Genomic DNA, 138,637 nt, shown 5'->3' on the forward strand with positions numbered 1-138,637 from the left:
CGTGATGCTGGCGGGCAGCCGGACCTCTGACCTCAGTCTCCCCGTCCGCAGAGTGGGCCGGGGACGTGAGACCACAGCTGCCAAGGGACTGAGCTCGTGCAGCCCGCTCCGGACCGCGGACCGCAGAGCTCGGACAGCGAGGAGGTGGCCCCGCAAGCCCCGCCCCCGCCCGCAGGCACCGCCCCCGCCCGCAGGCACCGCCCCGCCCGCAGGCCCCGCCCCCGCCCGCTGGCACCGCCCCCGCAGGCCCCGCCCCCCGCACGGGCCCCCGTCAGTCCCGCCCCGACGCCGCTCAGGCCCCGCCCCACCCCACCCAGACCCCGCCCCGCGCGCTGTGACGCTCAAGGTCTGCGCCGCACTCCGACCGGCCTCCGTCATCAAGCGCCGCCCGCGTGGCCGCCATGGCCGCTGTGGCTGTCGCGGCCGCCAGTCCCCCGGAGGTGGTTCGCGCGGCGCAGAAGGACGACTACTACCGCGGCGGGCTGCGGAGCGCGGCGGGCGGCGCCCTGCACAGCCTTGCGGGTGAGGGCGGGCGGGCCGGTGGACGGGGCGGGGGTGGGCCCGAGCGGGCGCCGCAGCTCCCCGCGGCTGAGCAGCCAAGTCCGCCAGCGTCCGAGAGCGCTGCGGGCCCTGAGTGACCGCGCGGCGCGGAGGGTGTCGCCCGTGGCCCTGCACCCCGCGAGGTGGGGGGACGAGACCGCAGCCCCCGGGGCGGGCTCAGCCGAAGGGAGAAGCCGCTGGGTCGGGGTGGGGTGAGGCCCAGGTGTTGGAGGAGGCGCTCACAACAGATGGTTTATGAACGTATACAGACACTGTCAATTACTCTGCCGCGCACCGTTCTCCGTGATTTACAAACAGTAACCCACTTAATCCTGAAAACGTTCCTAGGAGGTAGGACCTGTTGTTACTCCCCTTCTTACAGATGGAAGATTGGGATTCCAGACAGGTCAGGTGACTCGCCTGAGGTCACAGCCGGCAAAGTGGGGAGCTGGAGTTTGACGCTGGACGGTGGTGTCAACTGTGCTCTTAGTCACTTTACTACACCGTCTGTCCTTGGGGCCCTTTCGGGTCCTGGACGCGGAGGTGGCTCTCAGGAGACTCTCAGTGGCCCCGGCGGGGCAAGTGCAGATGGAACAGCGTGGGAAGCACTGGAGGCCAGGGGAGAGAGGAGAGTCTAGCTCAGAACAGTCTCAGCCTCGGGGAGGCTGGGCGGGGCCTTAGCGGAAAGAAGAGGGGAGGATTCTTCCTAATCCTTGCCACCCCCACCCCCACCCCCACGGTAATAGCGCTGTTTTTCCTTTCAGGTGCGAAGAAGTGGCTGGAGTGGAGGAAAGAGATTGAGTTGCTGTCGGATGTAGCCTACTTTGGCCTCACCACGCTTGCAGGTAGCACCCCCAGCAGGACCTTGGGACTGAGGGGCCCCCAACACAGCCAAGCCCAGAGGACAGGAGGGGGGCTGCCAGCAGTGTGAGAAGCTCCTGGTGGTGCTCCCCAGTGTCCCTGGAGCTGGCCCAGATGCAGCCTTAGGGAAGGAGGAGCCCCCAAGACCCTCCCCTAGAGGGGAAGCCAAGCCCTGAGCCCCAGCCCCGGCCTCTGGAAGCTCTGAAGTTCACCAGTCATGTCTGCGTTCTCCTCTCACTGTTTTTGTCCCTGGTGCTCTTTGTCCTGGACTTTGCCCACAGTGCCACTGGGACTGTCTTTCCATAACTGAACCCCATGACCCCCAGAGGGGCCCCGGCACTGACCCCTGTCACGGGACATGGGCAGCAACGCCCTGGTGGAGAGTTGTCCTTTAGAGGAAAGGCCGGGACTCAGTAGAGAGCAAGACGCAGTAAGGAGAGAAGGAATTGCTGGCAGGTCTGCCTCAGTCTCTTACATGCCCACCACCCCCCATCCCCGCTCCCTCGTCCCAGGCTACCAGACCCTCGGGGAGGAGTACGTCAGCATCATCCAGGTGGACCCATCCCAGAGCCGTGTGCCCTCAAGGCTGCGCCGCACTGTGCTGGTCGCACTGCACACCGTCCTGCCCTACCTGCTGGACAAGGCGCTCCTCCACCTGGAGCATGAGCTGCAGGCCGACAGCGATGGCACCTGGTCCTCCCAGGGCAGCCTGGCACCTGGTGTGCGCCACCGGTCAGGGGCAAGGCGCTGGGTGCACCGGCACGTGGCCACCCTGACAGAGCAGCAGAAGAAGGCACTCCTGCGCGCCACCTTGGTGCTCAGGCAGGGCCTCAGCTGCCTCCAGCGGCTCCACGTCGCCTGGTTCTATATCCACGGCGCCTTCTACCACCTGGCCAAGAGGCTCACCAGAGTCACCTATGTAAGTAGCAGGTGCCAACCACACTTGCTTAATCTTGGTTCTTCTGTGTGTAGTTGGCTCTTCCAGCCTCTATGGACTGTCACAGTCACAAGACTGGAGCCCAAATCCTTAAACTAAAAGACGTGGGTTTTGTTGGGTCACATTTTGCTAAAAGAACCAAGAAAGTCTAGTTTCTGCAAACCTTGAGGGTAGAGTGAGTCTGTCTGCCTCCAGGCAGCACATGTGGGCTGCCTCACTGTCAGGCCCGGTGCTCTGCTCCTTATGCTGAGCATGGGCCTGTGACCCTGGGCTCCTGGGCCCCACACCTGCACCTTCCAGGCTGCCCTGACGGAGGGTCAGGTTTAGGGACGTCTTGCTGATGGTGACCCCACAGTGACCACGTGGGCCCTGTTGCTGCCAGCATCCCTGCCTGCCCCACTAGACAACCATTCACGCCTTCTCCCATCCTGGTTCTTAGCTGATGCTCTGGCTTCCAGATTTGCTCAGAAAGCCTCCCCTCAGGCCGCCTGCCCACCAGAGGGTCTCCAGGCTCTTTCCTGGGTCACTCTCAGCATCCCACCCACTTCCTCCACCCTCCTGGGCAGTGCTGTTCTGGGCACCTGTACCACCACCTCCTCTCAGGTCCGTCTGTTCTTAACACGCTCAAGGGAGCTGACAGCTCATCACCACTAAGTATGGTAGGTGTCTGCTGAGCTGCTGTAACAAGGGGCTGGACCCACACAGGGTCGACCCAGACAGAGGGCTTTTCTCTTTGGCACCTGGGCCTCTGGCCAATCTGCTCTGGCTGGTCTGGCTGACCTGGCTGTCTCCATTCCCTGCCGAGGGAAGGGAGACAGGAAGTGGATGGCAACTGACTTTGTCTTCAAGGATGTGGCCAGAAGTTGCAGCCATCAGCAGCTTCAGAGCTGGAACACGGTGTCACCAGGTGACGTAGTGTCGCCAGGTGGTCAGGTGCCTTGCTAAGAGTAGGGAGCTCGTGTTCCCATGACAGAGAAGCTGTTTGCAGCCTCTGCAGGCCAGGGTTCTCCTGCCATCACTGGGTCCTCCTCCCCTGCTTCTTTGCCAGTTCCTTTTTTCTCAGAGATGTGGGTCCCTGGATGTCCCCACCCCACCCCCAAATCCTTACCTGCAGCCACAATGACCGGCAGGCTTGGAACTCCGAGGCCATCTTCCTGGCTCAGCACTTGACTCCTGTTAGGAGTGAGGCCTTGGGCTGTCCAGCAGCGTCCCCTGACTGCCTGCTCAGTGCTCAGATGCTGCAAGGTTCTCCTGCCCCCCTCATCCAGCCAAGAGGCCTTTGGTCACTCTCTGTCTCCACCTTGTGCCAAGAAGGCAGGGTTTGGCCTCATTTGATGGGCCCCCCAGTGCCAGGGGAGGCCTCGTCCCCAAGCTGGCCAGTGTTTTATGCCAGCTGATCGCATAACCGTCCCATTGGGATTGTTGACAGCTCCACGTCCGCCGCCCGCTTGCAGAGGACCTGAGGGCTCGCACAAGCTACAGGCTGCTGGGGCTCGTCTCCCTTCTGCACCTGGCGTTGTCCACAGTCCTGCAGCTGTATGGCTTCCGGCAGAGGCAGCGTGCCCGGAGGGAGTGGAAGCTGCACCGCAGCCTGTCGTACCGCAGGTACGTGGTGGGCCAAGGGTGCAGGGGGCACAGGCATGTGTGGGTTGTAGGGGGCTCTCAGCTCAGGTGTGCCCCCGCCTGTGGGGGCTGGGGGCCAAGGACCCTGCGCTTAGCATTGCTGCTGGGGCTCAGGCAGGCGTCACAAAGACTTTGAGGCTCGGTTCTGTCTGCCCCCTGACCCAGGAGCCACGTGGAAGAGAGGGCAGTTTCCAGAAACTCCCTGTGTACCCTGTGCCTGGAAGAACGCAGACATTCGACAGCCACGCCCTGTGGCCACCTGTTCTGCTGGGAGTGCATCACCCAGTGGTGCGACACCAAGGTGGGCACCGCCGGGACCAGCAGCTACGGGTCTAGGGGTGTGCAGGGTCCCCAAGCAGGGGTGCAGCCCCAGTGGCAGCAGCAGAACCGAGGAGCCTGCCTCTCAAACCTCCTCTTGTTTGGGGGTGGAGGGGTGGGCATCTTTTTAAAAGCTCCCAGCTAAGCCAGATATGGGGCCACATTTGGAATCAAGGTGGCTGATTATGCATGTCGACGCTTTGCTGGAAGCAAGCTGGAGCAGCAGCCGGCGCCCATGAGGTTTCATTCCCAAAAGGCTGTGGTGGGCGAGTCTGCCCCCAGCACCTTGGAAGCCCTAGCCTGCCCGCACACATCGGGCCCCAGTCCTCCAGGCCAGGCCAGACCCTCCTCTCCAATTGGGCAGGCACCTGCCATGACTGCCCACTCAGGGGTCCCAGGACGCACAACCACCAGCCCCAGGTTTTTGAGACCTCAGGGTGTTGGGATCTACCACGCCAGGTGACCAGAGCAAGGGACGCCAGGCCACCTCTTGCCTCTGCGCTGACTCCAGGGAGGGGGCCACTTCCTGGGCACCTACACGCCTCTGCAGTGAGCTCAGCCCCAGTCCAGCTTCTCCGGGATGGGGGGTGGGGCATGCAGGTGAGGCAGGTAAGGAGGGATGTGATGCTCATCTTGTTTCCTCACAGCGTTTCAAATGCTCTGGCCTGTTTCTTACCTCAGGACGTCCACCTCTGTGTGTTGGCCATGAGTCTTTGCTCAGGGCCCGTGTATGGGGCACACGGTGGCTGCAGCCTCCGAGCCCAGCTGGAGCTGATTTAGAACCAGCGCCTGTGAAATGCCCCCACTGCGAGGGTCTGTCACTATGGGTCAGTGCAGCCTCCTCTTTTGGTTCCCCGGTCCCCGTTTTGTGGGATTCCCCCAGGAGCACCGGCGCTGCCTGCCCTAAGTGGCTGGCCCAGGTGGGGATGCCTGGCAGGTGAGCGCCGACCTTCCCTTGGGCCAGAGGGAACCTGACTGGTTTCAGCCCAACCGGTCCTTAGGGATGGGGCTGCCGGGCCTGATGCAACGGACAGAGGACACAAGCATTTGCTCCCAGAAACTCGCAGGATGCTCGGGGTAGCCAGTCGTTCAGTGGCTCTCTGTTGAGAACCCCCAAAGGGAGTCTGTGGAGCCCACGCACTCCTCTCAACACAGCTGTCAGTAGCGGCTGAGAGCCCTCATGGCCCTGAGTCACCGTAGGGACAGCCTGGCCGTCTCCTCAGTTCACTGTTCCCTGCTTCGCTCCATGACCCAGGGTTAAGGCCTTCCCTGCAGGTTTGCAACTTCTGAACAGTAAGGCTGACTCTGTCTTACGTTGAACCAGACGGATGTCCATCCTGAGATACCAGAGGTGCCAGTTGGGAGGGGGCCCGAGATGGCCTTACAGGAGACCCCAAGGGCTGTGGCAGGGGCTGTGCTGGTTGTGGCCTGTGTGACCTTGCTCTCCCCCCCACAAGGCGGAGTGTCCCCTCTGCAGGGAGAAGTTCCCTCCCCAGAAGCTCGTCTACCTGCGGCACTATCGCTGACCTGACAGAGCGGCCCGACGTCCTGATCGTCAGGAGGAAGACTTATTCTCAAGACTACCTTTACTTGTACAGAAACCACAGAATTCTCTAATTTATATTTCTTGTCATGAAGATACCATGCCAGTGGCTCAGGAGGACAGAGGCTAGGCCTGGCTGCAAAACGGCAGGCCCAGGGCCTTCAGGCGGGGTTGGCGGGGCTCCACCCAGCTCAGTGACCCCCGAGCCTGGGGACGCTGATGGCGAGACCCAGTTGGGGCAGAGGCTCAGCTGAGAGCCCCACACCCCGCTGTGGCACAACTTAGTCACTTCTCCAGGACTTCACTCTCTGCACATGGTTTTATGTTCCCTCCATTTCCCAAACCACACAGGTGAGACCAACCTTTATTCAGGACAAACTTTATTCACTTCCATGATGACAAACGATTCCACGTCAGGCGTACGGTAAGGGTGTGGCCTGAACAGGCGTGCTTAGAGCAGAGCACGGAGCAGTTTGCTTTTGATGGTGTGGTCAGTCCGCCAGCCCCAGTGACCCCGCAAACCTTGCCCTTGTCACCAGAGCCAGGCTGAGTGGCACAGGCACATCCACTCAGGAATAGAAAGAAACCAAGGACCCGTATCTCCACCTGAAATGTTTGGCACGCACCTTTTAACACATGTCAAGTTTGCTTCCCATTTTAGAAAAACGGAGTCTGCATCTTGGCCTTGCACAAAGGCGGAAGGGCCTCCAGCTCAGAGCTCCTGGTGGGGCAGAGCCAGCTTGAGTGACACGTGCTGCTAACACCTAAGCCACAAACACCACCCCTCAGGCTCCGCAGTCTCCCAGAGGCAGGGACACGGCTGCTTACCCCAGGTCACTGCTATGTCCAGCCTACTTCCTGCCACCTTTTTGTTATTTTGAGGTTTTTAAAACTGTACTTAATTTGTGCCAGAGACAGGACTTTGCCATAGGCATCCTTAAGAAACGAATTGCACGGAAGCATTAATACATTAAGAAGACCTTCAGGGGCCGCCCCGTGGCATGGGGGTGAAGTTCAGCGTGCCCTGCTTTGGCAGCCCAGGTTCACGGGTTTGGCTCCCAGGCATGGCACAGACCTACACTACTCGTCAGCCATGCTGTGGTGCGACCAGCATATAAAGTGGAGGAAGACTGGCACAGATGTTGGTTCAGGGCTAATCTTCCTCAAGCAAAAAAAAAATAAAAGAATGCCTTCAGGGTGAACTGAAAATCAGATTTCCTAAGGGTGGTATAAAAATACCCTTGCCAGGCCCTCTGGTTGGGGTGTCACGTTCCCCTGCTGCAAGTGTCATAGCACAGGCTGCTGGCAAAGGCCTACGCAGGCCACTTCTCAGAGTTTGACTTAGTGGACACAGCTGTTCAGGAATAGGGATGGCTCTGTACTCCTCAGTTAATAAAGGTCAGCTGCCAGAGACAGGCCGCTGTGACCACGGGCCAGATTGAGAGCAGACCTGACAGGGAGGGGCCCCAAGAGAGGGCCTCGGTTCCTAAAATACTTTCCTTACACTCTGACCAAGCACACGCTATTTCCCAGCACATCTCAGGCCTGAGCATTTACTATGAAAACAGTATGAAAAATTTTTTAAATGTCTATAGAGTTTGAACACCTCAAATGCTGCCACATGGTCTGAAAGTACAGATTTGGGTCATCTAAATAAGAAGTTGAAGACACAGGGTCAGGTATACAAAAGGAATGGCCTCTCAAAAACAAGAGGAGCTCAATTTCCAATATGCAGAAATCGGCAAGAGAAAAGCCAGACAGTAAGCCTGTTCAATTCTAAAACCTTAAGACGAAGGAAAACTGCTCAGAGTGACGAGTCTGAACTGCCTGAAGACCTGGGAGGAAATACACTGGTTCGTACTTCAGCATCTGTGCCCCAGTGACAACCATGGTCATGTTTGATGTCTGTTCTCTTGCCGTTGGTAAAAACGGCTCACCACCAGAGAGCCAGCACGTCTCGGGCTGGGCTTGCCTTTGTGCAGCGAGCTGAGTGCTTTAGATAAAGACTACACGAGAAAGGGGACACTGTCTTTAATAAAGTTGGAATTAAAAAGTCACTTAGTAAAATGTTTACGAGTATTTCTTTTTATCACATCAAAAAAGTTGACATGCAGGTCAGAGTTGTGTTTCTCCGTAGAAAGTGAAAAACCGCGTGTTAAAACCCACAGAACTGGTCTGCTCTTACCAGTGTCTCTGTAAATGGGCAGCTGCATGGGAACAAATGTCAATTAATCAAAACAGAACCCTACGTATCAAAGAAATGTGTCAAAATAATCTCAAACAATCAAAATATAATATATATTTATAATTCCAGGCCCTCAAAAGCAATCACGGTAGTTAAGAACAGAGTTTTGAGTTATTATGATAGAGGCCAACTTTAAACATCTCTAGTGAGATGAAATGGGGAAACTGGCATTCGAACCCAGAGTCACTAGGAGTCACCCTCAGGTGCTGAGCTCCTCCACGCACGCAGCAGCAGGTGAGCGTCATCCTCCAGGCGGGCAGGGAGACCAGGAGCGTCCTTGGGGAGGCGGTGGCTGGGGTGCAACCCCGTTGCGGGCTCGCTCCGTGGTCACACAACGCTGTGCCCACCCGCCCTCCCAGAGCCCCTGCCCGCCCATCTGCCCGGCCTGCAGTTTACTAGCATTCCATCCATTTCAACACTTCAACGTCACTGAAAAATAAATCAATGCAATTTGGTTTAAATGCCGGTTTCTTCAAAAACCTGATATTTCCGTTACAAATAATTGAAGCTCCTTTTTAAAAAGAAAATTCGACTCCCTTGTAACCAACTACTTTATGTGAAGAAGGCATTGTTACAATGGCTCAAAACCGTCCTTGGACTCTGCATGGCGGGTCCAGCCCAGCATCTAACTCGAGAAGGTCTTGCCCACGTCCTCCTTCCCCTTGTACGTCCTCTTGCCGTGCGTGAACGGGATGTAGCGGTACTTGATCATGTGCTGGGGACAAAGAGACTCGAGTTATTGCAGAACAGCCTTCCGAGGAGCCACCTTTTCTCCAAATCGGAATCCCCATCTTCTACGCATCAGGCAATGAAACTAGGACTCCAACAACAAGCTTCTAGTCCTTCATAGACACAGCAAGCCCCCTCAGCCCAGCTGAGCCAGCAGATCTCCACTGAATTCCGTAACCCCTCACGTGCAGGAAGGGCTACAGCTCCTGGGCTGGGGACCCAGGACGGGAGGCACACGGCCCCTGCTGATGACATACCCTGGGGAGGGAGGGGTGAAGCTGCACTATCATGTCTGCCCAGACCTGTGTGAGGGCAACATCGGCATAACACCGTCGTTGTCTGGCACATCCTTGGCTCTGACTCAGGACAACGTGCCAGTGAAGACAGGACTGCAGACCTGAGGGCACAACCGGGGGCCTTTCCCTCCCTGCACCCAGAGAGCTGCCTGCCAAGGGCCTGCTCACTCGACAGCTGGACTGCGGGACAGATTTGTGCTGGGGGACCTTGGCGGGCAGCAGGGCACCGTATCCCCGTCAGACTGCACGGAGCTTCATGAGGCTCCATGTGCACCCAGAGCAGACTGTGCACTGCCCTCCCACGTCAGACCTGAGCGTGGCTCTCCTCTCAGCGCCACAGTAAGAGGGCAGCTCAGGGCAGCACGTCTCAGTGCTTACCTTTATTTGCCTCTTCATTGTGATACAGAAAAGCATGATGAAGTACATCACCAGGATGGGCCAGAACACTGGGACGTTGAAAGCCTCAAAGAAGGTGCAGACCATGGCCACAAGGATGCCCTTGGTCGCTGCGTGCCTTGGAGAAGGAGAGAAGGTCAGCCAGCACCGGGCCCCTGGCACTTGGGCCCACGAGGAGAGTGCACATCTCTACTGGGGGGCTGTGGTGGCACTGCGTGTTTTATGTATGACGGCTACGTGTCACCACAAGTACAGCACTCTTTGTCCCTTAAAAGCTCAAAGCTTTCTTCTAAAATTACACAAGTATAAAGTGCCAGTGAAGAGGTGCTGATGCCACTCAGGCCACTGGCTCGGGGACGACTCAGATACACAGTACGTCTCAAGGCTCATGTATGCTGCCTAGGCCGCTGGCTGCAATAAACCCCAGTCCCTGAGCCTCACGCTGGAGTCCCACGCACCCAGCAGGCAGTCCCCATCGTGGCTGTGCAGCGTTCTGAGGAGAACCAGGCGGCACCCAGGCAGTCTGGCCTCAGGGCCAGCTATCAGGCTCCTGGCCCTCCTTAGAATCCTCCTGGGCTCTCCCTTTCCTAGAGAACAAAGGCCAACCTCCTTGGAGGGCTGGCAGGGCCCCTCCTCACCTGCTTTCTGCTCCCCCTCCCCAGCACTTCCCACCCGCTCCACAGGTTGGCTGAGCACCTGCCACATCCCACACAGCGCCAGGGATGCCAAGTAAAGGTGTGGCAGCTTGCTCCCTTCAGGATTTTGATCCAAGAAATGCAGGACAGATGGGGTCACAGAGCCGGTTTCTCCGACAGTGTGGCGTCACTTGTCCACCTGTCACACTCATCCTCGGTGCAACGTCACCACCTCTACGAGTGCTGGGGGATAAGCCAGCCCCCGTCCCAGCGTGCGGCACTTCCAATGACAGCAGATGTGCTGAAGGCTGCGCCTGCCCTGGAGGAGACCTAGCCCCGCGTGCATGCAGACTCCTGCCTCTGCTCAGGTCTCCCTCAAGAACTGAGCGGGGGGAAGCTGGTCCACCTCTGCCAGAGACCAGAAGGGGCCCTGAGAGCAGAGCCGCACGGAGACCAGCTAGTCTACGGAGGGAGGCAGACCCTGGCGGTGCAGCCTGCCCTCCTGAGGCCCAAGTCTGTGACATACCCAGGATCCTCTGTCCTGGAAGCAGCCCCTTTTTTTGCTAGCTTCAGAGCGCGCTGGTGTTAACCTGCAGCCAAGAGAAGCCACCGGGCGGTGGGCTCTCCTACAGAGGGCCCGTGACCCAGCTCCATGCCCGGCGAGCACAGCACTCGTGTTTTGGGTGAATGAATGTTAAAAACAAAGACCACAAAACTCTCATTTCTTTAAGTATCTAAGCTACTAGCTAACTAGAACAAAGGTCGTCTGTTCTCAGTCCTGTTAACCACACCTGAGGACAAGCAGCTTTCTCAACTACCTTTAGGAATTAACTCACCAAAATTTAAACTCTGGGAGCCTGCGAATGAAGGGCCGGAACTCCTCGTTCTGTTTGGTTGGTAACGAGGGGCCGTCATCTGAAAGGCAGAGCAGTGATCTGAGACAAAGCACGGGACTCACCTTTTTATTTCCATCACATTTGTTAAGTTTTTCCCTAAAGCTTTTGAACTAGCATGCCTATGATATGAAATACAGATTTATATCATTTAACCAAAAATAAAATGGGGATCTCTGGCCGATTTAGAAATCAATTCATCACTTTAGAAGATTCATATTAGAATTTCTTTTTAAAAAGAAGTTCTATATATTTTGAATGATTGCATAAAAACTGAACTACACGCCAATTTATAGGAACATGTCAACTTGCCAACATAAAGGCACATAAAGAAAAGGAGGAGGAATGTTTACAAAACGGGATGTGTGCAGGACTGTAGGTGCTCTTGAGAGACTGGACTTGTGGGAACAGACGCTCCCCTCCCTCCGCTCCCCTCCCTCCGCTCCCCCACAGGCAGGTTCCCGCCCCAGGCATGGACGGAGGAACGAGTCCCACAGAAAGGGTCTCAGTTATTTTCTAATCCCCCCAAATGGCAACATTAAATGAAAGGGTTGTGTCTCCTTTAATATTTTTATTAAATATTCTATACAGAAAAATCATAGGCTTCTGGTCACAATTTGAAAACAGTCTTGAGAAAGCGTCCAGCACTCAGAAAGTGTGTCCCTCCCCTGGCAGGGAGCCACATCGGGTTTTCCAACAGTGTGACAGATGTGCTGGAACAGTGACTTACCGCTGTGCCCTGGCCCCCTATCCCAGTTGGCCAGTAAACATGGCCTCCCCACCTGGCCCAGTATGGCCAGGAGCAGCGAGGGCCAAGAACATTTCAAACCGTCATCCTGGGAAACAGAGAGTGCACCCTCAGCGGCCCGGCTGGGTGTCAGGGTCAGCCAAGCCAGCTTCCCATGAGAAGGGACCTAACCAGTGCGTTCAGAGATGACCAAAGACAGGCTGCTTAGGAAGGAGCGACTCTGAGGGCAGAGTCAGTCAGTCCAAGTGCACATCCCTGCTCCTAGACACCCTGCCGTGTGACCCTGGGCAGGTTACAGAACCCTGTGTGCCTCAGTTTCCTTATCTGCAGAATGGGGCAACAGAAGGACTGCTGACCTCCCATGCTTGTTTAGAGGATTTAATGAGTCATTCTACAAACAGATTTATCCTCATCACCAAAGCTCTAAGTGCATTTTAAACCCCAAGAGAAGAATCTCAGAAGTTTGGATTTCAAATGTTTCTAGAGAAAATGGAGCAATCCTGTGAAGTATACAAAATAACAATTCTCCCCAAACAGAGTACAGTGGACAATCTCTACTCTACCTGAATCTTCCATCAAGGAAGGATCCACTTTCGGAGAAAGGAAAGCTATGAAAAGGTTTAGGTGGTAGATCCCCAAGGCGTAGGTCACGATGTACCAGCCCTGGAAGAGGAGGAGACACAGGGTCAGTGGCGCGCTGCAGCCCTCTGCCACTCAAGCCAATTCCTACTTTGAAATGAACTGAAAATCGCACACAATTGGGGCCGCCCATGGCTGAGCGGTTAAGTTTGCACCCTCTGCTGCGGCGGCCCAGGGTTTCACTGGTTCAGATCCTGGGCGCGGACATGGCACTGCTCGTCAAGCCACACTGAGGCAGCATCCCACATGCTACAACTGGAAAGACCCACAACTAAAAATACACAACTATGTACCAGGGGGCTTTGGGAGAAAAAGGAAAAACAAAATCTTTAAAAAAAAAATCACACAATTTACTTACAGTATGAAAGTTATAACAAGTGACAGAGGACAGTGATGTGCATGACACAGTTTATCTCAAATTACTTTGTGGGTCCTGATAGTGAACAAGCCAGGGCCCAAACAGCAAACTTCACCAAGGGTCCAGTTAGATGCACAAAATACCTGAGGCCACCAGCTCCCCACCAGGAATGCAACAGAAAAGAAGGGTTTTCTCAAAGCCACAGACCCATGCTGCACCACGAGGCTCCTTACACACCGAGTGGGTGTGGCCCAGGCACTGAGGGATGCTGGTGTGCACACCTGATCCAGAAGCCCTGCCTTAAGCCAACAGCCACCTGACCCGGAATACAGGATCTGAACCATCGCTTGAGACGTGCTGGCGGTAATCCCTCTAGTGGGCAACTCCCATCACCACACACTTTGTCAGGAGGGTCAACGATCAATGCCCAGGAGAGATCCAGAGCCAGAAAACGAGGCAATCAAGAAGAAGGTTAAAAACACGTTTGGAGCCAGACCTTCCTCAGGAGATGCAAAGAAGCGGGAATACCCACAGCTTGTAGAACACACTTGTTGAAAGTGCAACACACTTTCTTACAACTAAATTCACTTAAAAGCAGCAAGTTTATCCAATTAGAACCAGACTGCAGGGGCCAGCACCGTGGCCGAGTGGTTAAGTTCGCGTGCTCCACTTCGGCAGCCCAGGGTTTCACTGGTTCAGATACTGGGAGCAGACATGGCACCGCTCATCAGGCCATGCTGAGGCGGCGTCCCACCTGACACAACTAGAAGGACCCACAACTAAAAATATACAACTATGTACCAGGGGGCTTTGGGGAGAAAAAGGAAAAAATTTTTTTAAATCTTAAAAGATAAAAAAAACCAGACTGCATTGTGTTCTCAATTTTAAAAGCCTAAAATTTTCATACGAACAAGATGAAATCTTTCTGCCTTAAAAATTTTCAAGTCAGACAACTCAAAACTAGATATGACACGTTAAATAGTTTAATGTTTACACAGCTTCCTGTCACAGGGCCAAGCCGAAGAGATGCCAAATTAGGTATAAATTTGGTTTAGAACACAGTAAACTAACTGGTGCAAAATGCACCCCCACCCCTCCCTAAAGTCCCTGAATCAAGGTTTCTAGGTCATTCTTTCCATTAGAGAATGGACCATGTCCAATTAGAAAAACGAATTGCAGTAAATTCCACATTAACTGCAAGCGTCCTGCACAGATCAACTGGCTACAACAGACAGAGTGACCCGCTGCCGTCACACTGAACCCACGTTAGGGTCATCTGCAGGGACTCGGCATAAAAAATAACATCCAGGAACACGTGTGTACATTTAGTTTAAGTGAGAACTTCTCACAGCACAGGACACATCACAGTGTCCAGTAAATAAACGTGTCCATCTATGGACCCATGTCCTACTTAGTCTGGGGAACTATCTGGAAGGAAGGCGCCTGCCTTAGATGAGGAAACCTCTCTCCTGACTCCGAAGAAACCACACTGGGCAAGCCCTCTACCTTACCTTCCTCTAAACATAAGGAAAGATTAAATGACCTCCTCCCAAGTCTACAGAGAATTCGCATTTAGGAGCCAGGTGGTCACTAAAGAATAAACAACATCAAAGGTTAAGCCTGAGAGGACGTCACCTGACCTTGAGAAAAGCCCTTCAAAACCACCTCCGGTCCCTAGGTCTCGCACTCAACTCAACCACCTGCTGCCCCCTCAGGACGCCAACATCACTCCTGGCACCCAGGGAACGAGGTGGCTGGTCCAGAGGTAATTTTGGGGAGTCCTGAGGCAGGGTTGGGGTGCCAGAGGGTCCACTGCTGACTTCACCAGACACGGGCTGACATCAAGACTGTCCTGGGAACTCTAGCTAGAGAATTTGATGGACTTCGGATGAACTGTAAACAATCTCATTTTAAAAGACAGTCTTTGAAATTTTTCTTACATTTGGTGCTTAACTGAAAAGCAATCATTAGAGAGCATTTCTTTCTCCATGAACGCTCCTAATCCAGAGATAGGAAAAAAACCAGCATCCCAAGTAACAGCACGCCTCGCCTCTGGCCAGCACCCACCTGCAGCAGGTAGACTCGGACCATGTAGACGAAGCTCAGGCCCAGCGTCGCCGCCCAGCGCACAGCCGTGTAAGGCGTAGACCTGTCGAGCCAGGACTGATAGATCTGCAAGACAGAGTGCACACGCGTCACGCAGACCCTGCCACTCCAGCGCACAGGACACTTACTGTGACCACCTGCTTCGGATCCTAAGTTGCTGGCCCAAAGCAGTGACTGCAATTAACCCAAGAGTGATGTGCAGTAATTCCGGAGGCAGGCCCATCCGTTAAGCAAACCATCGCAGAACACTCTCATGGCACAGGGCCCTGCAGCACCAGCCCAAGGGGGTCACTGCTGGGAGACCTGACTTCAACCCAAGAGCGACTAGACTGAGAAGGAGGACTGTGCACACCTTAGAGTCACCGTCCTACACATGGGACTCAGCCCACAAGTCCCATCCCAAAGCCCTCCCCAGTGGAGCAGGTCCCAGCCCTGCCCAGCAGCCCCTCGCCGGCCCCCAGCTCTGCCCTCAGGCCGGCCGGCCACAGCCTGACCTCCAGCAGCGTGGAGGTTTCGCGTGGTGGGCACCAAGGCAGCTGCGGAGTGTGCTGTAGGAGTCCTCAGTTTTACACGTATGCGTGTGTGTGTGTGTGTGTGTAATCATGTACACATACATGCTGTCTAATTTTAATTTTGAAATTGTTTTAGTTTTTAAATTTTAATCATGAAAAATTCACCCATTCATCAAATATGGAGCCCACACATACCGAATACCCAGCTTTAAGAATTATCAAGTTTTCCAAATGCTATTTTTTAATTTTAAAAATTGATACATTCTTGATTGTGAGCCAAAATATCAGTATATACAACTTTTCACTGAATTGGACTTCTTCCTCTAAGACTGAAATTCAGACACACACCGTGTGAATATTGTCTCAAGCACAGTGGCCACTGCAGGCCTCCTCAGAGCCCACAGATACGGTCCATCGATGGTGTGCAGATCTGGGCAAAGGGGGATGTACAGGCCTGCCAGGCCGAGTGGATGTGGACGTGGACGTGGACGTGGGCAGCCGGGAGAGGGAAGGGCAAGAGCAGCACAGGGGCTGGCGCCATATCTGTACTGCCCAGGAACTAAGAATGGTTCTCACATTTTTAAAGGTGGTTGGGAAAAAAAACAGAAAACAAACATCTGGCAGAGACCAGATCCAGCCCCCAAGGCCTAAACCACTCACTATCTGGTCCTTTACAGAAGGGTCTCCGAGGGTGGAAATGTGAGGCTGGGGCAAGGTGTCATCCACTCCCTATCGGGAACACGGCACACCTACAGCCCACAGGAAAATGGCCGGCTCAACAGTTTCTTGTTCAAATATTTACACAGTTCATCTATAAAAAACCAACCTGTCCAAGTCTTGTGAAAAATCTGTACACCACAGAAGGTTTCCCATGGACGGAATCTCCAATACTGTCCCCTTCAGACATTCTGTAACTGAGAAACACACAAAATACTTTTAAATTAAATAAAAAGCATTCAAGGATTTGATCATTTTGCTCTATTTCTGCCAATGCTATCAAGCAGGTTTTTTCAGTATTCACTGTTTCATCCACACCATTTCTTTCTCCTGTGCGTCTTTACCATGTTGTCCAAGAAAAACAAACTAGTAACACGCTTTAGTGGAGAGCAGATGGCATGTGACATGCAAAGCAGCACTGGGTGGGCTTTCACTTCTGCTAATGTCACCTGGACCACACTCCCCTCACTGGTCTCCAGGAGCCGCCTGTGCTGACCATTGAGTCCTGTGGACATGGTTTCACATCCACCTCCCAGGGCTGGTCCACAGCATGGGCCGCTGCACCCACGCCTCCCCAGTGCCCCAGACTCGCCTCTCTCCAGCACCTCCTCCTGGCCATTCCTCAGGCTCCCCTCAGCACCCCCTCGTCTCCAGGCCCTGCCCTGGTCTCTGTCCAGGCTGCTCTCCACAGTGCCAGCGGCCAGCTGTGCACCTCCTGGCCCTCTCAGGCACAGGTCTTCCACTCCACAAACAAGAAAACGTCACCTACGATCCTCAGCTGGCCCACTGGGTGTCCCAGTTCCTTATCTGTAAGTGGGTAATCCTATCTGCTCCTGACTGTTTCAACATGTGCTGGGATCCCGTGAGGAATCAGCCTGTGAGAACCAGATAACCAAGTGAAGCAGCAGCATCCCCTCACTTTACAAAAGAGGATCGAGTCTCAAGGAGTTTAAGCCGCTTGCCCACGGTCAGGAGCAGCTGTGCTCCTGAGCAGCCGGAGCCCAGCCTGACCTCAGCTCCTCCAACAGCGCACGCTGCCACCCGAACCTCAGGACAAGAAGGATCCGGAGTACTGAGGCGTTTGCTGTCCCTCAGCTGGAGAAGATGCCAGGGGTAGAGCTGACTGCTGCCCCCGAACCTGTGGACAGCACTTCCCCATCCAGTACCACAGCAGGGCTGTGGAACAGAAGCGGACTCCGGCTCCGAGTCTGTGTCCAAGGCCCCTGAGCTGCTTGGCCACGCAGCCTCAGTTTCCTCATCTGGAAAACAGCCCTTCCCAGTCAGACAGAAAAGCGAGGCTCACGACAGCTCAAGCTGCCCGGGCATCCGTCTGTTCACGGTGGGGCTACAACCTGGACCCATACCTGCCGGGGCGCACCCCTCACCCACGCCCTCACTAGAGCACCCAGAACACCCTCTCTTTAAAGCGGAGTCATCAGGCTCAGGCCCTGATCTGAATCTCAAGTGAAAAACTTTCCAGTTACAACTTAGATATGAAAATAACCCCGAGCAGTCGCGCTATGCCACATCAAGTTTGCGTAAAAAGTGTAACAGTGACTCCGTGACAGCACTTCCTGGAGCTGTCGCGTGGACGGGGCAGAGCCCAGGAAGCGTGGAGGAGGGACCCAGAACTGCCCTTTGCTCTCATGGGAGACGCGTAAACGAGACACCAGCTAAACTGAACACAGGGATCACGGCCCCGCACCCTCCCTGTCTTCTCAGGACACGCATGCTTACACTCACCAGGGAGAATTCCACGTTTCCAAGGGGCTGAATTAGAACTCATTACCTGGGATGGCCGGCCACCCTATTTAGGCCACAGCCGGACCAGCAGAAAGCTACATCAGTCACATTCCTTATCCTACGGTTCCTTACAAATTTTCCCTTGCTTTATTTTTATGACCTGTTTACCATTAAAACGCTTCTACTTGAACTGAGACGATAAGAGTCACATTAAGGAGAAAATACCTGGCTATCCCTTCCAAGGATGTGCTGTAAGAAAAAGACTGCTTACAACTGCTCATTCTCTCCCCTGAACATGTGGAAAATCTTCCAAAAACACACTGTCGAATATCCGACAAACAGCCCGTGTATTAAAACACGGCTTGACGTCTTTATTAAACGCACCGTCCATAATAACGTTAAGAACGTGAACTTTGGAGTCAGAGCTTGCTTTCAGAGTCCAGTTGTCACTTTCTAGTGGTATGACCTGGGCAACCATCCCAGCACACCTCAGCTCAAGGTGTGAAAGGTGGGCAACAGCACCTGAGTGCCCCCGAATGGCCTCCCGCCTGGCATTAACAGCCAGCCACGCCAGCACACAGCACCCAGCACCCAGCCTGGCCCTCAAAGCCGCCCTCAAACATGTCAGACCTGTTCTTAGATTAGGGCGGCCCTCACACCAGCTGCTCTGTCTGCAGTCCTCTCTCTGCTCAGCGTAAGACCACCTCTTCAGAGAGGCCCTGCATGACTGTCAAACTGACCACTCAGTCTCTCGGTCGCGTCACCTTGTTTATTTTGTGTAACATTCATTTTCTGATTTCTTTCTGGTTTACTTCTCTATTTCCTCCTACTAGAATGCAAGCTCCTTCAAGAGGTAAACTTTCTGGTCTCCTGCCGGGCCCTACCGCCTAACGGGCCTGTTAGGTAGCAGGCCGGAGTAAATGAGCTGTTGGACTTAAGTGCTTTATGCTCAGTCACAAAGAAAACAAAGGAAAGGAAGAAAAAAACATTCCAAGCAGAGCCCGTGAGTATCATGCCTGAAACCGCAGCAAGACTCCCCACGTGCCTAGTTCTGAGCCGTTCCTCGCACCCGTTGCTGGAGGTGGCCACCACTCCCCAAATAGTAAGAGGCTTCCGTCCTTCTGCTCCCGCGGCTCATCGACGCCTGGTCCCACGGCCTTCCGTTCAGCGCCCCTGCCCTCATCCCGCGGGGTCCCCGCAGGGCACGTCCACACGCTTCCAGCCCCCGGTGCTGTCCCCTGGCCGACGCGCCTCCAGACCTCATCCACTCCCCGGGAGGCCGCATCCCGGCCGGGCCCCTCCCTCCTCCGGCCGGGCCGTCTCAGATGTCCCCACCTGGCTGGGCACACTGCCCCGACCGCGGTCACCTCTGCACTCAGGGGGCCTGGGGACCCCTTATTCACGGGGGGCCTACCAAGGGAAAGACCAAGCCAGCCGAGGACAACGCGCCTCGGGGAAACTTGGGGGCTACCCGGCCACAGCTGCCCGGAGCCCAGAGCAGGTGCAGGGAGGGCGGCTCGGGCGGCCGAACCGGCGTGGCCCGCGGTCGCGGCCCGGGGACTCGCGCGGTCCCACCTCGGTCCGCACCATTACCGAGCAGCTCGACCCCTCAGCACGGCGCTCCCACGCGACCCGGCGGACCGCCCCGCCACGGGCGGGGACACAGCACCGGGGCGGGCACCGAGCCCCCAGGACAGGCGGGCGGGCGGGGCAGGCCGGTCAACGCCGCGACCCCGGGGACCCGCCCGGCCCCGCCTATCCCAGTGCGCCGCCCGCCCGCCGCCCCGGCCGCACCCCCGCCCGCCGCACCTCGCGGCTCCGCTGCGGCCGAGCGCGGGCTCCCGAAGGCCGCGGGAAGGAGGACGCGGGCAGGCGGCCGCGCCGGCGCTTTTCTTGGTCCGGGAACGGGCAGCGAGCACTTCCGCTCCGTCTTGCGCGGCACCGCCTCCGGGGCCTCCAAGATGGCCGCCGGGGCGGGGCCGAGAGCCTCCAACCATTTCCGCTTCCGGCGCGGGCGCCCAGCTGTTGGCGGGGCTGTCCTCTCGTCGGAAGGGACGTAAGCGGCGGAAATACGCCATGCCGCGCAGGCGCAGGCGCGTCCTCTGGCTCCGGGCCCGGATAGTTCCGCTCCAGAGATTGTCATCGCCCAGGGCCTGGGCCCGCGGCCACGCCCCCTCGCTACCAATGGAGCCAATGGAGGAGGACTTTGCTGGTTGCCAAGAGAAACCTCTAGCGGCAAGATGGCAGCCGCCAGCGAGAGGAGCCCGAGCTCCCGCCAGCCGCGCCGGGTACCCCCGGGCCGGCCGCCGCGGGACGGTAACGGCTGCAGCCCCGGGCCGGGCCACGGGCAGGCCTCCGTCGGGGTGGGAGGGAGGCATGCAGGGTTTTGGCGATAGCTGCGCGCCCTCGGCCCCGCATCTTCACGTTAGGAATTCCAATTCCCGGAGCCGGGGCCAGAACCCGCACCCCTGATCCCAGCGGGGCTCCCACGCGCGCCTCCCCGAGCCCCAGGCGGCACCCCTGGAGCCCTCGTCGCCCCCGATCCTGGGAGGGGCGTGCCTCTGTGTGTCCTGGTGCCCTGCGAGGTGGGCAGGGGTCCTGGGCCCAAACTAGAAGAACCAGCCCGGCCTGGAGACACAGCCAGTTATATAAGACCCGATCCCGGCCGTAGGTATCAGGGCGGGCGCAGGACCACGCCTCCCGACGTCCTGGGCGCGTGGTTCGGAAGGAGGTTTGATAGGAGCTGTTCATAGAATCAAAGAAATAGAACCGCGGGGAACTCAGTCCACGCGGTATCTGCAGGTAGAACCTAACCCTGATTTATGGCAGATACAGGGGTCTGTCTGGTAACCCCCACACTTCCCTAGAACCGCTCCTCTCAAGTTGTGCCTTGAAAACAGCGGGGCTGGTGAGGGAGGAGACCCTGCCCATTCCAAGAACTGCTGGAATCGGGAGCGGGGGATGATGCGCCTAGCAGCTGAGGGGCAGGAGATGAAGCTGGGCAGGCTCTCCTTGAATGCAAGTGTAGATTTTTGTCGTGAAGGGACAGGAGGCCGCTGGAGGGTCCCTGCAGAGAAATGGCAGGGCCGGCTTCCCCACCCCCACCGTGGCTAATTTGGCTCACTGCAAATGTCCCCTCTGCAGGAAGGCTGCTGACCCTCCCACCTCCCCTCCTACCCTGCCACCTCCCAAGGACCCTGCATTCACTCTTCCTAGCCCACCTCCCACAGGGCCTGCCTCTCTGCACTGAATCAGTGCTCATGGTGTTTGTTGCATAAACAAATGAACAAGCAGATTGATGGACAGTAAAGAGGAAAAGTCGTGACCCCCAGACTGAACCTTTGGGCAGCAGTGTTGGGGAGTTCACTGGACATGAGGCACCCAGACACCATGAGAGGCCCTGGGAGCTGCCTGCTCTCCCTCAGTGCCCCTCCTGAGTGCTTGGTGCTTGTCAGCCAGGTCTCCTGTGTGACACGCTCACCTGTGCATCTTCTTTTTAATACTCAGGTTACGGTGTCTACATCTACCCAAACTCTTTCTTTCGATATGAAGGAGAGTGGAAAGGAGGGAAGAAACATGGTAAGAGACGTCTGTGGCCTCCTCCCGCAGCCGCTGCCTCGTGGCTGACAGCCCATCTCCTCAGGGAGCTCGGGCAGGCTGGTGGCCCTGGTGCTAGTGGCACTGGGCCCTCATGCTATTCGTGCCAATGAAAAGCCACTTCCTGCATCACTGGAGCTCTCTGGACAAGCTACCCTGGTGTCCTGGAGGGCCCTCGGCTTGCTGCCTTCTCACCGGCCTTGGGGCACTGTGGGCAGGGAAGCTGCAACTTGGCATCCTCCCTGGGGTTTTAGTTCCTCTTTGCCAAAGTGGAAACTGCCTCAGTGGTTTATTTCTGATGATAAAGAGACTCCCTACTTTTGTAGAAAACCTAAGCAGCAGAGGAGAGACCTATCAAGTGCTTGTCGCCCAGGGTCCCCAGGGGCAGGTCCAAACTTTCCAAAGTTCATGCTCACATGGTTTTACCTCTGCCTGCTCATATCCTCATTTCTGCTGGAGGATTGGCCTTTGGGTATTTTCTCATATGAGCTCTTTTTGTATCTGTTGGCTGCCATTATTTTGTATATTTTTAACCTTTTGACTGACAGTGTTTTTGCCACACAAATCTTTCTCAGTTTTATGCTGAGATCTCTGATTCTGCGCCTCCAGCCCAAGTATGAAGGCTGTTTTCTGAGACTTTTGTCAGAGCCTGGCCTGGACAGAGTGGCTCCTCCTTTGTGAAATGTATTCTTCAGTGTCATCCTGTGTCCACAGACTCTCTCCATCTGCCCCTGTGCTGAGGGAGGTGAGGTGACCGTAGTGTCCCTCTGAGCAGGTTGGGGAGATGGGGTCTTCTCTGCACTTTTGATAGTTCTGCAGTTCCTCTGGCTGAGACAGCAGGGCGCTCAGTCATGTTTCAAGAACGTTTTTATTGATAAGTGTGCTCACGGGTGAGTTTGCGGAGAGCACGTTGGACGAGAGATGGAGCCAAACACAAAGACCTGAGAGCCTTGAAGCCCAGCTATTCTCTCTGAGAAATGAGCCCAGCCACATGCAGGCGTTGGTGATCACTCCCGACCAGGATCTGACTCCACGTCATGATTTCCTTTACCAGGTCATGGGAAGCTGGTGTTTAAAGATGGAAGTTATTACGAAGGCCAGTTTGTGGACGGGGAGATCATGGGAGAAGGCTGCCGGCACTGGGCCTCGTCAGGTTAGCTCTGGAGACGGATGACAGGTGTACTTTCTTTCCCGTAAACTGTCCCTGGTGTAAGCTGGTCCCTCCTTCTGGATGCAAAAGGCGCTTCTATCTGTAAACTGGGGACCCCCGGTTTCCCTGAGGTATCTGGTAACCGCAGCATGCTAGCCAGGGCAGGGGGACTGTGGTGCTGCCCACAGGTCAGCCAGGGGCTGTCTCCAGAACCCCAGACGCTCATGGGCAAGCGTGGTCGTTGGTTCTCAGTAGAGAGAAGGCTCACCCCAGACTCTGACCCAGAGGGGCCTTTGCCCTCAGGCACATCGATGCCCACAGAGGCGGCTGCTGTCGGCTGGAGGCTGCACCACACGGCTGTGCGGGAGGGACTTGCACACCCCTGGAGTCTGCAGGAGGCCAGGCCCAGAGCCACCTAGGCGTGTTTTCCCATTAACCAAAGTAACAATAAGAGAGAGGGACACCCTCATCTGAAAAGGCACCAGCTGCCACCACCGGTCAGGGGATGGGCAGGGACTAACTGTGATCCCGCAGGGGTTCGGGAAACGGCTCTAACCCTGAATGCCGTTTCTCCGCCCCCCCCGCATGTGCACCAGGGAACACCTATTCTGGCCAGTTTGTCTTGGGAGAGCCTCAAGGACGCGGCATCATGACATACAAGGCCGGCGGGCGTTACGAAGGGGAGCTCTCCCATGGCATGAGAGAAGGTGTGGTTTCCACAAGAAGTCGCTGAGTGTGGGCTGCATGCGGGGCGCTGCATGGGGAACCTGGAGACTAGCACCCCTCCCCGAGGCTCCGATTCAGGGAGTCTGGATGGGCTCAGGGATCTGCACTTGACCAGGGAGCCTGATGCCCACTCAGGTCCGGGAACCACTGCCCCAGCCCATCTGACTCTGGAGGGGGGAAAGGAGGGGAGAATCTGGTGCAGTTCACTGCATGCGGGGCTGGGCCTGTGACATGGGTCGTGCATCAGTGAGCCACTGCTGCATAACAAGCCCCCCGAAACCTAGCGGCTCCAAACAACCGCCATTTTGTAATTTGCTCATGATCCTGGGGGTCAGCAGCCTGGCCTGGGCTTGGCTGGGCTGGTCTTCTGGCCTCTCATAGGGTCACCAATATGGTTGCCATCATGGCGCCTCAACCAGGGCTGGCGGTCCCCAGGGTGCTCACCCTCGGCCTGGGGGCTTCCGGGGGGCGAGAAGCTATAGGTCCTCTTGAGGCCTCTGCTTGGTCACTTCTTCCACATTCTGCTGGACAAAGCGAGTCAGGAGGCCACATTCCTGGGGGGAAGTGTGGGGTGGGCCGGGGGGGAGGAGCAGGCGAGCCGTCACCTTGGCCCGGAGACCTGATGCTCACTGCTCCTGGGAGACCAGCCACTGCCAGGAAGCGAGCAGACCAGTCACCACACATCCGATGGCGGACGCATCTTTCCTTTGTGCTTCTGGGGTCTGCTCACACAGGAAGCAGAAATACACTCACTCTTCCGAATTGTCCAAAACCTGAAAATACCGCAGAGTTTAATGAAGCCTCAGCCTCATGAGTGTGTCCTCTGGCCCTTTGGGTAGATCATTCGAGGCCCAGCACGGCCGTTCTCGCTGTGAACTCATGCACCTGCAAACAGTTTGACTGCACAGCATCGCTGTCCCGGCTGCACAGACTCGAATGTTAGGGTCTAAGGGGCCCCTTAAATGGCCCCCTCCCACCATCACTCAGGACCTTTGACAGCTGAACCCTGGAGCCACTTCCACTGGTGTGCTGGCAGCTGGCACTGTCCCAAATCAAATTTGTCATTCCTATTCTGGGCAGCGCTGGACGGTGCCGAGGGACCCCCTGGAGCCAGCCTTGAAGGGCCGCTTGTCTCCTGCGGGGCACCGACCCCAGCCTTCTCCCAAAGTCACCACCCTCCTCCTCCTGGGAGGGCCCGCAAACCCCTTCACGGGAGGAGGGTCTGTGCAATGGGGACACGAGGTGACACTCGGCTCTCGCTCCTTCCCTAGGACATGGGTGCCTGGTGGACCAGGATGGACACGTGTACCGTGGGGCCTTCCACAGCAACAAGCGGCATGGCCGGGGGCAGATGGTCTTTCTGTGAGTGTCAGTGAGTGTGCCTCCCTCGCCCGCCCCACACCAGCCCCACGGCTGCACCATGTCTGCTCCTCACCTGCCCACACCCGCCTCTCATCCTCCGATGCCTGGTCGGCACAGTAGGGTGTGTTTTGGGTGTGATTCTGTACTTTCTGGCTTAGTTGCTGAAGTTGGTTATTTGTGTGCTTGGTGGAAAAGACGTCGGTCCCCCTAGTGAATACCTCGGGCAGGTGGCGCTGGCGGGCTTGTCGGCGCACAAAGGCCTTCTCCCTGGGCGTGCTGCTGAGCACCCAAGCCTGTCTTGGCCCCTGGGGCCGTTTCTCTGCCAAATCCTGCCGTTCAAATTTGCAGGCCCGCTTCCCCTTTTTCTCTGTTGTCAAATCCTGCACCCCTGGGGGCCTGGCGAGCGGGGCCTGGCGGCTGTCGGCGTCAGGACCGGGCTCCTGTCATCGCCCCCTGCCAAGCGCCAAGCCCTCCTGCCTCTCCACGGCCATCTGCTCAGGGCCTATTTTTGCCTCGGCCCCGGTGGCGCGTGCTGAGCCCCAGTCGGAGGAGCCGGCCTGAGTCAGCGCCGCCACCTGGTCTCCCCCGGCCTGAGAGCAGCCTCTGTGTTTGTCCCTCAGGAACGGTGACAAGTATGACGGTGACTGGGTCCGGGACCAGCGTCAGGGGCACGGGGTGCTCTGCCAGGCCGACGGCTCCACCTACGAGGTACCAGGGACCTGCGGGACCCAGACTCGCGGGGCCTCTGGGGCGCTTGCTCTGCCCCGGGTGATCTCAGGGGGCAGCTCAGGGGCTGCTCTTCATGACCTGTGAGGTTGGGATGGCGACTGCTCGCATTTCACTGATGAGAAAACTGAAGCGTGAAGAGGTCAAGGGCCCTGGCCAGTACCACTTCATGCTGTCTGGTCCCTGCAAGGTCCTCAGGACCCTCATGCCACCGCAGGAACGAGGCGATGCCTCCCGCTCCTCGGGGGATGCCACACCGACCGGTGGAGCATTTTTGATGAGAAACGCCCTTGCGCCCAGGTGCCCCCGGGAGCCCCTCCTCTCCACACGAGCCAGGCTCCGTGCCCGTCCCCGAGTCGTCATGGCAGGTGTTACATGTCGGGGGCTTGATGGTGGGCCTTCAGGTGCTACACGGCGGGTGGGAGAGATCCAGGCAGACGGGGAGACCTTTTCAGGCTCCCAGAATCCATCATTCCTTTTTTTACTGGACGCTGGCCTGTATGCCCAGCCGGGGAACTTCCCACTGGCTGGAGCAGGGTATGGAGGGGAAGGCGGGGCCCCATTCCAGGCCCTGGAGCCACGGCCGGCGGGTCAGAGCCTCACTCTAAGCTCTCGGAAGCGCTGGCAGGAACGGTGGTCCGATCTCTGTGTTTGAACGGTCCCCAGGCCCATGTTGGGAGGGTCTGCAGTCGTCAGCAGAGGTGATGGCAGCCCGCACGGGGTGCAGAGGGCAAATTCAGGGTGGTTTGGAGGTAAAGATGCCGGACTTCCAGACTTGTTAACAGATTGGATGTCGTCAAGGTGAAGGCAGGAGGCGACGATGACTCCTGGGTTTTGGCACGAGCGTCAGATGGATGGATGGTGGTGCCTGTACCAGCATCCAGTCAGGAGACAGGAGCAACCCTAATGACTAATGTGAAGATTGTTAACTAGTGAAGGGTGGTGAACACTACAAAGTGTAAAAGCAGAATCATGAAAAGAGCAAATACAGAAGTGGCCCAGGAGACTCCCCCACTGATGGCACTCGGGGATGGGCTTGGTGTGTCCCTGGGCCTGGCTGGGGGCTGAGCTCCTTGGAAACGTGACTCCATAATACCAGTGGCCTCCTGAGTGACAGGGCTGCCGCCGTGGTTGGTTGTGATGTGCCGACTGAGTCAAGGGCCTTGCTGCACGTGGCTGTTGGGACGGGAGTGACAACCACAGGGACAGTGGTGGGCTGGTCTCCTGAATGTCCTGGAGCACTTACGCGAGAAAACGACAAGCTCAGGTCTCTGAACTCTCTGCTCACGTCACAGCCAGAGAAGCAGAGACCCCACGGCGGCCCCCAAAGGACCCCTCATTTCTTACGTGCACAGGACTGAAGCAAGATGTAACTGTGTGGGTTGTGGAATTACGAAGTCGGTTGAATTCACATACCCACCAGGTTTCTCACATGCAAGTTAGAGCGAAGACTTGGAAAGAGTGGACCCAGGGACAGGACGAGCCCAGCCCTCCCAGTCAGACCCCGCAGAGACACAGCGTGTCGGGGCCGCGCTGGGCACAGGAGGTTCCCAGGTGCCAGCAGCCGCGGCTGGTCTGCAGGAAGCCAGCCTGGGTGCAGAGACAGCATCAGTGGGTCCTCCGCCACCTGAACCTTATGAGTTAGGAGTGGACACACCTGTCCCAGGGGAGGCCCATCCCCACAGGGCCCCACTGCGTCCTCTGCAGTGCGCCCCAGCCGCAGAGAGAAACCTCTCAGGGTGCCGCTCAGCAGCACAACCCCGGGCGGAGAAGCGTGGCTTTGGGGCTGAGAGGTGAGGAAGTGGTGACTGGCGCAGGGCCCTTGTTGACCTGGAGCGGCTCGAGGGGGTGGTGGAGCGTAGTGGGCAGGGAGTCTCGCCTGGCCTGCGAAGCCCTGACAGCTGTGCTTGGACATGGGGCCTGGGGCGCAGGAAGCCGGCACGGTCGCCTTCCCTGCTGGTGAGACCCAGCTCTTCTTGGGTGACCCCGTGGCCAGGCCCCTCCTGGGGCTACAGCCCCGGTCAAGGCTGTTGGCCACTGGCAGTGTCCTCGGTCTGCGTGCCCATTGCGCCCGCCTTGCTGAGCCCATTTGCAAATGCTGCTGTGAGCCGGCAGAAGCTGCATCTCTCCCCGAGGGCACATCACCCACCCCAGTGGGACCAGCCTCTGGGGGCAGCCACGGCACCACCGCTCATTCTCCTCAACCCTCGGGAGCATCAGGGGAGGAGAGCAAGGCTTCCTCCTCCCGCACCCACCCCGCCATGCTGGAGCAGCCCATGGTGTCCAGGACGCACTCAAGGAGGCAGCTTCTGGTCACACACGAGGACCGCTCCCTGCGGTGCTGGGCCCGAGTCCTGGGTGCCAGCACCAGCCTCAGCTCTTCACGTGTTGCCTTGCTGGGTCTCTCAAGGCTCCTGAGGGAAGTGCCCTTTGGCCATTTTATAGACGAGGAAACCGAGGCACTGGGGAGGCCTCCCAACCCAGGAGCAGCCAAGCAGCCTGAACCCGGTTCTGACCTTGGGCCCATGGGATTCTCGGTCAGCGTGGGAGTGCCGGTGGGCAGGGCTGGCGGAGGGAGCTTCACGTTCTTCCAGAGAACGGGACAGGCTCTGCCCCCGCACGGCCCCCCCCAGAGGCTGTCCTGTCCCTCGGCCCCCTGGCCGCCTCCAGGGCCTCGTGGCGGGGCCGTGGCTGCCCAGTGACTGGGTCAGTGCCCATCGGTGGCCTGGGCACTGCTGGGCCCCACTCGGGCCTCCCCTGCAAATTGTGGCTCAGCCCAGAAGGGACGGGACTGGGGACGGCACTCCACGCGCCAGGCCGACTCAGGCCCGCCGCCCACCCGCCGCACTCCACCAGGGGGCAGCCCGGCCCACACAGAGCCACCTGCCGGCCGCACGGGGGCTTCTGCTGCTCAGGAGCTGGGATGCTGCGCTCGGAGTCACTGATTGGCAGCTGGAGAAACGCCCCAGGCTGCAGTTCCTGCAGCCAGCCTGCCTCCTCCGAAAGCCTGGCCAATCGCCCCCTCGGGGCCACAGCCACGCTGGCCCAACCTACAGACGCTGGGAACCCCACGGCCCGCGAGGGAGGCAGTGGTTTCGTCCACCCCAGGTGCCTCAGATGGGCAGGTGTCCCTCCTGTTGCGGAGGCCTGGTCTCCCAATCACGCCTCCCCAGGGTTCAAACACCATCCACCTTCAGCCCGTGTCGCTCGGCGATGCCCCAACCTCTCGAGCCTCTTGTGCTCCGAGGACTTCGGACCACCTCAACTGGTCTCCTTCCGGGCTGTGGACCCCCAGGGGCCCTGAACGCTGCCTGCACACACTGCCCCTCCGTTGTGTTGATGGCCCAGCTGGAACACTGCCCGTGGAGTGTCCTGTGTGGGCAGCCCCAGGCCCCTGTCGCGGGCACTCGGGCCTGGTCAGCAAGCGACGGCTGGACTGGAGCAGCCGCTCTCACCTGCTCGCAGACGGTGACCAGAAGACCCAAGCTTGGCGCACAGGTCTGGGAGGGAGGGTCGGCGCCGGGTCAATTACTGAATTCCTCGGTCCCTCCAGCCGCCTTTCACAAACGACTTCTAGGCGGGTGTGGACACGGTGACAGAGAGAGCTGCGCCCAGGGGAGCGGTGGTGAGGCTGTTCCAGGCTGTGTGGCCAGCTGGCCCGGCATGCGGAGGGAGCAGCCTTGGGGTTGGAGGGTCGTCTTGGGGTCAGGACTGTGCCCACGGGACGACCTCAGACAGCGCACGCTCGCTGCTGCAGACCCCACGCTTCACAGCAGCTGGAGACGCTCACACAGCCGTTTACGCAAGAAAAACGATTCGCAGCCTGTCGCCCGGCCTGGCCAACAGCAGGCGGAGGGGCTCCCCAGGCTCGGTGTGGACGCAGGGTGAGTACCGCCTTCTGCTGCTGCCACTCAGCACCGGCCTCTCCGCGTGTGGGGACACCTCCTCCACCCAACCCCTGGTGAGAAGGATCACCTGGGAAACAGGAGCCCCCAGGAGGAGTGGGGCGCCACACCCAAGGCCCGGCCCCTGGGAGGTGCCCTTCCCTGTGCTTTCAGGAAGCGAATATTTAGCCCTCTTATAAAAACAAAGTTATTGTAAAATAAACATAACCTAAAATTTACCGTTTTGATCATTAAGTGTACGGTTCAGTGGCATTGAGCACATTCCCGTTGTTGGGCAACCTTCACCACCGTCCACATCCAGAACTCTCTCATCTTCCCCGACTGAAACTCTGTCCCCATCGAACACTCGCTCCCCACCCCACCCCCCCAGCCCCTGGCCCCCTCCGTCCTCCTTTCTGTCTCTGTGGATTTGACTCCTCCAGGGGCCTCCTGTGAGTAGAACCACAAGTGTTTGTCCTTGTGTCACTGGCTTATTTCGCTCAGTGCAGTGTCCTCAAGGTCCGTCCACGTTGCAGCAGGCGTCAGAATTCCCTTCCTGTTGAGCACTGAGCAGCAGTGCCTCGTGTGGACGGGCCACATTTCACTTGTCCATTTGTCCTGCTATGGACTTGTGTCGCTTCCACGTCTTAGCTGCTGTGAACGATGCTGCTGTGAACGTGGGTGCACATGTCTCTTCGAGACCCTGCTTTAATTCTCGATCTGTACCCAGAAGTGGAATTGCTGGGTCACATGGTAATTCTATTCTTAATTTTTGAGGAACCGCCACACTGTGTTCCACAGCGGCTGCCCCGTTTACATTCCCACCAGAGCACACCAGGGTCCTGATTTCCATCTCCTCGCCAGCACTTGTTATTTTGTTTGTTTGTTTGGTGAGGAAGATTGGCCGTGTGTTAACATCTCTGCCAGTATTCCTCTATTTTGTGTGTGGGACGCCACCACAGCATGGCTTGATGAGCTACCATACGTAGGCCTGCGCCCAGGATCTGAACCAGCGAACCCCGGGCCACCAAAGCAGAGTGCACAAACTTAACCACTATGCCACCAGGCCGGCCGCTATTTTCTGTTTGTTTTGAAAAAAGAGCCGTCCTAATGGGTGTTAGCCTCATAACAATAAAAATAGTTAAGCGGCAAGCCTCATCCCCCACCAGCCACACAGGCAGCGCAGAGAGAGCGGCCTGGGCTCCGCTCCTGTGCCGGACCGCTGCTGCGGGGGCTCCTCGTGCTCCCTTCTGTTCGGCATTTCCCTGGTGGGGCTGCCAGCACTGACAGCCACTCCCTTTCTTCTGTGACAGCATGGTGTCATGGCCAGGACCTGTGAAACGTCCTGGTGCAGGTAGGTTTGGCGCGATTCCTCTTCCTGTGATCTCCTCCCCCCGAGGCCAGGCCACGGCGCGTCCTCAGATCCCCACCCTCTTCGCCCCGTCGCCTCCAGAAGGCGGCCCTGGGCACCCCATCACCGCAGACCTGCCAGCCATCTGCTTTTTATTTATTTTTGAGGTAATTTTATTTTTTCTGGAAAGACTAGAAAACAGTCTCTGAGGGTGTTCTCACGTCAGAGGGCCCCCAGCCGCCCCTCACATCAGCCCAGCCCCGCTCCCACAAGACTGTGCCGACCGGGAGGAGAAGCTCCAGGAGAGTTGGCAGTTACGAGGCTCGGGGCCTCCAGAGGATCCCCTCCGTGTCCGGTGTCCGGTCAGCGGTGGATTCTCCCCCAGCAGCAGGTGCACCTTTTGCAAACCGTCTCTGCCCCCTTGTCCCCCGTGTTCCTTGACGCAGAGCTTTATTCTGAACCTTTAAAGAATTGGTCCTAGAAAAAATTTATTCCTGGAAATAAGTATGTGGTAGCATCTTCCGTCAGACAATAAAAACAACATATCCCGAAGCCAAAAGAGTTTCCCCTTCTCTAGTGATGGAAACTGCACAGCCAGGCTTGGTGGCCAGTGGTCGTGACCGGTTCCTCTCAGGGCCCAAGAGCGTCTCCCGCCTCTGCTGCCCTCCTGTGTCCGTGGGAATCGCTCCCCATGTTCCTGGCTTGAGTTCTGCTGGACTCAGTGCCAGCGAGCTCACCGGCTTCTCCCGAGGACGTGGCCACAGCTCAGTGACACCCCCCCCCAGAGAGTAGCATCATTCAGGGAGTCCTCGATGGAGCCTGGGAACCACGTGTGCTGTGGAAGTGAGCAGCACACCTGGTGGAAGGGAAGCCGGCCCGAGCCATTAGGGAGCCACAGCGTGTGTTTGCACATCAGAGCATTCCCTCCCTGTGTGGCTGCGGTGTGGTCCCACCAGCAGCTGCCAGTTTCCGGGCCGTCCCTGGGTGCTGCTCCGTGTGCCTTGGCTGCGTTTCTCTTGTTGGCTTTCCCAGAGGGAGGCCTGCTGGTTGGCACACCTGCTTGCTGCACAAAGCAGGTGGCTGGCCTTATGCACGTCTTCACCTGCCGGCAGCTCCCAGCACCCCCCCTCACCTGTGTGTCGGCGGGAGTGCCAGCAACCTTCTGTCCCTGTGCCACCATCCTCAGGCCAGAAGGTCACAGTCCAGGAATGTGGGCAGTGACTCCAGCCTGCAGTGAACACAGAAAGACCATGAGAGGCATCTGAGCTGGTTCGAGCATACATGGGAGGAGGCGTCTGGGCTGCCGCAGCCCCATGTTCCCTGTGAGGTTTGGGTGTTAGAACCGGACGCATGAGGGCAGTGTGTATTTGCATCCGCAAAACTCATCACAGTTCACACTGTGAAATCCAAGGAGTGTATGGCCTGGGTCAAAGAGGTCAAACGACACGCCGTGGACACTGCTGTTAACTCGGAAGCGAGGGAACTTACATATGAAAAGACTGATGGGTACAGCGCCCCACCGACGCCACCAGCACACTGGCACGGGTGGCCACGGCTGCCCCGGCAGGCTCCCTTGCAAGCTGGAGACCTCGGCCCCCTGGACAGTCTCAGGGCCCAGGCAGGTGACCCTGGACCATGTCCTCACCTGTGACCTGACCCCAGACCCCCCCACCTGGTCTTGGAGCCCATGACCTCAGAGGAAGTCCTCACCACCTTCAGGTCTGAGGTTTGGCAATGGCGGGGAGCGCTACCTCCTCCAGACTGTGGATACTGTCCGGGCAGACGCTGGGCGAGCCGGGCCCAGGGGAGAGGGGTTCTGGCCGGGGTGGAGGTTCCATGTGTGCCTGGGAGCCCCCGAGAACGCGAGCAGGGCACCACAGCTGCAGAAACAATTCCAATGAAGGAAAAATAGTGTCAATTAACTGGAAAGTGCTTCCTGAAGTGAGAGGAGAGTCAAGTGCTTAATTCTCACAATTTATTCAAACTTGTTTGTCGTGCGGAAACCACTGAAGGAGCCCGGTGCCCTTGTCCTGCCACCTGGCGCCTGCGCCCAGGGAACCGAAGTGTCGTCGAAGAAGCCATGAGTGCATGGGTCCCAATCTGGGAGCTGCGTGTGCTCGGCCACGTCCCTGAGCCCGGCCGGGATGGAGAGGCCGGGCTGTGCTGCCCGCCCACAGCCCTCCCCTCAGGGTCCTGGGGTTGCTCCAGCAACCGCAGGGTGACAAGGTGTGCCTGACTGTCGTTCTGCAGGACCACATCCTGAGGCTGGACCCCCCCCCCCCCGTTCCCCTTAGTCTTGCTGTATTTGTGGCGTGACCCTTCCCGCGCTGGCCCCGTCTTCATCGCCTCCTTCCCGAGTCGTGCCTGCCAAGCACAGGTCCTCACCTGGCAGGGAGGAGGAGGGAGAGCGGTGGAAGGCACCGACAGCAGGTGTATGTGCCCGGGGGTTGGTGTCAGCTGTGTCCTCGGTCTCTGTGGTGAGGAGCCCCCTGACCCCCCCGGGTGCCAGCACATTAATATATGTTTGTTCACACTTTGGGTGCGTGTCAGCTACCTGCAAAAGGGTGGCATGTCCAGATGTGTGATTCAGAGCATTAACTGGGAAGGATTCTACACTGTCGGGTTAGTTGCATTGCTCACTGGAACGTGTTCGTCCTGGTTAAGTTCTGCACTAAAGCGGCGAACATCCGGCTCGCCTGGAGCTGTGGTGTGGACTCAGATTCCGGGAGCGCGATTTTCGGGGGCCCGTCGTCACCAACCGAGCTGAATGCTGGGGGCTGTGGGCTCTGGACAGCGGCTGCGCAAGCCACAGATGGTGTTCACACTGGGAGCTATGTCACAGGCATGTTTACAGCCAGTGTGCACACTCGCTGACTGCGCAGCTTCTCCTCGGCTGGCACGGAAGCCTGTGCCCGCAGGCTGTGCCCCCGAGGCTCGGGTGCTCCGCCGCCCGCCTGGTCTTCTTCCCGGGCCCACCCCACAGCCCGGCCCTCTTTCTGGAAGCCCCCGCTGGTGCTTTATAGAGGACCGAGAGGACGGGGAGGGTGAACAGAAAGGAGAAACGGCCATTACTGCGTGTGACCCCACCTGGCCGACGGGCCTGGTGGCCACTGTGTTGTGTGCAGTCTCTCAGCCTGAGGTACCCGAGCCCCCACCTTGTTCTGATGGAGCCAGAGTTTATCACGAGCCCGTCCGCCCCTGTGGACATGTGGCTCCTGCCCCCGCCACATCCCTGCCACGAGATCTGACGTGGACGTGACCACAACCAGGAAGGGAAGGGAAAGGCCGGGAGTGCTGATCTGGTGCCTCAGGACTTTGCATGTGGCGGGAGCATTTGCAGTCACGAGGTGGAGAGCCGCCACAGGGAGGCTGAGACGGTCCCGAGTGCTGGTGCACAACAGGGTGCGGCCCCCGCGGCTGCTGGCGGGCGGTGCAGACTGAGCTCCGGAGCCGATTTCCAGCATCTTGAATCGCATCTCGCACCTGCCCCTGAGCGGCCTCGGCACGTGGCCCGGCCCGGGGCCTCGAGTCCACCCCAGGATGGGGCAACCCCCGCACACCTGCACAGGGGCAGGAACCAGGACTGCAGCTGCGAGGGCAGGTGGCACGCTTGCCCAGGGCACAGCGAGGGGCAACCCCTGCTGGGGGGGTGGGCACAGGGAAGGGGCCAGAGCAGCGCAGCCCCACATGTCGGTGTTTGCTCCCAGAGGTGGCCGCCCTTCCCTGCGGTCACAACTCTCTGCCCAGCTTTCTTTGGGGCCTGAGCATGTCCTGTTAGACCATCTGTAGATGCCCGGGCCCAGGGACTGAGCCACGCTCACTCTGCGCCCCCAGCTGCCGGCACGTAGCCTGAAGCCTTGGAGAAGGGTGTGCATTCTAGGCTAACGGGGGAGGTGGGTTGGGGTGATGGATTCAGTTCGGCTCTTGTGTGCTTTGCATTTGATGGACCGTGAGCCCCGTTTCCTGAGTTGAAACTGGTCTAGGATGGCATCGTGGGGGGAATGGTCTTCCCAGTAAGGGGAGCATTCCAGCGACTTCCTCACTGATGAGCGTCACCACCGGCTCCCAGCAAACAGAGGAACTGGGGCTCAAGCTGGGCAAAGCTCTGGTGCCCATGTTAGCGTGCCCCACACGCCTCCCGGCTGTCGCTGCCCCAACTCAGGGACAGCAGCCCAGCTCAGCTCAGGACTCCCCTGCTCTGCTACCCACCCCTCCAGGTCACCATGCCTATTGTGGCCAGTGAGCCCTGCTGCCCCCACCATGCACATGTCCCCACACACTCTCGCACACACATGCACACAGAGGCGTGCACACGTGCAGACACACACACACCCATGACACACGTGCGTGCACAGTAACCCCTTTCTGGTGGCAGGCCCTAAGCACCCAGATGTTGCTCAGAGGCCTGTGCTGGCACCAGGGATGGTCAGCTGGTGACTCTGGGGCAGTACCCCTCCCCACCCCTCAGCCTAGGACGGCAGCACAGGGCCCACTGGATTGGCTGTGGGTCCTCTCATCTGCTGTGACATCTTGGAGCCGTGCCTTCACTTTGGTCTGGTTTGTCACCTGCAGATATGAGCCACATCTTAGGGGACGTCAAGACACTCTCCATGGTGTCGGCCGTGCTAAACACTGAGCATCGGGGACGCAGGAGGCGCGCGGCCTCAGGAGGCACGAGCTGGTCGTCAGACTGACTCAGTCTCTGGGTCTTGGGACTGGAGGGACGAGGCTGCCCTGAGGCTCCAGGACAGCCAGGGCCCCGTTGGGGCAGCTATTCCTCTGGCCACCTGGCACCCCTGCTGGCAGCCCAGCCCCCCCTGAAGCCAAGAGCTGTTGTTTACCGCTGTTGCCAGGCGCCCCTGAGGGCTGTCTGTTGTCTGTGCCCCTGGACTGGAGGGTGAGCTGTGGTCAGGCAGCAGCTGACCCGGCCTGGGCGACAGCGGTGCTGTCATCTCTTATTGTGACCTGGCTCCCCAGCCCATAGTGCACAGGGCCCATGTGTTCTAAACAGCCTGTGGAAAGCTCTTTTTCCCCAGATTTTGGTGTGTCTGAGCTCTTTGGGGCTGCAGCCTTCAGGGGCCATTCCCACGTCTGCCATATAGCCCCAAGTGGCCTCTCCCAAGGGCCTGTGAGAGCCCCTGGTGGCCCCATCACCGGGAGCCCAGACCCGAGCATGTGGGGCTCACTTGTTCTGCGGCTTATCGGGCTCTGGCCTCAGCTGCTTGTCCCTTAGTGTCCTGCATTTCTTCCCCAAGTCTGCGGTGTGAGTCCCAGGGCCCGGGGTCCCCTGCGGGCAGCGCCCTCCACAGGGAAGAGGCCCGGGCCACCTGACCTCAGCCCAACCCCAGCTGCCCCGTGGCCTGGGCCCACTCACCGGGCAGGGGAGCCAGAGCCCAGCGAGCGCCTGCAGCAGAGTGAGCGGAACCAGAGGCGCCTTTGGCTGATCCTTCTTCCAAGAGGAGTAATTCATAGTCAAATAAGACAGGATCTTGAAATTTTCCAGGAAAGTGCATTTCCTGCCATTTCACATTATTCTCCCGCCGGGTCGTGTGCACGCTTTGGAGACGAGGCTTGTTCTGGGGCGGCAGAGCCAGCTGTGCAGCGAGCGGGTGTCCCCGGGTGCGCTGTGCGGGCTCACACTGTGTTCTTAATCGGCCTTTTCGTTATCGGGCTGTGTTCGGAACACTCGCGTCCCTCAGCCCACACCGCAGCGCAGAAGTGGGCCTCTTTTGTGATGTTCTCTGCACAAGTGCAATGTCTTTTGTATTAAAAGGACTTTTGTGCTGAAAAGTGTGCCCTTTTGAGCCCCTGTTTTGTTTGCATTTTGCATAAGTGCCATAGTTCCCAAACTTCCTGGTTTCTAAAAACTCAAAGGGGAGTGTGTTTTGCGAAGCAAATTGGGTTGCTTTCGAATAAAGCGTAATTTGTCACCCTCAGGACAGCATGGTTTTCCAGCAGCCTTGGTCCCAGGGTCCCGTGGAGCCTGGGGGCCGCTGTGCTGTGCGGGACAGAAGTGCCCCCGGCGTCGCGCGTCCCCCACAGTGGCCGAGCCCATCTGAGCCCACACGGTTCTCTCTGCAGGGACAGTGGCACAGCGACGTCTTCAGTGGACTGGGCAGCATGGCTCACTGCTCGGGGGTCGTCTACCGCGGAATGTGGATCAATGGCCACCCGGCAGGTAGGTGTCCCCCGGCCTTCCCGTTGGCCATGTGAGGTCCTCTGGTAGGGACACGTCTGGGTCTGGCCGTGTTCTCTCCCAGGTGACCTTGGGAGGTGTTGGACCAAGAGGTTTTGGGGGGCTAGGATGAAGTGGAAGCTAAGATCCCACCCCCTTTTAGGAAAAACATGGTCTGACGTGGTTTCAAAGGGCTCATGATGTGCAGACGCCCCAGTCAGACCTTGGACCCAAGTGGTCCTGCTTCCAAGGAGGCTTCCCAGCCTTGGGGGCCTCCCACCCACGGGGTCTCCCAGCACAGGGTCCTGGGCGTCTGGGGCCCCCACGAGGTCTCCATCTGACCCCCACCCTGAGCTCTTTGCACTGTGACATGACCACAGGTGGCCTGTGGCCTGCATGGGCCTCCGCTGGGGGGCTGCCTCCCCTCCCTGTATTGCCCCCTGGGCGTTGGGGAGGCCTCCCATTAGGTTCCAGGATGAAGGTGCCACTCCAGGGGTCAGTCTGGCCAGGGACATGGGTCACTGGTAAGAACCTTGGTGCCAGGTCTGTGGGTGCAGCTGCTGACAGGCCGTGCACCTGAGAGGCTTGGTCCAGGCAGCTGCCATGTACCTTGGGTGGGTCCCCAGGACCCCTGGGTGGGGAGAGGCCACAGGGCGCTAATAACAACCCTCAGCATCTGTGGCACCTGCTGGGCCAAGTGGGGCTCCTCCTGCGGGCGCAGGTCCTGGGAAGGGAGGAGGCTGGGGGCACTCGGGGACAGGGTCTTGGTACTCACAGTGCACAACACATTCCCCGGGGTGCCATGGCCACCCGCAGCCTGGGTCAGGCGAGGCCTGCTTGAGAGGCTTCTGGGTCCTTCCCAGCCCCCTGGCATTAGGCCAGGCCCTTGGTCCACCGGGGGCGTCTTAGTAACTTCACCTTGGGAAGGAATTCAGATCCCATCCCAGCCAAGTGAGGGGGCCGCTCGGAAGCCCTGGGTGTGGAAGACTCCGGTGCAAGGCGTGAGATGTGGCCTCGCTTCCCCGCAACGGGCTCAGGCCACGCCCCCGACTCCCTGAGCCGTGGTGGCCTCTGGCTTTACCCTGCTGAGTGCCGGGCGGCCCCCCCGGAGCAGAGCAGGGCTGTGCCCGTGTGAGCTGGTGCCCTCCAGCCCCATAGTCATCAGAAGTCCCACCAGCACCTGTGGCCCTGGACACGCTGCCATGGGTGCTTCCTCCTGGCTGGCGTGTCATGGGTAGAGCTCCAGGTGGCCTGACCTCCTGAGCTTTTCCCAGCATTTGCTTAAAACCCTAAGTTGTGCTGTGCCAAGGTCATCACTTCTGGGGAGTCAGGGACTCGGGGGAAGCCCGTACTGTTCGATAATGCCGTGTCCAGCTGCTCAGACCCTAGAGGACACCCCCGCAGGTCCTAGTGGAGGAGGGGCAGCCCTGACCGCCAGGAGGTGCTGGCCAGCCAGCCTGCAGGGAGACCCACCCTGGCCAGGCCAGCTCCCTGGCAGGCAGCCTCAGCGCCTCGTCCAGCACACACCAAGCCCCTGACTCAGACGCAGGGAATGCAGGACCTGGGTCCTGACCAGCAGGAGGACGTGCTGGAACATTCCGCTGTGTGCAGACCTGAGTACTGCTGAGTACCACTTCCGCCTCTGCAGCATTTGGTGGACGTCTGCAGTCTATTTGGTGTAATCAAGGCAGTTCTGAAGTGGATTCCTTTAAGTAGTCATAGCTGACCCTCAGAGCAAGCCACGTCTTCGGTTTCATGACTGCCTGGGTCACTTGTTGGCGAGGCGGCTCCTGCAGGGATTTGCCAGCCTTTGCAGCTGCGTACACGTTCATCACCGTGAAAGGGCCTGTGGGGGTGTGGGGTCCACGCCCGTGGCTCTCACGTAGGGTGCAAGTGGCCGGTCGGCCCAGCCACCCGCTGACGCCGTGCTCTGCTCTCTCCCAGCGCAAGCCACAAGGATCGTGATTTTGGGTCCAGAGGTGATGGATGTGGCCCAGGGATCTTCCTTCTCTGTGAAGGTTCAGCTGCAGCAGGATGATGGGGAAGTTGCCAAGAGTAAGTGACTCCAAGATGACGACTGGACTTTTCAGAATGATAAACAGGTGTCAGGTTCCGAAGTCAGGAGAGCATAGACAAGATGCCACATGTGGCTCTGGCATCCCGGACGCCCCGTGGTAACTTTGTTTAGAAGTTCTTGGTGCCAGAGCCTTGGCAGAAGGGACAACAGGCGTGTGAGCCCTCCAGCTGGAGGGAAGCAGCATCCATGTGCATGCATTCATGTGTGCAAGCACGCCTGCATGTGTGTGAACACGTGTGCAAGCACATGTGCTCTTTGTGTGCATGCGTGTGTCTGTGGTTGTCACGCAGCTGACAGAATGCAGAACACGGGCACCTGTCTGCAGCGCTGCCCCGTCAGCGTGGGGCCAGTCACGGCCTGGCGAGGGGAGAGTTTCTCGTTGTCCTCCGCAGGCAGTGGAGCGAGGACAGAGTCCCACCCGTCTGGGCTGCTTGTTAGGTCTCTAATCAGCCCTGCTGCGATGCAGAGGGGTGGACAGCTGACTTCCCAAAGCCCTTCCTGCCCTGTGAGCGGAGGTTGTGGTGCAGAGAGGGACGTTCTGGCCAAGGCAGCAGGGCAGAAGGTCCGTGGCGTGCAGCGGCCCTCACACTGTCACCTGTGCCGTCTCCGGGAGCAGGACTGCCCATTAGTAAATGCATGCCCAAGATTCTTAATGTGCATGAACTCACCTTAGTTCAACAAGCATTTATTAGGAAGCCTCGGTTTGCAGCACATGTCAAACACATTTAGTCACAACTGGTTTATTTTTTTGCAGTGCTATTTACATACCATAAAATTCACCCGTATTAAGTGATTCAATGATTTTTAGCAAATTTACAGAGTCGGGCAGCCATCACCACATCACACCTCTGGCTTCTGAGCCAGGTAATGTATAGGTAATGTCCCTGTAAACATTTTCTTCACCCCAGAAGGATCCCCGGTTCCCAGCGGGCTCCCACCCCCGCCCCAGGCAACCACGCATCCGCTTTCTTTCTCTGCATCTGCCTTTTCTGGACGTTTCCCGCCACAGGTGGCCTTTTGCTCGGCTTCTCTCAGCTGCAGTGTGTTTGAGGTTTGCCATGTTGCGGTGTGTCAGTCCATCTTTCCTTTTTATTGACCAATAGCAGTCAGCACACCCAGACATGGCATTCTGTGGACCCCTTTGTCCGCAGTGGACAGCTGAGTTGTCTGCACATTTTGGCTACTGTGAACAGCGCTGCTTTGAACGTTTTTGTGTAAATACATGTGTTCACTTCTCTCAGGTCCCTACCTCTAAGTGGAATTGCTGGGTCGTATGGTAGATTTATGTTGAAACCCTCAAAGAAACTGCCAAACTGTTTGCCAGCGTGGCTGCCCCATTTTACGGTCCCATGAGCATGTCCCAGGGTTCTGATTTCTGCACGTCCTCGCCAACACTTGGTGCTCCCCGGAGCAACCATCCGAGGGTGTCAAGTGGCATCTCCTTGTGGCTCTGATTTGCATTTCTCTAATGACTATTGATGATGAGCGGCTTTTTGAGTGCTTATTGGCCATGTGTATATCTTCTCTAGAGAAATATTTATTCAAAGATTTTACCCATTTTTTTAAATTGGGTTGTTTGTCTTCTTAGAGCTATACGAGCTTTTTATGTGTTCTGGATACAAGTCCTTTATCAGATACATCTTTGCAAATATTTTCTTTCAGTCTGTGGCTTATCTTTTCTTTCTTTCTTTCTTTCTTTCTTTTTTTTTTTTTTGGCTGAGGAAGATTTGCCCTGAGCTAACATCTGTTGCCAATCTTCCTCTCTTTGTTTTTTCCTCACCAAGTCCCCAGTGCATGGTTGTATATTCTAGTTGTAAGTCTTTCTAGTTCTTCTGTGTGAGCTGCTGCCACAGCACGGCTACTGGTAGATGAGCGGTGTGGCTCAGTGCCTGGGAACAGAACACAGGCCGCCGAAGCAGAGTGCACTGAACTTTGACCACTAGGTCGTCAGGGCTAGTTCAATGTTTTCACTTTCTTGATGCTGTGTTTTGAAATGCAAAGGTTTTTAATTTTGGTGAAGTCTAATCTGTTAATTTTTTCTTTTATGGATCATAGTTTTGGTAATATATGTAAGAATTCTTAGCCTAACCCAAGTTCACAAAGATTTTCTCTAATTTCCTTCCAGAAATTTTGCTTGTACATTGAGGTCTGTGATCCATTTTGAGTCAATTTTTGTGGATAAGATAAAGACCTAAATTCATCTTTTTGTGTGTGGGTGTCCAATTGTCCCAGCACATGTGTTGAAAAGACTGTCCTTTCCCCACTGAAATGCCTGGCACTTTGGATAGAAATCTCCTGACAGTGGGGTCAGGGTTTATGTCTGGACTCTCAGTTCTGCTCTGTTGCTCTCAGTGTCTGTCCTTGCACCACCACCACAGCGTCTCGATCATTGTAGCCTCAAAGTAAGTTCTGAAGTTGGAGATTCCTCCAATTTTGTTCTTTTTGAAAATTGTTTTGGCTACTCTGAGACCTTTGTATTTCCATACAGTATAAATTTTTTAGGATCAGCTTGACAATTGCTGCAAAAAAGAAAACCCTGCTGGGGTTTTGTTAGGAACTCCATTGACCCTGGCTGGAGAACTGCTTCAGCCGGACTGCGTTCCAGTTCATGAGTGTGAAACGGCTCCCTGTTTACTGACACCCCCACTTTCTCTCGGCAGGGTTTGTGATCTGCAGACTGCACACCTCCCACTTCTGTTGTTAAATTTATTAATAGATGATTAATAATTTATTATTAGTTATTTAATTACAATGTGTTCATTAATACATTTGTTTTTTTGATTTGTTCTTTTTTGTGCTATTATGAATAGAATTGTTCCCCTTTCTTCATTTCAGACATTGCTAGGCTGCAATTGATTTTTATGCGTTGATCTTATGTCCTTTGACCTTGCTGAACTAACTTGTTAGTTCTACTAGTTTTTCTGAGGATTTCTTAGGATTTTCTGTATATGATCATCTACGCGTCATCTACAAATAAATGCAATTTTCCTTCTTCTTTTTCAGTCTGGATGTTTTCTTTCTATTGGTTGCACCATTTTCCATTCCCTGAGGTTCTAATTGCTCCCCATCCTTGCCAGCACTTGTCATTGTCTGTCTTTGGGATAAAGTCTGCCTGGAGAGTGTGAAATGGAATCTCCTCATGGCTCTGATTTGCGTTTCCCTAGTGACTAGTGTGTGGAGCATCTGTTCATGTACTTGTTGGCCATTTGTGCATCTTCTTTGGTGAAATGTCTGTTTAAAGCCTTTGCCCACTTGTCTTTTTATTGTGAGTTATTGAGTTCTTTATATATTCTGGATACAAATCCCTTATCAGATATCAGATTTGCAAATATTTTTTCCCATTTTGTGAGTTATCTTACCGTTTCTTTTTTTTTTTTTAAGATTTTATTTTTTGCTTTTTCTCCCCAAAGCCCCTCAGTACATAGTTGTATATTCTTAGTTGTGGGTCATTCTAGTTGTGGCATGTGGGACGCCACCTCAGCGTGGTTTGATGAGCAGTGCCATGTCCACGCCCAGGATTCAAACCGACGAAACACTGGGCCGCCTGCAGCGGAGCGCGCGAACTTAACCACTCGGCCACGGGGCCAGCCCCTATCTTGCCGTTTCTTGATGGTGTCCTTTGAACACAAAAGTTTTAAATTTTGATGAAGTCCAATTGATCTCTTTTTTCTTTCATTGCTTGTGCTTTTGGTGTCATATCTAAGAAGACTGCCTAGCCCAGACTCATGAAGATACACTCCTATGTCTTCTGCTAAGAATCTTATACTTTTAGCTCTTATATTTAGGATTGTGATCCACTTGGAGTTAATCTTGGTGTGTGGTGTGAGGCAGGGGTCCAGCTACGTTCTTTTATGTGTGGATACCTGATCGTCGCAGTGTTATCTGTTGAAAAACTATTCTTTCCCCATTGAATTATCTGGGCATCTGTGTGCTAAAATTTTGTTTAGAGTTTTTGCATCTCTGTTCATGAAGGATATTGGTCTTGAATTTTTTTTTCCTCATAATGTCTTTGTCTGGTTTTGGTGTCAGGGTGATGCTGACCTCATAGAATGAGTTGCAGAAATTCCCTCCTTTTCAATTTTCTAGAAGAGTTTGTGTTGAATCAGTATTATTTCTTTCTTAAAAGTTTGGTAGAATTCAATACAAAACCCATCTGGGCCTGGAGTTTTTTTTGTGGGAAGATTTTTAATTACTAATTCACTTTCTTTGCTAGACATATAGGGCCATTCAGGTTTCCTGTCTCTTCTGGAGTAAGCTTGGTGTTTTGTGTCTTTCAAGGAATGTTTGTTCATTTCATCTAAGTCAACAGATTTATTGGCATAAGCTTGTTATAATATCCTCTTGTTCTCCCTTTTATGTGTTGATATCACCTCTCTTGATCCTAATGTGGATTATTGGTGTCTTCTTTCCTTTTTTCTTGACTAGTCTGGCTAGAGGTTATCAGTTTCACTAATAAACAACCAACTTTTGGCTTCGTTGACTTCTCTATTGTTGTCTGTTTTCTATACATTGATTTCTATTTTGATCTTATTATTTCCTTACTTGTTCTTACTTTGGGTTTAATTTGCTCCTATTTTTCTAGTTCTTAAGGTGAAAACTAAGGTTATTTATTTCAGACCTTTCTTTTCTAGCATAGAAGTTTGTTGCTATAAATTCCCCCCTTTGTACTGCTTTAGCTGCATGCTGCAGATTTTGATATGTTATGCTTTCATTTTCATTCAATTCAAAATTCTTTCTGATTTCTCTTTTGATTTCTTTTTGGGCCCATGAGTTATTTAGAAGTGTGTTGTTTCATTTCCAAAATTTTGGAGAGTTTCCAGAGATCGTTCTGTTATTGATTTCTAACTTAGTTCCACATGGTTAGAGTCATACTTTGTATGTCCTGAATCATTTTAAATTTATTGAGACATGTTTAATGGCCTAGAACATGGTCTATCTTCATAAATGTTTTCTGTGCGCTTGGAGAAGAGTGCGAATTATGCTTATTGGGTAGAATATTCTATAAATGTCCAGCAGGTGACTTTTGTTGATATTGTTGTTCAGGTTTGCTATATCCTTGCTGATTTTCTGTCTGCTTGTCTATCAATTATTGACAGTGGTATATTGAAATCTCTGATTATAATTGTGGATTTGTCTATTTCTGCTTTCATTTCTGACAATTTTTGCTTCATTTATTTTGAAGCTATGTTATTAGGCACATAAATATTTAGGATTTTTATGTCATTTAATTATTTGACTCCTTGTCATTGTGAAATTACTTTCCTTATTCCTGGTAATAGTCCTTGCTCTGACATCTACTCTCTGTGATATTAATATAGTCACCCCATCTTCTTTTGACAGTGTCAGCATCTTTATCCATCCTTTTACTTGTAACCTATTTGTGTCTGTATATTTAAAGTGTGTCTTTGTAGGCAGCACGAAGCTCTTGCTTTTTTATCCAATCAAACCATCTCTATTTTTTGATCAAAGTGTTTATACCATTCACATTTAATATAATTATTGATATAGCAGGTTCAATCTTACCATTTACTACTTATTTTCTGTTTGCCCCTGCTGTTTATTTTTCCCCTTTATACTCTATTCCTATCTCTTTTGGATTAATTAATTATTTTTTATGATTCCATTTTGTCTCCTCTGCTGACTTGTCAATTGTAACTCTGTTTCGTTATTTTAGGGATTACTTTAAGGTTTACAATGTACATCTTTAACTTATCACAGTCTACCTTCAAGTGATACCAAACTACTTCATGTATAAGAAGCTTACAATAGTACATACTTCTTTTTCTACAAACCCAATCTTTAGACTGTTGTTTTCAAACATTTTGCATTCGCGTATCTAATAATTTCATAATACATTATCATTTTTGTTTAAACAGTCATTTATCTTTTAAAGAGTATTTAACAAACAGAAAAAGAAATCTTGTCTATTTACCCACAGAATTACCATTCCTGGTTCTCCTCGTTCCCTTCCTGGACATCCAGATTTCCATCTGGCAGCATTTTCCTTCTGCCTGAAGGACTTAACCTTTAACATTTCTTGTCATACAGGTTTGCTGGTGATGAATTCTTTCAGCGTTCACATGTCTGGAAAGTCTCGATTTCACTTTAATTTGTGGTAGATGTTTTTCCAGGTGCAGATTCTGGTTCATCTTCCAGTTCTTCAGTGATGTTGCCCCATCATCTTCTTGTCTGCCTTGTTTCCAGCGATGAATCACTGTGATCCTTGTCTTTGTGTCTCTGCACAGACGTGTCCTTTTTCTCTGGCTGCTTTTAAGATTTTCTCTCTATCACTGATTTGAGCAGTTCGATTTTGATGTGACGTGGCCTAATTTTCTTCCTGTGTTTTGTGCTTGGAGTCCATGGAGCTTCGTGGATCTGTGGGTTTATAGTTTTCATCAAATCTGAGAATTTTTCAGCCATTATTTCTTCAAATGGTTTTTCTGTCACAGCCTCTCCCTCCCTCTTTTAGAGACCCCAATTACCCACATGTTAGGCTGCTTGAAGTTGCCTCACTCTTCATGGGCTCTCTCTCCCTCCCTCCTTCCCCTCCTCCCTTCCTTCTTTCCCCTTTTCTTCTTCTTCTCTCGCCATTTCATTTTGGATAGTTTCTATAGCTATGTTTTCATGTTCATGAATATTTTTTTTCTTCATTGCCTCATCTGTCATGGCCGCCATCCAGAGAACACGTGGAATATAGCTATAATGGTAACCTTCTGAAATTTCCTTATCTGCTAATTCTAACTGCTGTGTCAGTTCTGGGTCACTTTCAGTTGATGGGGCTCCTCCTCGTCATGAGCCGTACTCTCCTGCGTTCCTTGTGTGCCTGCTAAGCTTTGATTGGATGCCAGACGTTACGAGTTTTACCTTGTTGGGGGCTGGATGTTTCTGATCTTTCTGTGTTGCTGTAAATGTTCTGAGCTTTGTTCTGGGCACAGTGAAGTTACTTGAAGACAGGTTATCCTTTTGGGTCTTGCTTGATGATTGGTTAGGTCTGGAGGAGAACTCAGTCTGAGACAAATTATTCCCCGTTACTGAAGCAAGACCATTCTGAGAGCTCTGCCAGTGTGCCCCCAGCCCTGTCCCCTCTCACTCTCTCAGGCGCTCTTCCTCTGGCCTCGCTTGTGCACTGATCTGTGCTCTGCTGTCCACCCAGGGGACCCACAAACCCTGCAGACCACTGGGTCCTCTCTCCTCTCTGCTCCTCGTCCTTGGGACCCGAGGACTCCTACTGTGTGCCTGCTCTCCCGGACTCGCAGCCGTGCTTCCTCACCGAGGGAGAGAGTTTTCTAGGTTCTGCTCAGGCCCCTCTCTGTGCCCCATCCCGCACACTCACTCAAGGCAGCGACCTGCAACCATAAAGTCTATGTCTTTCAGGGACCACTGGCCTTGCCTGAGGTCCAGGATCTTGAAAATCATTGTCTCATTATATTTTGTCTGCTTCTTTGGTTGCTCCAAGTAGGAGGGTAAATTGGTTCCAGTTTCTCCACCTTTACCGGAAATGGAAGCTGACAAACCATGGTTGGTTTTTGTGCTGCACTTGGCACCTTCTCTGTCCATGGCAAAGTTCTTCCAGCATTTGCCCTCCGTGTCTCCCTTTCCAGATCTTAGCAGCGCAAGAGCCTGGATGACAGGCCTTTAGTGACACTGGTTGTTGTTGACTCCCCTTCTCCACTGGACCCTGAACCCCCGAGTCCATATGACCAGGCCCTGTGTCGGGTGCCTCAGGGGTGTAGACAAGTGGGATGGGTAACAAGTGGCACTGTCCCCCTGGGTCACCAGGACCGTGATGGAAGCAAGCCATCCCCCACGCCCCTGACTGGGCCAAGGCTGGGATGTGCAGCTGTTGAACCCGAGGCTGGTGGGCCAGGAGAGGCCCCCCCACAGGTGTAGGGACAGGCAGAGGCGTGGGGGCGCCCTGAGGCCTGGGGCTGGAGTCTTGGGTTGGGACTCCCAGTGGGGGATGGAGATGCTGGGGAGGTGTGAACGGTTCAGCTGAGGGCCAGGAGGGGCCAAGCCTGGGAAGGCAAGCACGCTCTCCTCACCCTGCCCCTCACAACCGCCCTCCGTCCTTAGCCCTGCCTGGGGCAAGACTGGGGAGGAAGGGAGACCCAGGTGCTGGCTGCCAGGCTGTTCCTTGGCACAGTCTGCTTCTCTCCCCCCGGAAGGTGAGGATGGCCGGGTTTTGAAGATCTCAGCGGGCGTCAGGTACGTGCAGCTCCCGGCCTACTCAGAGGTCAGCTTCTTCAAAGTGGACGAGGACGACCGGGAGATGCCCATCCAGACCCCGTTGTGAGTAAGGGGGACCCTGGTTGATGCCCATGCCAGGCAGGGGGAAGGGGTCCTTCCTGGACTTTGAGGAGGAGTGGCCCAGAGCTGCTGCACCAAGAGCCACTCCCCACAGCACTCCCACACCCGCCAGGACTCTGGGCGCTGGGGACACAGTGGTGACCTCCAGACATGGTGTGCTCCGTCTAGTGGGGGAGAAATGAAGGCACCTTCAGACAGTGGGGGCCAGGCAGGAAGGGCAGCCGGGCACAGTGACCGGGAGGGACTGGGGCTGGGGCCACAGCATGGTTTCAGGTGGTCCCTCCTCCCTCCCTCCCCCCTTTCTCGTCTCTCTTCACCGCCCCACTTCCTTCGCACCACCTTAGTCTCAGAGTGGCCAACTCGGCCCTGTCTCCCCCGGGAGTAGCCCCTGGGCCACGAGTGCCCCTGTGACCAGGTATGCCCCCAGCCTGGTGTGAGCAGAGCCCACCCCACCGTCCCCTTCGCAGCGGATTTGACTGCATCACCTATCCCTTGTCGAGCCCCAAGTCTGGGGGCCTGGAGCCCAGAGCTGCCTTGGAAAGTTCCAGAGCCAACTCGCCACTCCACGAGGGAGACCTGGAGCTGGCGCTGGCATCAGATGCTTTGTGTGGCCAGGAGGACCCCCCCGGCGGCCTGCCTGGTGAGTGGAGTTAGCCAGCTGGTCGGCGGTGGGCAGCCCAAGAGCTCAGGGGTGCGTAGGGGGACAGCTAGGGTCCCAGAACCTGGCAGAAGGAAAATGAAGCTGACCCCTGAGAAGCTGGGCACAGTGACCTTGGAGAGACAGGACGTCCCCAGAAGACAGTGCCCGGCCTAAGCAGGCCTTGGCAGAGAGCAAGCAGGGCCTCCTGTGGGTTAAAAGGCAGGCTGCGGGCTGCCCTTCCTGGGTGTCCAGGCCTCTCAGGTGCAGGTCCTCACTGTGCCAGCCCAGAGCCCACGTCGGGGGACCAGCAGTCCCAGGGGCCGGCTGCATTGGCCGTCCTGTGCTCTCCACGTGCAGATCTGTTTGTTGCCATAAATGCAAAGGGAGGTTGTTCTGCTTGTCCACTGAGGGCCCGGCAGCGGGATGCAGCCCCTGGGCCGAAGGGCTCAGAGTTGTCTCTGGGCCCTTCAGGCTGAGCACCGGGCCTGGAGGGTAGCAAACCCCCAAGGCCACCGCCTGTGACCAGCCTGGACAGGATACCCATGGCTCGTGCCGAGTGGGAGCCATCCCGTGGCCCCAGCCCCAGGGACCCCCAGCTCTGTGGGCAGCCTGCGGCCCTGACCATTCACGTGTTTCCCTGGTTTTCTGTCTGATTCCGCTTCTGCCCGGCCGGCATCTCCACGTGCACATGGTCCCCAATTCTTCACGGAGATGCAGCTCCTGGTGCCGGGCAGAGCCCCCCACCCCCGTAGGCCAGGCAGGCGAGAACCTGCTTCCGTAGAATGCATGGCCTGGCTTCGCCATGGATTGTTCTGGAATGATTCCCAGAGCTGGTGCTGGAGCTCAGGGGTTGAGTCAGAGTTGAGTCACCAGTTGGTTGTGCTTGGGGACATTGAATCCTCCTGTACAGCTTCTGTGGCTGACGTGCAGCTGGCATCCTAACGGGGGAGCGTTTGAGTTAACGTCCTCGCTGAGCGTCGGCCGTGGGGGTCCCCTGGCCCCCCGTGCCATCCCCTCAGGACACACAGCTGCACCCCAATCCTTCGAGACCATGACAAGAGGAGTGGGGCGGCTCAGTAAACGGGGTCGGGGGTCCCCACCCGGTAATCCACATGCACTCTAGCTTGGGGGCCTCCACGCTCTCCTCAGCCCTGTGGAGAGGCCCCATCCCCTGTTAGGACTCCAGCGCCAGACGCTGCCAGCGAGGGGCACAGGCTCGCAGTTTCCCGGTCACAGAGCAAAAGGGAGCAGATGTGAAGTGCTGTCACAACGCAGAGTCCAGAGCGAGGCTGGACCGGTGGCAGGGAGCAGAGGCCAGGTCCTTTCCTCATGGGGCTGCAGGCTCAAGGAGGTGGTGGGCCCGACACTGGGCCAAGTGAAGCCCAGCCGGTCCGCCGGCGGGTGCAAGGGAGCCTGGGGCCTGGCCCATGACCTCTCGTCTGCATACACCTCGGTTCATGGAAGCAATTTTACGCTGCGTCGGCAGAACAGCTCTCATGTTTCTGCATAAAAACACTCCCTGGGCGCCACGCCTTCCACTTGGAGGCATTTCAGAGCCAGTAACGAGGTCTCGGTCTCGATGGAAACCAGGCCCCGGAATGCGAGGCCCCGCGCCTGCTCCTTGATGTGTGATGCCAGCGGCTCGCGCCTGCCAAGGTCACCAGCCCCGCGGGCCGCCCGCCGTGCAGGTTGGGGGGCTGCTGCTCGAGCAGGGGCCTCATGGCAGCTCGGGGCAGTGCGTCCTGAGAGGCCTCCAGCTCTGCTGGGATCTAGGCAGTCACCTGTGGGAGACCAGGGAACACATCTTTGGTTTTGTAAGACCCCCGCGGGTTTGAGCCCTTGACCTCTCAGGTTTGGCACCCAGCCCTGCAGGCATCTCAGCTCCTGTTGAAAGCTCTGAATCGGGGATCCTGGGTCCCCCGCCAGGTGCATCTGGGGATCAACCTTGAGAGGCGGGCTGCTGCTTCTCCACCATTTTCTAGCTGAACCTCCCTGTGCCTCAGTTTCCTCTTCTGTAAAATGAGCCTATAACAGCATCTGCCTCCAGGACTGCTGACCAAGCTCCTCACTGCACCCCCCAACCTCCTGTCCCCACCCAGGAGTCTGACCCCAGAAGTGCACACTAAGAGGGGAGGAGGCCCCCCCGGGGTCAGGGAGGTGGGCTCCACTCTGCTTTCACTTCTCTTAAAACTGGTTTCCCTCATGGCCGGTTCACCACTGAAGGCTCTGCGGGAAGGTCTGCCCCCGCCCGCAGCCTGCAGACATGTGGTGGCGGGGGCCCAGTCTGCCTGGATCAGAACACACTGGCCGTCTGTCTTTCCGTTCTGCAAAGACTAAATGAAGTCATCGCAGATTTCAGTCCTGCCGCAGGCAGGCTGGCCGTTGCCGTAAGTAAGAAAAAACCCTGAAGTAATGACAGCTTAAACAAGGAGCCTGCTCTCTGGTGTCCAAGCGGCCCAGGGCGTCCGCCTCACTGACCCAGCGGGTGTCACCCTCCCTCGGTCAGCAGGAAGGAGGGCATGGCCCCACAGCTCCTCTGACTGCAGGGTGCTGCAGAACGAAACCCCAGAAACGGCCAGAGGGGGACACGAGAGCCGCAGGAGTGGGAAGTGGGCAAGGCCTTTTTTCTTTTTAAATGAAATGGCTTATTCTATGACTATGTGGAGATAAGTAGTTTTAACTTATAAGTCTTCTTTATCCATTATCCTGAGAGAAAGCTTAAAGCGCAGCATCCTGAGGCCGCCCGCGCAGGGATGTCAGCCAGGGGTCCTTTCCGCACAAGGGCAGCGTTTGTATGCTCAGGACCAGAAACATCAGCCGTCCTCTCACGCTTCTTCCCAGCACGGCCGCCCGCTCCCGGCTCCCGCTCCCTGCTCCAGCATCTCTTCCTTCCCCAGACCTTCGCCGAGGACCCTCAAGCCCTTTTTCAAGCCTGTGGTGAGTCCAGGGGTCATGGTGCCTATGCTGGTTCCAGCAAAGAGTTACTGCCTCTGTGCCTACCTGGACAAGAGCCACATGCGCAGGACACAGGACCGGACAGCAGCACCTGCTGAGAGCCCCGAGGGGACCTGTGCGTGCATTTGGAAGTCTCAGGAAGGGCCAGACCCAGTGGCCTACTGTTAAGTTCAACACACTCTGCTTCAGCGGCCCAGGTTCAGTTCCCGGGCTCAGACCTACACTGCTCGTCTGTCAGTGGCCATGCTGTGGTGGTGACCCACATACAAAAAGAGGAAAATTGACAACAGATGTTAGCTCAGGGCGAATCTTCCTCAGCAAAAAAAGGGAAAGAAAAAGAAAGTCTCCAGGAATGTCCACAGGTGGCGCCTGGCCAGCAGCCAGGATTTCCTGCACAGACAGCTCTCTGAAGTACAAGGCAGAGACTGCAGCCAGAGGGTGTCAGGTGGAAAGCTAATTCATACAAGGCCTGGAATAAATTCAGGCCAGAAAATCTCCAAGGTCTGTCCCTATTGACGCCACTTATGACAACCCCAAGCTGGGAAATCCAGAGAATTGTGCTTCCCAGGCAGGAGCCCCAGGTCCGGGTTTCGCTCTCAGCCCAGAGTCCCAGGTGCTATTGAACGCCCACCGTGACCGGACACCTGCAGCACAACCAGACACAAGGGCAGCTCTCGAGAGGCCTGGTCCCACGGACACCCTCGCAGGTACCAGGCACAGCCCCACTCTGCTTACTCGTCCCTCTCCCGCTGACTCAGATGTGGTCCTGAGCTCACATTAGTGCCTGCTGAGTTTGACTCCGTCCTGGGCGGGCTCTGTGCTCAGGATGAGGTTTGGCTGCTCCCAACAACACAATAGTGTCTTCACCTCCATCTGTGTTTACTCCTCACACACAAGTTCAGAGGCAGGGCTGACGGGGGCAAGAGTCCCCCCGATCACCAGGGACCCCACTTCCTGTTTCCTGTTCTGTTACTCTGTCATCTTTCTTGTGGTCCCTTAAGGCTGCACAAGCACCAGCCATCATGCCCCTATTCCAGCTAGTAGGAATGAAGCATAAGGAGCAAGGGGCCCTTTCCTTCTAAGAAGCTTCCTGCCACTGACACTTCCTTGGCCAGAACTCAGTTACTCGACCATACCAGGAAATAAGGAGACAAGAAAAGCAATTTGCCAGCTAACACCAGGGTCTGTTCCCAGAGAAGAGGAAAGAATGGATATTTCACGTCAACCAGCGTCTTTCCAAATGGTCCAGACGCCCACATGAGAAATCTCACTGTCACCCTGCACACCCGGGCCCTGCTGGGTGCACAGCCCAACGGGAGACCCAGTGGGCAGGTGTCTGGGCCTCCTGCCGCCTCCACGGGATGAACCAAGGAAGCCAGAGGCTGGCGCGCTCCCTGTGCATCTCCCATTGTGAGCACCTACCTAAGGAAGCATGCCCTTGTGGGACCCCATTGCGGCCTGCCTGCCGTCTCACGCTCCAGCCCCACGGCAGGGCCTATGGCATGATTGATGGGTTTGGTGAAACCGGAGCTGGTGGTGAAGATCTGATTCTGTTGGAGCAGCAGTCAGCCGACGGTCTTGTAGCATCAGGAGCTAATGAGGACCCCCAGGAGCGCACAGCCCACCAGACAGGGCGGGCTGGCTGGTGCTGAGTGTCTCAGGGTGAGGAGCCGACGCCCTGACCTGCCCTCCTTCTCTGTCATGTGTTCACTTGCGGACAAGAAACAGTGCCCCGGGGTGGCCACGCAGGTCGTGGATGGGTGACCCCCTCGTGGTCTCACACTTAGGGTCCTGAGCAGCAGCCCCACTGGGCGGAGGCAGAGCCCGGAGGCCTGCCTGTGGCGTCAGCTCCCTGGCAGCTCTGGCGCGGCACCCCCGCCGGGTTCCAGCATCACAGGGCACCTGGCAGGTCTCAGCTGCAGCCCGTGCTCCTGGAGGTAGTGCTGAGTGCGGGCCGGGCGGCAGCTCGGGGGCGCCTGACTGTGAGATGCGCCTGCTGGCCGCCTCCCTGCCTGCCCCCGCGACCACAGGCTGGAAGTGACACCAACAGAATGTTCTCGCCAAGCTCCGGATTCCAACCTTTGAGCAGTAAGGGGTCTCCCCAGAGTTTGAGCAGCCCTGGGGAGAGGCGGGAGGGGAGGAGGCTCCATGCCTGCCCCAGAGTGGGGCGTCGCGGTGTGAGGCGGCCTAAATTCAAGCAGAGCGGCGGCGGCTTGTATTTTAAAGCAACTATCTGTGTTTCACGTGTTCTTGAGGCTCATGTGCCGACGGCAGGGTACACGGAGCACAGTCCAGCAGGGAGCAGCTTCAGGCGCTCAGTGCCCCTCCCCCGGCACCCCCAGAGTGCTCTGGACAGAAGGACATGTGCCCAGATTCCTTTGCCTGGCCCTCGAGTCCTCGTGTCAGAACCTCGGGTGCGTGGAACCACACGCTGCCGTGCATGAGGGAGAGCGGCCCTGGAAGGCACCCCACCCCCTGGGTCAAGGCCACTGAGGTCTCTGCCCTTCCGACAGCCACCGCCATCCCCACCTGACAGGGGCAGGCCCTCCGGGGCTCACCCAGCACCGCGGCTGCCAGTGGGGGAGCTGCTCCAGGAGCCCGCCCAGCACCCGCCCTGGGAGCTCAGGGCTCGCCCCACGCGGGACTGGGACCAGGTTCTCTGCTCAAAGACAGCAGATCAGCTCTCCTCCCCCATCTGACGGGCAATTTGGAAAATAAACCCTCTAAAAACTTGGTTTCCGATTACACAAATAAGTAAAATGAGGAGAGAAGATCCTTTCTCTTTCCAGAGGCCTAATGTCAGTGACATGTAATTGCAAAACTCAGTATTTTATTATTTTGTTGATAGGAAATATTTCAGTTGTTTAATTGTTTCTAACTTTTGAATAGACGATTTGCTTTCCGCTGAGAAGAAAAGACGACTTCATAGACGTGGGCAGTGCCAGATATTCTAAACCTTATTTTGGTTAAATTACAGCACCCAGATTTTAGTCACAAAGCACATTGATTTTATATTCAAAAAGATTTTTATATTTAGTCTCTTAACCTTTTGTAATCCCACCCACAGCTTTATTCGGCAGAACCCTTTATGTTAATTGTTGCCAGTGGGGTGTCTGCCTCGCCCCCGGTAATTTGGGCCCATTGAATCCTAATGCAGGTGCTGATAATTGCTGGAGGGACTTTGGCGGGCTGGCTGAGCCCAGTGGTTCCAACAATCCCGTCAATTGGATTTGGGAACCTAAAGAAGCCAGAGCAGTGAGAGACCACCTCAGATGGCTTTTTTTTTTTTTAATGCACAAAACTCTCCTAGGAAATATTTCCAATTGATCCGAGTGGTTTCTCTTTTTCATGCGTTGAACAAATGGTTTTGAGTATTCATCAGATGGGATCCACGAAGAATCATCTGTAATTTTAAGATGATTCTAAAACCAAGGTGCCCTTTGCCGCTAATCCAGTCTCGCCAATAAAACCCAGGGAATGCAGAGCTGAGAACTTCTGGAAATTTCATTGCCTCTTGGGGTGATAACACGTTTTCATATTAATTGTCTATGGTTAATATGGCAGAGTAGCATGAAAGATCCGTATTTTTAAAGGAAAATTTGTTCTATAAATTTCTTGTCTGGGAACCATACCGTATAGAAGGAATGTCCCAGAAAAGCAGAAAAAGTATCACGTTGTTTCCAGTGCCGACCGGTGTTAACAATGGAAATGAACTCAAATGTTTGGGGGCGCGTCCGCCTCCAGCCATCAGTGGAGGAGTGGGGGCAGCAGGAGCCCCGCCCCCCCGCCGCCCAGGCCACAGCACCTGGATGGGCCCCTTCCACCCCTCTCGGAGCCACCACTCTCCTGGTCACCGGGCTCTCTGTTCCTGCAGCTGCCCTGTGGTCTGGGAGCTCCAGGAGGAGCAGCCACCAGCAGGATGTTGGGGACCCAGCTCCTTGGGGTCTGATGGGAGCTCCCCGGTCATCCCCTTCTTCCTGCAGTTCCTTGCCTGGTCGGGGGCCAGGAGAGAGCTGGGGAGCACTGGCCTCTCTGTGTCCTGTGGCCACATGGTGCACCCGGAGGGCAGGAGCCTGCGGAGCACCCGCAGGACGAAGGGGCTCCCTCGGACACCCCACGCCCGTCAGCCCCTAACAGGAGTTCTTGGCCGGCTGTTTAGCAGAAACCACTGAGAAGCTTTAGGTGAGAAGTTTTAGGATCCTGGAGAGAAAGAAGGGAGGCAGGCGGCACCCGGGGTCCGTCTGGGTTTGCTGGATGGAGGTCTTCAGTGGAGCCGAGGTCTCGCATGACAGCAAATCTGCACCCACGTGGAAGTGCCTCTCGTAGGGCCGCTGCGCAGGCACGGGGCGGGCGCGGCTGTCAGACTGACAGGCGGTGACCCACATGTGCCTGCCACGGCACAGCGCCCACTTGGTTTTCTCCTCTCACCCCTGGGTCTGGCCTCGGAGGCTGGTCCCCGGGGGGACATGGGGCGGCGGGGCGGACCGGGGGAAGCTCCCTGAAGCAGCTGAGAGGCTGGAGGGCAGTCTGCAGACGGGTTCTCTCACGCCCTCACCAGTGGGGAGGACACCCTGCTCAGGGTGCGGCCGGGGTGGCTTCGATTCTCTCCCCCGTGACCCCACGACTATCTGCTGGACAGGCCCCAGGTCACTCAGAACCAACAGACCAGCCAGGGACGCCGACTTCATTTGCGCCCCAGTCTCTCTCAAGTTTAGATTCTGATGGCGGGGCTGAGAAGTGAGCTGGGCCTGTGGCTGCGGGCAGCTTCCCGCATCAGACGCAGCGGCTCCTGCCCGGCCAGCTGCCCCCCACGGCCCTGTGCCCGCGGCCCCGTGTCAGCCCTTCTGCCACCGACCTGGAGTCTGCCGGGCCGGCTCCCTGGTCTTCTGTGGTCAGAGCCTCAACCCAGGGGCCCCTCTGGGCACAGTCTGCTCCCTGTGTCACCCCCATGTCCCAGAGCCTGTGGCCTTCCTCTGCCAGCCGCAATGCTGCCCGCAGGTCTCTGTCCCCTGAGGGGGGACTCAGTGCTCAGGATAGGCCCTCCACCCGCTGACGTGCTGGTTGGCACATCCGCGGCCCTGCTGGCAGGGGCACGGGGTCTCGTGGCACACACATGGCCCCTGTGATTCTGGAACTGCTCTGAGCAGGGTGGCTGTTGAAGAGGGCACAAGGCAAGGCAAGTGCCCTGCGCCCTGACCTGGCCAGCATCCCTTGGCAAGGGGCCGGGCCTGGGTCACATCAGGAAGCAGGTGGCCACATCTGCCGGGGCCTAATCAGAAGGTGCTGGCTAGGGGTCCGCCTGTGGGCCACTGCTGTCCTGGTAGCAGGGGTGCAGCCCTGGCCTGGGCCTCGGGGGCAAGGGCAGAGTCCGGACAGGGCCAGGCTGGCAGGGCACCTCACGGCACAGGGCGCCATGATGAGGAGATGCCCAGGCCAGCTGGACGCTCAGGTCTGGGCTCAGCTGAGGGGTCACCCCAAACAAGGGGCTGCGCCTGCACAACAGGGAATGTGGATGTGCATGCTTGTGTGGGACTGTTTATGCATGTGTGAATGTACATGCCAGGTGAACGAGTCTGCGTGCACAGGTGAGTGCACACGCGTGTATGCTGGCGCGTATAAAGGTGCAGGTGACCTGTATGCGTGTGCATGTGTTTATGTGTGTGTGCACCAGAGTGGGGGTGGGTGCACCCATGTGCATTTGTGCACAGGTGTGGTCGCGTGTGAGAAAGAATGTGTGTGAGTGGTGTGCACACTTGCCTGCAGCTGTGAAAGTGGGAGTGTCCACGTAAGTGTGTGCAAGTCGTGCGGCCTCCCCAGATCCTTGGCCAGGCTCACCAGCTCCTCAGCGCCTGTGCCCCGACGGCGACGCCCACGCCGGCAGGAAGAAGTCCAGGAGGGCCAGGGTGCGGGAGACCCCGCAAGTCCCTTCTTGAAGCCTTGGGAATCAGCTTTTATTCTTTTTAAAGGAAGTTTGCTGGCTCGGTTTTCTCCTTTCTCCCAGGCCTGCGGGGCAGCCCTGCCCTGAACTGGGGAAAGGAGGCGGGAGGCAGAGCCAGTGTGAGTGGGGAGCCAGGCCTCCCCTCAGCTGTCCCGCCACATGCCAGCCACAGGCTCCTTGCCTGATGCTCTCCACAGCAGCCAGCCTGTGCAAACCCCTCCCAGAGACAGCAGCAAACAGACCTCTTCCGTTCTTTCCCAGGAGGACAGAGGGCACTGAGTTCTCTTCTCCTAAACGAGGCACTAACCCCAGCCCGTCTGGAAGATGCTGCTCCCCCTGGAGACCCTCCTCCCAGCCGGCCGCAGTCCAGGCCTCTCCCACCTGGAGGCCCACACCGTCAGGCTGGGCGGACAGTCCCTGCAGGGGGCCCTTAGGTTTGGCAGCTGCTCCCAGCCGCCCCACTTCAGGCCCCCTCATGGCCCTGAGGCTTCTGTGCAGGGCTGTCCGAGAGCCCCGGCCGCCGTGGACAGAGCCACTAGTGCCAGTCCTCCCAGGATGGTGTAGGCGCAGTGGCACCAGGGCGGAGCTTTAGGAGCGGCAACTTCTGAGCACGCGAGAGGACACGTGGCCTGCGGGAAGCCCTCGGACGGAGCCTCCCACCCATTATCTGCACACAAGCGGAGCCCGTGGCCAGCAGTGATGTCCAGACTTCATGTCCTCTGGCCGCTCCTGGGGCCTGGCCGCCCGCTTCACTCCTGCTCTGCTCAGGACGGGGCTGCTGCCCTGTAGCTGAGGCGCCTCCACGAGACGAGAAGTGAAAATTTAGGGGCACCAGGGTCCATCTGGCTGCTGTTCAGGCTCTGGCCAAGGGCTAGGGGACAGACCAGGAATCGTGGGTTAGTGGGCACCTCAGGGAGCCCCTGTGTGGGTGGCTGGCTGCCCACCTTGCCCCTCTAGGGGTGGTGCTCCCAGCAGAGTCCCCTCCTGGCCAGCGGGACCGGCCCAGGCACAGGGTGGTGGCCCAGCCTCGCTCTGTCTAGCCATGTACAAACAGCTTGGCTGGGGAGCCTTCTGGAGGCGAGGAGTGGGCGGGGGCATCAGGAACAGGCTTGGAAAGAACGCCAAATTAGCCCCTGATCTTGGAGGTTTGCCAGCAGAAACATGCCCCCTTTCGTGTTCCATTTGTGACCTCGGCGCATCAGAGCTCCAGGAGGCAAGTCTGAAAACAGCAGCGCGCCCTCAAGGTGGTGGGCGCATCGGTGCCGCATCGCTGGAAGAGGGAGTCTCGGCCGAGCTTAGGTACAGAACGTAGGGCTCCTCTGAAAGAAAACACGTCCAGGAGCAGTGCTCACGTTCCAGGAACACACGGTGCCCCTTTCTTTTCTGAGCGCTCGGAAGGGATGTGGCCTATGGGGACAATGGCTTTGTGTCAAATCCATTTTCTATGCTTCAGAATAGGAAGGGGAGAGGCCAGCGTTGGGCTCCTCAGGAAACGGTGCAGTGGCCACGGAGGCTGGGTCTGCTGAGTGCGGCCCGAGGTGGCTGCGAGGGCCCTGGCACCGTCGGGGCACTCAGGGTCAGCGGCCACAGAACCTCGCTCTGCCTGGGGTCCCTGATCCACAACTGCCCACCACAGGGACTGGCCATTCCAAATGTCTGCCATGCTGCCTCTCTCACTCCAGGCAGGCCAGGTGTTCCCTCACTGGCCCAGTTCTCACACAGAGACACACCTTTGGAAATTCTCAAATTTGAAAATCTCTTGGAAAAAAAAATAAAGCAAGCCTCGCCTGGGGGACGGTTGGGGCAGAGGGCCTGTGGTTACAGAGATGGCGGTGTGTTTCCCCACACCGTGAATTTTGGTTTCTGGGGCTGGTTCTCAAGCCCATATCTCCACCGGGTGCAGACAGCATGCGTAAATGGGGCCGAGGTGGCAGAGGAGCGCCCTTGCTGGGCCTCCTGAGAAACACACAGGTCCAGCCCGGGGTGTCTTCAAAGACGAGACCTGGTGCATCCGCTTCCACCTCAGTGACACAGAGAAGTGTCCAGGCCAGAAACCAGGTGTCCCCATAGACAGGAGGGGTCCTGGGCACCTGCAGAGCAGCATGCACCTGACCAGGGCTGGCTGTCCTCAGTTTCCTCATCGTAAATAGGAGAGACAATAGCCCAACCTCTAGGTTCAGGTGAGATTTAAATATGTGTAAACCACATGGGGAGAACTTAGCAAAGCATCGGCCCCCTGGAGAGTGCTGAGTGACATACTGTGGAGGTGAGAACAGTCATAGTGGTGACATCGATGATGATGGTGGTGATGGTGATAATGGTGATAATGATGATGATGATGGTGGTGATGATGGTAGAGATGGCGATGATGGCGGTGATGGTGATGATGGCGATGATGGTGGTGATGATGGTAGAGATGGTGATGATGGCGGTGATGGTGATGATGGCGATGATGGTAATCATGGTGACGCTGGTGATGGTGGTGAAGGTTATGATAGTAATGATGATGATGATGAGGGTGATGATGGTAATGGTGGTGATGATGATAGTGGACTCTGGATAGAGGATGGCAGGCCCTGCCATGTGCAGTCTAGTGGGGAGGGAGCCGGGGTACAGGTGCCCCCCACATTCTCTCCTGCCTGCACCCTGCCAGCTAATGACAGACCATCCAGGCCAGCCCCAGTGCCACAGTAGCGCCAGCCGGGCAGTGAGATGCACGTGCCCACTGGACAAACAGAGGGAGGGGTGGGCACGCAGCCCAGAGGGAGCCCTCACCTGGAGGCCTGGCCAGCTCCCAAAGGAGCCCCAGGGTGCCTTCTCTCCCTCTGGTCGTGGAGACCCATGGCCCTGCGTGTCCTCCCCATGTGTCCTCCCCACGTAGACGGCTCTGCCTGGCTGACTTCTCGGGTGCTTGTGTGGCCCCGTCTCTGGCTAATGAACACACTCCTTGGTGGGTCATTTGCCCTGAAGACTAATGAGGTGTGTCTGGTCACCTCCAGATGAGACAGCTCTCATCCCTTAGGGCCAATAACATTTTGTTTTTTTCATTCACGTAAATGAAGGAAACAAATTGGCCTGTAGCAGGCTCTCTACTTGGCAGGGTCCTGGGCCCACAGCGGCCATTTGGCGGCAAAGGCCTGGCCCTTGCTAGCCTTGTTTATTCCTGGGCTTCTCCACCTCCTGCCTGGATGTCCTACACAGGTGATTAGGGAGTCTAATTGAGTCGGCTGTAAAAAGATAATTAATTGACATTTCCCTCCCGGAGAGGTCAAGCTGCCCGATCTCCCTGGCCAGCTCAGCCTCTGTTCCCAGTCACCCCTCCCTGGGGGCAGCGCAGTGACCTTTATCTTGCTGATAAAGCCGTAATTGTTGTAATTAAAATCTACAGAAAGGCTTCAGAAGTAACTCCCCAGAGCCCAGTCAGGCATCTGCTTGCAGGGGACCCTGCCTTGGGGGTCGGCCTGCTGGGGCGAGCCCCCCAGGACCCACCGGAGCAGCTCAGTGGCCCCTGGAGGCTAAGGCAGGACCCTCACCTGAGAACCACTCCCCTTGGGAGCCTGAGGGAAGGCGGGATGCTTCTTTCTCTTGGGGCCACGGAGCCCGGGCTGAGAATACCTGCTGCATTCCCAGGAGGTTTGACGCCCGTTGAAGTCGCTCGCTAGGGTGGGCTGGAAACGGCCCAGCCCACAGGTGGGAAGAGCGGGGTTTGCGGCCGTCGCCATGTGCCTGGGGGTCTCTGCAGCTCTTTTATCAAGTGGGGTCTTACTTCGTTTGGGTGGCACCTGCCAGCCTTTCCTCTTTGGACATTTGGCCTCAGGGGGCCGTGTTTGCCCACAGGGTGGATGGGGTGAGGAAGGGGCTGCAGAGGCAGAGGGCTCGGGGCTCTCGGCCACCCTGTGGCAGCAGGGACAGGGCCGCTGGGACATCGCACCCGCAGCCATGTCCCAAGGCCAGGGCCGTGAGCAGAGGCCAGAGGAGCCAAGCAACCAGAAGGCCCAGGGTGGCAGCGGTCGTGAGCAAGGAGACATGTGATTTGCGGGTGCGGCCTGTCCTGGAGGCCCTGCGCCAGGGGGCTTGACCGGTGCTCGGGGTCCAGAAAGTCAGTGGGAGTTTGGAGCAGGTGGGGACAGCCCTTGATTGTGAACCCGTGTGCTGGGGCGTCGGAGGGCGGGGACAGGAGCGTCAGAGCTGCAGCCGAGAGGTTGGGCAATGGCCTAGACCCCACGATGGCAGCCATGGAAAGACCAGGATTGGGGGACATCGACGAAGGGTGGGACAGAATCGAGGATGTCACCCACATTCCTTGCCCAGCAACCAGGTCGAGGGTGGAGCCTCTCACCAAGAGGGGGAGACTGAGCTGCAGGAGGGCGGGAGTTGGGTCTGGGGGACCCCAAGCTCCATGTCCAGGAGACAGTGCATAGAGGTGTCTGCAGGGAGCTGGAGCCAGATGTCTGGTCCGCAGAGGAGGCAGAAGTTGGGGGTCATCTGGGTAAGTGTGGTGCTCGCTTCCGTGGGGCGTGAGGGAGTGTGGACAGAGGAGAGAAGAGGCCGGCCCGCACCTGGGGCAGCCGGCAAAGCCCCGGGGAGGGAGGCCAACAGAGGCAGGAGAGAGAGGTCAGCTGAGGCCACTGACGCCGCGGAGCAGGTGGGGCCAGAGCAAGGCTGCGCTGACATCAGGGGAGGGGCCACTGGGCCGCTGTCATGGGAATCCTGGATTGTCAACAAACGGAGAAGCTTTGCACTGACCGACCTCCTGCTACGGGGCAGACGGTGCCCTGAGCAGATGCAGCTTTGAATGAGTTTAAGCTCCTAAGCAAACTAGAGAGCCCTGTGCTCTGGGGGAGAGCAGAATCCCCAGGCCTCTCCTGGACCGCCCGTGAGCTCCTCCTCTCTGGCAGGGGAAGGGCAAGCTCCCTACGAGGCTTCCGGGGCTTCTCGGCCCCCAGGGCCACCATGCTGTCTCCCCAGACTGTATCCGATCAGGCCTCAGCACCACCCACCCAACACGTGCTCTGCGCCACAGTCCGGCGCAGCCACGGCCGGCTTGGCCTGCCCTACGTCACATGTGTAGAGCAACCAGGGGCTGAGTGACTGACTGTTCAGACGGGCCAGGAAGCCACGGTCCAGCTGACACCAAGGAGCCAAAGGAGGTGGGAGGGGAGGTGTCCAAGAAGAGAGGTCAGCGTGCGTGGCTGGAACTTGGCCAGCCTGGCTTCCCATGAAGGCCACTGTTGCAGCCGCGTGGAGAACGGATCAAAGTGGGGTAGGAGGACCCAGGAGTCCTGCCAAGGGTAGTGCGGGTGTCGGGCGGGAAGTGCCAGGCCGGGCGAGGGTGGGGCGGGCGAGGGAGAGCATCAGTGCATTCAGATTCGAGTCTATTTCGAAGGCAGAACTGATGTCGCTGCTGCTGCTGCAGAAATTCTGGGGGTGACAGAAGAGAGGGGTTGACTGATGGCTGTCCCCCGGGCTTCCGGCTCGGGCACCTGGGGGTGGGGTGCCAATCACCAGGCAAGGTGGTGGGCAGATTTGGAGGTCCCATCTGAGAAGTATGTGAGACCAACAAGTGGAGATGGGAGGGTGGCGGTCAGATGTGCGAGCCCAGCGTGGTCAGTGTGCCGTCATGTTTGTGGGGAACATGCTCTCGTCAGCGATAGACACACCTCGGTTTCTTGTGTCCGGGTCATCCCCCTTCCAAAGGCTGCACCTCTTGCCCAGTCTTCCTCCCACCCCCGTCACAGCAGAACTCCCCTCTTTGTAGGGCTGTCCCATTGGGTCAGATAAGCTTCCCTACTCCCCGTCCAGGCCAGGGACATGGCATGGACTCCTGGGTTCCAATGTGCCTGAATCTAGACGGTCCCCTCCTAGGACTGCAGACATAACTGCTTTTTTGTTTTGAGCCAGTCCATATTGGGTTTCTTTCACTTGCAGCAAAAGGGTCTTAGAGCCTCCTTCCCCTTTGTCCTCGGACAATGAGCGGCGTGGAGGCAAACTTCTGCCGCCGTGCGCAGGTGATCCCAAATGTCCAATCTTGTCAGCAGAGCGATGGAGGCTTTGCCGAGCGGTCATCTGTTTCTCCGTGCTGAGTCAGCTGGTTGATTTCAGTGACGTTCGTGCTACCAGGTAGAGCATGGTAGCTGACATCGTGGCTCCCCCTTAACTCTCTGAGCCCTGGGTTCTCTTCACTCAAGTGGCAATGATGACAGAACCTCTGCTCCGAGGGGCCATGACGTTTCCCTGAGACTCTGCCTGCAAGTGCTTGGCGCCAAGTTGGTGCGTCAGCCACTGTGACTGTCGAGAGAGCAGACTCTTCAAACAGCTCAGTCGGAGCCCCCAAACCGAGGGAGGCAGCAGCCTCCAGGCTTGGTTTGGGTGGACGTTGATTTTCACACCAGATGTGTTTTCCAGCCCCTCTTCTTGCCCCCATGTCCCCCAGAAATGGCGGCTGTGGGTCCAGGTTGGACGCTGCTGCTGTTGGAGGAACCAGCAGCTCAGTGCTCGCCTTCTGGGACCCACTCACGCACGGTCACCTTGGCAGAGGGTTATTAGGATACAGAGCTGAGGTCTTTATTGTCCAGAGGTGTCGATAAAAAAGGTAGTCAAAGTTCGCTCCTCTCGAGTCCACGTGGAAACTGGCAGTGCGTTAAGAAATGGAAATGATGCCGTCAGCAGTGCAGTTTCCACTCATTGCCCAGGACGTAAATAGTGCGAGGACAGCAAAAGCTAATGGAGAGAAGGACATTAGTTAAAGAACGTCCTTGTGGAAGGAAAGACTGTACTTTTTATAATGCACCATAATGATGAAATTAAGACACCTCTGAGAGAAATAATCCCCACCTGTAATCTGGGGTCACTTCTGGGCCCGTCTCTACTTCTCCCTGCAGTAGCTGGGCTCAGGGGAAGGCGCGTGAATGCCTGCATCCAGTGCCCGGGTGAGAGTCGCCCCTCCACTCACCCAGAGCCCCCCTCGAGGGTCCCCCCTGCAGAGTCTGTTAGCAAGAGTGTCCTGCCCCCCCGTCCCCCTCCAGCCGTTCCCACGGCCCCAACCAGCCACCTCTCCGAGGCTTGGCCAGCTCCTGCTGGCGGCTCTTCCCAGATGGTGAGCTGGGTAGGGGCCCTCAGGTCAGAGGGCAGTAGGGAGAGCCCGGGAGCCTGGCCCCCATAGGATAGAGGGGCCTGCTGCGTGCATGTTTGGGACGGTCCTGGGGTGGCCCCTGCACCAACCTAACGTCACATCATCACCATCTGGTCTCAGCCACTGACTTTCTGAGCAAAAGAGATGGAGGGAGGGGGCAGCTGGGGCTGCAGCCCACCTGCGGGTGAGGCTGAGCCTGCGGACTGGACCGCCAGAGGAAATGCCCTCGTCACCCTCACACTCCGGGACCCCTGCGAGTGGAGGGGTGCAGGACGCCTGGATGGGCAGGGGTCCACAGTGGGGGTACTCGCTGCAGGGACAGACAGGCCAAGCCATTTTTGGGTGCCAGAGGATGTCGAGGTCTCCTGGGGGCTGTTGCCCCTCGTGGGGGCTGGTGCCTACCAGCAGCTTCCATGCCCCACACTTGTCACAGTGAGGCCAGTACCACCGTAGCACACTGCCATTGTTGAGTAGAGATGTCCTTCTCTGCTACACCGTTCAGAAGAGGGTGCTGGGCTCTGCTGGGCTCTGCTGGGCCAAGCACGGGGCCCCCGACCTGTGGCCTGTCCAGATCTTGCCCCAGACACTCAAGGCCTTAGCCGGCGGGAGCATTATGGTAAGAGACCCTCTCAGCCCCAAAGGATTGGCCTGCCAGGCCCTGATGGTGGACCCCTGATGATGAGAAGGCGTCGAGGGGCTGTGGGTCCCAAAGTACACCCACTGTCGAGCCCGTTCTGTCTATAGCAGGGTGGCCAGGGGAGTGCCAGGACCAAGTTGTGTCTTTGTCTCTGCCCTGCCCCCCGCCTGGCCACTCACCTGGAGATGGCCATGTGGCCAGAGTTCTGGGCAGCAGGGACAGGACCCCAGACCCCCATGGCTGCCTCTGGCCCGACCACCTCAGCTGCAGAAGCTGTACTCCAGAGGCCACGTGAGCAGCTCTTTCTGATCTGTGCTTCGTGGTGCTAAAGGGCTCTTCTGCTCTTCATTCTCCTGGAAAAGCCTCTTTCTCCTTAGGTGGGGGATGCAAGCCCTGCTGTCCTGAGGACTGTCAGAGAGTGGAGCGAGGCTGTGCCCAGTTCATGGACGTCCGCCTCGGGCCCCCTCCGCCTGGGTACCACCCTGTGCTGTTCCTGGGCGGCGTCCACGAGGTAGGGGCAGGAGACGCCCCCAGGGCTCAGCCCACACGCTGCCCAACACTGAGGCCAGTGTGTCCGGGTTGCTCGGGGTGGACCTCCCCGGAGAGCCCCTCTGAGCCCCTCCCACCCCCGCTCCTTCTAGAAGGCAGGCAACAGTCCCAGAGGCTGCCTGGGCCCCATGAGGACGGCGCCCACCACACAGGACCCACCAGGAGGCAGCAGGTAGGAGACGTCGACCCCACTCATGGGTGTTTGGGGGGTTAGTCTGGCCTCCCCCAAGCTGGGCCATGGGTGGGGCCTCCCAGGTGTGTGCATTCATGGGCAGGAGCTGAGGACACCCTTCTCCACAAACCTGCCTCAGTTTCTCCCGGGTGTGCAACACTGCGGACACGGCGGGCAAGGCCTCCGTCTGCCCAGGGGTTGCAAAGGCTCCTGTGGCCGGCAGGACAGGGGCTGAGTTGGCTCCCTCAGCGGCAGCCCAGGGCCTGGTCTAGGACAGTGATGCCACCCACACTGAGGGCCCTCCCTGGGAAAGGGCAGCGGGAGAGTCGCCCCGCTGTCCCCGGTGGCTGACAGTCCCCGCTCGGCGACTCGCTCAGGCGGGCCCACGGTAGGCAGCGCAGAGCAGTCTGCTTCCTGCAGAAGCGCGCCGGTGGCAAGGGCAGCCTTGCGGGGCCTCCTTCCCCAGGGGCCGCGTGCACAGAGGTGAGAGGGGCCCAGCGGCGGGCAGGGCGGTGGGAGCACATTGGCCTGGTGCTGGCACTGCAAGTTCCTTACTGTTCCGTGCCAGGCCACTGCGGGCCGCCACGTGCCAGAGCCGTAAGTAGCCCATCCTACAGAGGCGGCTCATCCAAATCCAGTTTGGATTTTCCTTTGACAAATTAGAGAGGGCTGTACGTCGCCGTGTGGGGAGCCAAAGAGACACTCCTTCTGTCGCTCCTTCTGGGTGACATGCTCTTCCCAGCCCGCCATCCTGCCGGGAGGAAGGCTGAATTCCAGAGAAAGGTTTCCAGGCCTCTGCTTGCAGGAGCAGCTTGTCCCTGCCAACCCACGCAGCCCCGGAAGGCTCTGGTGCGACTGACCCTGCCTCCGTCTGCCCAGGCCCCCAGCACCGGGGGCCATGGGGAGCTGGCTGCGGTGCGCTGCAGAGCACGGGTGGGTCCCTGCAGAGTGGCCAGCGCTGCCCGCCCCTGCCTCCAGTGGATTCCTTTGCTGTGGAAGCTGTGAGGTGCGGCCGAGCAGGGCAGACCTGGGGCTGGACGCAGGACGTCCGGGCACCATGGCGCACTGACCCCGAGAAAAATCACCCACTCTTTTTTTTTTTTTTGAGAAAGACTATCCCTGAGCTAACATCTGCCAATCCTCCTCTTTTTGCTGAGGAAGACTGGTTCTGAGCTAACATCTGTGCCCATCTTCCTCTACTTTATATGTGGGACGCCTGCCACGGCATGGCTTGCCAAGTGGTGCCATGTCCACACCTGGGATCTGAACCAGCGAACCCCAGGCCGCCAAAGTGGAACTTGCGCACTTAACCACTGCGCCACCGGGCCTGCCCAATCACCCACTCTTGAAAGATGTGAGCCCTCCCTCTGGGGACAGGCAGGCCCAGGCTCTGGGGGCTGGGGGGTGGGAGAACATCACTCCTTGGGGGGCGGAGAAGAGCCTCAGGGGCCAGTAAGGGCACCAGGCCTTCCAAGACGCCCGCCAGCTGCCCAGGCCGGGCTTTGACCCGAGCATGCGGCCTCGTCAGCCTGCAGAAGCCAAAGTCAGTGCACCATGGACACCTCACTCTGCCTGGGATGACTCTGCTTCTCCTCCCACCCAGCTCAGGGGCATGCACTGAAATAGCCACGCAGAAAGCAGAGCTGTGGGCACAGATCCGACCAGGAGTCTAGGAAAATCAGGAATTCCGTGGAAACGGGAAGGAAGCCTGCAGCGTCCGTCTCGAGCCACAGCAGCCTGCTGACGCTCCTGCAATTAGATTGCTCATCGGTGACGCCAGTGGGCGTGGGACGAGCTGGGAACACTCGGAGGCTGGCACGGTGTCGGCAGGCAGACCAGCCTCTGATCCACTCTCGAGGTCTCTCCAGCGGAAGGTGCCGTCCTCTGTGTTGCTCTGAGCCACGTATGTGAATTAAACATGAAGCTCGCTTGACACAAAAACTGGAGAAGCACAGACTTAAAGAAAAAAGCCAAGATCCTGCTAAGCAGGGAGCTCCCACGTGTGCGCGGTGTTTCCATTGCAGGAACGTAGGTGACAGCCAAAAGCCGAAACAACCAAGAACCGTCCACACCACGTGCACGGACCCCAGTGCTCAGGGCAGACTTGCTGCCTGGTTTGGTAACTGTGGCAGCTCGGCAGCTAAGGCTGATGTTGAGCCATCTTATTTCAGCAGAAAGAAGGCCCTCGCTGTCCGATTCCTCCTGGGAAAGCGGAGGGAGCAGCCAGCTCATGCTTCCACCGGCCCGGGCCACTAAGGGCTTTCGAGGCACATGAAACGAAGTGTCCCACAGCAGGTCGTCATCATCCAGGAAGGGACACGCAGAATCGGAGTTGGTCTCAAGAGGCTCCACGTCTCTTTGAACATGAGCTCGTGACCAGCGGCCTGGCTCATTTCCACCCACATCCGAGGTTCCTTGGAGCCGAGCCTCAAGGCGCAGGGTGGACGCCCGAGGGCGAGGCCGGCCCATCCTCCCCGGGGAGCCCTGTCCATGCGGCTGAGCTCATGTCTTCCGGATACAGCAGCCCTGGAGAGATGTTTTTAATCCTGACCCCCCCGTGGCTCACGACCCCAGCCGTCAGCTGCAGGGCCCTGTCTGCAGAGCTCCCACCGGCCTGGAGCAGCAACCGGTTAAACAGACACGTCTGAGCGTCGACATGCAAGCCCAAGACTCCCCCCAGGGCCCCAAGCTCTGCATCCTCCCTGCCTCCGACCCCATCCGGGTGTTTGTGGGACCCTTGTCCCCCACCTGGGGAAGAGTGTAGGGGAGCCTGCCCGTGTCCCCGGCGCCCCCTGCCTGCTCTGCCTGGGGACATGGGCTGTCTTCACTGCCCCCCACTGGCTTCCTTACTCTGGTTCTGGCACCAGCTCCCTGCGCCAGTGTCCGAACCTGGCTCTTGACCCAAAAAGCCCACCCTTTGGGATTCTAAGAAAATGGTACTTGGCAAATTCACCTGGTCTGCATGAAGAATCTGCACCCAGTCGTGGGGTCCGTTCCCTGCGGGGTCCCCCAGGAGCAGGGCATGTGGGCGCGAAGGGCTTGCCGCCATGTGAAGGAGGCCAAGTTGGGGACCTGGGAATGAGCAGCTCCTGAGGCCCTGTAAGCCCCACCCCGACTCTCGTTTGTAAGTGACAGACCCACGTGGGGGCAGAGAGGGGCTTGTGGCTTCCACAACCAGCAGGCCCTCGGCACTTCCTGCCCGGGACGTTCTGGCCACCCCCAGTTCCCATTCAGCTCGACACGTGGTGGCCTCCTTGCTGATCCCAAGGACCCTCCACGATGCCATCTCGCAGATGTCTCAGCTTCCTGGGAGGCCCCTCCTTCTATAACGGAGAGCGGGCCTGCTGGGCCCAACCCAGCTGCTGAGATGGGGCGCAGGGCCCCATCGGGCCTCCCCCTGGCTTCCTCCCCACCAGGCTGGCTCAGGCAAACGTGGGGCCCGCAGGCCCGGTGCCCTGTCCAGCAAGGGCAGCCTGCATTGCTTGGTTTGCTATGATCTGCCTCCCAGTTCCCGAGTGAGCCCCCTGCGGGGAGGGCTGCAGGGGGACGACCAGAGGGGAGTGACTGACAGGCTAAGGCTGGTAGAGGCCGGCGTGGGGGCAGCCCGCGGTCTTACCCTGTGACAACAAAGGGGCCACACCCAAGACACCCTCCAGGGACACAGACCAGCAGTCACTCCTGGTACAGCCCAAGGCCAGTCCGAGGCCGCCCTGCGGCCACCCCCGGATGCCGGCTTGCCCCTTCTCTGTGCCCCCCAGCAAGCCCCGGAGCCACCCCTGCTCACGGGCGTGTTTTCCCTCCTGCCTCCCGACCTGTTTCATTGCCGTCTCTGAAGCCGCGGTACTGACGGCAGCTCATCGCGAGCTGCACAGTTGTATCTTCTGCTCGTCCAAGTGTCGGGCTGACTGGCGAACATTTGCTCCAGCGGCTAGGTTCGTGGGAGTGAGGTGGAAGTGTATGTAGACTGCTCCCACGTCCCAGAACCCTGCGTGCCCATGCCCCTGCCATGCCCACGTCCCCGCCACAGCAGGCACGCCCACATCCCCCTGCCAGGCAGGCGTGCACCCCGACATCTTGTCGGCAAGTATGCAGCACAGCTGGAAGCCCTCCCGCTCCCCTCAAGCCCGCACCGGCGGCCTGGTCTGGGGCTGTTGGACGCGGGGGCTCAGTGGCCTGCATCGTGTCTGACGCCTGGACGAAGAGCTCCCACTGGCAGGGGACAGCAGAGCCGCCGGGCTGACACGCATGTCCGGGCCCATGAGCAGCTTTTGGCCTCTGTGTCGGACCCCAAGGTCCAGGGGGAGAAGGAGAAGCCGCCAAGTTCAGATGGCCGCCATCCTGCCTGGGGCCACCCGAGTGGGGACCGATGGCAGGCCAGCCGGTGTCTCAGCTTCTGCTGTCTGTGCAAGTGGTCAGGATGGCCGGGCTGTGGGGCTGGGGACAGGGCCTGCTGACAGTGAGGCCCCGGGGCCAGTCTCACCCTCAAAACAGCCTCGGCCGTGCCCACACGCCTGCGTGGCCCCACAGACAGGAGCGGCCTTCCGTGTCTGCTGGGGGCCCCTGGGAAGGACCAGGCTGACCTGCCTGCCCCCGGGTCGCCTGTTCCCTCCGCCTGGTGGCCCCTCAGAGCCACAGCGAACCTCATACTTGCTCATTATTGGCTTTGCCTGAGTCGGTCTCGTCCCACATCAGCCGTCTCCTTCCCGGCCAGGGGCTCATGCAGTGGACATGACTGGGACAGGCGCCTCCTCATCTCACAGAGACGAGCAGTGACACGCCACCCACCCGTAACTTCTCTCGGAGCCGAGTGCTGGTTTTTGATTTACATAAAAGGGTAGAGTGCTCAGGGGAACCATTCGCTTCTGTTACAACTTGCACAGTTCTGTAGTATCTTCCTTGACTAAGAAAAATTACCTTTGTGCTCCCAAAGAAGGCATTTCGGTGGAGGGGAGAGGGGCGAAGGGTCCGGCAGGTGCCGCGGGGCCTTCCCAGAGCCACATGACCGGCCCCTGCCCCTCCGGCAGACCCGCCCTGACTGTTTGCTCTCAGGGGTGTGTGCCCCACAGGGCAGCAGTGCCCAGGGACAGCCAATCCTGAGGGGCCCAGCCCCCAGCCCACTTGGGGCCCCTCACCACACAGTCCCCCACCCCTCGGAGGGAGCAAGGAAGGGTTTGCGCCGACCCCCCCACCCCAGGCAGAGGCCCCGCTGGTAAGGCCCTGGGTGTGGATGACGGGGAGGGGCTGGCAGGGGTCCTGGGCCAGGTCCTGGGGGTCATGGAAGGGACCGACGTGCATGGAGCTCCGGCTTTTCCCTATTGTTATGTAAGTGGCTTCTTCGCTGTCTCAAATCTGGTCCTGAGTGGCTGCCTCACTGCTGTCAGTGGATCTGCTCTGGTCCCCTGTCCCCAGACACTGGACCAGCTTGTTGGAGGGGAGACAGCACACGGATGGGGCAGCCCCTCCACGCGGACCTGGGAGTCGGCTGAAGGCCCTGCATGCAGTGCGGCTGCCCCGGGCCAGCAGGGTTCATCACCGGCCCCTCGCTGCATTCCTGCGGGGACATTCCTGGCATATTACGGAATTTCACAACATGACACAGAGCTCTGTCAGTTCCTGGATGATGTGAAATTGTGTCAGCTGCAAAAGATGGACTCGATTTCACAAACGCAGCCCTGAGGTTGCCCAGCCAAACAGGGGAATTGCCCTGAAGTGGGGGGCACACAGCTCTGGTTGCGTTTTCCCCAGAAATCCTAAATGCCTCGTGACAGGAAAGCGCGGCCGCCTGCAACCCCGTCGGCCGGAGAGGAGATGCTGTCAGCCAGCTCTGTGTGTGGGAGCTTACAGCGCGACCTCGCCCGGGAGTGCTCATTGACAGCTCAGCCCAGGCCCCACCCTGAGCGACACTCGGGCCACCACAGCCCCTCCTCCGCTCACTCGGAGAAAAATGGCTTTAATTAAGACTTCCGTGATTAGTCATTTAATCAGTCATTAGGCCAACACAGATGGAGCCAATTAATTTTTTTTCCTTGAATAGATAGTTGATGCTCGCAGCCCGCGTAGCCCCCCCGGCACACAGTCATGGGCGACCATCACGCGTCTCAGGCAGGTCTCTGTCCCCTTCAAAAGGCTGCCCCGTGGAACACCCAAGCCAGCACCCTGGGCTGCTCACCCACCCCAACCCGGGGACGCAGGACGACCCGCCATCTGCCCCCTGTCTGCCGCGTCACCACAACAGCTCTGAGAGGCAGGATGCTGTCCTATGAGCCACCACTGGCCACCCCACTGGGACCGGAGATGCTCTGGGCAGGAGCCACCAGGGTCAGCAGGGTCCTAAAGAGGACAGGCTGGGGGTGGTGACCTGTCCTTTCTCTGCACGCCAGCCACAGCGGGTGGGCTGGGCCCGGTCTGGCGGGCCTGGCCGGTGAAGCAGCCAGAGCCAGGTGCGCACCTGCCAGGCCAGCTGGTGCAGCGAGTCCTGCAGAACACAGCCACGAGCCCTCAGGCCCACGCTGGGCAGACGCCGCCAGGAGGCTCAGCCCGGGCTGTGGAGTGGGGCTGGGACTCCTTGCCGGGCTTAGCCAGCAACTGCCCCCTTCCGTCCCAGAGAGTAAGTGGCTACTCCCTTGGCCACAGGCTAGGGGCTGCCCACCTGAACCAGGACCCCAGGCCTCCTACTGCAGGCCCACGGATGCCAGCCTTCCACCACGCCAGTCACCCCTGAGGGCCAGTTCTGGATGACCCCCGGCCTCTCCTTCCACTCTGTGTCTTGTACAGGGGGCCACAGGCAAACGATTTTGAGTTGAGGCAAGGATGACCCAAAGAAACCCCGCATGAGGTCGGGGGTGACGTCCACAGGCCCCTCCGCCTCCCAGTCCCTCCTGCAGCTCCCCGGAGCCCCCCCCCCCACTTCTGCACACACAGTGCCCCCAGCCTTTGGCACGTGCCGACCCCTCGGCTGGGAAGGCCTTCCTCAGCTCAGCACCTCCTTCACCAGGGAATGTGTGCAGGGCTCCTCATGGCACAGGGTCTTCTTTGGGGCGGCCTGCACCTGGGCAGTGTCCTGGCCGATCACTGGAGCCACGGCCAGGGCTGGCCCAGGGAGGGGCGGGTCATCTCAGGAGGGCCCTGGGGCAGTGCCCCAGGTGTGAGAGCTCTCAGGACGACAGGGTGCCCTGTCGAAGGCGGCGAGGAGACAGGACACGGCTGAGTCTGCGTGTGGGTGGCCGGAGGAGCAGGACAAGATGAAGCTACAGGGCGGCCAGGGCTTCAGGTCCCAGGGCCAGCGGGGCCTCTGCTGCCCGAGCCCAGCCCAGGCAGGGCCGGCCTTCCGGGCTCCTCACCCCGGCCGGGGATCCCTGGCAACCTGGGCTCAGCCTCTGCCTCCCGCCCCTCGCTGGAAGCTCCCCTGGGTTGGGTGTTCAGGGAAAACAAGACAAAGGGAGCGACTGGGCTCTTTGCTTCTTTAGCAACTTTAAAGATTGAGAAATGAGCCCTGTCGTGTCCAAGCAGTAATAATAAACTGAAGCAGGTGTGAAGGCCGGGCAGGAACAGCTGGGCCATGGCTGTGCACTGGCCGCCCTAATCCCCGCGCAGCCCAGTGGGCATGTTTCCGCCCCACGCGGGGCTAGAATAATCACCCAGCGGCAGCTGGAGGCTGTCGAGTGGGCAGAGCCGTTAACCCTTCACACGCCCCCCTCCGGCCACCACAGCCCCTGGGGAGGGCCTCCCGGCAGGCACCTAGACACCCCCAAACAGAGAGCACCCTGAAGGCTTTCCAGGGCCCAGAGCCCGCTGCCCACTTGGCACAGGGCCCCTGGCTGGTCCTCGGCGGGTCCTCTGGTCCCCAGACCAGGGCTGAAAACTCATTAATCCTCTGGTATGTCTGCACCTCTGCTTTTGTGACCATCAGCTGCTCTCCCAGCCCGGTGCATGCAGGGGGCCTCACTCGGAGGAGCCACCGTGGACCCACAGTGGCCCTGGTTGGCTGTGAGTCTGAGTGAGGGGAGGCCCCCCCAGGTGCCCATGGGGCAGAGGACCCTCTAGAAACAGGGTAGAGCGATCTGGACACCCTCTCCAAGCTGGCTCTGTGCCCGTGGCTGTCACTCGTCTGCTCAGGACCCTGCACCTCCTATTTCTCGGGGTCCTGAGGAGGCAAGAACGATTTCCAGGTTGGCCCCAAATCTGGGCCAGCCGTTTTGCCAATTAGCTGACTATTCTAATTTTGGAGCTTTCTCGTGGGCTCTCCATGGGGGCCGCAGAAAACCCTGGGCTCACATCCCACCTGAGCAGGTCGGGAGAGCCGGGGCAGGTCTCTGCGCCTGCGCCCTCCCGCTGGCAGTCTCCCTAGTTTGTGGCTGGATGGGGACTTGACTCGGCAGCTCCCCGGCTCCCTAACCCAGCATGTCCTGTTAGTGCTGGAGGCTGCGCGTGATGCCCACACAGCTGGGGGCAGACGCCCCGCCCCCAGGATCCTGGCCCCTGACTGCACGATGGGGTCCCTGCACCCTCTCACAGCAGATAAGCCTCAGGCAGACTGGTCCCCCCGCCCAGGTCAGGTCTCAGGGGATCCACGCCCCGTGCCATGCCTGTGTGCCCCCATCACAGACCGGAAAACCAATGACCACAAGGGTCAGGGTCAGGCCCGACCAACCCAGAGCCTGCATCCCCCAGGTCCTGCCCAGCTGGGGTCTGCAGGTTTCTAAGTCTGGTCCACAGCCACAGGCCTCCTCTGCCTGACCACGGGGCACCAAGCCCCGACCCAGGTGAATCTCTCGGTGGGCCTGTGGGTGGACAGGCCCAGGTTGCACGGGATACTAGAGACCCTTGGCTCACTGGGGCAGTGGTCACTCCAGAAGAGGAAACTCTTTCTCCTGCTGCCCACTCCCCAGGTGCCCCCTCTGCTCAGCCACCCCAGAGAAAGAGCTAGGCGTGAGCAAGCCTCTGGGCTCCAGCCCCACTCAGCTGGGATCTGGCCGACAGGCCTCAGGCCTCTGCTCCGATTACGGCTGTCTTCTCAGCTCTGCCATCTGTTCTCCTGACCTGGGCTGAGGAGAAGCACTGAGAAGGCACACGCCACGGAGCTTGGCTGTCACCCCGTGCCCTGCCCAGGCTGCTGTGGGCTGCTCAGGGTCAGATGTGCTCTGGCAATTTCAGCAGAGTGGAGCCCCATGGATGCATCATCCTGGGAGAGGTGGAGGCGGGAGGGCCCGTCGAGGTCCTGCAGCTCTGACGGGACCCTCTCAGGGCCTTCAGAGAGGGAAAGACCTAGCCACGGGGCCGAGGGCTCCAGGGGCCTCCCTGCCAAAGGGACAGATGATTGGATGGGAGGTCACTCGAGTAGCTGGGCACCCAGTGGGAACCAGCAGGTGACCCTGCTGACCGTCAATGGAGGCCAGCGAGCTCCCTCCTTGAGAGGGTCCAGCTCTGTGTGCACCAGCTTGGCCACGTGTCCCATTGGGGCAGGCACAGGGCGAGGCCAATTGGGCCTCATGAGGGACTGGAGGACCCACCACGGAGACTCACTCTAGAGCAATTCACGCTGGCCGAGGCCCTGTCTCACTGGACACATCCAGTCAGGACAAGATGCCATTTGGGAGCCCTGGAAGGACAGGCCCGGGCAGCAGGCAGAGGTGAGGAGGGCAGGAGGGGGAGACTGCCCTCCCCCGAGGAGCCCGCCCCTTCAGGATGGACGCTGAAGGACAAGCTGGTGCTGTCTGGGCACCACGTCTCGGTTTGGTCTGTAATTGTGGAAATGGAGTCCTACTTCCAGCCCAGATGGAGGGCAAGGGGCCGGATTTGCCCTCACAAGTAAACAAGGGAAAAACTGGACCAGGGTCCGGCCCCGTGGCTAAGTGGTTAAGTTTGTGTGCTCTGCTGCAGTGGCCCAGGGTTTCACTGGTTTGAATCCTGGGCACTGACATGGCACCACGCAGGCCACCCTGAGGCGGTGTCCCACATGCCACAACTAGGAGGACCCACAACTAAAAATACACAACTATGTACCCAGGGGCTTTGGGGAGAAAAAGGAAAAATAAAATCTTTAAAAAAGAAAAAAAAAAGAAAAACTGGACCAGATCCAGGAGACAACAGCCCTCAAGACGCTGGACGTCAGGTGACGAAGGACGGGGAGGCCTCAGACGGCCCCAGCTCACTGCCTCAAGAGTTTCCAGCTGTGGTGCAGGCAGGGGACCCAGGCGGGTTGAGGGGCCCCCCGAGGGGAGAGACGGAGCTGGGCATCCTGGAAAGCCAAGGTGGCTGGAGTTCATAGGACAGAGCGTCGGAGAGGACAGAGCCCCGGCATCTGTGGTGCATGGATCAGCACGTGTGTGCAAGGAACGTGCTGAAGGCTGGGGAAGGACCCCCAAGAGGATGGGAGGGAGTCCCGTCCTGAGCTCACACAGGGCTGTGACAGTGCTCATGCCAATGGCCAGGCGGGAGACCTCGGGATTCACGGGGTGTTGGTACAGCACTCACAAAGGTCTTGCCTTCATGGCAGGAATCATTAGCCCCATCTTAAACCCCACCTCACAAACCTTAAACCAAGACCCATGAAGATCAAACTGTTTCTAAGTAACGTAACAGCAGCAAGAATATTTATAAGGATACAAAAAAACCCAGCACCCAAGAGGAGGAAATCCACGATGTCTGGCATCTGATCAAAGATTACCAGGCACCACAGAATGCAGGAAAGTTCAACCCACGATGAGGGAAAAACCAAGCAATCACAGCCGACCCAGGAATGACAGATGAGAGAATCAGACAAGGACATGAAGCCAGTTATAATGGGTCCCTGTGTTCGAGAGGAAAGATGGAACATGGTAAGCAGACACATGGAGGATATGAAAAAGAGGCACATCAAACTTCTGGAGATGAAAACTATGATGTTGCGGTGAAAACACATGAGGGCTCGATGGCAAAGTAGACGCACAGAGAAGAAGACAAGTGAGCTTGAAGACATGGCCACAGACACCGTCCAAAAGGAAACCCACAGAGGAAAACAAGACTGAGCTTGCTTATTAAACTGCAAGAGACTTCAAGTGGCCAAACAGACGTGAAATTGGAGCCTCCAAAGTGGTGGTGGGGGGAGGAGGCAACAGGAAGAACATGTGAAGAAATAGCCAAAATTTTAAAAAATGTGATGAAAACTATAAACCCATGGACCCAAGACACTCAACAAAACGCAAGCACAGGAAACATGAAGACGAGGACAGGAACCACAGAGGGAGGAGAACCCAAACGTGGAAGCACAGGGTGGAGGGGGAGCCCGGCCCCTCTCCAGCTCACACCCTGTCCCCCCCCAGCCCAGCCCAGGTCGTGAGTCTCCAGCGTCCTTTTCTGCTGATGTGGAGTCGAGGTGGATTCGGAGTGGAAGCCCGTTAGCCACCCCGGCTCCGACCCCTCCCGATTTCTGGAGGCCCAGCCCAGTGCCGTGCACACGGCCGGTGCCCAATCAGTGTTTCTGGGGTCAAACAGAACCCCCACCTCACCCACCGCCTGGGCACACACCCCAGGGCTCCTCGGGCACCAGGTCCCGACCCTGACAGTCCAGATACCCGTCCAGCTAATCGGCACCTCTGCCAGTTCCCCAGCCAGGACTCCCCAGCTCCTTCCTGGCTCGGTCTCTGTTTTCTCGAGGCCCTGGGAGTTCTATAAAACCTCTCAGGATTCTTGTAACCCCGTTTATTTCTCTTACAGCTGGCAGCTTGACAGACTCTGGTTATTCTTAGTTCTAAATTATTTATCTGCCTTCTCTCCTCACCCACACTTCAGAATCTTTAACGTGGCTCCTGGGTCTGAGCCAAGGCCCACTTTCCCCCACTAGAAATGAAGTAATTTAAAAATCTTTTGTCTTTAATTTTTTATCGCCCAAACCATGCATGTGGTATTTAAGTTTGGCAAGGGGTCAGAACCTGGTGGGTCACCGAGCCCCTTCGGAGAGCCCCTGGTGCTCCACCCCCAGCTCTGATGACGGGAAACCGCCAGCAGCAGAGGGCAGGGGTGAGGAGCCCTCCTGGCTGCCCCTGAGCGCCTCTGGATGCGTAATTCAGGGAAAGGCCCAGCCCGTCACACCTGGGCCTCCGTGCCACCCAGCAAGTGCATCTGGTGGCCGGAGGGCTCAGGGTGGCCGTCCACACAGCGCCAGTTCTCTGGTACCCCGAGGAGGTGTGGAGAAGGCTGAGGGCCTGACCCAGGGGTCGAAACCAAGCATGCGGGCCAGGGCTCAGCCAGGGGCACTGCACCTCGTGCGGCTACCTACATTTCCCTCTGAGACAGAGTCCAGGTGGCTCTTTTTCCTCCTTCTCCCCAAAGCCCCCCAGGACACAGTTGTATATTCCAGTTGTGAGTGCCTCTGGTTGTGCTGTGTGGGACGCCGCCTCAGCATGGCCCGATGAGCAGTGCCATGTCCGTGCCCAGGATCCGACCTGCGAAACCCTGGGCCACCTGAAGCAGAGCACATGAACTTAACCACTTGGCCACAGGGTTGGCCCCTCCAGGTGGGTCTCCACCAGGGACACAGCCAGGTCCTCCTGGGCAGGTGACCCTCGCCAGTGGACAGGCAAGGGGGGCCTGTCACTCACTACAGAGCAGAAACCCATGTGGGTGGTGTGCCACCCGAAACCATCTGGCTGAGACAGGAACGCCAACCGGCTCGGGTCTGCAGCCCGGGCAGGGGCTGCACCCACCTCAGGGAGCCCAGGCAGGGTTCTCTCATGGCAGCTGTGGCCACAGCGAGGGTCTCCATCTTTCAGATGTGGGCCAGGCCTCAGGACCCCTGCCTCTCCTGTCTCCTCTTGCTGCCTTTTCTTTCCCACCTGACAAGGTGACAGTGGTCCCTCTGGGGGGAACATGAGGGTGCCCCACAACCCCACCCCCACTGAGCCCAGCTGCCACTTGTCACTTCTTGCTGGAAAACAGACGCCACTCCTACATCGCTTCTGCGTGGACTGGGCACATAGCTGTTTTCTGAGTGGCTGCTCTGCTCCGTGCTGAGGCCCCGGTGCACATGTGGCTGCAGCTTTCCAAACCCCGCACCTCGGTGCTGCACGAAGTGGTGGCGGCTGTGGCTATGGGAGCAAGGCTGTCACACACCAGCTCCCGCGTCTCCATGGGCAAGTTTGGGTTTAGGCAACGAGGCACCAGGGCCAAGGGGCAGAGAGCTGGGTCACAGCCTCATGGGGACCTCTCCTCCAGGTGCGGCAGAGGGGCCCATGGGGGCTACACACACTGCCACTCGAAGGCGGAAGCGGAGCCTCGGAGGACAGGGCGGTCACACCTGTGCCCGCCTGAGGCCGGCAGGCGGGGACCTCGTGGTCTCTGCTGTCCTCAGGGCCCAAGAGCCGGGGGCCCCAGCTGGGGGGCGTGCAGCAGGCAGTGGGGCCCTGGGCGGCACATTCGGGACTTCCTTCTCTCCTCCCTGCAGGCCTGATGGGGCAGCCGTGGCGGAGCTGGCAGCAGCGGCATTCCCAGGTAGGCGGGCATCGGAGGGACACGGCCGAGCAGGGCCATCTCCAGCTGTCACTCCAGGATCTGAATGGGTCATTTATGTCGACCTCTGCGGGCACCCCCGGAGGCAGGGCCCTGAGGGTGCTGGGGAGGTGCACAGGGATGTCGATGGGCCAGGGTCTTCCCAAGGCTCGGTCCCTTAAAACGGCTCTGGGCACCAGGCAGGGCGTCAGGTGGGGGACACTCGCCCGTCCTGGCTGCCTCTTTGTCCCCTCAGCCAAGGGGAATGGCCCTGGTTCCCTCTCTCCGGTGTCCTGATTGGAAGGCTGGCAGGCTGGCAGGTACAGGGCCCCTCTGACCTCTGAGCTGCTGGGAGGGTTAGCAGGGCCTATGGCCGCAACCCCTGCGACTGCCGCAGCCAGAGAGGCCCCTGTGCGGGGGTGCCTCCACCTCCCCTTTGTGCTGGCGCCAGCCGTCCCAGCAGCAGACGCACGGTCCAGTGACTGGCCAACAGGGCTGGCATCGCGGTCCCCCCTTCCAGGACCCTGGGACCCTCATTTCTGCCCAAGGAGGAGAGGCCAAGGGTGGGCACAAGAGTTGGGCAGGGCTGGTAGGGGATTGGCTGGACACTGCCTGGCTGTGAGGAGACGCAATTTCCAGGCTGTGAGGGGCAAAGCCAGGTGGATGGCCACATGCCCGAGATGCAGGCCAGGCCAGGCTCAGTGGGGAGCTGGGCACAGGGCTCACCACGGGACCACATGGCGGCTGGGGCCGGGCCCGTGGTTTCTGAGGCTGGCAGGGTGGCCACTAGCCAGACCCTTTCCCATCTGTGAGAGAAGGGCCTCAGGACGAGGTCAGATGAGGGCTGGGGCTCCGTTGTGTGGCCACTGCCCACTGAGCTCTGCCGGCTCCGGCCGGCGCCCTTGGCCGCGGCTGGTGGAGCTGTGTGTTCTCGGGAACACCTAGAAACCGGCTGCTTGGAAACACTGCGGCGTTGCCATGCGCGGCTTTTCCCCCAGGCCCGCCAGGGAGGCCTGGTGGCCCGGCTGCGGAATGCGGCCCTCCCCAGGCGCCCGGCCCGGCCCCCGGCCCGCAGAACCGCAGTTTTTTCTGAAGGAACTGACTCAAGGCCGAACAAATTCCTGGCAGCCCCGAGGCCCTTTCTTGTCCTGCCCCAGGAACGCTCGGTGTCCGCAGCCCCGGGGCTGGCCCGCGTGGAGGGAGACGGCGCAGGAGGAAAGTGGCCTGTTTTCCAGACCTGGGCACTGGAATGTTCTCTCTCAGGGTGCGAGCCGGCTCCTGCACCCCATTTCGGCTGCGGCCGCATTCCTGGTGTGAGCCCAGGCCAGCCCTGCGAGCTTTTTCCACGCTCCGGTGCCAGCCCCAGCGGGCTCGGGGAGGGGAGAGGACGGTTTCTATGGCAACCTCACTTTTTGTTATTTCTTATTTTCTTTTTTATGGTTTCTCCAACTTTGAAGCTCTGCAGACAGTTTACAGACTGCAGAGGGAACGCGTCCCCCCTCCCCTCCCGTGTCCCCAGCCCGGAGCTGCCCCCTCCCACAGCCCACAGGCAGGGGCTGCAAAACCAACCAGGGGCTTAATTATTTTAAAAGCCATTTTAGAGGAAATGAATTACTTTTCTCCAAAAAAGAGAGGAAAGTATTTTCAAAAGAATCCCTGCCCTCAGCCCTGAGGCCTCATCAGCAGTGGGGGGCTCTCTGCCGGCCTGAGGGCCTCGACCAGCCCAACTGCCGAGCCATCCCTGTGTCCCCCCCAACTCTGCCCCCAGGATGCTGGGGCCATTGCTGGGCCTGTGTCCTGAGGGGGGACGTGGTTTCATTCACCCCAGAATTCACTTATTCACCTACACTGACTGTGCGCCCAGCACCATGGGAAGACAGTGGCCGGGTCCTGGCGTCACAGGCCTGAGGAGAAGGCCTGAAACATAGAGTGGGCCACAGAGACAGGGTCCTGGGGTCCCGAGGTCGCAGGGCAGGTGAGGCAGGGCAGAGAGGAGCTCAGGGTGGGCAGGCATGAGGGGGCCTCGAGGGGAGTGAAGAGCGGGGGGTGGAACGTGTACCTTTTCAACCTAGAGGAAGGGCAGGCTGGGGGGCAGGGGCCACCGGGGGCCACGTCCCAGCATCCATCTCTTGCAGGGGAGTATGTCATCATGGTCCGCGATGTGACCACCCCTCCGTTCCTGGGCCGTGTGCTGCCCACCGCCTTCAAACACCTTCGGGTCTCTGCGGAGGGAGCCTGGCCGCGGCCCCACATCCCTGGAGAAGACCCTGGCACCCCGAGCTAGGCGGGCCGCCCCAATGCACCCAAGAGCCTCCAGCCCCTGGGGATGCAGCGTCCCCTCGGGACACCACCCTCAGTGGGAACGGACGGAAACGCCGCCTCTGCTTACGGGGTCGCCGTCCTCCACCTCCCCCTCGGCTGGTGTGCACACGGCCCTGAGCTTTAATAAAACGCTCCACACTGACCACAAAGTGGTACCTCATCTAGATGGGCAGGCCCCTTCCCACACCCCCCAGACACGAGTGCGGGCTCATGTGGGCATTCCCGGGCCGAGGCCCACGGTGGTCACCGGGTGCCCTTCTCGGCTGGCATGTGTGACCCACCAGCGCTCTCCCCAGGGTGAGCCCGAGCCGGCGAGGGCGAGGGCGGTCCCGGTCCCCTATCACAGAGCCCGCTCAGCTGATCCTTGGCCTCTGCCCAGCACTGTCCAGAGCCTGGCCGGCCAGTGCCTGCCTCCTTCCCACCATCCCTGCCTTGGAGGGGGCCCGGCGGGCAGCCTGGGGAACTCGGACCGACTCCCAAATGAGAAATCAAGAGGCAACAGGCAGGTGACTGGTTTTCCGGAAACGGGCTGCGGGTCTGCAGGGACAACGTCTCAGATTTCACAGCTGCCACCAAAACACAGCCACGGCCACTGAGCAAGGCCGGCGGGGACACCAGTGGGGGAAACGCCCGGAGGCCTGCAGGCAGCCAGATCGAGAGGGCTGCTGGCGGGACCTTCATCTGCCATTTCCTCTGCTCATGGGCTCCACGTTCCGGAGACCCTGGGTCCGAGGCGGCAGCCTGGGGATCACCCTTCACCTGCCCAAGTGCTGGACAGGCTGGGCTCGCCCCTCTGCCTCGAAGCCACCACCCTCCCCATCCTCCCCACTGCCCATAGCTTCTTCCTTCCTGGGACAATGAGGAGCAGGGAGGGGGCACCCAGAGCCCCAGCCCCTCACCAGCACAGACACCTCTGGGCCCCAGCAGACCGTCCGAGCCCCCAGCCACGGAGCACGCTGTTGCTTCTGTCCTAAATACCCTCCCGACCCCACGGCCCCGCCCCCCATCCAGGACCCATTTCCTTCCCACACTTGTTGTCCACACCCTCCCTGATGGGCCTGCTACCATCAGGGCTCACAACAGGGCCACCTCCCTCTCTGCACTGACCCTCCTCTGGACACCCCTGGCTACCCCCCCATCTCCCCGACCGCCGGCACCAGGGCGCCGGCTCAGTTCCTGCCTCACTGGCACCCTCACTGGGCCCCTGGTCCTGGGTCCCAACCCCTGCGCCTTTCTGCACCTGGGCCTCTGCCCAGCTCTGGACCCACACTGCCAGCTGCGAGGCCCAGGGTAGAGAAATGCTAGGGCATCAAGGGCACTTTACATGCCCCAAACTGAGCCCCACTTGTCCCCAACCAGCTCTCCTGCTCAGCTGACGACACCGGGACTCTCAGTTGCTCAGGCCAAAATCGCCGACATCGCTTTCCTTCTCTCTTGCTCTGTGGCCCACCAGCAAGCCTTGTTGGTCCTGCTTTCAAAGCGCACCCCCAGCCTGACCCTACCTTGTCACGCCGCACCCCCGACCCCAGCAGTCTCGCCTCCGCATGGCAGTTGTCCTCAGCTCATACCCCATATCGTCACCAGGACCTCAGGCCCAACCTGAGCTGGTCCCATGGCCCACTGCCTTCATCTGAGGCCCCCGCCCACTGTTTGCTCCACTCAGGCCACGCTGGCCCCTGCATGCCCTCGGTGGTGCCAGGCAGGCTTCTGCCTTTGCATGGGCTCTGCCCTCTGCCTGCACAGCTCGTCTCCTGGCTGTCACCTTCTCACGAGGCCTTTCTTGGCCACCAGCTCCGAAGCCTCACCTCCCTCCAGCAGCACGTCCCAGCCCCCCCGCGCGTGTCGCGAGCAGCACGTGACACATCGAACTTACTCCTCCCGTTCCCGGTTGGTTTGTGGACGTGTGGGGAGCACAGGAGGCCCTCAGCAAATAGCTGCTGCGTGAATGGGTGAATTTGGAGCACTGACTCTGTGCCAGGAAATACAGGAGGCAGTGAGAACGAAGGAGGCAGAGGAGGTGTGCAGGAAGGACTGACGGCTGAGTAGCTGGAGGGATGGGTAGAAGGCTAGATGGATGCATGAACAAAGAGCATACGGGTAGATGGATCGTGGGTGAGTGAATAAATAAAAGGAAAACTAGATGAACTGATGGAAGGAAGGGTGGACAGATGGATGAGTGTGTGGGTGGGTGGAGGGGTGGACGGAAGTATGAATAAATAGAACGACGGATGAGTATATGGAAGGATGGATGGAGGGATGGATGGTGGGTGGGTGCATGGATGAGTGGATGGGTGGATAGACGAATGGGTGGGTGGAAGTGTGGATAAATGAATGAATGCATGAGTACCTGGATGGATGGACAGACTTACAGATGGATGGGTGGACGGGTGGGTGATGGCTCTAATTACTGATGGATGGAACAGAAGTTCGTTTGTCTCTGAGAAGTAGGTCCTTGGGGCCGGCCCGGGGGCGCAGCGGGTAAGTGGGCACGTTCTGCTTCTCGGCAGCCTGGGGTGCGCCAGTTCGGATCCTGGGTGCAGACATGGCACTGCTTGACAAAGGCTGTGCTGTGGTAGGCGTCCCACATATGAAGTAGAGGAAGATGGGCACGGATGTTAGCTCAGGGCCAGTCTTCCTCAGCAAAAAAAAGAGGAGGATTGGCAGTAGTTAACTGAGGGCTGGTCTTCCTCAAAAAAAAAAAAAAAAAAAGAATAGGAAGTAGGTCCACATGGAATAACTGTGCCCTTACTTAAGGGCAAGAGGCGGCAGATGAGGAAAGGATGCCTAGCCAAAACCGACCCAAACCAGGGGGCCTTTTCCATCGGGCCCCTGGCAGCTGCCCCTCACTTTCTCCTTTCTGCTTTTCTCTTAGTAGGTTCCCCACCCAATTCTTCCTCAATACAACTGAACAACTTGCCTGCTTCAACAGGCCAGTCAACAGCTGGCGGATGGGGCAGCCCGAGGGAGCTGGACCCCTGCAGGACCAGAAGAGCTGGGCCCCAGTCCCCGGTGATTCTTCACCCCGTACTTGGTCCCAGCTCCCAGACCCGGGGGAGCAGCCAGGCAGCGAGCCATCCAGAGGGCCAGCTTTGACAGCAGGGGCAGACCTCTGTGAAGGTTGGAGAGAAGAGAGCCAGTGAGGGAACGGGGCTCCAGAACCTCCACGACTGGGGCCTTGATGCCATTCTGAGCCTGAGATGTGGGGTGGCAGCTGGGACCACCTGGAGCAAGCCGCATCTGCCTGCCTCTTTCTGGTTCCAGAAGTGGCCACAGACGCTGCCAGCCTGGTTCAGCAGGGCCTCAGCCTCCAACTGTCCATTAGGAGGGGACAGGCTGCCGGCGTCCCAGCAGTGAATCCCCAGAAGGGGACCGTTCTCGGGAACCCATGACTCCTGGGTCAGTGCCTGGGCCCCACGGGGCTCTGTCCTGCCCAGAGTGCATGGAGGCAGACGTGGGGCTGCAGGACAGAGCCCCCTCGGAGGATGTGGCAGGGGAGCTGCTGGAGGAGCCGTGTCCACACGCAGCTGCATAAACACGGCGGGCAATGGGTAGGAGTCGGAAGGGCCACCCGGTCCCCAAAATCCCCTGGAACAGCTGCGTCAGAGCCTGGTTGTTCACCGGTGTCAGCCCCCGAGATTGGGCAAATCGCTTTACAGTTCTTTTTTCTATTCAAGACGAAACCACGTTTCTGTCAAAAGAAAAATAATGAAAATGATGTTTCAATCGAGAAAGAAGAAAGCACCCAAACAGAGGCAGCCGTGCATCCCTGCGAAGCAGGAGGCAGCCCCACTCTTAGTTCCAAGTCAGCATGGCGGTTCCCGTCACTGCACCAGGCCAGAGGTGCAGAGCTGCCCCCGCGCACCGGGCCCTGTGAACGCGGGGGTCTGCCCCATAGTGGGCTCCTGGCTGGACGTGGAGCTGCTGGCTCTTCCGTCAGTAAATCTCCACAAACACACGACCTGTGAACCCTCCCACTTTCCAAGGTCATCGGAGCAAACCTGAGGGGCCCAGGCGTGCACAGGGTCTGGTGGGACCCCCGCCCCTGTGCCCCACGGCCGCCTGGTTGATGGCCTCCCGCTGCTGCCATGGGCACGCAGGGGCTGCCCCATGGCCAACCAGGGAGAGCTCAGACCCCAGGGGGCTGTGTCTGGGCAAGACCAGGGTCCCAGGTGGGGCAGGCGGGCTGTCCCCTGCCCCACCCCACTGCCCAGCCTCTGCCAGGACTCCTGGTGAGGGAGCGGCTGTCCCCTGAGTGAGGGGGTGCCCCTCCTGGCCAGCGCGCGTCTGAGCATGTGGACAGCAGGCCTTTCGGGCCACAGCCCCTGGGACTGACCTGGTCTTCCGCTGGAGGCATGGGGGTGCTGGGCAGGGTCAGATGCCAGAGGCGGCTGCTCCCACCTGACCAGACCCCTAGTCCTCACACTGAGTCCCACAGGCAAATCTTTAGGAAATTTGAATTCTCAAAAAAAAAAAAAAAAGAAAGAGGGAGGTCAGCAGAGGCTTGTGTGGCCGTAAACTCTGGCCTGGCCATCAAGTTTGCTGTATGAGGGCTGGGCGGGGAGAGGAAGCAGCCTGAGAGGGCAGTCTCCAATGTCCAGTGTCTTCAGTGACCGTGAAGAACCAGCAGAGCAAGGTGGCCCAGGCCAGGGCCCCACCTGGAGACAGTGCCCCCCAGGCTGGGCCCCAGGACCGCCCACAGAACCACACAGCTGCCACAGCTCCCGTGTCCCTCCACCCCAGCTTCTGGGTCTGCCCCTATCCCAGCGGCAGCAGGGCCCAACAAACAGACGACAGAGACAGAGAGGTGGGGGCACCTGCCCTCTCTGCCCGGCCCACCCCCCAGCGGGTCCTTAGCAGGCACAACCTCTCAGACCACCCAGCCACCAACCCGGCGGTCAGCACAGGACAGAGCCCGCCCTGTCTGTGCCCGCCCTCCCACTGGGCCCCGCCTGGCACAGGCAGCTCCTCCCAGCCTCCTCTCCTGTTGGCCAGTGGGTCACCCAGGACGCTCCCGGGGGAGGCCGCCTGGTCTCAGTGCCAGGCGGGTGGAAGGGCCAGCTGTGCGGAGCCCCCCCAGGCAGGGCTTTCCTGGAGGGCGCCCGGTACCCAGCCCGCCAGACTGGTTTCTGTGCAGCCTGGCCGGCCCTGCCACCTCTCTGCCTGCCTGAGGCGGCCCTCAGCACCCCGGGAGCCCTCAGTCCTGGGGGAGTGTTAGCGGGAGTCGCCAAGCAGACGGCGCTCGGCACCGAAAGCAGACACAGCTGCGTGGGGCCCTCCCCTTCCTGCCATCACCAAGGGTCCGCCCAGGACCTCTCTGATGGAACAGACCGCTGGCCCAGGCACAGGGGACCTTGGGAGCCTGGTGGGGGCCCAAGCAGATGGGGAGGGGCCGCCTTGGGCCCCCTGCCCATCAGGCCTGGGTAACGCTGGGGCCCAGGGCTGCTTTGGTCCTTCGGTAAGCCTGGGGGTGGCCAAGGGCAGTGGGCAGGCCTGGAGATGACCCACACTGGCCACAGCTGCCCTAGCCTGGACTCTTCTTGGCACAAAGCCCCGGGTCTCGAGGAGCGGGCGGCCGCCCCACTGCCATGGCCAGGACCAGTTTCTGATGAGACTATAAATAGGGCTGTCATTGGCTGGCCGAGCAGCCTGACAGGATCCGCCAGATGTGCCGGGCTCAGCCACCAGACCAGCTCTCCCCAACCCCCGTGTGGCCCATGGACAGCCACACTCCCCAAAACTCTGGATACCCCTCTTCCTTTTGGCAGCTCCGCCTAGGACCTCAGAGAACTGTCAGCCACCCCTGCCTTGCACCCTGGAAAGGCAGAACAGGGTGGGGGGAACAAGGACAAGGTGCCCCCCACGAATGCTGTTCCAGGGCCCAGCAAGTGGGTGAGGCCTCCCTCCTGGGGCAGCCTGGGGGGGGGGTGCTACCCACCTCAACCCGCCCCACTGGCCTTGCAGCACGGGTGCAGGCCACAGGCCATGGCAGCCATGGGGGCTTCTGCACCAGGCCCAGGTGAGGAGGGGCTCTCCTCCACGGTTTTCTCAGCCCCCTTGGTAAATCCTTACGAGAAGAGCAGGAGCGGGCAGCCTGGACAGCAGGGGAGGGGCCCTGGGGGCAAGAGAGGACCAGGGCTGGATGTGGACTGAGGAGGGGGCAGGTGGGGGCCCAGGTGGGGGCCCAAGTTGGGGACAGCTCGGGGGAGAAGCAGGTTGTATAGATTTGGGGGTCACCACCATGATGACAGTGAGGCCCAGTGATCAGGGGATGCTAGGCCAAGAAGAGGAAAGGAGGGGAAAGACCAGAGGAGAAAGATTTTTAAAGCTGGGAGCAGGTCACCCCACGGGGCCTTCTGTGATCTTTGGGTCCCCTGTGGTCGCATTCCCCAAGGCCCCCACCCCACCTCCCAGTCAGGCCCTGATAGTGGGGCCAAGCCACTGGGGGAACCAAGGGAGGTGGGGCTGAAAGAGGAGAGCAGCTGGGGCGCATATGGCATGTGGGGCTGCCCCTTTGAGAGGTGGCTTGGGTCAAGCCTGGGCCTGCGGGCCTGAATGGGGTCACTGAGGCGGGCAGGGGCCCAGGGCCCCTATGGAGCCCCGCCTGGCAAGGATCCGGGTGCAGGGGCGCCTTTCCACACCAGTGAGGACACGCTTCCCACGGCTCAGGGGGCTGCGGGGAGGGTGGGAGCAGTGGTGATAAAGGATCGGGCTTCCAACGGATCTGACAGAAAAGGGAGACAGCGCCCCAGAGAAGGGCATCCACACAGGCTGAGCGGGAACCTTTTGAGGGAAGCAGATTCGGACGCGGACCGGGGGCTCGCTCAGGCCCCCACCCAAGGGTATCCGCGCCCTCCCCGGGTTCGGCCCGCAGCCGTAGTTCCCGCCTCTACCGCCGGAGGTCGCGCCGACCTCCCCACCCCCGCCCCCCGAGGCTGCACGCCGCTCAGACTCTGGACACGTGGACACGTCAGCGGAGTGGGCTGGGAAACGCTCGGACCCAGCGGGGACCCCAAACCTAGCGCCGAGGGCGGGGTGCGGCTCCAGTCCAATGCGCCCCTCAGGCCCCTCCCGTCCCCAAGGGTCCCCCTCCTCTCCCAGTGTGCCCCACCCGCCGGCGGGAGGAGTTAACCGCACTCTAGACGCGGACGGGGGGCGTGGGTGGGGCACTTCCTGCCGCCGCCCCCCGCCCCCCGCCCCCTTCCCGAGCGCGCGCAGCCCGGGGCCCCCGACTCCCTCCTGCGCCCCCGCAGCGCCGCCCGGGGCCCCCGGCCCGCGGCCCGCCCCTCGCGAGGGGGCGGCGGGGAGGAGTCGGTCCTGCGGCCGCGGGGGCACCGCGCGGCCCCACCCCCGGGAGCCCCCGCGCAGGCATGGAGAGACCGGCCCGGGCGCAGTCGGGCTACTGGAGGGGGGCGCGCTGTGGTGCCCCCCACGTCGGAATCCGGGGCGGCGGTCGGGAATGGGGATGGAAGCCATGGCGACCCCCGTGGCCAGACGCGGGTGGGGGGAAGGGAAGTGAAAGCGGCGGCGGGAGCGCCCCGGGGGAGCCCCGGGGGCTGGGTCGGGCTTTCCGTAAGACGCGTAATAGGAAACTGAGGCCGCGGGGCAGGGGCGCGACAGCTACGCGGTCCTTGCGGGCCCACCTGGCCGCGCTCCCGCCGCCCCGCGCGCCGGCCGGGAAGCCCCCTCGGCTTCGGGGCCTGGGGGAAGGGCGCAGGACCCTCCCCTCCGCGGCCGCTCCAGCCTCGCTGGATCCCAGAAGGCAACTCCGCGGAAGGAAGTGGGGGGATCTGCCCTGCCCCCCAACTGGGGGCGGAGCCTTGCTGAGGAGGGCCCAGCCCCACTCCCCAGCTCCGCGATCCGTCCCCCAAGGCTCCTGGCACCGCCCTCGAGGGGCGCACACCCTCCCGGTGACTCACCCCGATTGGTGACACCCACTCCCTCCCTGACTCACTGGGCGCCGAGCCCACGTGGAGAGGGGGGGCTCCCGGTGCTGGGGGGCGCCTCGGGCTCGCGCTCTGCCCCCGTCGTGCATTTGCGGGCTTCTTAGCCTGCGTGCCTGGGGGGCCCTGGGGGGGGTGCTGCGCGGCTTGGGGAGCGCCCAGCCTCTGACCAGCAGGGCGTGGCCCCATATCCGCATCCTGGCCTCGGAGGAGCACGGAATCCTGTGGAAGGCGGCAAAGGGGTTTAGGTTCACCCAGAAGGGCCTGCCAGGAGCCCGCTCACGCGGAGGGCACACTCGTGTTCCTCGGGCCTGGGGGGCCACGCGAGGGCACGGCGCCCAGCCCATCCCTCCGCAGCCCGGCTTCCGGCCAGGCCGGAAGGAGCAGGAATTCGGAATGTTTTGAACCAGCGGTGTAATTCCCGGGCGGCTGCTCGGCCCCTGCCCTTCCCCCAGGGCTGGCGGGCAAGGGACGGCTGTGGGTGCTCCGGGGCTGGGACAGGCCCTGCCTGAGGCCAGAGACGACATCTGCTGTGTGCGTTGGGGCGGGGGCAGGGGCGGGGGGGGGGCAGCATGGGCGCCCCACAGAGGGTCTTCAGCCTGGGCACCCCTGTACACTGCCAACCCTAAGCACGGGGATGTAGGATGGATGGGGGGAGGGCCTGTGTCCTGACGGGTGCCGACTGGGAGGCCACCGCACACCGTTGCTGGGAAGACTAGACCCAGGGTGGACACACTTTAGCCCAAAGAGCCCCAATCTGCTGGGCCCAACACTACATCTGGCAGAGTGAGCCACTGCCTTTCTGCCTGCGGCAGGAGGTGTGGGGGACGGCAGATAACCCCACCCTGTGTCAGGGGCCAGTGACATCCACCTGGCAGCCCCCACTGCAGCCCTCCCCAGGCCTCTGGATGCAACAACACCCCACCCCGGCTCTCTGCAGGCCCCCACACCCCAGCCCCTCCCTGCCAGCCTTATGCAGCTCTCTGCAGGCCTCCCCAGCCCACCCCAGGCCCCCAGCCTGGGCAGGGAGCCTCCCCTGCAAACCACTGGAGCCTTTTCTGGAACTGTTTTTTCTTAGAAACAGGAAGTTGGGGCGTGGGCCACAGGTCCACCAGGTCAAGGCCCCACCAAGAGCAGGGCAGGGTGGGAGTTGGGACCCCATGGGAACTGGCCACCCTGCCCTGCTCCTCCAGTGCCCATGGGAACCCCAGGTGCTGAAGCTGAGAGGGGTACAGCAGGTGGAGGAGTAAGGAGGGGAAGGAGGATGCCCGGCTGCCTGGCTGGGGTGCCCGGGCCCTGCTGCCCACGCTGGCGCCATCCCCCAGCACTGGGGTCCCTTCTCAGCCCTCTCGGTGCTGTCTCAACGAGTCTAGACACAGGGGAGCCCAGAGTGTGGCCCCAGAGCACATGTTGCTGCTGGTCCCGTTCTCCCTCCTTCCAGTCCCCAGTCCTGCAGCCAGAGTGTCCTTGCACCAACACACACCTGTGTACAAGCATGCACACACGCCGGAGCAGATACCTGCCTCCCAAGGCCAGGGGACCCCTGCCCCAGACGAAATGCCCCTCTCATTCTTGGGCCCCTCTGGCTCTGCCAGCTCCCCTGAGGACCTGGGTCCCCGTCCCCATCCCTGGTGGTCCAGATCCTTCCTCTTGTTCAGCGGAGTCCCCAGCTATACGTGTCCTGCTCACTGAGTGAGGTGGGAGTCTGGGACACTCCTCCTGCCCGTGTCTGACCCCCTCGTGTGCTCACAGGAAGATCTGTCCTGGGGGTCCCACTGCGAGCTCCTCTGGCCAGGAGCCCATGGAGCGGCACCATAGACACAGACTTGGACATGAACTTGAGACACCCTGGAGCAGCTACCCAACTCAGCCTTCCCAAACTCCTCTGCAGCCCCGCCAGCAGGCGAGCCAAGCACCAGGCCCAGCCAAGGTCACTGCTGGGCCCCATCCCACCTCGCCCCCCCACCCCATGGGCCTGGGAACCCCAAGGTGATGGAGGATGGAGCCCTGGAGGGCCTGTGGGGTGGGGAGTCTGTGCTCATTTGAGTTGTCCCAGCCTGGCACTGTCTCCTCTGAGGAGCCTGACCAGGGCCCGACTTGCAGGAGGGGCCAGAGAGTTCTGAGTGCGGGGAGGTGGACCGAGGGGGACAGGGGGATGTGGATGGGGGAGTGGTTTGTGGAGGGGGTTGGGGGAATGTGGGAGGAGAGCAGAAGTGGGGACATGGAGGGGAGGAGGCAGCCACGCATGCTAGTGTGCAAGCTGACCTGCCTTTCTCATGCATACCTGTGAGTGGACGCCATGGCCAAGCTCACGGCCCACCTGCCTTTCTGGGTCTGTCCCCTGGGCTGCAGCATGGGCCTGCTCCCCCACTCCCATCCCTGCCTGAGCCTTGAGTTGGACCCAGGTGACCCTGGATGCATGTCCTCTGATGGGGGCCTCATAGGGAAGAGGACCCTGAGCCCTGACCTCAAGCTCCCTCCTTCACAAAACGCCCTATCCCCGGAGGTTTCCAGAACAGGCCTCTGTGGCAGCAGGAGTGATCTGGGCAAGAGTTTGGGCCAAGCTTCCTGCCAGTAAGGGCTGCCAGGCCAGGCATGGAGCAGGAAGGCCCGACCCCAGCCTGGCCGGACACCTGCCCAGCACAGGACGCTCCAAAGACAAACCAGGCTGGCTCCACCTGCCTGCCCTGCCCCCGACAGTGGAGCCACCTGCTCCAGGGCTGGGAGCCTCAACTCCTAAGGCCCCCAGCCCCTGGCATGGGCCTGGGCACAGATGGCCACGTGCATGAGACCTGCAGGGTGCACGTCATTGATACGTGGGGGGCAGGGCAGGCGGACATCCAGGCCCCAAAATTCTGTCTCCGCTCCTCCCTGGGTTGCCTGGCAGTTGGCAGGGCAGACAGGAGGGTCCAGGGCTGCTGCCCCCCCGCAGCACAGTGGGCTTCTGCAGGGAGGGTCTAGGACTCCCTCCAACCCTTGCTTTCACATCCTGCTGGGGCTGGCACAGCCAGGTCACAGACTCACCCTTTCCTGAGGGCACAGACCATCCTGGGGGACAGGCCAGAGGAGTGGCCAGCCCCGACTTTTCCCTATGAGATCCCCGCCTCCCTGCAGGTCATCACCCAGGGTGCCCAGAGCAAGGACAGGGTCCCTGGCCAGCCTGGCTGGGACCACCAGCTGCCCCAAGGCTAAGTGAGCAGAGGGTGGTGGCCGTGGGAGTCTCATGAACTACCCTGACCTGACTCAGGCCTGCCTGGGGAGCCCTCTGGCCTGTCTCTTCTCAGCCAGCAAGAAGGGGTGACCCTGCAACAAGAGGCAGAGGCGAGGGAGCAGAGGGGGTCTCGGTGGGCAGCAGGGGCAGGCCGGGTCTGGGCTGGGTAGGCCAGGGAGGGGGCTGCTGGCCACAGCTGGGGTCTGCACTGGTGGTGTGGGGTGTGGGGTGGGGTAAAGGCTGACACTGCAGCCCCCGGCTAGGCTCAGAGAAGGGGGGAGAACCGGCTGCACCAGCTGTTACTGTAAATGGGCAGCCAGCTTCCTCTTTCCATGGAGGGCACGCCCGGCATCCGCCTCCCCAGATAAGGGCCCGGGGTTCTTGGCCTGTGGTCAGCCCTTGACCACAGGGCAGTGGGTGGGGGCCGGAGGACCAGACTGTGGCTCTGGGGCTGACAGACTGGAGGAGGGGTGGAGACCCCGAGAGGGAGACAGGCAGGCACAGCTGAGTGCTGAGGGGGCCAGGGTGGGGCCCGGCTGCTGGTGACTGAGGCAGAAGTGAAAGCTAGGGGCGGGCGACCAGGGGGCAGGGACAGAAACTAGGGAGCTGAGGACGTCCCCAGGAGCACCCCCTCCGCCTGGGTTCGCCTCACCCCCAGGCCTTCGGGGCTTGGAGATGGGCAGCAGCAGGGGACCTGCCCGCACAGGGGGCCTTGCTCTGGCCCAGGCACTGGGTGGCCAGACTAGGCTGCAGGACAGCCCCTTGGTCCCTGCAGAGACCTTGGTGGCGCGGCAGTGGTCTGGGCAGTCCTGAACTTGGGGACCCAAAGCTGGGGGAGGGCAGGCGATCTCTGATCTCTCCTGACCTTTGCTCTCCCTTGACCTGGAGGCAGGGGGCTGCCAGGAGTACCTAGGGAGGGACACTTCCCCCATCCTGACCTGCTCTCCCTTGGGAAAGCCATGTTCACCCCATGAAGGAGAGTGCCAGCCCTACCCGGGCAGGGGGCCCTTAGATTCCAGCCCATGTTCCCATAGCTCCACGGGAGGCCACGTGAGAGGGGTGGGGAGCCAGGCCCAGGCGACAACTGTGTTGAGGGGGCAGGGCCTCGGCCGTGTCCTGTTGTAATGGGTTTGTTGTCCACACCTTGGGGCCCCAGGGCCCCAGGCTGGGCTCCAGGGCCTGATGTACAACAGGAAAGCAGCAGAGGTGAGGCCTGTGGCTTAAGACTGGCCTCACGTTCCCTCCCCTAACCTGCCCCCTACCTGGTCTCTCAGACACGATGTGGCACCTCACAAGGGGCAGCTGGGAGGCTGGGCTCTGGGCCTCAGAGTGACAGGCAGAGACCAAGGTGGGGCAGGGGCTTTCTCCTGGGCCCCACTGTTGCCCCCACCCTACTCCGCCTGGCCTGGGTGGCGGCTCAGCCGCCTGCTGGAGTGGCCTTTTCCAGGTCACCTGGGCGAGGCCATCTGCACCACAGCCCACCCTGCACCCGGGGCACTCCTGGGAACTGCTGGGGGTCTGTGCGGCAGGGGACTGGAGAGCACTTCTGGGCCCAAGTTTGGAGGGCTTCCCAAGGTTAGGGCGAGGAGACAGGGACCTGGGAGTCCTTCCAGGCTGGGGTACACCTGAGCTCCTCACTGCCCGCTTTTCCTGACCACCTCCAGGGGGCCAGGGCTGGGCTGTGAGGCCAGACGTGGGTGCCCAAAGGAAGCCCAGAGAGGGGGCAGCCCAGTGCCCCAGGCCCAGCACAGGGGGTCTGCGAGGCTGGCAAAGCCCCCAGGAGCCAGGTGGGTAGGGAGGAGCCCCTCTGCTTCTTCCTCAGGGCAGCATGTAGGGGGCAGCTCTGTGGGGACTCAGGCATGTCCCCTCCAACAGGCCAGGCCTCAGAGGATGTACAGAGGCTGGGCCAGGAAGGGTCCATGTAGCCCATGTCCTGCCCCGGGCCTGGCCGAGCAGGGCCTCCAGCTGACATCCATAGTACAAAGAGGGACCACAGCTCAGTGTAATCTAGGGGGACAGAAGGCATCCCAGCTGGGGTGCTGCCCACCCGTGCCCCGTGTCCACTCGGGATCAATGGAGACAAAAGGCCTCCATGATCTGATCAGCAGACAGACGCCCTCTTCCCCTCCCTGGGCTCAGGCCGAATGGCAGCCAGGAGAGGGGCAGGGGTCCCGGAGAAGAGAGGGCTCGGTGGGCCCAAGCATGGCTGTCCCGCGCGTACTGTCAAAGTCCTTTATTGTACAACGTCATCTGTTTGGGGGAGGGGCGCCAAAGGACTAACGGGTACACAGCGAAATAGATAAATATGCCAAGCCTTTTCTTTTTCTCTTTAAATCAGGCATTTATAAACAAGAAAGCATACATTAATTACATAAAAATAGTTTTCGAATAGTAGAGTAAGTCATCATATTGTCATTAGCAGCAGCAAAGGAGAAAACGGGGACGGCGATGCAGACGCTCCGGGCGGACACGAAGGTAGAGCTGTGTTTTTTTTCCTTAATTGAAAAAAAAATGTCGTTTGTGACTCCTGACTTAAAGCAAGAACGAGAGGCCTCCCTCCAGCCTGGTGGACGTGGCGCGGGGGGCAGGGGGGCGCAGGGGACGGGACAGGGGGACGGAACCTGCGCGAGCGGGGCGCCCATGGGGCAGGGTCGCTCGGAACACTGGCAAAGGGCTTCCCCGTCCCCTCTGGCAGATGAGCGTGCTCTTCCTCTGTTAAAAACAATTCAGAAAACAAGACAGCTACCGGGTAAGAAAAGAGTTTCTGAAAAAGGAACCACCATCTACACGTATGATACAACAGTGTAAAAGGAAACAAAGTATTTACAAGTCGTTGTTTTTACATCGGCTAGTTCTGTACGAAAAGCAGAGTATTACGTGTATGAGTTAGCTGCTCCATAGATATGAATGTTATTGCTGTTGGTTTTTTCCCTTCGTTAAAAATCTTTCAGCATAGAAACAATGAGTAATTAAACTGAATACACAGTCACTTCGATGATGGATATTCACACACAGGGAGAGTCAGCAGCCTGCAAGAGAGACTCTTCTTCTCCCTTCTGAGAAGAAACAGGACTGCAGCTGGGCAGATGGGAGCTGGGTCTCGGCCCGGGCAAGCTGGTCCAGAGCAGGCCTGCAGTCCCAGCTGCCCTTCAGACCTGGCCTCTGGAGGACAGAAGAGGCCAGGACAACCCCATGCTCCCTAGCCTCACCCGGGAGCTGCCCAGGAAGGTTTGAGCTGCTGGTGAAGGGGGAGCCCACCGTGTCTGTTTCCTGCCCCACCAGCTCGGGGGGCTGTGGGACCCTCAGGAAGGAGCGAGGAGGGCTGGGAGGGGCAGGCCTGGGTGGGACAAGGCCTCCCCAGGGCCCAGGTCTGCCCAGCTCTTGGGGAAGAGACGCCACTGCATATGCAGCTCTTCCTGACGTTCGGGGACAAAGCCGGCTGATGGAGGCGTGGACCCAGTGGCCAAGACGTGCGGGTGACCCGAGGGGACAGTGCGAGGGCAAGAAGCGGCAGTGCCACCCCCCACACACAAATGAGAAAAGTGTATCTCCCTCCGAAGCCTAAAAACTCAAAAGCAGACGGAGCAAACTGGGGTGCCTCAGGCAACAGGTCCAATGGGCCAGACCCCGGGGGCCCTTCGACCTCACTACGATTTCCAGACTTAGCAACAGAGCACAGCCACACAGAAGCACACTGACACACTTAAAGCTTTGCTCCAACTAAATCATTTAGTTTCCCTTGAAGAAATGACTAAAAAAACACAACTCTGGAAAAAAAAAGGTTGAACACAGCATTCTGAGTGTTGCATAACACACCGACCCTTTCCATGACACGGTAATAATGCCCACTGAGGGATATATGTGCGGCAGAGGTTTAAAGTTCCATGCATACAGATTTAATAACTGCAAAAGAAAAACAAAAGCAAAAAAAAAATTTGCAAACGAACGCTGCATATACATGGTGTCCCTTCTGCATTGCACTTCAGAAGGGGGTCCAGCAGCACCCGGCCCCCCAGTAAACCAAGGCAAAACCCTGCAGACGCTGTCACCACCCAAGTCTCTGCCCGTCCTGGTGGCGGTGGCGATGATGTCTTGCGGACGTCTGTACCTGCGCCAGCTCCCTCCACCGCCTGTCTGCGCTCGCAGCTGCCACGGTGTTACAACAGAGTCAAGCAAAGGTTCCGGCGAGATCTTTCTTATCTGATTACATACGTTAGGATGGGCAGCCGCCTCCTGTCTACTGGGAAATCATTTTTCAAGCTTGGGCATAAGAAACCTTACACACTTTGCATAAACAGTTGAGAGTAAACGAGATTATTTGGAATAAATGCACGTAACTTATTTTGATAGTGGCAGATTCAATCGCTACTGAAGACAGGTATTTTGGGGGTAAAAAGACGAGTCAGGATTTGCTGTACAAGATGCTGGAAGGCACAGGACTACCCCCCGAAGTTCAGTCTTTGCATTTTCATTTTCTTGTGATTCCCTTGTTCAACCAAGCACCAGAGGGGTTTCCGAACACGCGAGCACTTAGGATGTGAACCGCTCTAGAAATCGGTCTGCGATATTTGAAAAGTAAGAACCTCAGTTAACGGGAATAAAAAGAGAAGGGAAGAGTTTTGACAAAGTGCAGTTCTAAATATACGTTTAAATGAACAAACAAACAAAAAGAAAAAGTGAAATAATGCTGTGTTTTGTTCCAATGCTGCAGCCTCAGTCCCAAAATGAAAGGAGCGACGTTTGCCGAACTGAGAAGGGGTCGCTGTGGGCAGGCAGCTGGCGTGCCTGCTGGTGGGGACCCGCCTTCCATCATCTCCCCGACAGATGACACCCCTCGGGCGCAGCGTTTCTGCACACACCTGCTGAGGGCGACGAGGCTGGGCGTGCGTGCGGTGTAAGGCGGCAGTGTTCCGGCTCATCGCGCACGGGCGGCGCACTCCTTGCTCTTCCCGGCGGCAGCACAGGAGACCTGGGTCCTTGTCGCTGAAAAAATAGACTCTGGAGAAACCCTTCCTGTCCTCACGCAGCCGCGGGCGCAGATGAGCTGTGATGGCTTCGAGGGGCGGGGCGGCTGCCACCCTGACTCCCTTAGCGGGTCCTCAGATGGCATCACTGTTGGTGGGGCTTTTAAAAGTTAGTCATTAAAAAACGTGTTGATTTTCTGAATATCAAGTCTCCTTACTGGTTTTAAATAGCTTATAACAAAAGTGTAAATGTTAGAATGTTCTGGCAAGCAGAGGGCCGGCTGCAGCCACTGAGCTGGCCTCGGCTCTGGCTGCAGTTGGGGACCCAGCTTGCTCACTTAAACTTGGCCAGTAGAAAATTTTGCAGTGGATTCCAAAAGCATGTGGTTCCAAACACTTGCTTGGTTGTAGGCACAGTAAGACGTTGTGCTGTGTGGGCTGGAGGGGGGCAGGCCCTGGGCGCAGAGCCCTGCGGCTGGTGCCCGGCCGCCCTCTCCCGCAGTGGCCGCACCCTCGGCAGCAGACAGTGGGGTCGGGCTAGGGCTCCAGCTCAGCCGTGCTCTCACCACCCGTGGCCTCAGAGCGAGGCCGCGGCCACAGCTGCTCCTGCAGCTCCTTCACCACCTTCTCCAGGTGCTCCCGGGCCTCCCGCTCCCGCAGGAGGTCGGCCCGCAGCTGCTCTCGATCGGCCTCCGCATGCTGCAGCTTCACCTGCAGGTCCTCGATCTGAAAGGGATGCCTGCGTTAGCAGCACCCACCCCACCCAAATGCCACCCTGGCCTGCCCCTCCTTCATTGCCCCAGGCTCACCCATCCCACTGCCCACCAGCACACAGGCTTGTGAGCGAGGCAGAGCCCAGCAGCCAGGGCCTGGGAGACCCTCTTGGGTTGCACCTGGACAGGAATCCAGACCTGCTCCTGCTATCAACCAGGCACTTGGAGCCCCTGGAGCTGGGAACTACCACAACTCCCAGAGCAGGGGCATGAGGGCCCTCTCCACCCGCTAAGGCCAGAGTCTCCACTGGGAGCCTGCTGCCAGGCCAGGTCCCCAAGGCGTCAGCAAGGTGGGGAGGAGGCGCTGCCATGCCCCATGGCCTAGACCCTGGCTGGGCAGGACAGCCATCCGGGATGTGCCGAGCCTTGCGAACAGCATGAGGGTGGAGATGTGGCCCTCCCCGAAGAACAGAAAGGGAAGTCTGGACTGGCCTGGGGACTCCTCTACCCTTCAGGCTGGCTCAGAAGTAGTTTCCCAAGCAACCAGCAAGGGGGAGGGGGCATGGCCGGGAGGGAAGCAGCCTCCAGAGTCCTGGCCTGTTGGCCCCAACTCCATGGAGAAGAGAGCCTGGGGCCTCCAGACACTGCCCCATGGAGGACAGACCCCAAAGCCCAAGAGAGCTTGCAGTGCCCAAGTCAGCCTGCTGGGCCCTCCACACTTGGGGTGGACCCAGCAAGGTGAGAAGGGACCCTGAGATGCCAATGGAGCGTGTGCCACTTCCTGCCCAGACCAGGGACACTCTGGAGCCCTGCCATTATCTGTCACACAGCTGAGTCCACAGGTGGCGCTCCATGGCCACGCAGGCATGGTGTGGTGCTGACCCTGCGAGTCTCAGTCTCCCCACCTGTCACGCAGGCACCAGGCCCTGTGTCTCGGGCAGCATGGTGGAGCCCCCACCTTGAAGGCCCCACCCACATACCTGGGCCGAGTACTTGGCACGCAGCCGGCCGGCCTCGCAGCCTTTGTCACACACCCGGACCTGCCGTGCCTGCTCCAGCTCCCGCTTCAGGCGGAGCCGGGACTCATTGGCCTCTTTCATCTTTTTCTCGTTCTCAGCTCGGAGGCGCTCGATCTCCTTCCTCAGGTTGCGCTTTGCTTCCGTGGCTTCCCGAAGCTTCTCCTTCTTGGCCACTCGCAGGAACTCCAGCTCCTGGGAGGGGTGGGCAGCGTGGACACGAGGCTCAGGGGTATGGCCCCCAGTTCTTCCCGCCACTTCCCACGGCTGGCCAGACAGCAGCTGGACTGGCACACCCGCCACTGGAGCCTGTACCCCCTGCAGTCACCCTGCCACCTCCACTTCCCACCCTCCCGACGCTTTGGACGCTCCCTGGTGCCCTGGTCAGCCCTGACTCTGCGAGGTGCCCACACCAGGCCTCCCTCCGCCTTCACACACCTCCTGCCCTCCCTGGCACTCTGACCCACTCCACGGGGTCCCAGCGTTCTCCACCACCCCCTCCCCCAGGGCTCCCGTGACCTCACCAGCACCCGCATCTGGGCCCGGGGTCTGACGGCAGCTGCCACCCTCCAAAGGCGCGGGCCGCCCTCGAGCCTCCTCTGTGCCCTGCTGTGCACAGCCTGTGGGACTTCCTCGCAGCCCAGGCATCGTGCCATCTGGGGGCCCTGGGCCCCCCACGCAGCCAGATGGAGATGGCCACCCTTGTTATCACTGACTCACCCCCTGCAAACACGCTTATGAATATGCATGTGGGAAGTCACACCTCCCACCAGAAGCAGGAAAGGAGTGGTGGGGGCGGGGCGCTCTGAGCCCCTGAAATACACTTGGGGGAGGGCATCTGAAACCCTGGGGCTCTCAGGACTGCCGGGGTTGTGTTGTGCTAGGAGCACACGTGAGAAGCTGTCCCATAGCTGCCAGACAAGGGCTGCCGAGGTGTGAATTCAGTGACTCTGGGTGGGCCTGAGCGAGGCTGCAAAGGCCTGGTGTGAAGGCACCACCCTCCCCTAGGTGCTGAGAAGTCTGGGCTCCCCACACTCATCAGAAAAGAAACAAGCAGTGTAAGCAGGCAGTGCAGGGGGCACTGCCTACAGCTGAGGACCAGCCTGGGCTGGCTGCACTGTCTGCCCTGCTCTGGGCAAGAGGGGGATGCGGGTGTGGCCCAGACATCCTCAGGCCTCCAGCCCCCTCTTCAGAAGAAAGCAGTCCCTGCTCTGGAGTCATCTAGGACCTGGTGTGTGGGGAACGCGAGGCAGGGTCTGGAGAGGCCACATGAGCGTGTGCAAGTACCTGGAGCCCTCTCCTCCCAAGGTGAGGCTCTTGGAGCCCCCGCATTCCACCAGCACACTTGCGGCTGAGAGGTGGTACTGGTGGCACTACCTTCTAGAACAGAAAGCTTCAGGAAACAACCCCTCAAAGTCATTTCTGCAGACAACAGGCCACGTTGGCATGTGTGTGCGAGGACCTGCTCTGGCACACTCAGAGCACAGAACTATCTTGGGCTCCTCACTAAAAACAGCCCAGCCCTCAATGCCCCCGAGTGACAGGCCAGCTTCATCAGGGGCTGAGCCAGGTGCTGAGGCACGTCCCGCAGGCCCCATGGAGGGGAGCCGTGGGCAAACTCATCGCAGGGGCCTCCTGCAAAGCCGAGCACCATGGCCCCCACTGAGGCCCCTAGGAGAGAGTGGAGCGTGGCGGCCGCACCTGGTGGAGGCTGCGCTTGGCCTGCAGGGCGGCACTCAGCTTCTCCTCCTGCTTCACACGCATCTTCACCACCTCGTGCAGGAACTTCTCTTTGGCTTCCTTGGTGTCCAGGCCGCCCTCCAGGGCCTGCCGCAGGTGCTCCAGCTCCGCCTCCAGCCCGCTGCTCGGGGTGTCGGCAGGGGCCGCCGCATCAGCGGCAGCAGGGGCCACAGGAGGGACATGCACGCCCGGGGAGCTCAGGTCCTTGGCAGAGCTGGATGAGGTAAAGGATGGAGAAGAGAGCGAGGACAGGGAGGAGGTGACTACAGAAACAGACAGAGACAGAAACGCCGAGTTAGCTGAGTGTCCTCTGCACCGCAGCTCCGCTCCCAAGGGGCGGCGGGCCGGGGCAGACATGAAGCCGACTCACACTTACATTCCTCCCTGCTTTCTACTTCCACCTCAGCCTCAGAGTCCTTGTCGTCCTCGGGCGCGGCTACGGGCACTGGCGTCTCTGGGGCTCCAGGGGTGTCCACGGCCAGCTTCCGCTTCCTCGGCTGGACACAGGTGGCGAGAGGCTCAGGGGCCCGGGAGACGACAGTGGCACAGGGTGGGCTGCTCACAACCTTCTGCTGGGCTGGTGGTGCCAGAGCCACATTGGGGGCCACACCTGTCTCGAAGCTCTTGTAGGAGTAAAAGCTGTGGGGGCATGGTGGACATTGGGGCTGCAGGTGTCTGCCCTGCCCCTCCACCAGCAGCAGGACCAGGAGGCTGGCCGTGCCCCCCTGGAAGGTGTGAAGGAGGAGACACTTGAGCCAGGGCCCTGGGGGAAGCTGGCCTATGGACACGAGCCACCACATCCGCGATGGCCGCACCAAGCGGAGCAGGTGCAGTGAACTCCAGACGCCACGGAAGACGAGCTCCCCTGATGCCAATCAAAAGGACTAATGCTTTTGCGACTGCCTTGACTGGGAAGCTGGGGGCCTGGGCATGGAGCCCACAAAACCACCTGCACACCATGCACACACAACACTCCCTGACGATGAAAATGAGGAACCTGCCTCGCTAGCTGGTTCCATCGCCATGCGGCCCCCAGGTGGACTCGGGTTAGAGCAGGGACGGGGTTCCACGCTGGCCTGAGAGTTGGGGGACCACCACAGAGCATGGCATGTGTGTGGGCAGGATCAAACCGCACAGGACTCCGGGCCCCACAGCGTCTGTGGCCAGGGTGCACTACTTTGCACTCTGGCCACTGGAGGAGAGCCCAGGGTCTGGTGGGAGCGGCAGGTGGGGCGGGCGCCAGTCCTCAGACTCACACAGTGACAGCTGCTCTTGAAACATTCCTGAATCAAACTGACTCCAGTTGTTTGAAAAGAACAATTCTAGTCAGCTCAGTAAAGGAAACATCTCGTTCACCAAATAGTTACTGACCCTGAGGTGGCAGGACCAAACCTGCGACCTCGCTGTTGCAGACCTAGGGTGACCACTGGCTGCCACGCATGGCAGGCACTCACCTGTCTCGAATCAGGGCAGGGAGGTGCGGGGAGAGCTCTTTGTCACTTGTGGAAACTGCAGGGGACCAGGGTCGGAAGGCAGAGAGGCGCTGGCGAGGGTGAACACAGCCCAGGCTCTGTGGGGCAGGAGGCACCCGTGTCAGAGGCTGGGGTAACTGTGCCAGCGGCCCACGCCCACCCCCTGCAGGCCCCACACCCGCTGCCCTGCACAGAACCTTGCTGGAGGGGCTGGCCAGAGTCCGCAGCCAGCCAGACTGCTTGTCCTTTTCAGAAGACGTGGGGTGCTGGGAGGGGGTGTCATCTGTTTTTCTTATGGAGGCTGGGGGCTCGGAGGAGACCTGTGAGTGACAGAGAAGTTTCTTTTAGCACTTGCAGCAGTGTCCGCCCCCTGGGCCCAGGGCAGGGTCCTGCAGTCAGCAGACAAGCGTGCACAAGGTGTGTCCAGTGATGTACAGACCCCGACCCATGTGTGAGAGTGGCTGGGTGCTGCCCTGGCTGGACAAGCCATTTCCATGAGAATAGAGTGGGCACCGGTGCACTGTTTGTGGGGCTGCTGTGCCATGACCTCACCCCACAGTTACAGAGGGTTCTGGGTAGGGCGCCAAGGCCCACTTCACCTTACCCAGAGTAGCTCCACTTCCCCAGGACTCAAGTGAGTTCTTAGCGGGGACTCAAGGGGACAGGTCCCTTGCCACAGCCCTGTGCATGCGCTGGGAGCTTGGAAACAGTCGGCAGGAAGCATGAACCCTTTGACAGTCGGTTCAGAATGGACCTGTTTCCACCACAAGATGTGGCCAGGCCTGGGAGGGGACAGCTCCCAGTGGGCAGGCTCAGCAGTGGCCAAGTGTGGCGCCCTCCATCAGGGCCACTCAGAGCTTTCAAGGGGTGTTGCACAGGGTCCCAGAGTTCTAGGTTTCACCAAATAGAACCCATTTCAAAGCTCCGTGTGGGCCTGAGGCAGCTGCACCACTGGGGATGCAGAAAGTGCTCCAGGGAGGTCCTCCCCCCGCCCAGGAAGGAGCCTCCTCAGAAGAAGGGACACCCTCGACAGCGACCGGCCTGAGCTTCACAAGAATGGCCGCCTCCTGTCTCCCTGGGTCTCACGTTGGGGGAGGCTCCTCAGGAGCCCAGCACTGTGTCTGTCAGACACTGCAGCTCCAGACAGACAAGCAACATGGACACCGTGCTCCACATGGCCTCCTGAGCCGGCGTCGAACAAGAACTCCCCCAATCTGATGGCACAAGATTCCCGAGGGACACCGTGTCTCTTCCCAAGAAAAGAGAATGGTCTTTGGAAGATGGACGGTGGTGCCTCCCTCCAGGCTGGGGCCTGAGCAGAAGCCACAAGGGGCTTGGCCATGTCTAAGAGGCCTCAGGGGCCAACCAGGACAGGTGGGCCAGGGTCCACGCCATGGACCAAAAGACTAGAGGCCAAAGGGACAATGCCCAGTCACTCTCCCAGGCCTGACCTCAGGACAAGGAATATGGGGGGTCCTCTTGCCTACAGCCAAGAAGCCTCAGAGGGGAGAACATTAATGGGGGGCGCTCCTCCCACCTCCAGGAACACTCGGAGAAAACACTGTATCACGGAACTGATGCTGTGGAGGTGCGTACGGCCCTGGGTCGGAGGTTGAAGAGCAAGAGGCCAGTCAAGGTACCTCGCTTACCAGGGTTGTCACTATAAAACTGAGGACACACAGGGACACGATGCAGGGACACAGCATAGGCTGGACCCTGGACAGAGAGCCCACTGACCAAGGGCCTCAGGGGAAGATCCCGCCCGGGGCCCACGGAGCGAGTGAGCCAGCACGTGTGTGCATGCACTGCCCCCTCCATGTGAGCCCTGCAGCCCCTCTCAGGACAACTTCACTCCAGGAAAGCACAGCCCTCAGGCCCCAAGGAGGAAAGACAATGACCTCTGACATGTGAGACAGGAGGCTGGTGCAGGGACACACTGGCCTTTGTCCTGGCACAGAAGCAGCTGCCCTGACGGCCTGGAGCCCTGCAGCCAAGAGTCAGGTGCACGCCCAGCCCCTGGGGCTGTTTCAGAGGTGAGCCCACAGGCGGCCACAGGCAGTCTGCTCAGACACGAAAACACTCAGCGTTGCTTTTCAGGGGAAATGAGTCCTGGTGACGTCTGCTGGAGCCCAACCTCCGCCTGCATTGTCCAGACCCCTCCCACCTTGGTGAGCGCAGACAGGGCGGGGGTCAGTTATGCCGGCAAGGGAGGGGCTTCCTGTCTGAGCAGATATGAAACGAGGAGGAAACCAGCCGTGTTCTCATCAAGAGCAAAGCCGCAGGCCCAGCGCCGGCTCCTGCCAATTCCGAGAAACCTCAGAGCACCTTCTGGGGGTGTCAGACAGCCTCAGCTGCAGGCCACAGGCCGCCCCACACGCCTGGCCGGCAGGGAACGGCACCCAGCACCCAGCGGCCCTGAGCCCCATCCACGGTGGGGGCAAGGTGGCATGCCTGTTCAGGGACCCCGCCAGCAGGCACTGACCACTCAGACCTGTCCTGTTGGTTCCGGAAAAAGGGCTGGAGCCTCCCGCGCCCCTATCCACCCCCCACGCCTGTCGTAACTCTAGGATGGGGAGGCGTCTTCAGGCAGCTGGAATGACTCAAAATGCCTGTAAAATAAAAACTCTGGGGCCGGCCCTGTGGCCAAGTAGTTAAGTTTGCACACTCCACTTTGGTGGCCCAGGGTTTTGCCAGTTCAAATCCTGGGCGTGGACATGGCACCACTCATCAAGCCATGCTGAGGTGGTGTCCCACATGCCACAACTGGAAGGACCCACAACTAAAAAATACACAACTATGTACCAGGGGACTTTGGGAGAAAAAGGAAAAATAAAATCTTAAAAAAAAAAAAAAACCCCAATGGCACCTTCTATGAAGCACGACTCGTCCTCGAATGGGGACTCGTGACAGAGAAAGAAGTGTGACGAGGGATTATGAAACAAGGCCAGCGCCTCCACCAGGCCCGGGTGGTGCCGCAGCTCCTTCTCACCTGAGTCTCTCAAAGCCCCCGGAGGGATGTTTCTTCAGGCCTGGAATGCCACCGTCTCCAGCAGGGCCCACGTGGGCCCCAGTGTCAGGAGCTAGTCCGGGACAAAGCTGTGCCTAGTGACAGCCCACGAGTCCCTATTCCGCGAGGGGTCAGCAAGGAGGTGAGACTAGTAGCCTCCCGTTTCTGACCCTTCTCAGCACCTCAAAGCCAGACCATGGGGGCCCACAATCCTCAAGGGTGGAGCAGGGGACTAGGCCCAGGACACGCACAAGCAACAAGCCAGGGCAGTGGACAGGTCCCCTGCCCTGAGCCTCAGGCGAGGAGCCCACTGTCAGCCCCACAGTGTATGGAGGGGCTGCAGCAGCTAGCCACAGCATTGCCTGTGGCCACCTCCCCTCAAGGGCTCCAGATAGACACCACCCCATGGCTCCAAAGACAAGGGGCAAGAGCACATGCCACCAAGCAGCAGTGCCTGCGTGCCCACATGCATACACCCCGGAGCAGGATGTATGCCACCAGATGGAGAAGTCCACAGGGACAGTGCAGAGACGTCAGTCCCAGGAGACCCCCGTCTGCCACAGGGCAGCTGAGTGCCCACCGTGAAGAGCCGGCTGTGGACAGCAAGGGTACCTGCCCATGACCTCTTGGCAGGGGCCTGGGTCCCTCACCAAGGAGGAGAGGACACCTACGTCTGCCCATAGAGTGAGCCCAACTGTGTGGTTCGGCACGCTTTACCTGAGGACCTGTGCATGTTTGCAAAGATGTGGGAGGTATGATTTGAGGATAACTTTACACCTGTGACCTGCACTGTCGACCTAGGCCAGGAGTGTGAGTCAGGTCAGAGGCACCAAAATGTGCAGGCCACCAGATACGGTGGAGTGGCGGTCAGGATGGCTGCTGGGGCTGCAGCCACCCCTCAAGACCAACGTAGAGGAGAGCAGGGTAGCTGAGGGGGACGGCACCCATCAGAAGCCAGCACAGCCTTTGGTGTTAGCCCTGGGCCTTGTGCTCACAAAGGCTGTGCCGTACCTCAGTGCCTGAGCCCTGAAGGGCCCTGCAGGTCGCCCCTAGCTGAGCAAACCTGTGGGGGCTCCTCTGTGCAGGGAGAGGACACTGAACATCCCTTGGGGAGGCCCCAACCCTGTGCTAAGGCCCCAAGGCAGGGAAGAGGTGGAAGGGAAGGCTCCGACGATGAATTACTTGCATGGATTTCTGAGTCCCCTCCCCGGCACTCACTGGCAGCCCCAGGTGCCAGCAGTACAAGAGCAAGCCTGGCTGCTGGGCCCCGACCTGGGTGTCTGGGGACCACACAAACGAGCACTCTCGGGAGAGATGCTGTTGGGAGCCTCACCCATATTTTCTGGAGGCAATGAGCTCACCGTGACTCTGCATCCTGAGGCTGCCCTGGGATGTTCTACAAACTCCCCCGCTCAGAGCCTAAACCCAAGACAGTTCTCCAAGGGCTGGCCCTGCCACCTCTCATGGACCATTTCTTGTGCGCTGCCTGGATATCTTAAAAAGAAAGAAAAAAACATACATGGAAGAGAGGAAGGGCGAAAGAACATTCCAGATGCTGGCTGATGGCGCTGGGCTGAGGCCTGAGCACACAGCTTAACTTCTGCAAGGAGCTCTGGCTGCTGCACTAGATGCTGACCGTCCCCCAGCTACCCAGTTCTGGGGGGACCCTGGGAGTGCAGAGTGGCAGCTCCCACCTGACCGCAAGGCAGAGTCAGAGGCTAGCCAGGTCCAGAGCCGCCCAGCGTTAACCCGGATGGGACAGACGAGGGGAGGTCCAGCAGCAGGGACAGAACCAGCCCAGACGCATGGGTTCAGGAGAGCAAGGCTGGCCTGGATCCCCAGGGCAAGGCCTCCCCTCAAAGGCACAAACACTGCAGGCAGGACTGGGAAGGGAAAACTGTCCAAGCGCCAAGGCACCCAAGACAAGGCCATGTGCTGACGTGCTACATCCACCATGGAGCTCGCAAGGGAGGGACAAGAGCCACCCCAATTGGGCTGTCCAATAGGAGGAAGCAGTCACTCCGAGTTAGTGGGAATAAAGTCATCAACCCCACCCAGGTCCACAGACCTCGAAATTTATCTATGGAACCTTGGGGGACATGTGAACCTCAGGCTAAGGACTCTGAACGTGAGGGGATTAGCATTCCTCCTACTATTAAAACTAAGGCTGCAGACATTCATGGATTAAGCAGCAGTGACACCAGTCTGCTCAGTGGGTGCCAGCTCTGCTGTGAGAACAGCCAACTGTATGTCTCTCCCTGTGTCCAGAAGCGAGCATCTGCGCAGGGCAAACCATGGTTTTAGCACCTCCCCACTCCACAAGCCCTGGTGCTGCCCCCGCCAGTGGGATCAGGATCTGGGGCTTCCTCACCCTCACCTGAGCTGCCCCCATCCCCTGCCATGTCTGCGCCCTCAGCACGCAGGCCATCACCAGGCCTCAGCATCGCAAAGGCACACACTCGGAGCTCAGCTACGTGTGCAGGCTGCTCACAACTACGAAGGCCACTGGCACATGCTGGGGAACACAAACAATCAGCCCCAAAGCAAGGAGTACCCCGCCGCCGCCCCCCGCCCGCCACCACCCGGCAGACGGGGACCACTTTGGTTTTGTTTTCCTGCCACACTAAGGTGCCCCACTCTACTCTGGTCTCGTGGCCTAAGGCTGGGGATGCGTGCTGCCCTGGGCACTGCTCAGCAGGGCTGACATCAACCATCACCAGGTACCCTCTGGTCCAACTGTGCCAGGCATTGCGGCTGGGGTACCAGGAGGGAGTGTTTGCCCAGCGAGATGCCTGGGCACTGGCTCAGAGCACAGCTTGGGCAGAAGACCAGCATCCCCACTGCAGCCGGCCACTGTGTGAGTGTCAGTGTGCCCAGAGCTCCAGACCCCCTCTGAGGACCTCTGTCAGATGCAATACGTCCCTACGGGGGGAAATAACACTCAGGTCCCTGAACTCACTGCCACAGGGCCCGGCCCTGGCAGCTGAGACAGAGCCAGGTGATGGGAATTCTGTCCCCTGGGACCAGGGAGGTACACGGCAGCCACAATCTGCCTCACCCAGTGGCACCAGGCCCAGGTGAGCATCAGGCACAGGCCTGGGGGGGCCTAGCATGGAGGCCTAGGGGAGGTGTGGAGGGCAGAACCGCAGGAGCCACGCTTGGTGAAGAACCCCTCTTGATGGTGTACACACAGGAAGTGACACCCACTGTCCAGCTGACAAGCCCTGATCTGAGACCGTGGAAGGAAACGAGGACGGGAGAGTGGGCCAGGTCTTGTCAGGCCCCCAGGCAGCCCCTGGAAGGGGGCTCGGAGGGGACAGTGTCACAAGGATGCAGCTTGGCAGCAGCCAGGCCACAGAGCTGGTACCTGCCCTGGCCCAATGCTACAGACACCCAGACTGAGGACAAGAGCAGAGGTGAGACAGGCGGCCATGTGAGCTGACAGGCAGAGCCGGGGCTCACAGGCTTCTCCAAGATGCCAGGACAGAAAGGATTACTAAGGAAGATCCTCTGAAGACCCCTTATTGCCCAACACGCAGATAGCCAGGGGCTAAATTCAAGGCAGTTCCTTGGGGATCAGGAAAGGGAATTTCAAAGTCACAGCTGAGACTAAGAGCAGAAGCCCCATCTCCCCAGGACCCCCAGCTCACCGTGGGCCAGACGCCAAAGGGCTCGAAAAGGACGAAGGAGCAATGTCCCAGACCCAGAGAGGCTCCCTGCATCCAGGAGCAGGCTGACTCCCTTGAGAGGCCGTGGCGGTGGAGGACTTAGCAAAATCCAAGACTGCGCTGAGCCGCAAGCTGCACGCATCCTCCAGGGGGAGTGCAGCAGTGAAGGCCTCGAGGCCTGGGCCACACTCAGGCCGTGTGTTACCAGCACCTCAGCAGGAGCAGCCATGAGGGTTACTTCGGTGCCCCTGGGGACACCATAGGCTGAACCCGGCCTGCCCGCCCTACGCTCCACCACTCCGGCACTGAGAGCCTTTAGCGGCCAGCTCAGCCAGCTCCCCATGGCCCCAGTGCTTCCACTTGAGTAGAGCATGGCCCTGCTCCCTCACAGACCCATTCAGAGATGTCATACAGGAGGGCATGGGCAGAACCGGCTGTCCTGTCTGCTGGGGCAGTCCCGAGGCAGGACCTGCACACTTGAGGCAGACTCGCTGCCCAGCCTTGGCTGGCGGCTGGCGCTCTGGCACTGTGCTTATCCAGCTCGGCTGTTAACGCCTAATCACTAATGAAAAGGCAAACAACAGGCCCCAGACCAAAGCCCTGTTTCCTCTCACCGCCCACTCAGTGCTGACGGTCCCTGCCTCAGACCCTCCAGACACAGGGGTTTGAGTCAACCTCTGCACAGAGGGTTTACACACCCAAAATGAAAACAAAGCACCCCCAGACACAAGCCTACACACTCACCCAACATCCACCAAGGGGTCAAGGGGTTCCTGTGTCCCGCAGTGCCCACCAAGGGCAACACCCGAACACATAGGCGGCACCCCTCCAGGCCCAGAGGAAGTCGTAACCACCAAGTTGGGAAATGACTTCAGATGAAGCAGTCCTGACGCTCACGGCTGGGGGCGCTGCTGAGAAGGTGTGGCTGGGCGAGGAGGTGGTGGCCAGGGGCCCACCTGCATCACTTTGGCTGACCTTCGCTCACGCCTGAGAGAACAAGCCAAAATTCCTACAAGCTCTGGGTCAGCTAATTCTCTTTGTCCAAGAGTGACGGGCTGCACAGAGAGAAGGTGTTGGTGCTTGAAGAAGACAGACCAACGCCCCCAGTCTACAGCCCGCCCCAAGGAGAGCGAGCAAGGACGGGCCTGGGGCCTCCAGGTGACCCTTGCCCAGGCCCCCAGGAGGCCATGGTCATGTCCCCAGTGATGTGTTTTGGTGCGGGAAGGCCACTTGGGCCCCAGACAGGGAAGCACTGTCTGCACTTGGTGGGGCTGGACCATGGAGTGAAGGCCTCAAGGCCAGGCCTCAGAGACGGGGCTTCCCCAATTCCACGCCAATACTTCCAGGGCACCTCTGGGGAGGGAGGGCTGGGTTAATTCCATCCAAGCAAGCCAGGGGTGCCAGTCCCCAAGCAGAACCCAGAGACATACGTACCCTCACAAAGGCCCATGGCGCCGGGGGGAAGGGCTCTGTGGGGAGGTGGCAGAGCAAGCTCAGGCAGGGAGAAGGGCCCCTGACAAGGCCTGGATGCCAAGGACGCTGTAGCCCGATGGGAGAGAAGGCGGCTTGCAGGCCTTAGCACACACCCTGGGCCACGCGGGGTGACTACTTCTTGCTTTTTGTTCATCAGCAAACAAAGGGCCCTATTCAGTGGGCAGGTCTTCACAGTGGCCAGAATTGGTATAAATCCATTTCCAAAGGTTGGCACCTCACCTGAGACCCTGCTGCCTGGCCCCCAGGCCAACCGCCACACCTCAAACAGGTCTTTTCCCCATTGCTGGATGTGAGGCACAGTGTGAGGGTCAGAGGACAGAGCACAGAAAGCGCCAAACCCAGCACCGGGCAAAGAAGCTGAAAGGCCAACAGGACACTGTCCCACCTCTGCCCAGGCCATGGCCACGAGGCATGCCAGAGACACCACACCTCTGTCCAGAAGTCAGACGATGCCTCCTCCAAAGGAGGGCATGTGGAGAAGCCTGGTGATGTCAACACAACCTCCTCCACAAACCACTCAGCCAGCTAGAAACGAGCATTTTTCTCCTCAATTACAGTCGTCAATTTGTTAGAACGATGGCACCAGCCTCAGTGTCTACCCTGCAGAGCCCGAGATCTGCACACGGCTAGCGCTTGCTGTCAAGCTACCATGAGTAGCACAGTGTGCAGATGTGCGGCTGAGAAGCCCTTTGGGAAAGCCAACAGATATCGAGACAGTCGTCAGCCTCTCCATGGGGGCAGTGTCATTTTTGTACAATTGAACACCACGCAGCAGGCACAAGTTCCCCGAGACCAACCTGAAGGGTCACGTCCCAACTTCATGGGTGCGAACACACACTCTCCTGGGCAAGCAAGGATCCCCCTGTGAAGCCCACACAGAGCTTGGACGTACCCTCCAATGCACACCTGCCCTGCACCCCCCTCCCTTATTCCCCTTGCATCCCCTCCATCATACCCTCTAGCATCCCCTCCTGTCCCCTCCCCATCATCTGCTTCTGCACGCTCCCCAGCACCTCCTCCTGCACCCCCTCCTGCAGGGGCACCCTTTCCCACTAGATTGCCGCCACCAAGGAGGAGAGCCTCCCAAGGGCACAGGTGGAACTGCTCTGCACACTGCGGAGAGCAGCCAGTCTCAGATCTGACCTGCGAGCAGTTGCTCACCCGCAGAGCGTCTGTACCACGTTTGGTGGCACCCAAAATCAAACAGTCGAGACCAAGTTCCACATCAAAGGCATGGGCAGGCGGTGTGGGAGCTGGGGAGAGCGTCTTGCTGAACATTTAAGCTTCTGATTTCAGTGGAAGAGTTTCTGGGAACTGCCGAGAGGTACCAACCCGCTCCGAGAAGCCACCTGCGGTCCTCCTCCTGAAAGACCCCTCTCTGACAGCACCGCTCCCAGGATGAGTTTATTTTCTATGTGGCTGAGAAGTGGCTCCTTAAAACACAAACCTCATCTCTGGTTCTCAGGTTCTTACCATGCTCTCCAAGCAGGACAGCTGCACCACAGAGAACCAGCAGGGCCTTGCCACCCTGCGTCCACATTCCCACATGGAGGTCCCTCCACGCCCTCACAGCCAAGATTGTTTTTCTATAGCTTCTCTACAATAAACTGTTTCCTTAAACCAAACCCAAAGACCAATACATCTAGCAAGTCGAGGCTACTAATGTATGGTAAGGCTTTCACTGTAGGAACTATGAACATTGCAAGAGTCCCAGCCTCTCTCCATCAAAAAACCCCAAACTGCTCAGATGACACCAAAGCACAAGGAACAAAAGATAAAGTAGAAAAGGAGGAATTCACCAAAACCAAAAACGCTCGCATTTCAAAGGACACCATCAAAAAAGTAAAAGGACAACCCATGGAATGGGAGAAAACATTCACAAATCACCTATCAGATAAGGGACTAGACCACATTAACAACTGCACTTCAATATAAAACGACCCAACTAAGAAAAAGGCAAAGGCCTTGAAGAGACACTCCTCCAAAGAGGACGCAGCATGGCCACGCAGCCCACGAGGAGACACTCAGCATCACTAACCAATAGGGAGATGCAAACCAAAACCAGAACGCAACACCACTTCACCCCCACCAGGATGGCTACGATCAAAAGACAGGAGAGCAAGTGTTGGCGAGGATGGAGGGAAACCAGAGCCTCAGGCAGTGCTGGTGGGAAGGCGAAACTGCGCGGCCACGGAGAAAGTAGTAAGACAGCTCCTCAAAAAGCTAAACCCAGAATCACCATGTGACCCAGCAACCCCACTCCTTGGTAAATACTAGAAAGAGTTGAAAAGAGGGACTCACACACTTGGACTACAATCCTGCAAGACGTTACCATCAGAGGAATCTAGATGAAGTCACAGAGAATGACTGTGTGACTCTGACAACTGCCTGTGAATCAACCACAACTGCAACAGAAAGATAGATGAAAAACACACAATGTGCTGCCACTTCACAATCAGGAAGACACCTATAAGTTTTTAAAAGATGAACAATAGAAAATGTTGGTGATGCCACGCAGAAGCTGGGAGCCTCACAGATTGCTGGTGGGGAGAGGAAGAGCGGCAGCCACCGTGGAACAGTTTGGTGGCTCCTCAAAAAGTCATATGGAATTACCATGTGATCCGGCAATTCTACTCCTGGGCACACACTCGAGATTACTGAAAACATACTTCCACCCAAAACATGTACATGAGTGTTCACAGCAGCACCATTCACAATAGCCAAAAAGTGATACAACCCAAACATCTACCAATGAATGAACAGATAAACAAAACGGTCCACCCACACAGTGGAACATAACTCAGTATTAACAAGGAGTGGAGCACTGACACAAGCCACAACAGGGATGAACCTTGAAAACATGATGCTCCGTTAGAGGAGCCACACACAAAAACTCACACAGTGTGGGTTCCCTTTACGTGAAATGTCCAGAAGAGGCAAATCCAGACAGGAAGTGAATTCATGGTTGCTGGGTGGTGGCGGAGGGGGAGTGAGAACTGCTGGGTACGGGGCTTCTTTTTGGGGTGATGAAAACGTTCTAAAATTAGACAATGAGGATGGTTGCAAATACTAAAAAACCACGGAACTATACTCTTAAAAATGGTGAGTTTTATGGTATGTGAACTGCATTTCAATAAATCTGTTATAAACACCAGCACCAAAGCACCATGTGGCTTTACCTCGGAAGGCCAGTTTCACAAACAAAACCACCAGGAAAAGAACACCCCTGTCAGAGGTCAGAGAATGTTCCGGTCCTCATAAGCAGGGGTATCCCACAGGGCCCCATCCTGGACATGCAGAACATCCTGGTCTAAGCTGTGCAGTGAGCGGCGGCGAGAACGCCATGGAGAGCAGGGGCCTGGCCTGGCCTGGCCCAGATCCCTGCTCACTTGCACTTAGCCAGGCCCGGGTGCCAGAACACTGGCTGGTGGGTGGGAGCCTGGGCCACCAGAAGCACAGGCGGCTCTCAGGGGAGACAGACTCCAGGAAGCCCTCTGTGCCAGGCCGGGGATGGGCACCCTAAGTCAGCTCTGGGCGAGACAGCAGGGCCAGCATCCGCTGAGCACCTGGCTGGGCAGCCAGAGTACCTCCAGGGTGACAACATGGCCATGGCCAGGGTCCCTTGGTGGCAAGGGCAGGGCTACACAGAAATGCAGAGGCTCAGGCAAGGAGGGCATCTGCAAGGTTCTTGAGGCCCACCTAGGCCCCACCTCCCAAAGCCCTGTGGCCCCGTGTCCTGGGCAGCAAGCAAGCACCACAGCAGCCCCATCCCAGCTGGCTCTCTCCAACATGGCACCAATTCATAGGTGGTGATGCTCGAGACCACCACTGCACACAGCAACACGATGGGGAGAATGGTACCCAAGCCCCTCCTCTGCACCTGAGACGCTTACTCTTGAGTCACCAGGCTGGCATGCTGCACCGCCCCTCACCCACCAGCTGCCACACTCTGACTCTCCCCATTCTGCCCCCCAATCCTCAGTGCCTGAAGACCCAGGCCCCCTTGAAACAATGTGGCCGGAGGCCTTCTTCTGACCCTGGATGCCCGGGGCTGGCACCCAGAGGCAGCGTGTTCTGTGGAATTGACTCTGGCATCACTTGGCCCCATTGCCATCTTATGAACCACTCAGAAGACAAAGCAGCCCCTACCTGTCAACCTCAGGGACGCTACATCAGTGAGAACCAGCCTGTGCCCCCACACTGAGGCGCCAGAGCTGGAGGGCCTTGGAAAGGTGATGAGAGACATTCTTAAAAATCAGTAAAATCGTGTCTGAGTACAATGGAGCATTCTTAAAAAATTTTTTTTATTTTTAAAGATTGGCACCTGAGCTAACAACTGGTTGTGCTGTGTGGGATGCCGCCTCAGCATGGCTTGATGAGCAGTGCCATGTCCGTGCCCAGGATCCGAACTGGCGAAACCCTGGGCCGCTGAAGCAGAGTGTGTGAACTTAACCACTTGGCCTGGGGCCGGCCCCCAGTGGAGCATTTTTTAAGAAGTTACAGATGTCATAGGAAAACCACATCTAGGGATCTTAACACAATGCATCTCTTTCCTGACTTTGAAGCAAAATTAAACAATTCTTTTTTCAGTAGGCAGATCTTAACATGGAATTCAACTATTAAGTGATATTTCCAAGTTAGAAAGTCGCTACAGATAAGAACTGAGGTAGGACCAAGCATTTATGTCACCCACAGTTTCTAGGAGAATAATGAAACGCACTTGCAATTTTTCATCGCATCAACCTCACTGAGATTTCCAAGCCCAGGGATGGGAACCAGGTGGGTTTATCCTCCAGAGCGAAGGCAGGTGAATAACTGCAGGTGTGTGTAAATAACCACAGTCCAGTAGGGCTTGAGGCTGGGGCTCTGGGGAGGGCACGTGGAAGGGCCAGCAGCAGTGCTTGGGAGTGTTTCCACGACACTTGGACAGAGCACTTGACAGTCTGAGTACTCATTCTTTAATTTTCCCGTCATTTAACAGGTTAGCAGGAAAACAGCCAAGACCACAAATAGAGATGAAAACTTTTCAAGGAAACATCAAGCTGAATAGCATCAAACCTCCAAAACAACTCCCCCTCACAATTCTCTTACCCCAGGTGTAGCTGTCACAACAGCCAACCCCATGAAGCTGTTAGGCCACGATCCCTGGAGAACTGGTCAGGGGGACCACCCCACCATGCCCACTCCTCAGCCACATGGCATGGAGAGGCCTAGAACCATGCTCCACACACTCTAGGTGTTGGAGCAGATGACGCAGCATCACCCTGACGTGGAGTTGAGCTCAGGAGGAATCCGCAAAGACCCTGGGGTCAAAGATGAGGAATTAAAACCACATCATGTGACCGCCAAGCTGGCCTGGGAGACCAGCTGTGACCAAGGACCCTGCCCACCTATGGCAGGATGGGGAAACCACCAAGTCCCCATCCCACCTGGGATACAGGGAAAGTCCCCCAGGAACCTGTCACACCAGACCTGCACGAGCCCTGAGAGGCCTGGAAGAGGGTGGAGATGAGCAGAGGGTCCCAGGCACAGCACCTCAAAGACAGGCACAGGCCTCACGTGCAAGAGCAGGCCGGGCCCAGGCCTCAGCCAACAGAGCAAAAAGGTGGAAACACAACAGACTCCCTCAAAGGGAGTGAACACATAAAGAACAAAGTGAGACAAGAATAAGACATCAGGAAAGACCAAGCAGATCAGAGAAAAGGAGAACTGTCCAGAGTAAAAATAGTTCTCAAGGAAATTACCCAAACTGAGCACAGAGGAAAACACGAGAGATGGTAACAGACGTGAAAGAGATGAGAAGGAATTCCAGGAGAGAACATGGAGCCGGCGGCCAGGAAGCTGGCAGTTTTGGTGAGAGGTGGGCCCTCAGGCTTCAGAGGTGAGGAGCTCACTTGGCTTGTCCGTCCTTCAGGAAGAGGGACCAGAACAGCGGCCTGACCTTTCAGGTTGGTGGCCAACACCATCACACGGTCATGGGCGTGCACTGTGGTTCTCAGGTTAAGCCTCAGGTGCAACATCCTACGTGGTAAATTGCTACAAATACGACGCACATCGTGAGAGCACTTTGGGCTCCTGAGAAGAAAGTGTGTGGAACAACTGTCCAGAACACATGCCCTATCGCAGCCACACAGCACCCCATCGCCAGGCCCAGGAGAGAGAGAGGACGCCGCCTCCGGGAGGGAGCCTCTGCTTAGGACTCCTTCCTTTCCCCCACCTGCAGGCAGGGTTTGCACAGTCTTGAGCAAAGAGGATACTGGAACACGTGGAAGAACACTGGCTGACGTGGCCCACCCTACCCCACCCAGAACTGCCCCACTTTGCCGGTGTCTCCTGCAGTGGGGCAAGCCAGGTGCTGAGACGGGCAGGAGCAGCTCCCAGGGTGGGGAGTCACCCCGGCTCCTGCAGGTGAACCCACCGCCCAAGACCTGGCAAGCCCTGCCCGAGCGCCCCTTCGAGCACAGCAGGGAACTAGATGCTCTTTCCCACATCACAGTTCCCGTGGGCTGAGGCCTGCAGGGGAGAGAGCATGGTCCCTGAGTGGGGACAGGGCTCTCGCCCCAAGCTGTCCTCTCTAACTAGAGATGCCGGATGCTTTGTGACAAAGTCCTGCTAAAACAAACCATCAATGGTCTCCCACAGGTAAACTCCCGATTCCCAACGCTAGGACCACCAATTCTAAATCAGCCCAAGATCTGCATTAAAGACCATTCCTGAAGATTTTACAGTTCTAGAAATTGCAAAGCTATTTTTATAAATACCATTAATATTTTCCACATGATAATTCATGTTTCATATTATGCTTAAATTAACCTATTTTCTGATTATTGTGGTACAGAGGAAGCAGATTAAATTTGCAAGACAACCTCAAACCCCAAAATGAAGTGAAAATAGCAATTTTAAAAATTCGCTTTGATTTTTTTAAAAATTTAAGTAGGTCATCTTTTCTATTACTTGTAAGCTGTTGCTGAAAATAAGTCCTTTCTAAGGAAACTGAGTCACAGCCTCTCTGGTCCTGTGCGCCCTCCCCACCAGGGCCTCGGCAGCTCCAACCCTCACAGTGCCACTTGGCACTTCCCTCTCCAAGGACCACTGGACCTCACCGTTTCTGGCCTGTGCACCATGCGAGAGGGACACTTCAGGCTCCAGCTCCCAGAAGGAAGCCCCCTGGGGTCGGGTAGGCACTGAAGTTCCTGGGCACGCCTGGAGACGGCCCACGAGCCAGTGCCTGGTCTGTCAAACACGAAGAAACCAGCAAATGCTGCGGAGGGCTGGGAGGAGGAGGGCAGGCGGCGGCCGGCCATGCCACCCCTTCCGCAGAGACTCTTAGGGAGGTGGGAAGCAGTCCCGATCACTTGGCCCAGCCACCCTGAGGAGGAAAGGGAGAGGCCGGCCTCCACTGGGGCAGGTGGGCTGGGACCCCAGTCCGAGGCGTGCACTAGAGCCAAGGCCAGGAATGGGTTTCCCGCAGACGTCTGTCCTGACCCTGCGAGGTCTCCGGAGCCCCTTGTTGCCACCGTCCTGCAGAATCTGCCCTATCCTGCAGAACTGCAGCCAGCGCTCCTGACACCAAGGCCTCCCACACCCACTACTCCACATCCCTGCAAAACCTCATTTTTAGAGTCAGAAAACAAGGAGGAAGTCCCCAGGTGGACAAGGTGGGGTAGAATGGAACCTTTCTTTTCCTTTGCAGTCACTGCAAAGTAACTATTAAAAGGACTCGGAAAAATAAAAACAGAACCCCGAGAACAACGAAGCTGTTTTCAAAATCCACAGTTTTTGTTTTGGGGGTTTATTTTAACCCTCCAACAATGTTCTTGTGTTTTAGGTGCTGGTGAGCAAGAGGATCTTTTCCCAGCGCCCTGACTGGCCAGTGGGAGGGGCATGGAAGTGGACGTCTGGCCTCCTGCCCCTCCCCAGAGATGGATAAAGACAAACATGCCTCTCCATCCAGAATGAGAGGAAACGCCACAGAAAGAGAAAAATGCGGAACGTGGCACAGGATGCTGTGGTCACCGTTCTTGGAAGGCTGATTGACTCAGAATCAGCCTTAATGAAAAGAGAATGTTTAATAGAATGGCAGGAGGGGGAGGTTAGGGCTCTGCCGACCCAGACTTGACACAATCATGCCCCACACCAGCCCTCACCCTGTGAGGGCCCCTCAGGAAGGATGGCTGCCCCTATCTCCCCCCAACAAGCATTCAACACAAGGAACCCACGGAGACACAGTGGGTACTAACAGACTGGGCCCATGAAGGCGATGCTGGTCTTTAGATAAAGGGCCCCAGGCCAGAAGGAAAAGGCAGGCCTGGCGTTTGACAAGGAACTTCCCAGCAGATGCCAGCAGCTCTGACTGGGACACCTGGCTGCACCAGGCTAGGGCTCTCTCTCCCTAAAGTTGGAATCAACAGCCTTTAGTTTCTGCTCATCTCACACAGCCAGAAACACAAAGAACGTGAAACACTGACAGAGGCAGCAGGCATCGAGCACCCACTCCCCACCCCGACTGCCCTGGCCCGCTCCTCCCCAGCCTGGGCCCAGATCCTCAGCGTGTCCTTGGCCCCTTCTCTCCCATCCTGCATCTGCTGCCAGGAGGTGCCATGGGCTCCTCCAATGCCACCCTCCTCACCACCTCCATGGCATCTCTATCGCTTCCCAAGTGGACAGCAGCCCCTTGGCCTACAGGCCCCAGTGATCCTCAGGAGGCCCTGCACCTTCGGCTTCTGCTAATCGCCTCCTCCAAAGAGACACGCCCTGCCTGGGGTGGGGGTCCTGGGCAGCTCTCTTCAAACCCACAGGGACACCTCCCACACTCTCCCACTCCCCGACGCTGTGTCCAGAACAGAGGTTACGTCCCTGACTCACAGCCACACCTGCCACACTTGGACAGGACGAGGATGGGCATACGAAGGTCTCCGTGCGTGTGTGTGTACATGTGCATGCAGGCACACACAGGTCAAACACACACTATTGCCTGTGATCTGTCCGAGGTGAAAGTCCTCAGAGGAAAAACACCCAGTGATGGGGTGCTGTGGAAGTCAGGGCAGGGCGTGGGAGGATGCAGTCAGAAACAGGGTGAGGCCTGACCAGGCCGCCCTACACGGTGACCTCCAGGGAGCTGTCAGCTCTGCCCCAACCCCAGGGGCCTGACAAGCCCTTTCACAGAGCAAAGGGTGGAAAGAAGCTCCTTTCAGCCCCAAAATCAGTGAGCCTGGCAGGGGTGGTGGCTCACGGGCAGCCCTGGGACAGGTACTTGGTAGCAGAGACATCCCCTACTTCTCCATTGTGTGGTCACACGAGTGCAGGACATCAGCCCACGCGCTGGTGGAGGGCACTAAACCAAGGCACTGCTGAATCCTCAGACACGCCCAACTCAGATTTCAAGTGGATGCCACAATCAGAGGCCTCTGGGACCTGGCCGCCTCCTGCCTCTCGTCGCCTTCCAGTAAACGGCCTTTTTGCTCTCTGAAACACCGAATCTGACGCCAACTGAGGGTCTCAGAAGCTAGTGCATCTCCCCAGGCCTTGGCCGAGAGTGGAGGGAAAGGTGTTGAATCTCGGAGGAAGACTGGTCCCGAGTATCCTGGGAGGATGCAAGGGAGGCTGCTCTGTTTCCCACGCGGAGGATACCCAACCCACTGCAGGGGTTGTGTCCCTGGCCACACACCTCCCCAGGCACCATCCCAGCCACCACCCATTCCCGCAGGAGGAGCAGCTGGGCCTGGAGAGCTGGCAAGCCCGAGCCTGCCAAATCCCCAAGCAAAGAAAGCCTCCTCTTCGTCCCACCCCTCTTCCCACGCACAAAGGCTCCCGGCTCGCGCCCTGTGATGAATTATGCATAACAGCTCAATTATGATGGGAGACACAGCAGGGCAGGCGCAGGAGCCCGGGACGGGAAGGGGGAGGACAAGCTGCCGGCTGGGGTTCTGGAGGAGGTGGCAGAGGTGCTCTCCACCCAGCATGGAACCCACTGCCCACACAGTCCTGTGTCTGCACAAGGGCAGGAAACAGACAGATGGGGTTGGTTGGTTTTTTGGAGGGAGTCAAAGGACAAAGAGCTCCAGGCCTGGAATAAAGTCCCAAGCTCCACCCCCCAGATCCACCATCATCTGAGCCCCAAGGGTACTGCCATGACCCCAACAGACCAACTACAGCCGACCTCGAGCTGGGCAAGTGCGAAATTTAGTTTGCCAATGCGCAGACATGACTCAAAGAAATGTCAGAAGAGCTGCTGCTGGCCCTGGGCAATGGTGGCGAAGGCCCCCGGAGAAAAGTGAAGGAACCACAGGGTACCCCACGTGTCCCCACTCTGAGCACCCTAAGACACACACAGGAAACGTGACTCCATGGCACCCGCCCAGCACAGCCGCATTTCAGTGCTGATCTTGCGGCAATTCACCCAGCAAAACCACAAAGGGGCGCTTTGAAAAAGGCAGCGGGAGGGAGAGATGAGACACCTCTGCTCTAAAACCCCCCCAGCGGGCCCCCCAGCTCCCAGCACCGTCTGGACCCTGTGACTCCCTCCAAGGACTAGGTCTGTAGTCCTCATACCCTGCCCCATTTCCGCAAGATGCCCCATTGGAGGGAAGGTGGGCTCAGGCAGGGCGCCCTGTCTGGCTCTAGGCTCTGGACTCCACCTCCTAATAAACTCCTGATGTCCCCTGAGAACAGACCCTCGGAGCAGCCCACCTTGAAGCGGGGCCCACAGTGCCTGTCATCACTCTTGACTCTTGGGCAGAGACCCCGTTAATGATACTTCTTGGAGTTCAAACTGCCTACATTGGGAAATTTCCGTTTCTCTCCAGATTGGAATTTTTTCTGTCCAGGGCCAATACTTTTCCATCTTCAAAATCTAAATAAAAATATCCCAGAGTGATGTCCACCCAGAAGAGGACAAGAAGCCTAACTCTGCACAAAACAGGGAAAGTCTGCCAGGCCCCCCAGAGCCTGACCCCCACACAATGAGCCAAGAGCGCTTCTAGGACACCTGACCCCCACAGCACCTCTGGAAGCGGGGTGGGGGGGGTGGGGGGGCTGGGGGGGGTGGGTGTGGCGGCCGAGGATGCCTGCCCTCTGGGCGCTCACAAGCTAGGCCTCTGCTCGTTGATTCTTTAATCCAAAGATAAGGTATTCCCAGGGCTGGCTTTACAGGTAGGCAACCTGTGCCCAGGTTGAATGCTATGCTGTCACCATCGTGGACTTCTTGAAAATGTCATCTTTGATAAAGCGTTACAGGTGAAGTCCAAAGGGACAATGGAGTGTGCATGGAGCCAGCAAGACTAAGGCAAAGTAGAGGAAAGCAAGTTAGGGCCACGATGGCGTGACGGGCGCTCACGGCCCCAAGAGGCCAGGGCTTCCTTTCAGACAAAGGGAAGGCCATATGTCCCCAAGACACAGCCAAGAGGCTGTTCTGGCCTCTCATACCCACGCTAAAGGCGGAGACGCGAAAGGAAGAGGGGACGCGACGGGGCCCCGCGGTTCTCTTCCCTTCAGCCCTCCCCCACCCTCAGTGAGCGAAGGTGGAGGGTGTTGGTGGAACGTGTGGCAGTGAGAAGTGAAGGAGAAACAGCTGAGTCAGCTTTTGCGCGGTGTTTCCACTGTTCTGGCAAGAACAAAATACATATGCATGTTCAAGGCACAAAATACGAATTGTGCAATTTCAGTGATCCTGTATACGTGTTCAAAGCTCTCACATTTGCATTTAAAACTGGCACTGCACAATATAAAGATGAACAGTAAAACTTACGGCAATAATTTAAGTTTTTGATTGTTCTTTACTCGAAGTATTAAACAGCAATAATCACCACCACGACAAGTGGAGAGACTGCAGGAGAGGCAAGGGGGTTGTATTTCAGTGGCTTCGGCGCTTTCTTCCTGCTTCAAGGCACGAGCCCCTGCGTCACGTAGCTAGCCCTGGACACACCTAGACTCACACTGCCAAGAAGGCTCCTGCAGGAGGCGCCTGCGAGGAGACGGAGGGGCTGGGCCCAGGGGCATCGGGTTACAAGGGCTCAGCAATGCCTGCACATGGCCACAAGGTAGGCAGGGAAAAGGGCTTCCCAAAGCAGGCAGACTCAAGCAGATGGGCTTCAAGTGTGCTGGCCCACACGGAGGGCATGAGCACCTGGCAGTGCCACCCGGGAGGCCACCCAGCTGAGAGCCTCACGACTGAACCTCTGCTCATGCCAGACACGAGAACTTGGAAACTACTCTCATCTGGTAAAAAACAAAACCTTCCAAAGGAAGAGTGTGAAGTCCACTTGTTAACCCTTCCAAACGTATGCAGAAACGGCTGGCGTCAGGAAGATGGAGCCACTGCAGAGATTTCAGCTGAGCCGCGAACCACGGGGAGGAGGGGTGGAGGCCCAGCCCAGCCGGGTCACGAGGCCAGGTTTCCATGAAAACCGCTGCATGGCAGCCTTGGAACCAGAGCTCGACACACAGTATCGTGCCCACCACTCTCAGGAATATTCTAAGAAGCCCAAACATGAAGTAATAAACCTGTATTTCAGTGAGAGTAAAAATGTCTTCTGTGCTCCTAATTCAAATCACAAAGTGAAATCATTTCCTCTTTTTATCATCAGGAAGGTCTAGTTTAGGGGTGCATCTGTACAGAGAAGCAGGCATGATGTCCCTAAACGCCCCTCTTTATCCCGGCCACCAACAAGGACAGTCGCAGAACTATAGCCCGAGCACTGACCTTACCCTCTGGCCACTGTGGCCAGGGTGGGTGCGGCCCCTCAGGCTGAGCTATCCCCAGATGAGGGTGCGCCTCCAAAGCCCTGACCGCTCCCACCTCTCCACCTCCAGGCACATGGCCTCCTCAGGGCAGAAGGGAGGGGAACTCAACCCAAGGAGATTTTTCGGCAGCATCAGTTCTGGCCAGCGGGAGACACTGCCACAGTGCAGCAGCCTGGGGAACCTCCCTGTGGGTCATGCTCTCCGGGGGCTGCCCTTGACTGGGGAGGTGCCACAATGCAGAAGCCTGGGTTCCTTTGGAGGGGCTCCTGGGAAGTAACGCCCATGGAGCTGGTAGCCGAGAGGCAGCAAGGTGTGATGGGCAGGGGCATGGCGTCTCGGTCCCTCATCTTTGCAGCAGCTGTCACACTCATGCCTGCAAACGGCCCAGAGAGAAAGCAGAGTGACCCAACACCAAGCAAGGAGAACAGAGGCAAGGTGGGGTGGGAAGTGGGATCTGAGGGCAGGCATGTGCAGAGAGGAAGAAAGACCCTGATCCAGGCATTACCATGGCACAGCTGGGCCCCCGACCCAGCGCGGGCACCTCCACCCAGCTGCACACTCCTGCCAGGAGGCAGGCATTCCCGGGTGGCTGCCCTCCACTCTGCAGCTACCTAAAGATCCCCCCGAAACAGAGGGGGCAGGAGGCAAAGAGGAGGAAAGGCATGGAGCAAGGGTAGCATGGGCCCTGCATTTGCAGAAAAGGGGGTGTCTGGCCCACAAGGCCCAGCCCCACTCTTGCAGACTGTCCTGGCCTTAATGGGCAGCTCAAGAGCAGAGGAGCACTTTCACCCGCTTCCCAGCCAGGAAGTGGAAATGCATGCCGCCCCGCCCACCCCGCCCACACGGCTGAGTCTGTTTGGCCTCCTCCGGGGCAGTCAGGCAGTCGCTGTTTTCTCTCCATAGAAACCGACACAACACAGAGCCCAGCCCGAGTGGAGGGGTGGCGCTGCCCAGCCACAGGGCAGCTCAGAGCTTGAGCAGCCGCCACCTCAACTTCCGGGCTGTGGCAACAAGGCCGGCCAGGGACCAGCAAAGTCACCACTGGGGTGTCCCTGGTGCATTCCCAGCGCCCGGGCTGGAAAATGGCTCATGGTTCCCCAAAGACGTGACTGTGTTCTGAAAGAGAAGACACAGACAGCCAGAGCCCAGAAGCCACTGGCACCAAACTTTCAATGGCTCCAACCAGCACGCTGAAAGGCCAGACCTCCAGAATGGCTCCCGAACAATGCACATTCTCCCTGACAAAATGACACACTCCACAAAGCACAGCCCGTGTAACTTTCATACACTGACAAATGAGCTGAAGGGATCCATCCTCTCCTGTCTGAGGTTCTGTCACTACCCCGCGAGTGGGGAACAAGGAGCCCTGATGGGCCCTCGGGGACCTGCCAGAGGCAGGAAGGTGGCTGTGTGGGCCCCCCTGGGCGCAGGTGGAAGCTGGCCTGCAGGGACCCCAAGGAGCCAGGACTGCGTGTGCAACAGGGGCCTGAGGCAAGGGACTCAAGAATTTGGACCACATCTGCTTTTTCATCTGAAAAATGGAGCAACACAGGCTCTGCTACCTCAGAGCAGCCAATGGCAGGAGAACACAGCGTCCTTAGTATCGCTAACTCCAAACACAGCCCACTGGACACCAGGAACCACAATGCTTAAAGTATTACACCTCCCTAAACTGCAGAGTTCCTCATGACTCAACTGACCCTGAGACCCCTAATGCTCCCCTACAGCTGAGCAGCCAAGGATAGGCTCTAGGCCCCCAGCACTAGCAAGAGGGGTGGGCTGGGGTCAAACCCACTGAGGATGGCAGTCCTGGCAGGTAGAGGTGGCTTGGATTGAGGGCACCAAGGCTGCCAGGCCAGTGTCTGGGTGACATCCCTGCACCTGGAGACCTGGCTCAGGACTTGACCCCCCTTGCCAGTGCCAACACCAGCTCCAGCATCTGTCCCCTCACTGTCACATACCACGCCCCAGTGAGCCCCCTTCCCTCACTGCAAGAAGCCAAGGACCCTTCAGGGGAGGGGTCTCTGGGAGACCTCAGCAGAGCAGCAGCCCAGTTGGGGAGCAAGGACAGGAGCCCTCCTATGCCTTCTCCTCGGCAGAGGAAGGTAACCAGGCCCTGGGATACAGGGCAGAGGGCAGGGCAACGTTAGAGGCAGTGGGCTCATAGGAAAACAAGGGTTTCCATGGTTTCTGAAAGCCCCGCCCACCCCCAGCAATGTGGTGGGCCCTTGCAGAGTCTGGGGGCCTGCTCTGCTCACTGTGGCCAGGGTCACAGCAGGGACCGGGGTCCAGGGCCCACCTCAGCTCTCACCCTCACTTACTCTGAGACCCAGGTTCAAATGATCTAATTAGGATAATCGGGGTCTCCTGTTCTATTTTCTTTAAATTACCTACATGATAGCCTGTCTTCTCAGTTGTTTTTTAACCTCAGTTTATCTTTTTAAAAGGTGCGTGTGTGAGGTGTCAGGTAACACGGCCATTTCCAGGAGGAGCGCTTTCTGCAGGTCACCGAGAAAGGCCACAGCAGTGAGGAAGGCAAGAAGACCAGGGTGCTGTCTGAGGCTGTTGAGGGGCTTCATCCCAAAAGTGCACTTACAGAAGGCCAGGCTCCTGAAATGGAGACTGGAGACTAGGGATGCTTAGGCCCCTCCCTGGGTGACGGTGCCGTGACCGGCGCCTCCCAGAGAAGGGGCCACGGTGAGCGCTGAGGTCAGCCCCTATGGGTGCACATTTGGGGTGGAAGCAGATTCCCACCAACTGCTAAATGTATCTCCTAAATGGAGAAGAACACAGACAGCTGGGGGTGTCACCACTTCATCTGCTTTTTAAAAGACACCACTTGAAACAGCCGAAGGAAAAACACATCACTTCTCTCAGAGGAGACCTGCATGTAAGCTAGGAGACCCCTGAGGGACGGGCTCTTGACTTCCTCTCTCACAGGAGGTTCACAATGGGCCAAAATTAGGGAGAAAGAGCCCTTCTATCTGCAGGGCTGGGATGTGCGGGTTTGCCTTGGCGGGGGGACAACTTTCCACTGGCCTGCGCCCCTCCCCCAGCTCCCTCCACTTACAGCTGGAGCTGTCCTTAGAGGGAAGGAGGCATTTCCTGTGTCCCCCTCCCCCTAATTTCCCGACATTCTTGGCAAGCCTGCAGAAGAGGCAACAAGAACCCAGGAGGGGGCTGGGCGCCCGACGACAACCACCCCCCCACCCCCCACACACAAGGTTTGAAAACTGTGGGATGACACAGTGCCCGGAGAAGGCCAACAGGGCTGCAAGGGGCTCTCTGTTGTGGTTTCTCTCCCTCTAGTGTGTCCTCCAGGTTCACAACTCCCCAGAAAGATGCAGCAAGAGGGAAGGGGGGGGGTGCCCTCTGAGGCACGCTGGGCCATGGTGGACTTCCAAAGAACCACACTGCAAGAGTTAGCACACAAGCAAAGCTTTCACGCCCCAACCGGGTTTCTGAAATGACTGAAAAGCATGGCTGGTCGTGTGGGGTGGATAGCCCAGCCCAGTGGAGGCCCCTCCAGGACACAGATGTACCAGGTGGACAGGACTTCAGGTGACCGTCCAGTCAGTGGCCACCATGAAGCATGACACAAGGTTGGGGGTACTGGTGGCTCCTCAGGCATCTGGGCTGGGCTAGGCTGGGAGGAAGCCTCGAGGGCAGCCCTGCCAGGTTCCCAGTGTAGCTCTGGAGCCTCCTAGACACAGGCCCCTGACAAACGCTCAAGAAACACCTGCAATTCTGCAACTCGTGAAGGCAGGAGGGGAGGTCTGGGAGGCTGGGCCAACCCAGGAGCCAACCACCAGGAGCTCTAGGAGACAGGAGGCAGCGACTCCACCCAGCTGCTTTCTCCCATCTCCTCTCAAAAGCTCTAGGAAGACCTTGTCTAAAACACCTTCCCTGCACACCAGGCGGGACGTGGAGAGCAAAACCGTACGATGAAGTCAAGGGAGGACGAGACTTCTACCTGGTTCTGAACACTGTCAGGAAATGGACTTAAAATCTCAGCCATCTGGTTGCAGGAGGCACCCAGGTGGTGGAGCAATGCTCTCCAGAGCCCAGTTACAAGAACCTGGGCTATGTCACTCCTGGGGGTCCACACGCATCTATGCAGCTCTGGGGGTACAGTGAAGCCTGATGGAGGATCTGTGGATGCGTCCATCTGTCCCACGCTGCTTGGCTGTGGCTGTCATGAGGTCTTGGGTGTCTTGGGGACACTACGGTTTTCTCTGGGTTCTTGCCCTCAGCCCTAGGGCAGGGGCAAGACTCCTGCCCTAGCTTCCCGGGGGGTGGAGGGGATGGCTGCAACAGCGGTGACCATCTGTCCAGGGTCCTTTGCTCCAGGGCACTGGGAACACAGAATTCCCAGGCAGCTCTCAAGAGTTCAGCTGACGCTGCCCCTCTAGCAGGCGCCCAATCCCTGGGGAGGCCTGGTCTCTTCCCCTGCAGCAGTTAGGCATGCATCTGGCTATGAGTAACAGGAAGCCCATCTTAGACTGGCTTAGAGAAATCAGTGTCCCCACCTCAAGGCCAGGGCTGATCTCCATGGATGCCCTGGGGCCCAGTGGGGCTCCTGTCCACTCCCTGGACACACAAGTGCTCTGTCACAGAAAAGGGAAATGGACAGAGAGCCATCCCACCCAACCTACAGGCCTACATGGGACCCCATCTGTGCACCTATCTAAAAACCATAGCGGCGGCCAACAGCCTGGACTTTTGGACAACACAGAAAACCTAAAGCTGATCTCACGCTTGCTGACCTTACATGGCCCCTACCCAGGACCCCCATTTCTACTCGGTTTCCTCCCAACTCGCTTGGTACCCTGTGCAGCCCAGGACCCATGGTGAGGCAGAGATGCCAACACCTCTATCTTCCAAAAAGGCAGGACAGGTCCACTCTCTCAGGATGAAGGCTTCGCTGGAGGGAGAAGCTCACGATCTGTCGATCCGTCGGGTCTGACGTGTGAAGGGAGAGAGACACGTGAGGGGGAGATGTTTTTGTCCTGGTGAGTGACCATGTAGGGATTTCTCCATTGGGAGTTGTCTTCAAATCACGCTTAGGAATCTGGAGATTGCACAAACAGCCCTGATAAAAGCCACCAGTCTGGCCCCAGGGCCCCTGTCTTAGCACTGACCTGCATGACCTCCCAGCAGGGACAGTGAAGGCAAAGCTGGACCAGGCCTGAGCCAGAGTGGCCGGACCTGCAGCCAGCATACCACTGCTCAGCTGAAAGAACTCTATTGCCAGCTCTCCTCACAACAAAGTGCGGCCACATGACTCCACCCAGCCCTGTGGGCTGAGAGCATGGTGCACCAGCCTCAACTGGTATGTGTGCATGAAGACTCAGCTCGAGCAGCCACTTTGGGTCATGAGGCAGGATGCAAGAGTAACATGGACAAACAGGGAAGGACAGCACTACTGTCAGCCTGCCCCGGAGCTCCTGCCTCCAGACTTCACTCACCAAAGGGAGAGATAAATATCCAGCATACTGAAGCCACTGGTATCATGCATACCTGTGTGCTCGTGTGTGCATATTATCGTCACATGCTGCCAAATCTCACCCTAGCTGGGAGCAACCATGAAGAGAATGCAGTCAAGGACAGAGATGCTCACAGACACATGTGTACTGAGAAAGCAAAAGGTCACAAGTTTCAAGAAGTTTTAAGTTGACAAGGTTTAAAATAGTCTTTCTTTTTAAACAAAATAATTTTCACCACAGGCAACTCGAGACCCTTCCCCCAGGCCTCTGAACGAGGGAACCCCAGTGCCATGCCCTGTAGCTGTGGGTGCTCCACCCACAGCGCCTCCTTTGTGGAGAGCCTTGCTGTGTTTAAATTACCCCAACGTTCATCCACACTGAGGGAAACAGCCGAAGGCCAAAAGGCATGAGCACTCATCGATGCCCATTACAAACACATTAGGGGTACAGGGGTCCAAGAATCCTCCAGGTTTCATAACAAAAAAGAAAACCCTCAAAGGCTGGAGAACCAATGAGTAGCGCTAACGAGAGTTAAAGAGAGCAACCAAGACCTTAAGACTCACAGAAGGAGGGCTGGCCCGGTGGCGCAGTGGTTAAGTTCGCACATTCTGCTTTGGCGGCCTGGGGTTTGCCGGTTCGGATCCCAGGTGTGGACATGGCACCGCTTGTCATGCCATGCTGTGGTAGGCGTCCCACATATAAAGTAGAGGAAGACGGGCACGGATGTTAGCTCAGGGCCAGTCTTCCTCAGCAAAAAGAGGAGGATAGGCAGCAGATGTTAGCTCAGGGCTGATCTTCCTCAAAAAAAAAAAAAAAAAAAAGACTCACAGAAGGAGAGCAGCCAACTTTCAGGAGTCTCCTTGCCAGGGGCCACCATGCCCAGCATGTTCCCACAGACGAGACCACAGCACCCTTCTGGGCAGAGCCTGTGCAGGCCAGGCAGGTGCGCATCCTCGCGTGGGCACCATGAGTACCCATGCTCTCTCCACACTTCTCACTGGCTGCTAAGCTGCCTCACGTCCCCAGGACTCTATAAACCCCTGGGAGGTGCGCCACGAGGACCCAGGAGGCACAGAGTCCCTGCAGGCCCTGGCCATGGCAGTTCCCCGCCTGGGGCCACAGGAGCAGGTAGCCGAGGGGCCAGGAGGGCAGCAGACGTGCATGGCCCAGTGCTGTGGCCTCCCTCGGAATACCAGCCGCCCAGAAGCCTCCTTTCTTCACCTTCCATCTCAGCCCTTCCTTTGGAGACAAATACCAAGTGCCAAGAAAATAACCTCTGACTGCAGCAGGTGACCTTCCGAGAGAGCAGAGAAGGGGTCCTGGTGCTCCCGTGGGTGTGCCCTGCCCCACCTCGAGAGGTTCGCCAGCAACCCCCCTCCCCTGGAGAGCAAGTACACAGGGGCGTGGCACTTCCCTCCAGGAAGCTCAGTGGTGTCAACTGGAACCAACCCTGGCCTTGTGCCTGGGCTGTGGGCACAGTGGGTGAAGGGGGCTCCCGGGGGGCCCGAGCTACATCAGTGCAGATACCAGCTCCTAGAGCCAGGACCAAAGGCTCCTCCCCACAGAGCAACCACCTCGGCTCAGGAAGGAAGGAAAGCCTGAAAGAAGAAAACGAAATTGCTCAACCCCAGCCCTGAGAAAACCCCAGGAGTGCCAAGAGGCTGCCTGCTCCTCCCAGGCACGTGGGGCCTGCAGAAGTCCCTGCACAGGCCAGGCAGCGAGGCTGGGCCAAAAGGGCATGGCTGGGAGCCAGGATGTCCAGGGGCTGGGGGCCGGGAAGGGAGCATGCAGGACTCACCCACAGAGCTGGCAGATCAGCTGTGGCTACTTGTGTCCGCCCCCTGGGGCAGGACCTCTCGGTGGCTTCCGACAAATTTAAAGACACAGCAGAATGTTTATGGAAAAAACAATCCCCTCATGTTCCCCTCTCTCGCCCCGGGGCTCAGGGGGGCTGAGACAAAAGGCAGAGCTGCCCACACATCCTGCCAGGCCCCTCTCAGGTCAGTCAGAGAAAATGAGTCTCCATCTAAGAAGGCAAACTTGGACACCTTGGCCCAAAGGCAGGCCAGAGGGCCACCATGCCGTCCTTGGTGCCCCCATGCCTATCTTGGCACAGCTCCCCTCTCTGCTGTACCCTCAAGATGACGAAGGTGTCCTCCTCGTGAGAGAACCAATGTGGAGATTCGGGACCTCAGGAAACAACTTCACGAGCCACAAATCACTGCAGCCGCCTGCCCACACCGAGCCATCATCCTTCCCACAGCTCTGCACACTCAGGGCTGGAGCTCCTCTCAGGACAGGACCCGGCCAAGACACAACACTGGATGCCCACCTCTGCCCTGGGCTGTTCACCGTCTCTCATGGCCCTTCTCACACATGGGGCCCAATATGAGCCTGTCTGGTTGGAGAAGCCCTCAGCTGTCACCTCAAATGACTGCTTCTGCCCAGGTGACTGGGAAGTGCCCAGCCCAGGAGGGACCTTGAAAGACCAGAGAGCAAAGGACAGCAAAGATCTGATACAACCCTGGTGCCATGTCCCCAGAAAGAAGCCAGAGGGAGTGATGAACAATGGATGTGGTGAGAGGGGCAGAAACTTCTCGGCCTCTGCTGCCCAGAAATACGGCCTCCCTCCCTCTTGGGGAGTGGCCCTCCTCCCCGCCATCCCCTTCGTTCTTCTGGGGCCTGGCACTGCAGCCCCTTCAAGTCCTGCTAACTGACCACCACGGGGCCAGATGGCAATGTCCATCTTGTCATCCATCACACCATGTGAGCCCCTGACCTGGAATCCTGCTTCTACAAACACATCACATAGGGATGCACGTGGCCAGGCATCACTGGGGCTGCCTACTGTGGGGACAGGCTGTCCCCATGCCAGAACACACATGGCCACGGTATGGACACACAAACTTGGCGTCACAGGAGCACATGGAGGGACATGAGCATGTAGCTCCTGTCTGTGCCAAATCACAGGGAACGTACACACAAGATTCACTGCAGAAATGCTCTGGAAGTTTACAGAAGGAGCCAAAACCGAGGTATGAGGAGGTTCCTCAAATACTCTAGCATTTCTGGCCTGTGAACGATTTACCTCTTCCCAGCAAACACAGAAAATGGAAGGACGGAGGGCTGGGAGATGCGCAGAGGGGCTGAGCAGCAGGAAGGAAGGAGGGAAGAAGGCTGACCCCCTTCACCCCAGCCAGGGAGGGACGGAGTGGAGAGCCGTGTGTCTACCCTGCCCTTCCAGAATGCTCGTTACCTCACAAACCACAAGGCTGTCCACCCTCTCCAGCCACGCCTATTTCCAGGGAATGACACCAAGACAGTCCACGGAAGGGGCCATCTCAGGGTACAAGCATGCCCTCACCATGGTCACACGACTGATCCCTGCCTCTCCTTCCTGTGGTTCCTTGTCCCCTATTCCAGAGCATTGAGCACTCAGGCCACCCCTTGGGCCACCCCCTCAACTCTGGAGCCCAATCTGCCCTGCACACTCACAACCACTAAGCCCCACGCAGCGAGAAGTCACAAAGGCCCCTTCCAGACACAAGGCTCCAGCACAGGAGTTCTATGGTCACAGTAACATGGGGGCTCACCCCAAGCCAGACCGGACCCCCAGGTCCTCAGGGCATATTCAACATCCACTTTACTTCTTTCTTACGGGCAGGGGTCAGGGGTGGGGGACAAGGAGTCTGAAACACACTCCTCCCAGGATCCCCCCCAGTCCCACTCCATCAGCCTTTCCACGTAGCAAAGGAGGAAGCTGACATCCCAGGGTCCCTGGATATCCCAGGAACCTGCTGGGAGTCATGCGCAAGATGGGACCAGGCCACAGCCCTTGAGACGCCAAACCTGACAGACCTCAGGCGCAAACCAGCAATGGAACGCTTCCTCAAGCAGAACATAGCCCGGCCACCTTCTCACCTCCGGCCACTTCTCGTCATTATCTTTTTTTATTTATTTATTTAGTATTCTTTGGAGGAAGATTAGCCCTGAGCTAACATCCGCTGCCAGCCCTCCTCTTTTTGCTGAGGAAGACTGGCCCTGAGCTAACACCCATGCCCATCTTCCTCCGCCTTTTACACATGGGACGCCTGCCACAGCATGGCCTGCCAAGTGGTGCCATGTCCGCACCTGGGATCCAAACCAGCAAACCCCGGGCCACCAAAGTGGAACATGCAAACTTAACCACTGCACCACCAGGCCGGCCCCTCATCGAGTCTTTTATGCCTAGATTTGTGGCTTCTTCTCAGGCACCCAGCCGAATGAAGACGCCTGCCCAGATCAGGCACAGCATAAAAACTCTTGTGGTCAAGCCTTCAGCCAGATGAGCCAGCTGCCCCCAGCCCAGCCTAGCCCACCAGAAACGACACCCACTCCCACGATGCCACAAGGCCTCCCCAACACGCCCAACCCTGCCGCAGGCGCAGGGGACCTGCATGGGGCCGTCTCTGCTGTCTCTGACCCAGCACCGCCACACACAGAGATCTGTGGAACTGCTGCATTTTCACCCATAAAACAAGTACGTTAGAAGGACGGCTGGCACCTGCCCTCAAACCCAGCAGGTCCAAGAATCTACGAGGAATGATGAGCATGCAGGAGTGTGGCCAAAAGGGGACCAGCTCCCTTCAGCCTGAGGCCAGAGCCCGGCTGAACCAAGGCCCAAGCGCACACTGGGGACCCCTCGGCTCTACGGGATCAAGGGCCAGATGGCCTCAGGGTCACTGGAGGAAGAGCGAGCCGAGGACGGACATTTGGGCCTGGGGGCTGCTAGCGATCTAACAAATGTCTTCCTGTAGGAGAAGTGTGCAGCCTGTGTTTTCAGGTGCTCCTTGAGCCAGCAATTATTTTCACTACTGCCAGGGCAGCCCCTGATTTAAGACCCGGTGCTCCTGCCACCTGACCCACCCCCTGGGAAGATGCACATCTAAGGCAGGCAGCGCACCAGAGCACAGCAGGGTCACGTGGGGGTCACAGAGGGCACGGCATTTTTTAAAAAGGTACTGGCTGTCTTCCTGTGAGTAGAAATCGCTTACCTGCTGCAGGGTCCAGAGAAACAGGGCCAGCACATGTGGAAAAAGGAGAGGGGAGAGAAATTAGATTCCAACACTGCAGACAAAACGCTACACCAGCAACAGGAAAGGTTCAGTTTTGATGAAACATGTAACTACCTCAAGGACGATGTTTACAAGACAAGGTAGTGTTTAATTTAAGGCAATCAGTCACAGTGCAAAATACAAACTCACTCACTCTCCGTTATTTTAAAAAAGACACAAAGAGCATCCCTGTGCTCGGGGGCACTCAGCCTGCAGGTCAGACCCACGGGCCACAGGGGTGCCCCCTCCCACCCTGTGTGCTCCAGCAGGGCAGCGCTCCTGGGAACAGCCTCCTTTTCCATTTCTTTCCACTCCACTTTGCTTTAGGAGGTGGTGCCCTCCCAGTTAGCTCTGGTTTCTATTTGCCCTAAACTTAGATGTGTACGTGTGTTTTCTCAATTTTTAACATCATTCCTAAGCTACTGAAGCATTTCACCTTGGTGGCTTGCCATTCAGACCTTTCAGCATGTTTTTCATCCCTGAAAGGCCCCGTCAAAGCCCCAGTCCTGCCCCGTCTGTGTGGAGGGCGAGGGGTCGTGAGAACGCAAGAGCCAGCAATAAAAATCAGGGCAGTGACCTTTCAACCCCGCCTCTGCAGGGTCCAGGCCTGGAGCGCCAGTGAGCCCCTTGCCCAGGCCCCTCAGCTCAGCTGGCCCTGCACCTGCCCATGGGGCCCAGTGCCCCTGGAGAAAAAGAAACACAGAAACAGGACAGCCACTGGCCTCCCGATCCTAGGAGGGTCGCCTGTTCTTTGGGGACCAGGTCCCCTTCCAGGAAGCTGCTTATGGGAAATCTGGCCAGGCGACCCTTCTCCCCCTGCAACAGCCTCTCAAGCCATCAGCAGAACTGTCACCAGGGCCTCCTGGCCCTTCAGCAGCAAGCCCTAGTCTTCACGGGCCAGGCAGTCACCCAAAGCCCCTAGGGACAAGGGCCACATCCCTACCCAGGGGGTCCTCCAGGGACGGCAAGGTGGTGGTGGGCTCAAAGGGATAAAGGTTTCCATGGGGCATAAGCCACTCGGCATGAAAGGAGCCTTCAGGTCAGTGCAGGGCAGGCAGTGAGCACAAAGACCCCAGGAGCGCTGTGGCCAGTCCCCAAACTGGCCCCTCATTCCCAAGTGGAAATGAGCACCGGGAGGGGAACTGGCCTTTGAAAGGGACAAGTACCAGTCACACGGCCAATTGCATAGGCCCTTGAAGCTGCTGGGCAGAGGCTGCGTGCAGACCAACTCTCATCCTGTAGGAAGGAGGCCATCTCGGGGAAGACATCACCCTACAGCTCCCCAAAGGCCCACAGCAGACTTAGGGGGCCAGGTGCCCTCCATCTGGAGCCATCGGGAAAGGCTGGCAAGGGAGGGGGCAGTGGCAGCGTGACAGGAATGTCCTACTGGTCCCCATGCTCCCCCATCACCCATGGTGGACAGAGGGAATCCATGGAGGCCCCAGTCACCCCACAGCCCCGGCTTGGGGGTGGCAGGGTACTCAAGTGAAACTGTCCATGCCGAGGCCAGCCCCATGCTGGCCCAGCTGAGGGAGACTCCTGTCCTGCACAGCGCACTCTGGCCTGCTCTGTCTGCTCAGGGACTCCCAACAATCGGACCAGCCCCACTCCGCCAGCCCTCGAGTCCAGGGACCCAAAGGAAGCAAAGCGGGCAGGTCACTCTGCCCTACCCCCAGGTCCCTCCCGAGATGAGATAGCCTGAACTTTCTACCCTCCACACAGACACCAGGAGAAAAGAGCCACAAGGCGTCTGTCCGGGAGGGAGGTGCAGAGGGCAGCCGCGACGCTGTCTGCAGTTCGCTTCCCCACCCCCGCCTCCAAAAATGTGTACTGCCCGTTTTACAATCGCCAGATGGCGGCCCAGGGCCCGCAGGCCCCATCACAAACTGTGACCGCCTGACCTCTCGTAAACGGGGAGAGCACCCAGGATCTGTGGCCACACCCCCACGCCCGTGAGGGGCCAGTGCAGGTCACCAGGCTGCATCCAGCGTCTCCCAGATCCACTCATGTGAAAACCAAAACCCGCTGGACGGGAACGGGTGACAGAAGAGGCGTCGAGGGCAGGGCAGCCCCAGAGTGACAAAGGCCCCACTAGCAGAAGCAACCAGCAGGAGCCGCCCAGCATCCAACCCCAACAGGCGCTTCTATTGTGAGATGCCATCTGCCCCCCTCACCCCTGCTCTTGAACAGTGACTGCTGGCCCAGGGCGCGGCCGCCATGAGCGGGGGAAGTGAGGGGACATAAGTAGGTCTGTGCACAGGGACCAAGACCACTGAGTCACACACCCATTCTGGACATCACTGCTCCCTGGGCCCAGTGCACACACATCCCTGCCGATGGGGGGAAGAAAGGAAAGCGGCCATGCGCCGGGGGCCCCTGCCCCCTGCCCCAGATTTCATCAGCCAGGAGAACCCACTCTCCTGGTGAAGAAGCCTGTCCAACACCACCACCCAGCCCACCCTGAAGGGGCGACACAAACACAAGTGCAATGCTGTTTGGGACAAGCAGTGCCTCGTCACAACCCAAGACCAGATGCCGTCAGAGCCTCAATCCTTCATAAGGACAATCTTGGCTGAGGATGGCAGCTCACCTGGTGCCTTGCCCTGAGCACACACTATGCATGGTTTCTATTCCAAGTCACTGCTCACGTCACTGTGAAGTCCACCATCACCCTAAACGGTCTCGAACCAAGGCCCTCCCTCACGGAGCTGAATGGGAGAAAGAAGTGCTAGGACATGAGACCCCCAGGCTGCCAACTCACTCAGATAGAAGGCACAGGGGCCCATACCATGCCTGCCCCTGCCTCGCTGGCCCCTTCTCTTCCCCCTCCCCAATCTCCTCCCCAACCTCCGTGGCTTTGTGTGGCCACCTTACCACTTACTGGCAGTGGCCTACAAGGGATGTGCTGCCCAGAGGTACATGACAGACATCACAGCAGGTCCTGAGCAGGGCCACAGGAAGTCACATGTACGCTCTTCAAGAATCCCCAACAGCATGGCCATGCCAAAGGACCAGCATGACAGGGACATCTAAGCCAGAATTGAGCAGATTACTGTCACGAGCAGTAGACAGACCCCCAACACCACTGCAAACACAGGCCGGCTCCCCGCACACATCCTACAGCCCAACTGGGTGGTCCTCAGCTTCAACAGAGAGGACTCTGATCCACTTCCAGGGCAAGAGCACCAAGGTGTGCCCTGCCTCCCACATCCCCCAGCTTGCCCTCATCCTGGCTGAGGCAGGCCTCACCCTCCATGCACAAACCCACCGCCCTTGCCCTCTGCTCTGCAGCCCTCCTCAAGCAAATTAGGAAAAACACCCCACGCGGCCAGAGAAACAACTGCACTATGAAACTAAGCAGAAAAACTCACCTCCATCTCCAAAAACCCAAATCAAATGTGGTTCAGGATGGTCTTCCCAGAGTGACTCAGGGGCCTGCAGTGCCCAGCAGGTGGGTGGGCATGGGCAGAGGTCTTTGCCAGCCCCACCTGCTTTACACGTCACCACTAGTGTTTGCAGCCTCCTGCCCCATGGCTCCCCCACAGTCAGCTCAGCACTGCCCAGGAAGACTGGATGAGACCCTGTGCACCAGGACACAACCTCCCAGGCAGCCTTGAGCCCATGAGGATCCTGCTGACACAGCAAGAACCAACCTGGGAAGCAAAACATCCCTCAGCAGCGGAGATGTGTCCAGCATCCTCCTCCCCACCCCACATGCCGGTCGCTTCATTCCACACTCAGCTGCAACCCATGATCAAGGCCACATGGCTTGGTCCACCCTTGACTGCAGCAGGAGCTCCCGCCCTTGACTCAACACCCAGGTACACTCACTCAAGGCACCGATCCCACACCTGGCTACAGTGTCCAGAAGCCTGAAAGGGCGAACCAGGGTCGGGGGTGCAGCACAACAGTGACAGCCAGCTGCTGGGAAAGACCCAGAACAACAGTAAAAACAACACGGGCCAGCTCCCCTGGGCTGAGGCCCCTGGTCCAGGGCCAGGGCTAATCAGGCACACCTGGGGGAGGGACCGCAGCTCTGTGGAGCATCTTTGGAAGGGTCCTCAGCTGCCACACCCCAGGAAAGGGCTTCTAGGAGTGAGCGACGTCCACTGAGAGGCCGGCAGCAGGGCACGGCAGCCACTCAGCCTGCAAGGCCTCTGTCTAGCATGCAGGGAGCCACAGCATTCACTGTCCCCTTTGTGCCAAAACAGTGACCACAGAGCAGAGAGCCAAGCACGGAGCTCGGGGCCAGCCCAGGCCATTTAGAAAGATCTCCCGCCTTCTGTCGGAAGTGGCCTCTGATGCAAGCTTTGAAGTTAGACAAATGCAACAGGCCTGCTAGTGGATCCTCAGGATGCACGGGGTTCTTCCACTCACTCGGAGACCTACTCATAGGCAGCGGCACCACTGCCTGTCTGGAACTGTCTCAAAGCACAAAGCCCACACAATTCAACCTGGCGCCTGGACACCCAGGCCCATCATGTTCCTAAAACATGCTCAGGAGCAGGGTCTGAGATGTCAAGAGCCACACAGGGCACTCCCCTCCTCAGAACTAGCCCTTCTTGGTGCTATGGCCACTTCCCAGAGCCCACTCCCCACGCCCAGTGCCTTTCAGATGAGAACAGAGCACAGTGCTGACCACGTGGTCCCTAAAGCTCCCTTCCCCCAAGGTATCTCATGAGAACATGACACTAACTTCAGGCCTGGCCAAATCCCAAAGCCATCAACCATGCCTTCAGCCCAAAAAGAAGGCTCTGGGAGAATGTGGCGTTTAAACGTGACAGTGCTCCACGTGAAAGAACACAGGCCATCCTTACTGCTCTGCTCCATCCTGAATAGCATCACGAATGTGCCACTTCCTTGCTCTTGAAGGGATCACACTGTCTGGGAATTTTTGCAAGAAACCAAAAAATTAATTCTATCTCTGTTCAAGCTGCATTTTCAGTAATCCCTCTTCCCCAGTAGCCAGCTCCTCAACTGTTAGCATTGTCTGCACTTGCAGGTGTCACCAATAATGCATAGACACCAAGCCCATTCTTGCAGGTGTCACCAAGAGTGCGTGGACACCGAATCTGTTACTAGCCCAGTT

The 138,637-nt window shown here is 58.4% G+C and overlaps 4 protein-coding genes across 16 annotated transcripts in view; 2 read left to right on the forward strand and 2 right to left on the reverse strand.

Annotated features, from left to right (window-relative positions):
- The first annotated feature begins 340 nt into the window (after positions 1-340).
- PEX10 (peroxisomal biogenesis factor 10) lies at positions 341-7,879 on the forward strand. 2 transcript variants are annotated; one of them, XM_014863104.3, is made up of 6 exons: positions 341-522; positions 1,305-1,385; positions 1,914-2,320; positions 3,768-3,943; positions 4,127-4,262; positions 5,737-7,879. In XM_014863104.3, exons 1-6 carry the CDS (start codon positions 402-404, stop codon positions 5,803-5,805), a joined length of 990 nt encoding a protein of 329 aa, XP_014718590.3. In that variant the 5' UTR covers positions 341-401; the 3' UTR covers positions 5,806-7,879. The 2 variants fall into 2 exon arrangements, with proteins under 2 accessions (XP_014718590.3, XP_070367397.1); XM_070511296.1 differs by lacking the exon at positions 4,127-4,262 and having other exon boundaries at positions 362-522.
- Positions 7,880-8,098: 219 nt separating this feature from the next.
- RER1 (retention in endoplasmic reticulum sorting receptor 1) lies at positions 8,099-19,854 on the reverse strand. 4 transcript variants are annotated; one of them, XM_070511297.1, is made up of 7 exons: positions 19,649-19,854; positions 16,206-16,293; positions 14,829-14,933; positions 12,328-12,427; positions 10,960-11,038; positions 9,471-9,606; positions 8,099-8,782 (listed from the first exon to the last, which is right to left on the reverse strand). In XM_070511297.1, exons 1-7 carry the CDS (start codon positions 19,834-19,836, stop codon positions 8,693-8,695), a joined length of 786 nt encoding a protein of 261 aa, XP_070367398.1. In that variant the 5' UTR covers positions 19,837-19,854; the 3' UTR covers positions 8,099-8,692. The 4 variants fall into 4 exon arrangements, with proteins under 4 accessions (XP_070367398.1, XP_044625437.1, XP_070367400.1 ...); XM_044769502.2 differs by lacking the exon at positions 19,649-19,854 and adding an exon at positions 19,175-19,601; XM_070511299.1 differs by lacking the exon at positions 19,649-19,854 and adding an exon at positions 19,433-19,598.
- A 152-nt stretch (positions 19,855-20,006) lies between these two features.
- On the forward strand, positions 20,007-83,668 carry MORN1 (MORN repeat containing 1). Of its 8 annotated transcripts, none has more exons than XR_011503687.1 (14): positions 20,007-20,155; positions 21,347-21,418; positions 22,491-22,589; positions 23,183-23,293; positions 24,584-24,674; positions 25,295-25,382; positions 36,717-36,813; positions 38,755-38,865; positions 47,053-47,176; positions 47,662-47,834; positions 64,874-65,007; positions 65,138-65,217; positions 66,821-78,684; positions 80,817-80,918. XR_011503687.1 is itself a non-coding variant. In XM_014863108.3 (14 exons), the coding sequence occupies exons 1-14, from the start codon at positions 20,080-20,082 to the stop codon at positions 80,963-80,965; spliced, it is 1,452 nt and encodes a 483-aa protein (XP_014718594.3). In that variant the 5' UTR covers positions 20,007-20,079; the 3' UTR covers positions 80,966-83,668. The 8 variants fall into 8 exon arrangements, 7 of the variants coding, with proteins under 7 accessions (XP_014718594.3, XP_014718593.3, XP_070367403.1 ...); XM_014863108.3 differs by having other exon boundaries at positions 78,638-78,684; positions 80,817-83,668; XM_014863107.3 differs by having other exon boundaries at positions 78,638-80,960.
- A 10,704-nt stretch (positions 83,669-94,372) lies between these two features.
- The window catches only part of SKI (SKI proto-oncogene), a 78,275-nt gene continuing 34,010 nt past the window's right edge, over positions 94,373-138,637 (reverse strand). The window contains exons 2-7 of one of the 2 annotated variants that reach the window (XM_014863110.3): positions 102,257-102,379; positions 102,042-102,157; positions 100,964-101,226; positions 100,549-100,850; positions 98,812-99,042; positions 94,373-97,844 (exon numbers count right to left, since the gene is read on the reverse strand). In XM_014863110.3, coding sequence (XP_014718596.2) covers positions 97,656-97,844; positions 98,812-99,042; positions 100,549-100,850; positions 100,964-101,226; positions 102,042-102,157; positions 102,257-102,379 — 1,224 coding nt within the window. In that variant the 3' untranslated portion in view covers positions 94,373-97,655. Of the gene's footprint in view, positions 97,845-98,811; positions 99,043-100,548; positions 100,851-100,963; positions 101,227-102,041; positions 102,158-102,256; positions 102,383-138,637 lie in introns of both variants that reach the window. The other variant, XM_044769497.2, reaches the window with a different exon arrangement.

The sequence above is a fragment of the Equus asinus genome, chromosome 5 (assembly GCF_041296235.1).
Source record: "Equus asinus isolate D_3611 breed Donkey chromosome 5, EquAss-T2T_v2, whole genome shotgun sequence".
Taxonomy (NCBI): domain Eukaryota; kingdom Metazoa; phylum Chordata; class Mammalia; order Perissodactyla; family Equidae; genus Equus; species Equus asinus.

Excerpts from the sequence above, each read along its gene's own strand:
- PEX10 (XM_014863104.3), top strand. The coding sequence starts at position 402 with ATGGCCGCTGTGGCTGTCGCGGCCGCCAGTCCCCCGGAGGTGGTTCGC. Across the intron at positions 523-1,304 it reads CGCCCTGCACAGCCTTGCGG|GTGCGAAGAAGTGGCTGGAG; the intron begins GTGAGGGCGGGC and ends TTTTCCTTTCAG. Across the intron at positions 4,263-5,736 it reads CCCAGTGGTGCGACACCAAG|GCGGAGTGTCCCCTCTGCAG; the intron begins GTGGGCACCGCC and ends CCCCCCCACAAG.
- RER1 (XM_070511297.1), bottom strand. The coding sequence starts at position 19,836 with ATGGTTGGAGGCTCTCGGCCCCGCCCCGGCGGCCATCTTGGAGGCCCC. Across the intron at positions 14,934-16,205 it reads TTTTCACAAGACTTGGACAG|ATCTATCAGTCCTGGCTCGA; the intron begins GTTGGTTTTTTA and ends TCTGTCTTGCAG. Across the intron at positions 8,783-9,470 it reads CAATGAAGAGGCAAATAAAG|CACATGATCAAGTACCGCTA; the intron begins GTAAGCACTGAG and ends CTTTGTCCCCAG.
- MORN1 (XM_014863107.3), top strand. The coding sequence starts at position 20,080 with ATGGCAGCCGCCAGCGAGAGGAGCCCGAGCTCCCGCCAGCCGCGCCGG. Across the intron at positions 23,294-24,583 it reads CTCCCATGGCATGAGAGAAG|GACATGGGTGCCTGGTGGAC; the intron begins GTGTGGTTTCCA and ends CTCCTTCCCTAG. Across the intron at positions 65,218-78,637 it reads GACCCACCAGGAGGCAGCAG|GCCTGATGGGGCAGCCGTGG; the intron begins GTAGGAGACGTC and ends TCCTCCCTGCAG.